Raw genomic sequence first — 121896 nt, forward strand, 5'->3', positions numbered from 1 at the left:
CCAGGCTCTTGAAGTGACCTGGGCAGTGCCAGCTTTGTTCTTTTCCTCAAATTGTCCCACTGCTCTTTCCTGCCTTGGGGAGGAAAAAGGAAACCAGGCCACCAGCTCCTGGGGAGACACAACCCCACACCAGAACTGACCCTTAGGAAAGGCTTGGGGTCTGGGACCTCACCCAGCTTCACCGGACTCCACTCGGAGGGGCCCAGGCAGAGCTTAGTCGTCGCCCTCCCTGGAGGTCCCTACTGCAAAGCTGACACCCTGATCGGAGGAGACTGGTTAGAGAGAAGTGTAGGTCCAGCCTTCCTCGTCTCCCGCAAAGCTAACGGCGGGCGGCGGCTGCCTGTGCTCCGGGATGGACCCTTTCGGAGCAGCCCCGGTGGGCGCGGCTGGGAGGTCCGCGGGAAATCATCGTGCCGCTCTCGCCCCCTTCCAGCCCCTCCGGGCGCCGGCTGGAGGCGCTGCAAGGGGCTGGGAGGTGTCGCCTGGGCTGGTGCTGGATGCTGCGGTCCAGCTCGGATGCAGGGCGGCCACGGGGGAACCCCCACTCCCAGCGAGGCTCGGCCGCCCCCTCCTCCCAGAACAGAGCCGCTGCCTTGAAAAATCAGCTGCTGGAGACGCCATTTCTGGTCCCACCCTGTGTCAGCCGAGTAAGAGCCAATCACCACCCTGGGTGCAGCTCTGAAAGCCGCAGGTTGCAGCTGCTTCGGGTGGGAGCGCGGATCTGCGGGGTGAAGCCATTTTCTGGGAGGAATTTGCAGTCATTTCTACTCGCGGTATAATCACCATGTTGAGAATTTTAGTCATCCTGCCCCCCTCCCCCCCTTACACTGGGAGCTTTTCTGAATTTTCCATGGAGAGCTGACAAGGGGCAACGCAAAGTGGTGCAAAACGTGTGTCTTTGTGCCAGTTGAAGTGGGGTCTAGGCTTGGCCCTGTCCTTAACCTGCTCGGTGACTGTGAGAAAGCAGTACAGCCCCAGACTTCATTCTTCTCATTTTAAAAAAATGCAGAGAAGGAATAAAAGCAGACCATATCAAGGACTGGTGAGGTTGTGGGGAAATGCATTTTCTCGATTTGCCCATATCTAGTAAAACTGAAAATATTCATGCCCTGTGCCCTGACACTTCTCTTTCTTGGTTTCTACCCTGGAGAAATACTTGCACATGTATTCAAGAAGGCTGTCCATTGCAGGATCATACCCAGTAAGAAACCAGTGAAACAGCTCAATGGCCGTCAATAGGGAAAGTACAAATAAAATAGGGCTCGTATTCATAATGAGTAACTATACTGCAGTTAGAAGGAATAACTTAGATCCAGACATGCAGAGACATGGATAGAGCTCAAAATCTATTAAATAAAAGCAAAGTTATAGAATAATGCATATAATGCAGTTTTTGCAACATATCAGAACTGTGGATTTTCTAGGATATCTTCAAACATATGTAAAAAAAAATTTTTTTTTAATAAAAGAACTGTAAGATATACTCGTAGCTCAAGAGTGACTTCCTCCGGGGGGGAGGGGCAGGGAGTTGGGAGAGTGAGTAGAGGTGAACAGGATCTTCAACTTTCTTTGTAACTCCTAATTTTTTCTTTTAAAAAACAAATGACACTGCATTACTACCTTAAGGAATTTTAAACTGCACAGTCATAAAGAAAACACTGGAAACAAATGTCAAAATGTAAATGATGATTAATTCTAGGTGATGGGAAATATGAGTAACTTATTTTCTTCTTTGTACTTTTGGGGGTTTGCTTTTGTGTTTTTTTTTTTTTAATGCAGGGATATTTGTACACAAGTGTCCATAGCACCATTATTCACAATAGCCAAAAGGTGGAAGCAATCCAAATGTCCATCAGTGGAAGAATGGATAAACAAAATGTTGCAATGGAATATTTAACTCTGCCTTAAAAAGGAAGTAATTGCTGACATATGCTACAAGACGGATGAGCCTTGAGGACATTATGCTTAGTGAAATCATGCAGCCACAAAAAGACAAATAGTGTATGATTTTGCTTATGTGAGGTACCAGGTAGTCAAAATCACAGAAACAGAAAATAGAATGATGGTTGCCAGGGGCTGGGGGAGAGGAGAGAGGTATTGTTTAATAGGGGTAGAGTTTCAGATGTACAAGAGTTTTGAGCGTGGATGGTGCTGATGATGGTTTCCCAGGTGGCTCTGTGGTAAAGAATCTGCCTGCAATGCAGGAGAGGCAGGTTTGATCCCTGGGAGGGGGGAAGATCCCCTGGAGGAGGAAACAGCAACCCACTGCAGTGTTCTTTCCTGGAAAATCCCGTGGACAGAGGAGCCTGGTGGGCTACAGTCCATGGGGTCACAAAAGAGTTGGACACGACTGAGCAGCTAAACAACAACAAATGGGGCCGATGCTTGCGCAGCAGTTTACGTGTGTTTATTTATTTATTGGCTGTGCCACAAGGCCTGCAGGATCTTTGTTCCCTGACCAGGGATTGAACCCAGAGCCATGGCAGTGAAAGCACTTGGTCCTAAACACTGGACCGCCAGGGAATTCCAAATACACGTATTTAGGACCACTGAACTGTACACTTAAAATGGGTAAAATGGTAAATTTTATGTTATGTGTATTTTAACAGAATAAAAAATTGTAAAAAAAAAAATAATAGAAGAAGATTCTATTTAACAAAATCCTGCTATTAGACAGTCCATCAATCTAGTACCATACATCACCAAATATAAGATGACGACTGCAGAATGCACCATTATTTTATGTAATACCAAGAAAGAAAAACCGGTACCAATTAAACTCTGATATCAACTGATTAAAAGACACATTCTATTCCAAAGATGGTAATTTTTTAAGTGCATCTTAGATTCAAAAGAATATGGTAAGCAGTTTATACACTAAATGATCACCTTTTAAAATCCACCTGCAAAGTTCATATTGGCTGGTTTTTTTTTTCCATTTGGTTGTTCTGGGTCTTAGTTGTTGTGTGTGGGATCTAGTCTTAACCGCTTAACCAAGAGGGAAATCCCCAGATTGGTTTTGAATTGTAGCACACCTGTCCTTTGTTTTTTGAACAGATTGTGTTTGCAAATCATCTCAGACAAATAAATGGTGACTTGTCTACCTAAAAAAGAGAAAAAAAAGCAGTGATGGGGTTCAAGAGAGTGTGTGTGTGTGTGTGTGTGTGTGTGTGTGCGTGCGCGTGAGTGCATGCTAAGTGGCTTCAGTTGTGTCCCACTCTTTGCTATCCTATGGACTGTAGCTCTCCAGGCTCCTCTGTCCATGGGATTCTCCAGGCAAGAATACTGAAGTTGAGTTGCCATGCCCTTCTCCAGGGGATCTTCCCAAGCCAGGGATTGAACCAATGCCTCTTATATCTCCCTGAATTGGCAGATGGGTTCTTTACCACTAGTGCCACCTGGGAAGCCCAAGAGTGACTGTGTGACCCATGAAATCCCCAAGGTCAACCGTGGCAGGGATGATGAGAAAGTGGAGTTGCCCAATGGATGTGGTAATGTAGATGTCATTGGAGATCTTGGCAAGAAGAGTGTCTGTAGACAGAGGTGGAGCGTGAGTCTGCATGAGGAGGATTTGAAGAGTCAGAGAAAGCAACAAAGACAGCCTTTTTGGAGAGCCTTGTTATAGGGGTGAGCAGAGAAATAGGGGATTCTGGAAGAAGTCATCTGGGAGTTTAAGGCAGAATGAATTGCAGCCTGGAAACATACTAACTAAGGGAAGACTGATGCAGGAGAGCGATGTGACACAAGCATGGGTCCCAGGTCCTCTTTTTTGTACCCCTACCCCTCCTCTTTCTCCAGCTTTGTTTCCCCGGGTTTTCTCTGACTTTCTTCTCCTTACCCCACTCTCTCTTCTTGTAATGAGCCACTATAATCAACCTTAAGATTATCAACCCTGAATATTCATTGGAAGGACTGATGCTGAAGCTTAAGCTTCAATACTTTGGCCACCTGATGCAAAGAGCTGACTCATTGGAAAAGACCCTGATGCTGGGCAAGATTGAAGGCAGGAGGAGAAGGGGATGACAGAGGATGAGATGGTTGGATGGCATCACTGATTCCATGGACATGAGTTTGAACAAACTCTGAGAGATGGTGAAGGATGGGGAAGCCTGGCATGCTGCAGCCCTTGGGGTCACAAAGAGTTGGACACGACTGAGCAACTGAACAGCAACATAGTCAACCTTATCTCTGTGAGCATGCAGCACAGCAATTTGCTCTTCCTGGAAAGATTTGCCAAGTTATCCTGACCTTTCTTCATATAAAGCAGTCCTTCAGGCCATTAAAACAGGATCTTTTCTGTCCTGGATGAGGATTTGTTGACTCAAGAAGACTCTTGAGAGTCCCTTGGACTGCAAGGAGATCAAACCAGTCAATCCTAAAGGAAATCAACCCTCAATATTCACTGGAAGGACTGACACTGAAGCTGAAGCTCCAAACTTTGACCTCCTAATGTGAAGAGCCGACTCATTGGAAAAGACCCTGATGATGGGAAAGATTGAAGGCAGGAGGAGACGGGGACGACAGAGGATGAGATGGTTGGATGGCATCACCGACTCAATGGACGTGAGTTTGAGCAAGGTCTGGGAGATGGTGAAGGAGAGAGAAGCCTGACGTGATGCAGTCCATGGGGTCACATGACTTAGTGACTGAACAGCAACAATAACAATAGGCCCCAGTAGCCTCTTCTTCTGCTAGTTGTCAATACCACCAGTATGGTTTGTCTTTTCTTTGGTGTGTATCTTATGAACCCAGCTGGACTGTAAGAACCTTAAGGACAGGGACTCCACATGATGTTTCTTCGGGTCCCCCATGATACTGATTGGCTGTGCAGAGTATTCATTTACTCCTTATTTACTGAGTACTTGCTGTGGGCTGGGATCTGTGCAAGGTGATCCAGATCAACAGTCCCTGCCCTCAAAGAGTTCGTGGTCCAGACAGGAGGCAAACGGGTAATCAAATAATAGCAAATCAAATGTCAAGTACTGTACTAGAGAAATGTAGGGTGCAGTGGAGGCTTAGAGAAGGAAGAGGTTAACTCCTTGGGAATGAACAGGGAAGCTTTTGCTGGGGAAATGGGAGTGGGTGGCAATGACAGAGCACTTGAAAGACGGCCAGGAGTTTTCCGCTGGACTGGAGGAGAGAAGGCATCAGCAGAGGGAGGACGCAGAGCCGCAGAGGTGTGGAACAGCACGCGTGTTTGGAGAAGGGCAGGTCTTTTGATGTGGCGGTACGGTGGGTGGGGAAAACAATGGTAGGAGAAGATCCTGGAGAGACGGGAAAGAGTGGACTGGGGAGAGCTGCGTGTGCCAGGCTAGGGAACTTGGCCATATACCCAGGGTTAAGGGGAAGGACGGGATCAGACTTTAGAGAGAACCCTGCGGTGACAGTGGGCTAGAGGTTCACTTGCTTTTGGCAGTCATGGTTTTAGAAACAGTTTGAGTGTGAGCTAAGTCGCTTCAGTGGTGTCCGACTTTTTGTGACCCTATGGACTGTAGCCCTACAGGTTCCTCTGACTATGGGATTCTCTAGGCAAGAATAACTGGGGTGGGTTGCCATGCCCTCCTCCAGGGGATCTTCCTTGACCCAGGAATCCAACTGGCATCTCTTACATCTCCTGCATTGGTAGATGGGTTTTTTCTTTTATCCCTAGCACCACCTGGGAAACCCTAGAAACAGTTTGTGCCTGTGTGCATGCTAAATTGCTTTAGTCATGTCTGACTCTTTGCAACCCAGGCTCCTCTGTTCATGGGATTCTCCAGGCAAGAAGGCTGGAGTAGGTTGCCATGCTCTCCTCCAGGGGATCTGCCTGACCCAGGGATCAAATTCATGTCTCTTACCTCTCCTACGTTGGCAGGCGGGTTCTTTACCTAGGAAGCCCATAGAAACAGTTTACTTATATTTAAATAGGTGCTGATATTTTAAAATCAGGAAATTTCACAAGAAAGCTTAAATTCCAGCTTCTTGAGCCACACATTGTTCTAGGATAGACTTCAGCCAAAGCTATCTGTTAATGGAAGCTGTTATGAATTGAATTGGATCCCCGCCCCTCCCACCGAAATGTTGAAGTCCTACCTGTAACCTTAAACGTGACCTTATTTGTAAATTGGGTCTGTTCAGACAACCAGGAGAAGATAAGGTCATCAGGGTAGGCCCTCTTTTTTTTTTGGCTGCACTGGTTCTTTGGTGCATAGCTCTGGCTTTCTTTCATTGCCTGGGGCAGCTCTTGTTGCAGAGCGAGAGCGCTCAGGCTTCAGTTATTGTGGCACCTGGCCTTAGTTGCCCTGCAGCACATGGGATCTTAGTCCCCAGACCAGGGATCGAACCCCTATCCCCTGCATTGGAAGGCAGATTCTTAACCACTGGACCACCAGGGAAGCCCCCAGGGGAGTCCTTAAGCCAGTACAACTGGTGTCCTTATATAAAGGGGAAGTTTGGACAGACAAATGCACAGAGAAGAAGATATGAGGATGTGGGCTTGGGGAGGGGGTTGCTATCTATAAGCCAAGCAACAGCTGAGGCTGCCAGAAGCTAGAAGAGAGCGTGGCGGATTCTCCCTCCCATCCCTCTGAAGCAACCTGCTGTCATCTAGATTTTAGGTTTCTGGGCCCTGGAACCATGAGAGAAACATTTCTGTTGTTTGGGCCACCCGATTTATGGCACCTTGTTAAGGCAACCCCACGAAAGTAGTACACCCCATTCCTCCCCCTTAGATGGGGCCCCCATCCTCCAGTGGTTTGAGTTGTTAGGTTTGAGTTGTTGCCCTTGTTGGGAATGGATTCGAGGTCGGGGGCAGACTGAAGCCCATCTAGGCGGTGGTCTGTGGTGACCCAGTCAAGTGGCGGGAAGGGGGCAGTCATGAGCGCACCGCGGTGCTGGTGCTCACCGACTGATGTAAGAGCTTAGCAAGAAGCCCAGAAGGGCTGGAAATCAGCTCTGAGTTCCAGAGACACGGGCTTTTCTTTCACTCGTGTCTTTTCTCTTACACAGCATCCTCCTCCATCTGACACCCCAGCCACACGCACCTCTTCCAGGCTTGAATGCTACTCCGTGAACACGTCCTCCCGGCCTCCGGGGTTGGGGGTGGGGGGTGTGACTCAGCCGCCTTGGTCTCAACTTCCTGTGACAGCTGTGCCCTCTGTTCTAACTGAATTGCTAAGATTGCTGATAAATGCCAACTGCTTGGCAGTTTTTATAAGTAACTGGGAACGTGTTTTGTGCCAGCCCATGGGAAAATGGGCTATGGAATGGCCCAGAAATTTAATGAATTAAAAGTAATGCTGTTTTTAGGCTCACGTGTGTCCATTCAAGAAAAAGACTAGGTCTCAGATGAAAATCATCCTTCCCTGTTCGAAACCCCAGCAGCCCAACAGAGGGCGAGTGCTGCTACCTCACCATCCCCATGCTCACATTTTGATTATTTGGAAAAGGATTCAAAGAAACATAGAAAGCAATCCAACCCTCCCATCCCCCCGCCCCCAGCCTCACCAGTAAAAGAACTGTCAATGGCTAAGGAAAAAAGCGACCCCATGGACTGCAGCCTACCAGGCTCCCCCTTCCATGGGATTTTCCAGGCAAGAGTACTGGAGTGGGGGTGCCATTGCCTTCTCCCTAAGGAAATAAGATGCTACATGCAAGGTGGTATCCTGAATAGGATCCTGGAACACAGAAAGAACCCAATAGGCAACCGGGGAATCCAGGTAAAGCCAGTCACTTAGTTAATAGTATTGTGCCAGATTTAATCTTTTGGTGTGGATAAATGTACCATGATTATGTAGGATGTTAGCTTAGCAGGGAGCTGGCTGAAAGGTCTGTGGGAACTACGTGTACTACCTTTGCAACTCTCTGGAAATCTAAAATGATTTCAAATTTAAAAGTTTAAAAAGAAGTTAAATATATATGTTTTATATTTAAATGTCTCTGTGATAGTTGGTGCAGAATATATATATATATATATATATATATACTTAGATTTATGCTGTTTGCCCCTCAGCCCTAAGTGTGGTTTAATGGCCAAAAAGACATCAACCAGATGGTTAACATGTGGTGAGTTCCTGGCACTGTAGGGATACAAAGACAAAACCACATAGAATCCTGCCCTGAAGACGCTTACTCTCTACTGAGGAGGACAAACATATGTATGGATAGCTACAATACAGGACAGTGGATGGGGATCAGAAAGATTGATCAAGACCTTGAAGGTGGAGAGAATTTCAGTACACACAAAAACCAAGGGCTCAAGGCTGAGAGTTGCTGTCAGCAAAACACACAGGAGTGTGACTTTTTAGGAAGTGACTCCATGGACTGTAACCTGCCAGGCCCCTCTGTCCGTGGGATTCTCCAGGCAAGAATACTGGAGTGGGTTGCGATTCCCTTCTCCAGGGGATCTTCCTGACCCAGGGATTGAATCTGGGTCTCCTGCATTACAGGCAGATTCTTTACTGTCTGAGCCGCCAGGGGAGCCCTACAACGAGAGAGACCACAACAATGAGAACCGCCTCTACGAGTAACCCTCCCCCACCCCCCCGCAACTGGAGAAAACCCATGCACAGTAACAAAGACCCAGTGAAGCAAAAAATAAATATTTTTAAAAAGTAAAGCACAGCTTCAGATTTCTGCTGTGACTTGAGTTAGTTGTGTGATCTTGGACAAATGTCTAAAGTTCTCTGTATGGCTTTTCTCCCCCATTGTAAAATAATAGGGTTAGGCTAATAAAACAGTTTAGAGTGATAGCTAAAAGCCTAGACTTGGAACCAGACTGCAAAACCTCTGTGCTCCCCTGTGGCATGGTTACTCACATGATTTAAATCTCTTTTCGGGCCTGCTGCTAGCATTTGTTAGACCTAAGGCAGGAGTATAAAAGGGAAGCCCACATATCTTATGTCTAAGTATTTAAGAGTTATAAGTCAAGCTAACAAACAGTTTTTTTAAAAATACATGTTTTACCCTTGTACTGAGTTGGCTACAATTTGGTATAGCAAAATTGCCTGGTGTAACAGGAAAATTTGGCCTTGGAGTACAGAATGAAGCAGGGCAAAGGCTAATAGAGTTTTGCCAAGAGAACACACTGGTCATAGCCAACACCCTCTTCCAACAACACAGGAGAAGACTCTACACATGGACATCACCAGATGGTCAACACCGAAACCAGACTGATTATATTCTTTGCAGCCAAAGGTGGAGAAGCTCTACAGTCAGCAAAAACAAGACCAGGAGCTGACTGTGGTTCAGATCATGATCTCCTTATTGCCAAATTCAGACTTAAATTGAAGAAAGTAGGGAAAACCACTAGACCATTCAGGTATGACCTAAATCAAATGTCTTATGATTATACAGTGGAAGTGAGAAATAGATTTAAGGGACTAGATCTGATAGACAGAGTGCCTGATGAACTATGGACGGAGTTTGTGACATTATGTAGGAGACAGGGATCAAGACCATCTCTAAGACAAAGAAATGGAAAAAAGCAAAATGGCTGTCTGAGGAGGCTTTACAAATAGCTGTGAAAAGAAGAGAAGTGAAAAGCAAAGGAAAAAAGGAAAGATATACCCATCTAAATGCAGAGTTCCGAAGAATAGCAAGAAGAGATTTTTAAAAAAGCCTTCCTCAGTGATCAGTGCAAAGAAATAGAGGAAAATAATAGAATGGGAAAGACTAGAGATCTCTTCAAGAAAATTAGGGATGCCAAGGGAACATTTCCTGCAAAGATGGGCTCAATAAAGGACGGAAATGGTATGGACCTAACAGAAGCAGAAAATATTAAGAAGAGGTGGCAAGAATACACAGAAGAACTATACAAAAAAAGATCTTCACAACCCAGATAATCACGGTGTGATCACTGACCTAGAGCCAGACATCCTGGAATGTGAAGTCAAGTGGGCCTTAGGAACCATCACTACGAACAAAGCTAGTGGAGGTAATGGAATGCCAGCTGAGATGTTTCAAATCCTAAAAGATGATGCTATGAAAGTGCTGCACTCAATATGCCAGCAAATTTGGAAAACTCAGCAGTGGCCACAGGACTGGAAAAGGTCAGTTTTCATTCCAATCCCAAAGAAAGGCAATGCCAAAGAATGCTCAAACTACTGCACAATTGCACTCATCTCACACGCTAGTAAAGTAATGCTCAAAATTCTCCAAGCCAGGCTTCAAGAGTAAGTGAATTGTTAACTTCCAGATGTTCAAGCTGGTTTTAGAAAAGAGAGGAACCAGAGATCAAATTGCCAACATCCGCTGGATCATAGAAAAAGCAAGAGAGTTCCAGAAAAACATCTATTTCTGCTTTATTGACTATGCCAAAGCCTTTGACTGTGTGGATCACAAAAAACTGTGGAAAATTCTGAAAGAGATGGGAATACCAGACCACCTGACCTGCAACTTGAGAAATCTTTATGCAGGTCAGGAAGCAATAGTTAGAACTGGACATGGAACAACAGACTAGTTCCAAATAGTAAAAGGTGTACATCAAGGCTGTATATTGTCACCCTGCTTATTTGACTTATATGCAGAGCACATCATGAGAAATGCTGGGCTGGATGAAGATTGCCAGGAGAAATATCAATAACCTCAGATATGTAGATGACACCACCTTTATGGCAGAAAGTGAAGAAGAACTAAAGAACCTCTTGATGAAAGTGAAAGAGGAGAGAGAAAGAGTTGGCTTAAAACTCAACATTCAGAAAACTAAGATCATGGCATTCGGTCCCATCACTTCATGGCAAATAGATGGGGAAACAGTGGAAACAGTGGCAGACTTCATTTTTTAAAATGGCTCCAAAATCACTGCAGATGGTGACTGCAGCCATGAAATTAAAAGATGCTTACTCCTTGGAAGGAAAGTTATGACCAACCTAGACAGCATATTAAAAAACAGACATTACTTTGCCAAGAAAGGTCCATCTAGTCAAAGCTATGGTTTTTCCAGTAGTCGTGTATAGATGTGAGAGTTGGACTATAAAGAAAGCTGAGCACCAAAGAATTGATGCTTTTGAACTGTGGTGTTGGAGAAGACTCTTGAGAGTCCCTTGGACTGCAAGGAGATCCAACCAGTCCATCCTAAAGGAAATCAGTCCTGAATATTCATTAGAAGGACTGATGCTGAAGCTGAAACTCCAATACTTTGGCCACCTGATGCAAAGAGCTGACTCATTGGAAAACACCCTGATACTGGGAAAGATTGAAGGCAGGAGGAGAAGGGGACGACAGAGGATGAGATGGTTGGATAGCATCACCAACTCAATGGACATGAGTTTGAGTAAACTCCAGGAGCTGGCAATGGACAGGGAGGCCTGGCGTGCTGCAGTTCATGGGGTCTAAAAGAGTCAGACACGACTGAGTGATTCAACTGAACTGAACTGAGTTGGCCAAAAATTTCATTCGAGTTTTCCCATAAGGTGGTATGGAAAGACCCAACCGAACTTTTTGGCCAACCCAATACTTTGACAAATATACTTCCAAAGTAACCTAGAAACCGGGTTTTGAGTTGAGAATTCTTGAGTTCCTTGAAGTTCCAGGTCAGAATGTGGCTGAGCTAGATCCCTTCTCTTCCTATTTATGGCTCCTGTATGTACCATCCACACCCCAGACCTCATGGCCAGAGTGTATCCACACCCGTTATGAGTAGCCAGCCCTGGGTATAGGGTGTACTCAATGGCAGGGAAGTTTGCCCTTGGGAGGACAGAACCAGGGAAGGGGTTGGTACAGTTGCTGAAAGTGGACCCTGGCTATTTGGACAGGGCGTTCTGGAGTCCTGGTTCTCACAGTGTAGTCTAGAACCATGCTCAGGGTGGGCATGGCTTCTTGGACCCCGGGGACTTCTTGCCTATGAAAATGTGCACAGCAGGAAGTGGGTCAGAGTGAATCCCTTGGAAGTGCAGAGCCCAGGACAAGGACCCTGTTGACATGGGAAGATTCTGTCTCTTTGGGCCTCAGTTATTTTTAGAGGGACCCACTCACTAGGGTTTGCCCAAGGCTTTCATGGTTGTAGCACTGAAAGTCCTGAATTCTAGGAAAAAACCTTAGTCCCAGGCAAACTGGGACAACTGGTTACCCTCACTTCCTCATTTATTCAAGTTAATAAATCTCATAAGATTGTTGTGGGGGTTAGCATGAGTTAACAAACTTGGAGTGTTTAGACCAGTACCTGCCATGTGGTAAGTGGTCTATGACTATGTTAAGGCTGTTAACATTTTTTTTCAAATTTTTTATTGTAGTAAAACATACGTAACATAAAAAGTACCATCATGACCATTTTATACAGTTCAGTGATATTAAATACATTCATAATGTTATGCAACCATCACCACCATCCATCTCCATAACTCTTTTCATCTTAGGAAACTGAAACTCTAACCTCATTAAACAGTATCCCTCATTCACTCTTCTCCACCAGCTCCTGGCAGAGGTATTCCCAGAACTGGAACATAGAATATGTCTGCTTTTGTTTTTGGTTTTTGGCTGTGCTGGGTCTTCGTTGCTGAGCATGGGCTTTCTCTAGTTGCTGTGAGCAGGAGTTATTCTTCATTGCAGTGCACAGGCTTCTCACTGCAGTGGCCGCTCTTGTGGAGCACAGGCTCTAAAGCACGGGCTTCAGTAGTTGCTGCACGTGGGCTCAGTAGTTGTGGAGCACGGGCTTTCGTTGCTCTGTGGCACGTGGAATCTTCCTGGACCAGGGATCAGACCTGCGTCTTCTGCGCTGGCAGGCGGATTCCTATCCGCTGTACCACCAGTCCATGATAGTTCCCTTTTTAATTTTAGGGTGAACCTCCACACTGTTTTCCACAGCATCTGTGCCATCTGACATTCTCACCAACAGTGCACAAAGGCTTCAATTTCTCTACACCCTCACCAACACTTGCTATGTACTGGGTTTTTGATAGTAGTCATCCTAATTTTGATTTGCATTTACCTAATGACTAGTGAACCGTGAACTTCCTGAGGTTCAAGCTGGTTTTAGAAAAGGCAGAGGAACCAGAGATCAAATTGCCAACATCCGATGGATCATAGAAAAAGCAAGAGAGTTCCAGAAAAACATCTATTTCTGCTTTATTGCCTATGCCAAAGCCTTTGACTGTGTGGATCACAATAAACTGTGGAAAATTCTTCAAGAGATGGGAATACCAGACCACCCCATCTGCCTCTTGAGAAATTTGTATGCAGGTCAGGAAGCAACAGTTAGAACTGGACATGGAACAACAGACTGGTTCCAAATAGGAAAAGGAGTTCGTCAAGGCTGTATATTGTCACCCTGTTTATTTAACTTATATGCAGAGTACATCATGAGAAACGCTGGACTGGAAGAAACACAAGCTGGAATCAAGATTGCCAGGACAAATATCAATAACCTCAGATATGCAGATGACACCACCCTTATGGCAGAAAGTGAAGAGGAACTCAAAAGCCTCTTGATGAAAGTGAAAGTGGAGAGTGAAAAAGTTGGCTTAAAACTCAACATTCAGAAAACGAAGATCATGGCATCCGGTCCCACCACTTCATGGGAAATAGATGGGGAAACAGTGGAAACAGTGTCAGACTTTATTTTTCTGGGCTCCAAAATCACTACAGATGGTGACCGCAGCCATGAAATTAAAAGACGCTTACTCCTTGGAAGGAAAGTTATGACCAACCTAGATGGCATATTCAAAAGCAGAGACATTACTTTGTCAACAAAGGTTCATCTAGTCAAGGCTATGGTTTTTCCAGTGGTCATGTATGGATGTGAGAGTTGGACTGTGAAGAAGGCTGAGCGCCGAAGAATTGATGCTTTTGAACTGTGGTGTTGGAGAAGACTCTTGAGAGTCCCTTGGACTGCAAGGAGATCCAGCCAATCCATTCTGAAGGAGATCAGCCCTGGGATTTCTTTGGAGGCAATGATGCTAAAGCTGAAACTCCAGTACTTTGGCCACCTCATGTGAAGAGTTGACTCACTGGAAAAGACTCTGATGCTGGGAGGGATTGGGGGCAGGAGGAGAAGGGGACAACAGAGGATAAGATGGCTGGATGGCATCACTGACTCGATGGACGTGAGTCTGAGTGAACTCCAGGAGTTGGTGATGGACAGGGAGGCCTGGCGTGCTGCGATTCATGGGGTCGCAAAGAGTCGGACGCGACTGATCGACTGATCTCTGATCTGATCTGATGTAGCAAAATCATTACCAGAATAACTGTATGTCACAAAATTTTGTCTTGTGATGAAGACTTTTTAAGATTTACTTTCTTAGCAATTTTCAAGTGTGCAATGCAATATTATTAACTCTAGTCACCATGCTGTACATTACATCTCCATGACTTATTTATTTTACAATTGAAATTTTATACCTTTTGACCCCTTTCACCCATTTCACCCACTCACCCCACCCCCTCTACTCCAGCAACTACCAGGCTTTTTCTATATCTATGAGCTTGTTTCTTTTTTGGGGGGAGTGGTTGTTTTAGATTCTACATACAAGTAGGGAATTTGTCTTTCTTTGTCTGACTTATTTCACTTAGCATAATGCCCTCAGTGTGATATTAATGCCTTATCAGATATATAATTTGAAAATATTTTCTTACATTCTATGGGTTGCCTTTTTACTCTGTTGATAATGTATTCTGACACACAAAATCTTTAATTTTCCCAAAGTTCAATTTGTGTGTGTTTTCCTTTTGCTGGCTGGTTGTCACATCTAAGAAATCATTGCTAAATCCAGTGTTATGAAGCTTTTTTCCTATGTTTTCTTCTAAGGGTTTTATCGTTTTAGGTTTTATATTTAGATCTTTGATCGATTTTGAGTTAGTTTTTTTGTATATGGTGTGAGGTAAGTGTTCAGCTTCATTTCTTTGCATGAGGCCATCCAGCTTCCCAGCACTATCAGTTGAAAAGACTGTCCTTTCCCCCACTGAATGGATCTTAGCACTCTTGTCAAAAATCATTTGACACATATGCAAGGGTTTATTTCTAGGCTCGACACTCCGTTCTGTTGGTCTGTGTGTCTGTCTTTCTGCCAGCACCACATTGTGCTGACTCCTGTAACTTTGCTGTAAGTTTCACAATCGAGCTTCATTCTTTTAGTTACTGTCATTTTAAATATTCCATTGTATTAGAAGGGCTTCTCTTGTGGCTCAACTGGGTAAACAATCTGCCTGCAATGCGGGTGACCTGGGTTCAATCCCTGGGTTGGGAAGATCCCCTGGAGAAGGGAAAGGCTACCCACTCCAGTATTCTGGCCTGGGGAGTTCCATGGTCCAGGGGGTCACAAAGAGTCAGACACAACTATTATGCCAGTACCACACGTTTTGATTCCTGTAACTTTGCTGCAAGTTTCAAAATCAAGAAGTATGAGTCCTCCAGCTCCATTCTTTTAGTTACTATCATTTTAAATGTTCCATTGCATTAGAAAGTGCTGTTCCTATAGGTGGAAGCTTACAGAACGAGGGAAGAGTTGACTGTCTTTTTGAGGGGCCTGGGTTTCGTTGCTGTGCACAGGCTTTCTGTAGTTGGGGAAAGCAGGGGCTACTCTCTAGTTATGTGCGGGCTTCTCGCTGTGGTGGCGTCTCTTGCTGCAGAGCTTGGGCTCTATGTGCAGGGGCTTCAGGAGTTGTGGTGCACAGGCTTTATGCCCCGAGGCATGTGGGACCTTCCTGGACCAGGGATCAAATCCATGTCCCTTGCATCGGCAGGTGGATTCCCAACCACTGAACCACCAGGGAAGTCCATTTGTGTGTCTGTTTTTAAAAAATTTTGGTTGTGCTGGGTCTTTATTGTGGTACATCGGCTTTCTCTAGTGGTGGCATCTGGGAGCTTCTCTTTAGTTGCAGCGTGTAGACTTAGTTGCTCTGCTGCATGTGGGATCTTAATTCCTTGACCAGGGTTCAAACCTCCATCCCCTGCATTGGGAGGCAAATTCTTAACTACTGGACCATCAGGGAAGTCCTGGCAGAGTTGAATTTGACTGAAGTTTTAGGCCTGAAGGGTGAGAGCCTACCAAAGCCTCTAACAGAATGGAGAAATGAGATGTGGTTAGTGGGAAGATGTTAGTTCAATGTGGGGGTCATACCGAATTTGAGGGCTTTATGGAGCATCCATGAGGAGGTGTCCTTTAGGTAGCTGGAAATGTTTTTTTAGAGTTCAGGGGAGAGATGGCAGCTCAAGAAGGCATCCCCATAAAAGGAATCATTAGAAGACAGCATGGATTTAGATAAGAGGGATGAAGGTTAGAACATAGAGTGAGAAGATGGCAGGGGCAGTGACATCTTGGCCCCATTCCACTCACACATTTAATATGTGTGTTCAGTTCAGTTCAGTCGCTCAGTCGTGTCCAACTCTTTGCGACCCCATGAATTGCAGCACGCCAGGCCTCCCTGTCCATCACCAACTCCTGGAGTTCTCTCAAACTCACGTCCATTGAGTCAGTGATACCATCCAGCCATCTCATCCTCTGTCGTCCCCTTCTCCTCCTGCCCCCAATCCCTCCCAGCATCAGAGTCTTTTCCAATGAGTCAACTCTTCACATGAGGTGGCCAAAGTACTGGAGTTTCAGCTTTAGCATCATTCCTTCCAAAGAAATCCCAGGGCTGATCTCCTTCAGAATGGACTGGTTGGATCTCCTTGCAGTCCAAGGGACTCTCAAGAGTCTTCTTCAACACCACAGTTCAAAAGCATCAATTCTTCGGCACTCAGCCTTCTTCACAGTCCAACTCTCACATCTATACATGACCACTGGAAAAGCCATAGCCTTGACTAGAGGGACCTTTGTTGGCAAAGTAATGTCTCTGCTTTTCAATGTTATCTACGTTGGTCATAATTTTTCTTCCAAGGAGTAAGCGTCTTTTAATTTCATGGCTGCAGTCACCATCTGCAGTGATTTGGGAGCCCCAAAAAATAAAGTCTGACACTGTTTCCACTGTTTCCCCATCTATTTCCCAGGAAGTGATGGGACCAGATGCCATGATCTTCGTTTTCTGAATGTTGAGTTTTAAGCCAGCTTTTTCACTGTCCTCTTTCACCTTCATCAAGAGGCTTTTTAGTTCCTCTTCAGTTTCTGCCATAAGGGTGGTGTCATCTGCATTCTGAGATTATTGATATTTCTCCTGGAAATCTTGATTCCAGCTTGTGGTTCTTCCAGCCCAGCGTTTCTCATGATGTACTCTGCATAGAAGTTACACAAGCAGGGTGACAATATACAGCGTACTCCTTTTCCTATTTGGAACCAGTCTGTTGTTCCATGTCCAGTTCTAACTGTTGCTTCCTGACTGGCATACAGGTTTCTCAAGAGGCAGATGGGGTGGTCTGGTATTCCCATCTCTTTCAGAATTTTCCACAGTTTATTGTGATCCACACAGTCAAAGGCTTTGGCATAGTCAATATGTGTGTACTTTACCATATTTTGTTGAGTCAGAAATCCCATTTATTTTTAAGATGTTATTTTATGTGCCACTAAGAAAATATGCTGTCAGCAATTATGAAATGGTATTCATGAACTATGAGCACACTGATTTTAAAGACACACAAATCCAGGGACAATATACATCTTAGAACTGATTAAACACGATATGTGCCAGCCACTGTGTCAGGCATCATAGAGGGGGGGTGGGATACAGCTATGAAAAAGACCCTGCCTTCAAAAAGCTTCCAGTCTCATGATGACACTTCCAGATACTTGTACCACAGACTGAGACACTGGTACAGTGTAGGCACCGAGCTGCTCTAAGATCAGTTGCTGCTTATCAAGTGTTTATAGGCATTATTAACACAGACAAAACTGACAGCATGGCTTTCTTGGAATTTCTAGTCGTCCCCCTCCTTTTCCCTAATGCCTGAAATTTCTGGGGACAAAACCTTTCAAATCATTTTTGAATGAACTGAGATAATGAACTAAAATACCACATGGTAGGTGTTGAACTGGTACGACTCCTATGAAAGGCACTTTGGCACTATCCAAATTACAAATGTGTTTGTCCTTTGACCTAGCAATACTACTCTAGGAATATATCTTTCAGATATACTTCAGTCGCTCAGTCGTGTCCGACTCTTTGCGACCCCATGGACTGTGGCACATCGGACTTCCCTGTTCATCACCAACTCCCAGAGCTTGCTCAAATCATGTCCACCGAGCTGGTGATGCCATCCAACCATCTCATCCTCTGTCGTCTCCTTCTCCTCCCACCTTCAATCTTTCCCAGCATCAGGGTCTTTTCCAATGAGTCAGTTCTTCGCATCAGGTGGCCATAGTGTTGGAGTTTCAGCTATACTTACCCCTCGGATATACTTACCCAGATGGAAAACACCATCTATATTAGCTTGTTCATTACAGCATTGTTTGAAATAGCAAGTATTAACCTAAGGGCCATGGACAGGGCACTGGTTAACTGGATTATGGAGCATTCATACATTGGATCCCAGATCCAGGAAATGCTTGATATATGAATATGGAAAAGATCCCTGATATGTGTTCTTAAGTGAAAAAACACTAAGTGCAGAACAGTTACAGTAGACTGACATTTTCTTATGAAGGGGGGATTAAGACTATGTGGCCACAAATTTGCTAACATACATGTAAGCAAAATTGCTTACGTGAAGAAAACCCTAGATACACAAGAAACTAGTAACAATGGTTAAAGTAGGGGAAGGGTAAGTAGAGGATTTGGCAGATGGGGATAGATGAGGGAGGGAAGGAGAAGGAATTTTCATACTTTATTTCTCAACTGTGTGAATGGGTTTATTTATTCAAAATGTTAAATTAATTGAATTTTAAAAAATACTCCATGGGAAAAGAGTTAACCCAGAGACTATGATTTCCACCCAAAGGAGAAAGTCTACTAGTCATCATTCATTCATTTATTCAGTAACCTATGCTATGCTATGCTAAGTAACTTCAGTCGTGTCTGACTCTGTGCGACCCCATAGACAGCAGCCCACCAGGCTCCCCCGTCCCTGGGATTCTCCAGGCAAGAACACAGAAGTGGACTGCCATTTCCTTCTCCAATGCATGAAAGTGAAAAGTGAAAGTGAAGTCGCTCAGTCGTGTCCGACTCTTAGCCACCCCATGGACCGCAGCCTAACAGGCTCCTCTGTCAATGGGATTTTCCAAGCAAGAGTACTGGAGTGGGGTGCCATTGCCTTCTCCGTCAGTAACCTACAGCAATCAAGAAACTTCTCTAGCAATAATGGTTAACAAGTCAGCACTGAGAGGGGCCAGGCATGGTGCTAAGCACTTTCACATACATTATCTGACTTAATCCTCACCACCTCTGCTAGTGCAGGTGTCGAGCATCACAGAAGTGGAAGCTGAGGATGGGTGAGGTGGTTCTTGCCTAAAGTCGTCTGCAACCAACCAGGCCCCACCCTCCAGGGCCAGGTTCCGTTCTGGACAGGTACAACGGATATCAGAGACACAACTCCTGCCTTCTTAGGCTTAGTTGTCTAGTGAGGGAGACAAGCAAGTAAAATAGCAGATTCACAGAGAGGTTTTGAACAGGGAAGGGAGTGTCAGAGCATGATGCCTAAGGATTAGGGGACAAAGGGAACAGCAAGGCTGGGGACAAGAAGAAAACCTCTCCCACGACACCTTCGGCCAAGGACAGGCCCTGTAAACAGCAGTGGAACTCAGTGGCGCCTCTGTGGGAGACAACCCTGCAGCCTCAGAACCAACAATGAACAAAGGCAGCCGGTGCTCTGTAAGAACAGAGCAGATCTGACAACAGCCCGACTTGTTTGATCAGCGTAGACATCCTTTTGGACTTTGAAGCCTGAAGGGCTCTCCTTTAGCTGTCTACACAGATCAAATAAGCTGGATGGCTGCCATATCTCAACTTCACTTTGTGTTAATCCATAGTCACAGCCAGCTCCCCAGCAATTCGACCAAACCATCTGAGCAGAGGCAAAAATAATTCTCATCGGCAAAGACAGATAATCCCAAGATGCAAATGTTAACTCCTTGCTGCCACTTTAGGAGGGAGTGGATTTTGAAGTTAGTTCTTGGAACCTTCCAAGAAAGGAGCTTCTGCCCCTTTCCAAAGTGAGATGGCAAAGCTGTTTTCTCTCTCACAGTTGAAAGCCATTCCAATTCCAAAGCTCATTCATGAACACTCAGAAGAACTGACAATACATAGCTGTGGTCTAGCGCTCAGAAAGGCAGCCCCACCCTAAAGCCCCACCAAACCCTTTTTTATTCATAGGATCATTCTTGGGGAAACCTGACTCCAGTTTCCTCAGTCCTCAAGCAGCAGTGGGGATCTCAGGAAATCCTCGTCACAGAGACTGTCAGGACCAAGCATCTAACAACAAACCCAGAAGCCAAGTGGCATCGTTAAAAAAGATGAAAAATCTACATGAGTTCTAACATCTTCGTTCCTAGCCATGGTTTCCATGGAAATAGACATCTGCTCTAGGGAGAAAGAAAAGGTGGGGGTGGGGGGGTGGGGGCGGTGGGAAGCGGTATAAGTGCTTTAAAATAATCAGTGTTTTGAAAGATTTTTTTTTTTTCTGTCATAACATTAATAGTCAGAAAGGTGAGATTTTTGTGGCAATTTCTTGTATTAAAAAAAAAATGCATCAAATGGGTGGGACCTTCCTCTGCAAACCTCCAGATCAAGTACAAAGACTTCTAGATAAAGCATGGTTCAGGGTATAACAGACTTCTCAGCCTTGGGTTTCTTGCTCGTGTGTGTTGCCTATTAATCTGTCGCTTTTCAGTGAGGTCTTATCCTGACTCCCCTCCAGTCTTCCTGACGATTTCTGAGATTTCGCTCAGAAAACTGACAGATGGAAACACCGGATTGTTTGGTGGCTAAGTTTGGTCTGAGAAGGAGAAGGTTCTCAGGGCTCAGAATCTGAATTATTGCTGGTCCTGCTCACATGCTAAGGGAAAACCACTTAGATTGGGGGCGGGGGAGAGGCCGACCCCACACAAGGGCAATTGTTGGAGAAAACGCTGCAACAAGCATATTTCAGGCAACAGTGTATTGCTAATTGTTTGCTTTGTGTGGTGTGTCTGCTGCCTGTATAATCCAGTTTTCCTTGTCTCAAGCACCTATGAATTATATTTAACTCCTGCATATCCATAGTAAATAGCAGAACATGGGGAGTCTTTAAATGAGGACTCCTGCTCCATCAAAGTAGGTCATGTTTGTTTCTTGGTTTTGGGGAGGTGGAGCCCATCGAGCAGTAAAATGACCGTGTCCTTCTACCTTGTCAGTATCTCAAGGCAGGTGCTTTGGTGTAATGACCACCACCAAGGACAGAGCTTTGATCGGGGGAATGGGAGAAGGGGCTTGGGAACCATGTTCATTCTCTTTATTATTCCTCTGGCCTTTCTGTGTTTAAGAATGAGGCCAGCTGTTCTAAGATAGCCAGGGTCAGAGCAATTTTCTTTGTGTTTCTGCTGTGCATCCGATCTATCCAGGGCAGGGGGAACCGTGACCTTGTGGCTTCTTTTGTTTTGATTCTTTATAATGACCCAGCACCGATGTGGGAGCACGTGCTTCAAGAACAAAAGCAACACTTAACTGCAGTCTGTGTAGTCTAGAACTGCAATTGAGCTTCCTTCCCTATCGTCCGGTAAAAGGCTTGGCAGAACAGATGGAGTCTGCATTTAAGCCCAGTGACTTTGTTAGACCAGAGGAGATCAAATTCCAGATCCTTTTGCTTTTCCCCCACAGGTCTCTATAGAGGGTCACCAGCTGGGGGACCCTAAGACGGTAGGGAGAACGCACACAATGAGTTAAGGGCCACGCCCGTGCCCTGTTGGGCAGAATGGGTTAGATTATGATGATGTCACCATACAGGTGACAGGTGGAGGCATGAAGTGGCATTGTCCCGTCACAAGGGCTTGGGCGTCTTAGGTGGCTGCACCGAGGGGGCCCCGGAAGGGCAATGCGCTGTCCCAAGGGAGGGCTGCCCTTGGGGTGTGATGTGGGGCAAGGGGCTCCACAGAGGTGGAGTCCAGGAGGACCACTGTCTTGAGAGGTGGAAAGGGACCTTGCCCCACCCTTTTCCTAAGAAGGGGAGAACTGGTTCAAACCCAGGCGGGGGCTCACCGCATCACCCCCTTCCCCTGCCAGATGACCGCCCCGGCCCCCACGGCTCATACCTGGAGAACCCCCCGCCCCAAAGCAGCCCTCACCCCTGGCATTGTCCGCCGGTCCCACCAGCCTGAACTACACTTCCCGAGGTGCTCCGGGGTCCCCAGAGGCGGGGTCCACTTGGGCTGTGGTTGGGGGGTGGGAAGGGGTCGGCACGTGCCGCCGCTCCCAGCCAATGCGGAGCCCGGCGGGGAGGTCACGTGTCGCTGTTTGGCGCTTTTGTGCGCGCCCGGGTCTGTTGGTGCTCAGAGTGTGGCCAGGCGGCTCGGACGGAGCAGGTGGGTGTGGGACTCTCGGGAGGAGGCGGCGGCGGTAGGCCGGGGGCAGTGAGAGGGACGCGGCGAGCGGGAGGGGCCGGCCCTGGGGCAGCGACCCCCTGCTGGAGGCCGGCGGGCGGGGCCGCGGGCCGTAAAGGGGCTGGAGGGCGGGGTGGGGGGTCGCTCCGCTTTGTGTGTGGCTCGGGCGGAGCCTGGCTTTGTCCCTGGCTCCCTGGGGGCGCGGCTGTGGTGGGGAGGGGGTGCGGCCAGCTGGGCGAGCCCGCCGAGGTAGCCCCGAGATGCCTTCGAGGAGACAATAGGGGGCGTAGGCCCATCCTCCCCCGCCCCCCTGCAGGCGCGGCCCCCGCTGGGGTCCCCATTGTTTGAAGGGGCGGGGCGGCGCCCCCAGGGAGCGACCTGAGGGCCAGACTGCGGGGCCGGAAAGGGCAGCGCCCCCGCGCAGTGTTCGTGAGGCTGCCCACGGAAGGCTGACACCCCACGAGAGCTGTCCAGTCCTCTCGGCTCAGGGGCGCGGACGGCTTTGGGTGGCGGAAGACTGGGAGCGAAGGAAAGAGGTGGCGAGCCGATGGCGGGTACCCCACGGTTTCCTCCCGAGTACTAGCACCTCCCGGCCAGCTGCGGCGGGGCTGGGGGTGAGGGGGGCGGGGGCCCGCCTCAAGGTGTTTTTGGCGGGAGTTGATGGGGGGCTAGTCCGCACGGGGAGAGCCCGGGGTGGGCGGAGTTACCCGGATGGGACCGTTAGCCCCGCCCACCCCTCCCCTTCCCACGCGCGCGGGCTCCGGGGTGTTGAGAGTTCGGGGAGATTCGAAAAGGCGCGGGGAGGAAGGGGCGGGGCCCGGGGCCGGAGTGCAGGGCGGGCTCTGATTGGCCGGGGGGCGGCCTGCCGCTATTCCTCGCCCGGACCAGGGCCACGCCCATCCTGGTTCTCGTGCGGGGAGTCTCACGCTCGTCCGACGGGCTTAGACAGTTTCCCTGTTTCCGATTTTAAGTTCCCGCTGTTGAGAACTTGTATTCCTACGTGTTTGACACTAGACTTGGGTCTGCAGGAATCATGACCTTTGAAAAGATCAAGGAATGTAGTTTTTTTTTCGTGGAAAAATACTGCACAAGGCAGCAAATAGGTGTAACCTAAGACCTAAAGCTTCATAAAATTGTTGATAATTCATGTTAACCCGCTGTTGAATGAGGACCTTAAACCGCAGGAACAATAGGAGTGAGACATTATTGGTTAATACTAGTTTGGGCGTTTTGTTTTCCACATGGCAGACACAGACAAAGCAGGGGTGGGTATTTCTCGTTTGCACAATGAGTGGTAGGCAGTGTTAAGATGGCTCCGGTCTCACTAGGCGTTGAATCTGCACTATCTTCTCACCAGGAGGAGAATATACTGAGGGGCGGGGACCTTGTGATTTAAATCCCTGTCTAATTTTAAAAATCTTAAGTATATTTTGAACGGGCAAGCTCACTTAACCTCTTCTACAACCAACATTCTATTCAATTCAGGTTTCCCAGTATTTGAGTATTTTATGATTTTTAAATAATTTTCTAACTAATGATGTCATATTTAATTCCACAGTAGTGGGGTTTTTTGACATTGACTTATATGGATGTGATTTGAGATCCCTTTGAATCAATGACATGGAAATGCAAAGAAATTGATTGCATGCTTTTGAAAATCGTTTTCAGGGTTTTCCTTGCCAGTGAATCGTGTAGAGTACACTGCCAGTCTCTTGTCTTCTCTTCACCATGGCTTCTTCTGGTAGGTGATCTGTGTGGAAAAGCTGAAATTGTGACGGGCTTCTAATTTTAGAATAGGAGATGGCTCAGGTCTTAAGCCATCTTAATTTGGCACTTGTGTTTTGGTCTTACCAAAAAAATCTTACTTTATAAATTGGAGAGCAATTAAAGCAGAAAAATTACCACTTGAATGTACTGAGAGTACATAGTTAATTGTTTCATTATTCGACGATTTGGTTTGGTCTAAAGCAAAGTGTGGAGTTTTGCATGTTTTTGTTCTGTTCAGGGAAATGATTGTCAAATACTGATGTCTCAGAATGGTATTTATCAATCCAAAAATGTTGAGCTTTGCTTTTCTGGGACATAGTATTTAGATAATAATTTCTTGCCTGTAAACACAGCTGCTTCACCAGCCCTCATTCTATTCATTAAATTGATTTGGCTTTTAGAAAACGATAGAACAGTTTATTAGAATAGGAAAAACTCCATTTTTCTGAATATATTATAAATATGATCAAATCCAGATATCCAGGTGAAGGAACTGGAGAAGCGTGCCTCAGGCCAGGCTTTTGAGCTGATTCTCAGCCCTCGATCAAAAGAATCTGTCCCAGAATTTCCCCTTTCCCCTCCTAAGAAGAAGGATCTTTCCCTGGAGGAAATTCAGAAGAAATTAGAAGCTGCAGAAGAAAGACGCAAGGTAAACACCAATTTACAGAAAACCAGATATTTATTAATGTAACGTGGCCAGTCTGTTTTGTAAGAGGATGAAAACAGAATTGTAGCTAGGTGGTGACTATAACTGAAAATTACAGCGCCAGTGGCGGGGAGAGAATACCAGCCATCATTTATTGAGCTCCTATTGTGTACTATCTCCTTTAACTTATATAGTTCTCCTTTCTACTTTGACCCTAGAGGGTAGGTGTTGTCTGAGATACTGGATTAGAAAATGTTCTCAGGAAAGTTAAATCATTTTCCTGAGTCATACAGTTAGAGAGTACTGGAGCTAGAGTTTAAGCCCAGTTCTGTCTGAAACCAAAATTCATACTTTTCATGCTTTCTCTTTGGAAAATAGATTGTTGTTGATTCATTTTTTTGTCTCTTAAGGTTTTGGGGTTTGGTTTTTTAAGTTTGTGTGTAAATCTGTGGTTTTTTAGTTTTTGTTTTGTTTTTTGAGAGCAGTACAATAAAAACATTTTAAATTGCTAGCGACATGATTGTGTTGCTCAGCTGTCATACTGGTATTATGGTAGCTTTTATCTAGTACTTCTATATTAAAGTAGCTATCTTTAAAAAGAACTAATCAAAAAATTCAGCAAATATTAATATGCTTGTTATAGAAAAACTGAGAACCACAGAAGTTTATAAATAAATTAGAAAATTCATATCCTACTTCGCAGAAATAACTACTGGTAACATTTTGGTGTATTTCTCTCTTCAGCGTCCTTCTAGTTGTTAAGAATTATACATAAATTCTCATTTAGTCCCTCTTTCTAGCAACTCTTGATTGGGGTGCATGGGTCTAATTTTAAAATTAGAGAAATGAAGGCACAGAAAGGTGAAGTGGTCAACGTGCCTGCAACCAGCGCAGCTTGGTGCTTTGAAGTCTGGTACCTTTAACCCCACACATGCACTTTGGGGCCCTGTTCAGCTGCCGTAGCGTGTGCTGGGCACGTTTCAGTGCCACGTGTGTGCTGTGTGTGCGCTGACCCACTGTCAACAGTGAATTACCTCCCCAGGAAGAGTGGCTGTATTTGCAACGGTGTTTCATCTGCTACCTGCTCTTCTATTTAGTCCACGTTGATGCATTCCATGTAGTTTGAGTTCATGGAAGAGATGTAGCTGAAGGCAGGACAGTATTTTTTTTTTAAGGAATCAACACTGGCCCTGTAGTCATTAGCCAGAGCTTTACATAGTTATTGGCTAAATATAGTGAAACTCTTATCATGACTGGTATTTTGAAGAAGAGAATTAACAGAACCAATGGCAGATGCTCTGAAGTTTTCCTGCAAGTTGATGCTTCCAAACACATCGGAATCCGGTAATAAGCTATTCTGAGTCTGTTGAAGGAGGCACACCATGGTAACAGAGCTCCACTGGTCTCGAAGTTAATGCAGTGTCCATAAGAAAAACGCTAATAAGCTTTTCCTTAAAACAAATCCTTTGGCTTAAATAGTAATCTGGAGGTTTAATCTTAAATTTTTTTATGATATCTGTGGATTTTCTTTTTATCGATATGGTTACATTTTTTACAATGAACTCATTTTCTTTAGGTAGCCTTTGAAGTTAAAAAATCAAAATTCTTTACAATAAAGTGCCATTTCTAAGTATATATCACTCAAATCATCTTGATACCATTATGTGGTAAATTTTACAAAGATTTCCTTAAGGAATAATTGGGCAAGAATCTCTGAACAAATATGAGCAGTTTTCCAAAGTAAATAAAAACACTAGAAAATATAATTTTTACAGTATTCTGATAGGATAATTCAGGTCCTGACTTCAGTATTATTTAAAGGGATCTAACTTTCTATCTTCAGTCCTCTCAATAATTTCTTCTGTGATTTGACCTAATGCTGTATAACATTTCAGAGAGCCTAGCCTATTAAACTTTTTTCCAGTCCCATGAAGCTGAGGTCTTGAAGCAGCTTGCTGAGAAACGGGAGCACGAGAAAGAAGTGCTTCAGAAGGCGATAGAGGAGAACAACAACTTCAGTAAGATGGCGGAAGAGAAGCTGACCCACAAGATGGAGGCCAACAAAGAGAACCGAGAGGCGCAGATGGCCGCCAAGCTGGAGCGCTTGCGGGAGAAGGTCGGTGCCCCGGCCCGGGAGGCGCGGGAGCCGGGGTGCGATGCGCCACTGAGACGCTTGAGCTCTGCCTTGATCACGCGTGCTGGGTGTCTTTGTCATTCATTTTGTGGTTAACAAGTTAAATCAGAGATGTCTTATTTTAAAGTAAGGAATATTCACTAATTTGCAGCTCAATTGCATGTTCTTGGGAAGAGCAGTAGAAGGCTGAATCATTAGGTTCAATGAGTGACCTAGGAAGTTTGAAGATGATGAGTTAGAACTCTAATTATGTGATTCCCATAATATATAGAATAATAATATATTATTACACATGTCATATAATGTATGTACTAATGCTGATTTGGGCCTCTTGGGGGCATGACCTTGCAGGCTTTTCACTTGACTGGTGGATATACTATCTCTTTACAGGACAAGCACATTGAAGAAGTGCGGAAGAACAAAGAATCCAAAGATCCTGCTGATGAGACTGAAGCCGACTAATTTGCTCTGAGAACTGACTTTCTCCCCCTCCCCTTCCTAAATATCCAAAGACTGTACTGGCCAGTGTCATTTTACTTTTGCCCTCCTGACAAATATTCTAGAAGCTGATGTAGGACTGTATAGGTAGATCCAGACGGTATGATGTTGTTTTAGGGGCTGAAGGGGAGAAACGAAAAGTGTTTTACTCTTTTTCTAAAGTGTTGAAGTCTTTCTAATGTAGCTATTTTTCTTGTTGCATCTTTTCTACTTCAGTACACCTGGTGTGCTGGGTTAATGGCTAGTACTGTATTGGCTCCGTGAAAACATGTCTGTGAAAAGAGTATGTAGTGGCTTCTTTCAGATTGTTAGATGCTGAATATCTGTTCACTTTTAAATCCCAATTCTGTCCCGATCTTACAGACGCTACTGTACTTGAATGGTTAATAAAACTGCACAGTGCTGTTGGTGGCAGTGCTTCTTTCTGTCCAGGTGATAAGTTGTCCAGTGATAGAGACCCTCTAGTTTATATTTGTTCCAGATGGGGCCTCGAGGCTGGTAGAAACACCCCGTACACGCATCACTGCGAGTTCTCTGCCCTGGAGTTTCTTGCTCTGGAGTTGTTTGCATTGTCTTCTTCCACAATCCTCACTTTGTTGTGATGCCTCAGCCCAGATCAGCTGTTATGATAGTCTTTCAGATGTTTATTTGCAAACAAGCATTTTTTGTTTTCTGTGTCCCCATTAAAAAGGCAGACTGAAGGCGCAAATGGTGTTTCTAGAGAACAGTTTAGAGAAACCTTAAGATCCTAGTTAGAGATATCGGATGCTTTATTTGCTTTACGTTACAGGCTGGGGTTGGGGGTGAATCCTAACACTTTCCTGCCTTAGGAACCATTTCTCAAGAATCAAAAGATGAGTGAAACTTTCAGTACCCCTCTAGCAAGCCCTGTAACTGACAGAGGGAACCTTTTCTCTGGAGCAGCAGTGACTTGGGTGGGGAAGGTTGTGGTTGCTTCGTCTCGCATCCAGAGGCTACAGGGTTTACAGTCTCCACCGGCTTGCCTCTGAATTCCGGGAAAGCCTTTGGCAGCTTTCCTAGGCTATTTGGGAAATAGCCTTAATTACATATGATTATTTGCTTCTCAGACTATCTGCAGAAAAGCTCTTGGAAGCCACACACTTCCAGTGAAAGAGTTTCCAGGATGTCTGCTAATACTGCAGTGGGGTCAGCATGTTGCCACATTTATGCCTCTGCAGCTCTTGATTTGGGTTTTATCAAACTTACAAGGATAGCCTATCAACCTTCCTATGTTGTTAGGATTAAAGGAATGTGTGTGTGTGTGTGTACAGTAGAGCACACTTAAAACTGTATTTAGTGTATATATATATCACTAATAATGATAACTGTTTTTAACCAGAGGCTAGTGAGGGAGCTAATAAGTTTATATTGAGTTGCAAATGACTGCAGCTTTTAAGTGGCTTGAACTGACTTAGAAATTTATAAGGTGATCAATTGTAGGGGTTCTGAAAGAAGATCAAATTTAAAGAGTCATGGCTGTATAGGGCGAACAGGAAAAAGATCAAGTGTAGTTCAGTATAATGATGGCAATATCTAAACACATAGGCCGAAGTGAAGCTTGTGTGCAGAAATGCACCTCTGTCCGTCTTTGATGTGTCCTATAGTAGGTATTAGAGGTTTGCGTGGGTGAGATGGTACCCATGGGAACCTTTAAAGCACCAGTTCTGAGTAGCTTGGATATAAAGATGGCCTGAAAGTAGAAATTCATCAGAGTTATGATACTAGATGTCCTACAGAGAGCCGTAGGTTTTTGTTCCTGTGGGACATGTGGAGAACGGAACAGAGATCAGGAAAAAGAAGAGGGTCTAAGATACGCCTGAGGAGGGATCCCCAGTTGGTTACAGCCACCCCATGGTGGCCCTGACTTGGTGTCAAAAGTTCCCACCTTGTGGTAGCGGTTGTCACAGGGAACTGAAGGAGATCCATCTTACCCATAAGATCAGACGCCCTGGCTTTTCTGTTTTACCTCTGACCTTCAGAGAGGTACTAGTCCTGGGCCTCAGTTTTCTCAAACATAAAAAGAGAAGATTGAATTAGGTTAAATAACTGCCACTCAAATTCTTTGCCTATGACTTGGAAGGAGGGCTTCCCAGATGGCTTAGTGGTAAAGAATCCACCTGCCAATGCAGGAGACTCAGGTTCGATCCCCTGGAGGAGGAAATGGTAACCCAGTATTCCCGCCAGGAGAATCCCATGGACAGAGGAACCTGTCCTCTGGGGGTCTCAAAGAGTTGGGCATGACTGAGCAACTGAGCACACACACGTGCACAGCTTGGAGGAAAGGAGGAACGGGTGTCCAGGAGCTCCTGGGGATTGTCAGAGCCCTGGGCCGGAGGACTCGGTCCTGTCTTGAGTGAGCCAGGCCAGCCTCTCCTGGCAGCTCTTCTGTCAGAGGTCAGAAGTGGTTTGACTGCAGCCTGGGGGCTGTTGCCATAGAGCACACTCTTTCCTTTGACTTGAGTGGAAAATGAGGTGCATCCCTTCCTCTTGAGGCTTTTGTACTTGGACGTGGTGATTGGCCTCGGCAGAAAGGAGGGGCTTGAGGGATGGGAAGAAAGCCCTTAAATCCACATTTAACAAACAGCTAGAACGTGCCCAACTTTGAGCTATGTGCTAGCGATGCAAAGATGAAATGGGGTCCCCGTGCATCTTGTGTTTATGCCTGAAGCGGGCGGGGGGGTTGTGGAACGCCTTAGTGAGAATATGGCCTCAACCCCATGCTTGTACTCTGCCAAGTGTGTTTCAGTGAGGGTGTAACCACAGGATTTGGTGGTCTGGGAAGCTTAATAGAGGAGAGAAGACTTGAGGCAGTCCTCCAAGAAATCAGATATGGACTTGATAACACTTCACTGGGAGGTTTTTGCAGAAACTAATCTGCAATTTGTTATATGAGTGAATTTTGAAACTGGTCAATAACGTTCGGGTAACAAAGGACATTAATATGTCTCTGGTGAGTAGGTTGTTAACATGTACTTTATGAGGACTTTTCATGGTTACTGGATCACAGCAGGCTCTCATAGAGATGCCCTCTCCATTCCCTTTATCCTGAGCAGTGGGGGCTTCAGAACACGGAACAGGCGTGTTCAGTGAACAAAGCCATTCTGAGGGAGAGAATGGAGGCGTGGGGCAGGGTGAATTGGAGAGAGAAGGTGACGGAGGCCACAGTGGAAGGCTGTGGAAGCACCACGGGGGTGAGGTGATGAGTCTCTGAGCTGGATGGGGCCACTGGGCTCTGGAGACACCATACCAAGGAACTGGGAGACTCTGCTGACAGTGGGCAACGGGAAAAGAAATAAACCACTCCAGGGCTGGCTGGGGAGTGGCGCTGCCCGTCAGAGGCTACTGTGGGGTGAGCAGTTCCTTTCGGGCATTGTGACGTTGTCTCCTCAGGTCCAAACGTGTGAGGTGGGTGCTGCTACAGGACAGAGAAGTAAACAGGTCTAGGAAGGTGAGGTAACGCCCACAGGTCTCAGCTGGTCAGGGCCTAACAGGCACTGAGTCCAGGCGCTTCCTGGGAAGGCGGCTGCTCTGGCATTTCAGCGTCCCCTCTGCCCCGGATTCAGCCAGTGCTGCCGCCCTCAAAAGCCACGAGTGACCATCTTCTGTTACTCCAAGGAAGAAAGATCTCACCCCCGCCCGCCAGGCCTTAATAGAGGTATTGCTTGCTTCTGTGTTTTCCTCCCCATGAAGAGTTTGGATTTCCAGCGACGTGTTAGCACTGCTTTGCCCCCCCAGATAACCGCTTGGCTCTCTTACTGTTAGTTGGGTTTCTGAATCACTGTTGAAAGTGATTTGCTTGTGAACAAGAAGATAAGGCCAGGCTCCTTAGAGAGGAGCTTCCTGCTTTGAATGGGAGGTTGGAATAGGTACCCTGGAAATTACCGTCCACGTGCAAGCCTAATTCCAGGTCTTCTCTACCTGATTAGATCAGGGATCCTATCTTGGCCATTGAGGGTTCCTCCACTGAGCTGAGCTTGAAGGCACCAGAGGCATTACTGGCACTTAAGTCTCTTGCCATCTGCCTTCCTCCCTCTTTGCCCAGATCAAGTGTAAGGTCCACAGTGTCCCAGTGACTGAGGTCCCTGCCAGTGGAAGCTAGCATTCTGCACTTTGGTGGCACAAGGAAGGTTTTCTGCCTCGTTTTATACAGGCACCCAGATTTGTAATACTTAATTGTAGAATTTGATGAGCTCTGAGATGCGGCAGTCTCAGTGCGAGGGGCTCTGGCCAATGGTGGGAAAGGCCTAGCCTTCTCCCAGTGAGATCAAGGGCATTACCTTCCTTGGGCACCAAATCCTACCAGGGGCAAGTACGGGAGATTACCCAGATGCCTATGGCTGCCACAGCAGAATGGAGAGCACACAGGCGACTGAGCCCTGGGGGTGCAGCAGTCCCTGGGCCCAGACTTCCAACCTGTGGCCTCACACCTATCGGGGGAGAAGCTTCTGGGATTAGTGAGGGGCTTGATGGGGTTTTCTGAGAAGCCTACGCTCCCTCTTACATGCTCTTTACAGCTCTCTCTACTTTGTGGCCATGACTAATAATTATTTGCATGATCTCATGGAATTCCGCAAGACAACCCTATGACATTATCATGCCCATTTCACAGGTAGGAAAGGAGGCCACTGAGACAGATTAGGGCATTTGCCAGAAGTGACATAGCTGACCAAGGGTGGAATCAGGAATCCAACCCCAACCTTGTGCTATACCGCAGCTCCTCATGTTTCACAGTGAATTTATTATCGTGATTATTTGTTTCAACCGTGTGTCTCCAGTTAGAAGGAAGGGTTCCCCCAGAGCAGGAGCTGTGCCTGTCACGACACTGGGTCTCCAGCACTGAGCCTGGCACATAGTGGGAGCTTAATATGTGCTGAATTAGATGACTATGAGTGGGTGGTGACTCCTCTGGGCACCTGAGTTGTTCCTGTCCTGTGTGGACCCGTGGGGAGTCAACCCGATTTTCTAGAAGCAAAGGCTGGCTCTGTCCTGGCTTTGCAGACGGGCCTTGAAGGTACCCAGTCCTTAACATCCTTCTCAGATTCAAGATTCGAACGCACCAACTGCTGGCCTGCAGCCAGAGTCAGTCCACAGGCTTGTTGGCTTCACTCTGTGCCGTGCTTTAAATTTTTTAAAATTAGTTGACAATTAATTACAGTTGAAAATGTGATTTCAGGCTAATCTTCAAACCCAGAAAATCCTGCAAGCCTGTGCTCAGTCCCACCCAGAGGCGATCAGCAAGCTCTGAGCAGCTGCTGCCCCCGTGAGGTGGCACTTGCACACTGCAGCGTTTCTGCGCCTCTGGCCCACCTGCTTCTGTCCTTCCAGGCCCCAGATACAAATACAGGCCAGAGTTCGCAGGGTTTTCTTCTGGCCACTGTGGCACGTGGGAGCTTAGTTCCCCAACCAGGGATTGAAACTGCGCCCCGCGCATTGGAAGCACAGAATCTTAACCACTGGACAGCCAGGGAAGTCCCTGCAATTCTTGACATAAATGATAGCCATTTTTATCAGTCCATCAGATTTTTTTTTTACGTCAAAAGTCCAATTGGTACAAAAGGATAGATAAAAGTGACACTCCCTTCTAACGTCCTCCAGGCTGGAGGTCCCTGTGTTCCCTTCTTCAGGCGTGCTGCATCACAGCCACCAAACCACTCGCTGGTACCTCTCACGGGCCAGACACCAACTGGGCATCAGAGTCACATGGCACTTTTTCAAAATACAGAGACTCAGGAGGCTCATCAGACCTTTGCAGGTAGACTTTCTAAACTGGAGCCCAGGTGTCCAGATGTTTCAAAAACCCACCATGTTTTCTTTTGCTCCGCCAAGCAGAGACCACTGTATTCTGACACAAACACAGGTCCCACTCTGCAGTCCCCACAGCCTGGTGGAGATGTGCCCAGAGTCCCAGCCATCAAGGCAGCTGCTCAGAGCTGTGCAGACTATACCCTGTGCACAGGAGCACCTAACCGAGACCTGAAATCTAGCCAAGCCCTCAAACTAAGGCCCACCCCACCCCACCCCACCCCAGAGGAGTAGGCACTACTTTCAGATTTTCCATGTCAACCATTCAATGAGAATACGTGCAGGAAGACTGTGCAGGGACACAGATGGGGGCTCCTCAGTTCTGCTGTGAGCCCAGGATGACTTCCTGTAGCAGGTGATGCTTGGGCCAAGTTGGCTGTAGGAGTTAGAAGCAAAGAAGGCACAACTTTACTTCTCTCCTTCCCCTACCTCACAACTCCCTATGCTTATCAAGGGCCACCAACAGGGGCACTTTATTTGTAATGCACATCAAGAAGACCCTGTGAGACAGACTAGGGTGGAAGGAGGGGTCCAGGCTTAAGTCAGATCAGTGGCCAGGGGCTTATCCAGAAGTTTCTGCTTGAGAAGCAGCGTGTACAGAAATGTTCCTTCTGGAAGGTCTCCTGAGAGACTGCAAAACCAGAGTCCACCTCTGAGCAGCCTGAATCAGTTCTATCAAAGAGCAGCCCTGGGACTGCTACCAGTCCATAAAACGTTACTGGTCTGCAATGAGATAAGAACAGAAATTGAAAGTAAGCATTTAGGAACTTTTATAACAGCCTTACAAGGTCTGTTGAAGACTATCCAAGTTGAGGCCAGCATTTTTTTTTTAATTTCACAAAAAAATGTTTATTGTAAAATATACATAACATAAAATGTACCATACTAATCATTTTAATCATTAAGAACATTCACAATGTTCTGTAACCATTACCACTATTGAGTATATTTAATTTTATAAAAAAATCTAAGTTCTTAGATTAAAAACCTTTTTTTTAAGTTGGAGAAGCCCTGATCTAAATCTTGACCTGTGGGCTCCCCAAAGCCTTGAAGATTTGGGGCAAATTGAAGGGCTTAATTCATTGTTTGGTTTTGTTTCCCCAGACTGTTGAGATTTGCCCCAGAGAGTGATGGGGGCTGAGGCCCAGGCTCCCTGGGCTGGAGGTGGGGGGGGATGGGCGCCACCCTGGGAGGGAGAGGAGGCGGCATTGTGCTGCCCTCGCCTGGGCAGGAAGAGGGGCTCTCCCTGGGCAGGGCTGCCCAGTGCTCCAGGGCAGGAAGGCCAGAAGAGAGCTGCCAGGTGTCTGGCAGGCCTTCCTCCTGCCTCAACTGGGGGAGGCTGTTGTTCAGAATTCTAAGAATGTCAGCTCCAGCTGGAAGGGCCCTCAGGACCAGTGCCTACCCTCCTTGTTTAGAGGAAGAGCTTGAGGCTGGAGAGAAAGGACTGCCCAAGGTTACAGCCTTAGTTTGGTCCCACATCCCAGGCAGAAGCGCTCTGCAGCTTTTTGGAATCACACAGTATGGAGCCCTGTTAGCTCTTCAGGGGCCGGGGGCTTCTGTGCCCTCACCTGTGAAATGAGGATAATCCCTCGCAGGACGGATGAGTATTGAGTCTGTGCTGGGTTAAGTGAAGCGCCTAGTGCAGGGCATGGGCAGGATCAAATCAGTCCCCTACCCCTCCCGGTCCCTTCTTGCCCAGTGACCCTCTTCTCAGTCTGCCATTTTCTCTCTCTGTGGCCGAGGGGACAGAGGAAGGCTGGCCTTCTCCCTCTGGACGGCGGAGAACAGGAAACATAAACCACCGCACCGCCCCCCCGCGCGACTCCTCCCCAGCTTGCCGTCCCTCCGCGCAGGGCTCTTCTGCTGACTCTCTGGGCATCTTAGAGACATTTTTGTTCCTTCTGGGGCTCAGAATGTTTGTAAAAGGAGAGTGTTGAACCAGAAGAACTCAAGTCAGTTTCGGGGAGTGGGTACTACAGTTTTGGGTGCTTTATATTTCTGTATCTTTTGTGGGAGAGTCAAACTCCCAGCGGGCCAGAGTGGGCTGCCCCTGGTTTACTGCTGCCTGCCTCTTTTGATTGTCATCTCTTTCTTTTTGGATTTTCTGACCCTTTCTGACTCTTTCCTATCTGTTTTTCCTCCTTTTGTGGTTAAGGAGTTTTGAGCGCGTACTATTTGCTCCACACTGTATAAGCGTTTTGCATATTCCGTTTTACTGAATCCTTAATAATAAATATTATTATTCCATTTCCATGGGAGGAAATTGAGGTTCAGGGGGCTTCCAGTCACCGACCCCAGAGCTGGTTAGTGGCTGAGCCAGCAGGGGGCGCTCTCAACATTATTCCCCAGATGGTGAGGTCATCTGGCCAGAATAGAGCAGGCTCCACACGGTGTCTGCTGCTGCTGCTGCTGCTGCTGCTAAATCGCTTCAGTCATGTCTGACTCTGTGCGACCCCATAGACCGCAGCCCACCAGGCTCCCCCGTCCCTGGGATTCTCCAGGCAAGAACACTGGAGTGGGTTGCCGTTTCCTTCTGTGCTCATCTCCTCCCTCTCATTTTCCCCAAACAGGCTCTCATTCCCACCGCAGAGACACTCTGCCTGGCAGGATCACCTGGACAGTCAGTTCAGTTCAATTGCTCAGTCGTGTCCAACTCTTTGCAACCCCATGGACTGTAGCACACCAGGCTTCCCTGTTCATCGCCAACTCCTGGAGTTTACTCAAACTCATGTCCATTGAGTTGGTGATGCCATCCAGCCATCTCACCCTCTGTCGTCCCCTTCTCCTCCTGCCTTCAATCTTTCCCAGCATCAGGGTCTTTTCCATTGAGTCAGTTCTTCGCAACAGGTGGCCAAAGTATTGGAGTTTCAGCGTCAACATCAGTCCTTCCAGTGAATATTCAGGACTGATTTCCTTTAGGTTAGACTGATTGGATCTCCTTGCAGTCCAGGAGACTCTCAAGAGTCTTCTCCAACACCACAGTTCAAAAGCATCAATTCTTTGGTGCTCAGCTTTCTTTATAGTCCAACTCTCACATCCGTATATGACTACTGGAAAACCATAGCCTTGACTAGATGGACCTTTGTTGACAAAGTAAAGCTATGTTTTTAATATGCTGTCTAGGTTGGAAGTCAGCTGGAAGGGTTTGGATGTTGGTGGAAAGATGGTCACTCATTGGTTCCTGTTTCTGACTTGAATCTCAGGTTATCACGTTTCCTACCCCCAATCTCCTTCCTCTCCTTACTCTTTAGATGTCTTAAGAGCTGAAAGATCCTCTAAGGGAACACCCAAACAAACCTCTCCATTTATTCATTCATTCATTCACTAAACAAATACTGAATCTTCTGCCATGCCAGGCAGTCTTAGGCCTTAGGGATATGGCTGTGCACAAGGCAGACGGGGTCCCTGCCCTCAAGAGCTTACATTCTGGTGGAGGAGAAAGACAATAGGAGAGCTTATGAGGAGTGCATAGAGAAAATAAAAGGGGTGATGTCATAGGCAGTGACCCGTGGCAGAGGGTGAGGAGCCTCCTCGTATGGATGGGCAGGGGATAGTGCATTCCTGGCACATGAAACAGCTCGTGCAAAGGTCCAAAGGCAAGAGCCCGCAGGTGTGAGGAAAGGGCGTGCAAAAGGCCTGCTCAGATAGATAGGGTGAGCAAGAGGGTCTGCTGCAGGGAGGCAGTCAGGGCCCAGCCATGCAAACCTGTGAGCCAGAGTGTAGGGGTGCAGTATATATATTCTGCATAATGTGAAGCCTCTAGGGGCTCTAGGGATGTGATGGGGTTATGTCTGTAAAAGAGCCTTGAACCACTGTGAAGAAGAGAATGGATGTAGAGTGATCAGGAGTGCAGGAGGGAGAGAGGAGGGAAGTTTGGCCTGAGGTGGGGTCAACAGGCTGGAGAGGCAAAGTTGGGTTCAGGACCCTGATGGGCTGGATGCGGGCCGTGGAGTAAGGGATGGCCCCTGAGATTTTCACCTGGGCAGCTGAGTGGAGGTGCCATCTACTCCAGTGAGGAAGTCTGGAGATGGGACATACGTGGGGGCTGTGGGCTGGGAAGAACCAATGATTCCGTCAACCATTGCAGCAGATCTTGCTGACTGCCTGTCAGTACCCATTCTCTTCTTCCTTGTAACAGAAACCTGATGAACTTTTATTTAAGTACTGATCTTTTGCCCTTTTCCCATCCTCCTCCTTCCTGCCTGGAATGGAAACATCACACTAGAGATACAATATCCACCTTGTGACCATGAGGGTAAAAGCCACATGATAAGATGGCTGGAGCCAAGTGGTAGATGGAGCCTGAGTCTGTGCTTATACTCACGAGCTGACATATCAGTTTTGGACTGTCCGCCCCTGAGTTCTTGTTCTGTGAAACAAGTTAATCCTTTTACTAGTTCAAGCCACTGTTTTGTGGCTTTTCACTGTGTGTCACTGAATACAGCTAGAGCTAATGGAGTCATGTTGAGTTTGAACACACCCAGCCCAGGAGGAGGACAGGTAATTAATATGCATCACAGTGTGATGGATGTTAGTTATCAGAGGAGTCAACAGAAGCACAGAAAAGGGAACCAAGTCAGACTGGTGTAATGGGGATCAGTCAGGGAGGGCTTCCTGGAAGAGTTCACATCTGAGCTGAGGATCAGAGAAGTAGGAGTTGGGCAGGGTTTTAAAAAAAAAAAAAAAGCAGCAATGAGTGTTTTAGACAAAGGAGCAGCACATGGAGGACTGAAAGGCGAGATGGCAATGTGAGAGTGATTGGACTGTAGATGGAGGGGCACTAGGGAGGCAGGGGTCTGGGAGGCCATGCAAGCTGTTGTCAGTCGGGACACGGGGTTTGGGCTTGACTGGGGAGCCACAGATGGATGGCAAGCAGAGTGGGTCCAGGTCAGACTTGTCTGGGCATCCCATAAACACTTGTTGATGGAATGAACCAGTGGAAGAAGGAATGATGACTGTGTGCTTCCATGCAGGGAGGGGGCGGTTGAATGGCCTGACAGCGGAAGGACAAGCCAGGCAGACACCTGGATGCCAGACCACCACTTCTCTCACCTCCTCTTCCACGGCTCCCCGAGCGGACCAGCACCATCACTCTCCAGGATCCTTCGGGGAGCCTCCACACCAGCCCCCCACAACTACTGCCCCAGCCCCTCTACAGTGCGTCCTTCAGGGCAGCCCCATGACCCCTGGAGTCAGATTCTTCATCCCGGCGCCTTTGCCACCTCAGCTGCACCACATGGAAGAAGCCACTGCTGTCTAGCCCTTCACCCTCACATGCAAAGCTGGCTTTAGCAGGAATGATGCCCCAGAGCGTTGCGATGAACATGGGACAGAACGGATATATGAGCGATGAACTGAGAGCAGGAGAATCGTCCTGACCCTGAAGGGCTCCCTTGACCTGGGCTGACAAAGGAAGATCCGGCATCATCCCCTGTCCCGTGGCTTCACATTGCTCTCAAGCTCTGAGACCAAGAGAGAAAATGACCCAGGTCAGGCATGAGATGTCCAACAGCCCCTCGCAGGTGCTGCTGCCCAGGTGGTGCCCTGCCAGGAGCCTCTGTCCAGGCCACCAGGATGGCCGCGGGCTCCGGAGCAGTGCCAACCACATGGGGCCCAGAGTGAGAGCTAGTCCCACCCCCGCTAGTGTCTGGGCTTGATTGGCAGTGACTCGGGAGACACCTCATAGAGGTTCGACAAGAAGAGGCTACGACTTCACTCCCTCAGCTGGGAGGGAACTGGTGCTTGATGTTGGGGGGAGCAGGGGGTGGGGGCACTGAGTTGGACCCGGGGCAGGAGACAGGCCCTCTGTGTCCTTGACCTCCTTCCTGGAGAAGGGCTGAGCTTCTGATGGAAAGGAGGTCACCCTTGGTAACGCGAGGTCCAGTTGCTTGGCAGGAAACCCTCTGATCCCGTCACCTACTCTTCCCCTGCTGTCCTCAACATGCCAGCCAAGGCCCTGCTTCAGGGCTTTTGTACTGAAGTCCCCTTTTATCTGTGGGGGATATGTCCCAAGACCCCCGGTGGATGCTTGAAACCTCAGTATGGAACCCTGTCTACACAGTTGATGTTTTATCTTTTATCCTACATATACATACAGACATATGATAAAGTATAACTTATCAGTTAGGCATCGTAAGAGATTAACAACAATAAAAATAAAATAGAACAATTATGGGCTTCCTGGGTGGCTTAGTGGTGAAGAATCCGCGTGCCAAAATAAGAGCACCAAGTTTGCTCCCTGGGTGAGGAAGATCCACCGGAGGAGGAAATGGCAACCTATCCTAATATTCTGGCCTGGGAAATCCCACGGAGAGGGGAGCTTCGCGGGCTACAGTCCATGGGGTCCCAAAGAGTCCGACACGACTTAGCTTCTAAACAGTAACAAGAACAATCATAACAATATACGGTAATAAGTTATGTGAATGTTGTTTCTCTCTATCAAAAGTTCCGTTTGTACAAATTTAATGCCTTTTTCATGTTTTGTGGCTGTGCCAAGGGGTATGTAGGATCTTAGTTCCCCGACAAGAGATCAAACCTGTGCCCCTTGCATTGGAAGTGCAGAGGCTTAACCTCTGGGCTGCCAGGCAAGTCCCATGCCTTTTTCTTATTAATTAAGCATTTATCATGCACAGTACCTGTAACGTTTGCAATTTGAGGCACGATGGCAAAACTAGCAGAAATTTCTTCACCTTCTTCACAATTTCATGGAGAGAAGATCCAGTCAACCTCAGCATAGAATTTTTTTTTCTTTCCTTAAGCCCACAACTTTCACCCTTTCAGTTAAAGGAAGCACTTGTCTCTTTGGCATATCTGAATTGTCAGCATCACTACTCTTGCGCTTTGGGGCCATTACTACATAAAATAATGGTGACTTGAACACAAACACTGCATCACCCAACAATCTTTCTATAACCCAAATGGCTACTGAGTGGCAGGATGTGCTGTACAAAGGGATGATTCTAGGCCTGGCCAAGACCAAACGGGACCATGCGGGGATTTCATCACATGACCCAGAACCTCACATGATTTAAAACGTATGAGTTGTTTATTTTTGCAATTTGTTATTAAAAAAATTATTTACAAATTGATCTGGTTGGTCATGGTTGTGATGGGTAACTGAAACAGGAAAGGGAAACCGTGGTTAATTGGCAACTGTTGTACTTGCTGTTCCCTTGGTAATCTCACAAATGTTGCTTTATCCACAGCAAGGCCTTCTCGGTCACCCTCCCTAAAACAGCCACCTCCCTGCCCCCAGCACCACAGTCTTTTCTTTACCTTCCCTCATTGTATTCACAACATTCATGCTTATTATTGTCCCCCTGTTAGGAGACAGGTGTCTGTCCTGTCCTGAGTCTGTCCTGTCCTAAGTCCCTGGCTCCTGGAATAGGGCCCAGAACATAGTAGGTTTTGCTGTTCAGTCACTCAGTCATGTAACGACTTTTTGTGACCCCATGGAGTACAGCACACCAGGCTTCCCCATTCTTCACGATCTCCTGGAGCTTGCTCAAACTCATGTCCATTGAGTCGATGATGCCATCCAACCACCTCGTCTTCTGTCATCCTCTTCTGCCTTCAATCTTTCCCAGCCTCAGGGTCTTTTTCAGTGAGTCAGTCTTCACATCAGGTGGCCGAAGTATTGGAGTTTCAGCTTCAGCATCAGTCCTTCCAATGAATATTCAGCACTGATTTCCTTTAGGATTGACTGGTTTGACTTCCTTGCTATCCAAGGGACTCTCAAGAGTTTTCTCCAACACCACAGTTCAAAAGCATCGATTCTTTGGTGATCAACCTTCTTTATGGTCCAGCTCTCACATCCATACATGACTACTGGGAAAACCATAGCTTTGATTATATGGACCTTTGTTGGCAAAGTAATGTTTCTGCTTTATAATATGCTGTCTAGGTTTGTCATAGCTTTTCCTCTAAGGAGCAAGCATCTTTAAATTTCATGGCTGCAGTCACCATCTGCAGTGATTTTGGAGCCCAAAGAAATAAAGTCTGTCACTGTTTCCCCATCCATTTGCCATGGAGTGATGGGACTGGATGCCATGATCTTCATTTTTTTAATGTTAAGTTTTAAGCCAGCTTTTTTACTCTCCTCTTGCACCTTCATCAAGAGGATCTTTGGTTTGTCTTCACTTTCTGCCATGGTGGTGTCATCTGCATATATAAGGTTATTGATATTTCTCATAGAAATCTTGATTCCAGCTTGTGCTTCATCCAGCCCAGCATTTTGCATGATGTACTCTACATATAAGTTAAATAAGTAGGGTGATTGAAGGCAGGAGGAAAAGGGGGACGACAGAGGATGATATGGTTGGATGGCATTGTCGACTCGATGGACATGAGTTTGAGCAAGCTCTGGGAGTTGGTGATAGATAGGGAAGCCTGGCATGCTGCAGTCCATGGGGTAGCAAAGAGTCGGACATGACTGAGCGACTGAACTGACTGAACTGAAGCAGGGTGACAATATACAGCCTTGACATACTCCTTTCCCAATTTGGAACCAGTCCATTGTTCCGTGTCTAGTTCTAACTGTTGCTTCTTGACCTGCATACAGGTTTCTCAGGAGGCAGGTAAGGTGGTCTGGTATTCCCATCTCTTTAAGAATTTTCCACAGTTTGTTGTGATTCACACAGTCAATGGCTTTAACACAGTCAATGAAGCAGCAGTAGATGTTTTTCTGGAATTCTCTAGCTTTTTCTATGATTGAATGGATGTTGGCGATTTGCTCTCTGGTTTCTCTGCCTTTTCTAAATCCAGCTCGAACATCTGGAAATTCTTGGTTCATGTACTGTTGAAGCCTAGTTTGGAGAATTTTGAGCACTACTTTGCTAGCGTGTGAGATGAGTGCAGTTGTGTGGGCGTTTGAACATTCTTTGGCAGTATGGTGAATGCTGTAGGTGAGTTACTCCATAAACACCTGTTGACGGAAGACGCCTGGGCCACTGACGAAGCCCCCGTGGCCTATAACCGGGTGTGTCCCTCCCCCCACCGTTATTGCCGTGACCTCTCTGTGTCTCCAGCTCCAATGCACATGTCTCCCACCAGCTGTCAGAGGGAGAGTGGAAATTTCCATTTGACACTGAGCCACGTTCCCTGAGCTAGAGGGGCTGAGAGGAAATTTCCATGAACCACCTCTAGCAGCCTGATGGAGTTGTCAGGGAGTCCAGGGAGGGGCCGTGGAGGACCTCTCTCATGGACCTCGTACCTGCCCAGGCCCAGCCTAGTATGCAGCAGCATCCTCTAAGATCTGCAGATTGGGACTCTATCCGGGCTTATCTCACACTAGCTCCAGCCTGCCGGGGTCTGGAGCGTCCTCCAACGCTGGAGCCTGAGGGACCCTTAGCCACCATCAAGTTCAATCCCCACCTTTTCAAGACGGAGACACTAAGGCCCAGAGAGGGGAAGCAATTTGTCTGAGGTCACACAGAAAGTTTATGGACTCAAACTCAGTTCTCTGACTGCATTTTTGCTTCTTTTCTCTTTTGTTCCTTCCCTCCCTCCCAGAGTCCTCCAGCTAATCTTTCCCAAGGGCCACTTTGGGCCAGCCCAGTGCCCTGGGCCCTGCCCTAGAACCCCAGGCCTTGAGGCCATAATATTGCCACTTGCTCCGGAGAGACCTCCAGTTGCCCCTGCCACTCCACCCCACATATCCTGTCCCTGCCACCAACTTTACAACCCATTTGAACATCCTGTTGCCCTAATTGCTTCTCATATCAATTCAATTAGAATGTCTGGGGGTGGGGTCCAGTCATCGGAATTTTTTTTTTTTTTTTTTTTTTTTTTTCAAAAATCCCTGGGTGATTCCATTGCAGCAAAGTTTGGAAACCACTGTTTTGGCCTTGATTAATATCACCTCCCCCTCCTGTCCCTGGGTCCCTAGGTTGCAGATTACACGGTGATATTTATTTTTTCAATCCAGATCTACTCTGGATGCGTGGACCTGGGCCTCAGGCCAGATTTCAGCTGAGCAAACCTCTCCCCCTCCTGCTGCTGTTCTTTGCCCTACTCTGGGCTTCCAGTCTGACTAAACCATGTGGTCTGACTTGTCTCACCACCAAGTACTCATTAAATATTTACTGTTAATGATGGCAGTGACCTCAGTCTGGCCAATAGGAACTTTGGTGTGGAAGAAAGAAAATGATTTTGGTGTCAGGCAAACTTGGGTTCTAATTCTGGATCTGTTTGCTCTTTCTCCGTCTTAGTTTACTTAGCTTATGAAGCTGAGCAGGGGGTGTGAAATGCTTACCATGTCGTTTCTGTAAAGCTCAAAGATCTTGCCTGATATATGGAGAGGGCCCAGCAGCTCCGCATCCCAGTTCCTCTGGGGCTAGGCTGCTCTTGCCCAGATGGTAGGGAAGCATAATTGTTTCTGTGGGTGGAAAGTGGAAAGGAAGGTGGCTGTGACCCTGCCCAGGGGCGCTTCCTCCCAGGGCGAGGCACCCACAGTGGAGAGGTGCAGGGGGGTGCAGAAACAGAAGAGGGGGGGTTCGAAGGTGGTGGACAGGGCCACCACCCTGCGTGGAATGCAGCATGAAGCTTTGGTAGGGCTGTCTCTTGGGAACCCACAAAACCACCCTGTAAGGACAGGATCTGCATTTGGGTACCAGCTGCTTGGAAGCACTAAACCCCAATCACAACCACACTAGACAGAGAATATCTCTACTACTTCTATCTCCTCCTCTGACTTATCAGAGAGGGGACGCTTTGGACCCAAAAGAACATGATAATGTTAATGGACAACAGGACTGGACTTTGGGGGACCCAGAAGTTGAGACTGTTCTTGTACACCCGAGAGGTAAAGGCTAGAGAAGCATCTCAGGCTGGGGCAAGATCTTCAGAAAGATTAAAGAGGCGCTGGCAAGAACACACGATGGGGCTGCCTGTGCCAGGCTGAAGCCAGATCGGTTGTTCAGTGACTGGCGTTTGTATTATGAAATCAGTCTTCTGCTGGTCATTGATGGAGCTGTTGCCAAGTTTCTATGCCGCCATGGGAAGAGCCTTTATTTCTCTGAACCTCAGTTTTTCTAGCTGTGAAATGCCCCTGATTTTAAAGGGCCCTGCAAGACTTTGCCAGTTTGTATAAAAGATCTGAGTTGTCTTATTTCCAAGCAGAAAAATTAAATATGTCCTGAGCACAAAGTCTGAAACAACCTCAGGAGGTCAGGTAGCAGGCTGAAAAATGATCTCTCACACTGAGAAAATTAAAGAAAAATTAATTTGTTGTTTAGAGGTTAATTGTCACATTATTTTTAAGTTTTATTGAGACATAATTTACGTCCCATAAAATGTACCTCTTTTAAGCGTATAATTCAATGGTTTAGCGAGTTTACAGAGTTGTACAATCATCATCACAATCTAATTTTAGGCTATTCAATCATCCTAAAGAGATCTCTCACACCAATTCCCACCCTCAGCCCTGGAAACCACTAATCTGCTTTCTGTCTTAGAGATTTGCCTTATCTGGACACGTCATGTAAATGGAATCATGCAGTGTGTGTTTTTGGCATCTGGCTTCTTTGACTGAGTACAGCGTTTCTGAGGTTCATCCATGTTGTACTGTGTATCAGGCCTTCATTCTTTTTTATGGCTAAATGATATTCTATTGTATAGATATACCACATTTTACTTATCTCATCATCAACAGATGTTTGGGTTGTTTCCACTTTGGGAAAATGCTTCTTTGAACATTTATGTATAAGTCTTTTCTCTCTCTCTCTCTCGCTTCTCTTTTCTTTCCTTCTTTTGGCCAGGCTGTAGGGCTTGCAGGATCTTACTTCACTGACCAGGGACTGAACCCTTACCCTCAGCAGTGAAAGCGCTGAGTCTTGAGCACTGGGCCACCAGGTAATTCCCATTTGTCTTTGGAAATTCCCATTTCCACATAAGTCTTTGTGTGGACATGTGTTTTCAGTACTTTTGGACATAGCCTGTTTCTCTAGCTGTGAAATGCTCCTATTTCTGAAGGGCCCTGCAAGACTTTGCTAGTTTGTAAAAGATACCTGAGGTCTCTTAGTTCCAAGTAGGAAAATTAAACGTGTCCTGAGCACCAAGTCTTTGTGTGGACGTGTGTTTTCGGTTCTTTCAGGTAGACTCCTAGGAATGGAATTGCTAGGTCATATGTAGGTAGCTCCACATGAAATTCTTTGAGGAACTGCCACATTGTTTACCAAAGTGGCTGGATCATTTCTACATTCCCATCAGTAGTGTATGAACAGTGTTCCAATTACTTCTCATCCTTGACACTTGTTGTTTTCTTTCTTTTAAATTATAGCCGTTCTAGTGGGTGTGAAGTGATTACTGGCCATTGGTAAATCCTCTTTGGTGAAATACATATTCAAACACTTTGCCCATTTAAAAATTGAATTATCTATTGTTTTATTAGTTGTAAGAGTCCTTTATATATCCTAGATACAAGTTCTTGAGCAGATACATGATATTTAGGAATATTTTTCTCCCAGTCTTGATTTATCTTCTTTTTAGTTAGTTATCATAAATGTAAGAGTTTATTTCAGAACTCTCAATGCTATTCCATTGATCTATATATCTGTTGTTATGCCAGTACCACGGTGTTTTGGTTATGTGGTTTGATACTATATTTTTAAATCATGAAGTATAAATCCTCTACTTCATTCTTCTTTTTCAGAATTGTTTCACTTATTTTGTGTTCAATGTATTTTCATATTTTAGGAACAGTTTTGGAGGTTGGATGAGGATCAGCTTGCCAATTTCTGCAAAAAAATAAAAAATGTTTTCTGGGAGTTTGACAGGGATTGAAGTGAATATATAGATCAATTTGGGGAGAACTGTGGTCTTAACAATATTGAGTCTTCCAATCCATGAACATAGATTGTCTTCCCATATATTTATATCTTTTAAAATCTCTTTCAGCAATATTTTATAGATTTCATTGTACAAGTCTTGCACTATTTTTTTCATGATAATTTCTATTTATTGTTGAGAACAGAAAATATGGTTTTATTTAGACTCTCCTTTAAAATAGTCTTCTTTTTTTCTTTTTTGGAGAGTCTGAACAGATCTTTTAATTTTATTTTTATAGAACAAGTTTACATATAGTTCCACTATATACTGCAATTATTTTTTAAGTAGATAAATTAAGATTTTTAGTTGGAGTTTCAACATCAAATTCTCAAAAACTCTTAACACTCATTAATAGAATGAGTATACAGAGAAGTAGAAGGATATAGTAGACCTGAAAAGCACTATGAACCAATTCAACATAAATAAGATTTATACAATTTTCACACAACAGTAGGATAAAAAGTTCCCATAGATTATAAACTAGGAGACACTGGAACATTCCAGGGACATAAAATAAGGTGCAAAAATCTCATGGTCTAAAAGTATTGAAATCATACAGAGTCTGTTCTCTTATCACTGTGGAATTATGTTAGAAATGAATATCAAAAGATATTTGAAAATAACCCACATATTTTCAAGCTTGAACTATTTTTATTCCTCAATGTTTATTTACTTTGATGTGATTATGTGCAATGTTACTTTATTTATTTTTTATTGAGGTATTATTGACATCTAATATTATATTAGTTTTAGGCATACAACATAATGATTCAACATTTGCATATATTGTAAACTGATCATCACAAGTCTAGTTAACATCTGTCACAATACATAGCCTACATTTTTTTTCTTAAGATGAGAATTTTTAAAGATTTTTTCTTTTGGCAACTTTCAAATAGACAATACGTTATTACTAACTATAGTCACCATGCTCTATATTATATCAGTTCAGTCAAGTTCAGTCGCTTCGTTGTGTCTGACTCTTTGCGACCCCATGGACTGCAGCACTCCAGGATATATTATATCCCTATGAGTGAAAAAGTCGGCTTAAAGCTCAACATTCAGAAAACGAAGATCATGGCATCCGGTCCCACCACTTCATGGGAAATAGATGGGGAAACAGTGGAAACAGTGTCAGACTTTATTTTTTTGGGCTCTAAAATCACTGCAGATGGTGACTGCAGCCATGAAATTAAAACACGCTTACTCCTTGGAAGAAAAGTTATGTCCAACCTAGATAGCATATTCAAAAGCAGAGACATTACTTTGCCAACAAAGGTCCATCTAGTCAAGGCTATGGTTTTTCCTGTGGTCATGTATGGATGTGAGAGTTGGACTGTGAAGAAGGCTGAGTGCCAAAGACTTGATGCTTTTGAACTGTAGTGTTAGAGAAGACTCTTGAGAGTCCCTTGGACTGCAAGGAGATCCAAGCAGTCCATTCTGAAGGAGATCAGCCCTGGGATTTCTTTAGAAGGAATGATGCTAAAGCTGAAACTCCAGTACTTTGGCCACCTCATGCCAAGAGTTGACTCATTGGAAAAGACTCTGATGCTGGGAGGGATTGGGGGCAGGAGGAGAAGGGGACGACAGAGGATGAGATGGCTGGATGGCATCACTGACTTGATGGATGTGAGTCTGAGTGAACTCCGGGAGTTGGTGATGGACAGGGAGGCCTGGCGTGCTGCGATTCGTGGGGTTGCAAAGAGTCGGACACGACTGAGCGACTGAACTGAACTGATGAGTAATTTATTTCGTACCCAGATGTTTGTACCTTTTGACCTGATTCACCCATTTCATCCATTCCCTACTGCCTATTTCTGACAACCACCACTCTTTTCTCTGTATCTATGAGCTTGTTTTTTTTTTTTTTTGGTTGTTGTTGTTTGTTGTTGTTCACATAAGTGAGATCATACAGTATTTGTCTTTCTCTGTCTGACTTATTTTACTGAGCATAACACCTTAAGGTCCATTCATATTGTTGCAGATGGCAAGACTTCATTCCTTTTTATGGCTAAATAGCATGCCATGCTGTGTGTGTATGTGTATCTGTATATAGATATATGCCACATTTTCTTTATCCATTCATCCATCGATACTTAGGTTGTTATTTTAATGCTGAAAGCAAAGGAGAAAGAAAGGAAAATACAAATATTCTGAGTAGGCTTTTGATAAATGATTAAGCACATTATGGTCTGTTCTACCAATGAGATACTCTGGGATTATTAAAAGTGGTTTTTGTGTGTTTCTCCCAGAAGTATCACTCTGACCATGGAGAATGTTGAGTATAGGAACAACACTGAATTCATCTCCCTCTTCCTGAGACTGAGTGGATAGCCAGACACAGACTAGATGCTGCATGTGGTAGCAACTCATGCTGACCACCAAATATTTGTTTCTTTTCCTACTGCACTTCCTTACCCGCTGAAGTTAGTTGTGGCCATGTGACTTGCTTTAACCAATGAAACATGAAAGAATGTGCTATATGTCACTCCTGAGCAGAAACTTTAATAGCCAGTGGGCAACCTTCCATACTTTAACCTCTGCAGAGGTGGCTGGATGCACCTCAAAGCTGCTCCATCAGCCTGGCCCTGGAGTGAGGATGACAAGGAATAGAGACACTGACAATGGACATGTAGAATGAGCAAGAAATACAATCTGCTTTAAACTGCTAAGGTAGTGTTGTTGTTACTGCAGCAAACCTAACTCATCCTGACTAATATAAATATTTATAACTAGGATAAATATTTGTTGAAAAAGATAAATGAAACTAAAAAGTAGAACACTGAATTCTGTCTTGTCTAAAACTATGAAAAAGATGTCAGAAAATCGGCTGTAAACTTCAGGAAGTTAAAGTCAGAGTGTTAAAGGAGGGGATTTGGGGTGAATTGTTTCTCTTTTAAAAGTGTCTTTTGGTTCTTCTCTGATGGTTCAGTGGTTAGGAATCCATTTGCTTATACAGGGGACACACGTTTGATCCCTGGTCCAGGAAGATCCCCCATGCCTTGGGGCAACTGAGGCTGTGTGCCGAAACTATAGAGCCAGCGTGCTGCTACTGAAGCCCATGTGCCTGGAGCCTGTGCCCTGAAACAAGAGAAGCCACCACGATGAGAAGGCCATGCACCGCAACCAGAGAGCAGCCCCCACTCGCTGCAACAAGAGAAAGCCCTTGCACAGCAATGAAGACCCAGCACAGCCACAAATAAATACATAAATAAAATTAAAAGTGTCTTTTGGATTCCTGGACCCAACCCAATGTCTATATGAGTTGGGGGAGGGGCGAACTCCCACACAACACTGGATGATTCTCAGACCCAGCAAGGCTTCTGAGAATTCAACTCAGTTCTGATACTCTCTACCCAGAAACAGCATCAGCTCCCACAGGTTTAAGAACTCAGTCCCACGAGACAACCCCTCTCTCCCATTTCAGATGCCAGTCACAAGCTTAGGTTATCACCTGTGCTTCTGACCAACCAGCTATGGGTCAGCGTTTCCAATAACCCCTTCCTTGGGTCTGATTAACTTGCTACAGGGTTTTAGAAACCCTGTGTTAGGAACAGGGTCAAAGACAAATATTAGAACAAGAGATGCTCGTAGTGCCCGCATCACTTAGGACATGACAAGGATTTCAGAAGCTCTATGTCAGAAACGGGGCCAAAGATCAAATGTATTTCTTGTAATAAATCACAGTATCACAGTGTGTTTTAATGGATATTCAGCCTCACTCATAATAGGAGAAATGTGAAGCAAAAGAAAAGCGAGATTCCATTTGCGTGTAGCACTTTGGCAAACATCAAAAGATTTGACTCACACTCAGTTGGTGGAAGTGTAAATTAGTCCAATGCGAAAAAGTGTACTTTAGTGATAACTATCACAATCCCCTTTGATCTGATAATTCTGCTTCTAGGAACTTCAACTTACAAAAATCCTTGCACACAGGCAAATGTTGTACTGAAGAAAACATCTTTGTCTTTTGCCCCCACTGCCTGTGAAGACACTTTCTGCAGCTGGGTCGTCTTGTCCCTTGGTTGAAGCCAAGAGCAGATTCCATGACTTCACTGGACGCACTCAGATTTTAAAAGTTTCCGATCACATAAGTCATGAAATAGTTTCAGTAATTTGAAAGAGTTGAGTCACAACTTCAGACCGCTCTCCCAGCCCAGGCTTGCTCCACAATGAAGACATCTTTCCTTTCCCCTTCTTCCCTCTTTTTCTCCCTCCCTCCACTCCATTAACCTCTGTTGAGCACCTACTATGTGTTAGGAACTCTTCCAGTTTGGAAATAGCAGGGACCAGGAAGGACGGGTGACTCTGGGGTCATCAGTATGGCAATGATAGGGACAGAGTAAAGGGGCAAAGTAGGTAATGAAATAGTTAATCCCACTAGAGAACTTTAAGTGAAAAAAAAGAAGAAGAAGAAGGTGTGGGAGACCCCTGTAAGTTAATGATTACTCAAGAAAGAAAGTTAATGATTCAGTTCAGTTCAGTTGCTCAGTCATGTCTGACTTTTTGTGACCCCACGGACTGCAGCACCCCAGGCTTCCCTGTCCATCACAAACTCCCAGAGCTTACTCAAATTCAAAGTCCCTGGAGCTTACAGTCTAATGGAAAAGACAACAATAAAATAGGAAATCAATTGCAGAAGTTAATGATTACTTAACCACAAAACCCAGCAGGTTACTTGACATAAAGTGCATGCAGCGGAAGCATGAGACATGCCCCCAGACAATAAAGATGGCGGCATGAGACCCACATCCTGCCCAGTGAGCTCAGCTAAGTTAATGACCCCTTGGACATGCTCTCTGCATACACACACACACAATAACTATGGAAAGTGACATTTCAAAGCAAAGACTCTCATTGTACTGAGACCTGGAACTACTTTTCCATTGTGCCATGACAGTCCTGGCTTGACCCTGTAGGGACAAGAGAATTCCCCTGCCCAACCTGGAGAAGGTGCTGATGATGGAAGGGTGATATCTGTTCAAGAATGAGGAAGAAGGTGGTCTTTTCCCCTCCCCACTTGTCCTTTGATTGTAAAACGGTAGCCCACCAAGTGCTCCATGTGCAGCACTTGCCCACTCGTAAGCCTCATAAGCATCCTATTCTAATAAACCACTGATCTACCGCTTTGCTTTTCGTGGAATTCTTTCTGTGCTGAGATATAAAGGACCAGAGTTCCTTGGAGCTCCCTGAAATGCCACATAGCATTTTCCGCAGGCATGCTGAGTGTCCAGAAGGAAATTGAGACTAGGATGGATTATCAGAGGTACTGGGTGGGATAGGGGTGCCGTTGAGGATTGGGTGCCAGTTGATATAAGTGGTCAGGGAAAGCCTCCGCTGCTAAGGTGACATTTAAGTAGAGATGTGAAGGAAGGGGCAGCCAGACATTCAGCTTTTTGGAGCCAGGCCCAGATTCATGGCCATGGAACCCACGTAGTCACATGGGGCTCTGTGCTCTGAAGGGTCCCATGCTTGATTTAATACTCTGCTATTGCTATCTTGAAATTTTTAAGTTTTGAACAAAGCCCTGCATTTTTGTTTGTACAGGGCCCCAGAAATTAAGTAATAGGTACTGTCTGGAGCAAAGTGAGCTTCAGACAGAAGGAACATCCGGTGCAAAGGCAAAGAGATGGGGATGTGTTGGCAGCTTGAGTCTGGAATAGGAAAGGAGCCAGGGTGGCACCATGACTGGCTCCTTTATGCCTGCCGTATGAGGCTGCACCCCTTCCTGCAGCAAGTTATAGGATCAGGAAGTATCTGACTTAACCCTCTAATTTGAGCTAGTTTTCTTGCTTTCCAGGTTTGTTGGGCTTCCCTGGTGGCTCAGATGGTAAAGAATCTGCCTGCAAGGCAGGAGACTTAGACTTGGATTCAACCCCTGGGTTGGGCAGATCCCCTGGAGAAGGGAAAGGCTACCCACTCTAATATTCTTGTCTGGAGAATTCCATGGACAGAGGAGCCTGGCGGGCTACAGTCCATAAAGTCGCGAAGAGTTGACAAGACTGAGCAACTAACACTTTCACTTTCAGGCTTGTTGTTGTTATTGTTGTTGTATAGTCATTTGATTGCATCTGACTTTTTAGGGACCACACGGATTGGGGTCCGCCAGGCTCCTCTGTTTATGGCATTTCCCAGGCAAGAATTCTGGAGTTGGGTTGTGATTTTCTTCTCTGGGGGATCTTCCTGACTCAGGGATCGAACTGGAGTCTCCTGCGTTGGCAAGTGAATTCTTTTTTTTTTTTTTTTAGCCATGGACTTTATTGTTTGAATATTTGCAATTATTATTCTATACACAAACGTTAATTTCTTACAAAACTCTGTATTCCATATTGCTAGGTCACTTCAGTCTTCATTTTATGTCACATTTCCATCAAGAACTATTTTCCCAAATCACAATCTGCCTGATTGTGTGTTGTTGTTGCTCAGTTGCTAAGTTGTGTACAACTCTGTGATGCCATAGACTAGCCCACCAGGCTCATCTGTCCATGAGATTTTCCAGGCAAGAATACTGGAGTGGGTTGCCAGCAAGTGAATTCTTTAACAGCTGAGCCAGAGGGAAAACCCCAGGCTTGGCAGAGATTTAAAACTGACTCTTTCTTCCTGTGGGTGGGTCTGCTTTCCTGGAAGTCCTGGTCTGGTTTTCCCCCAAATCAGAGCCTGAAACAGAGACTTAAGTGCAGATAGTTTATTTGGGAGGTGATTGCTGGAAGTGAAGGGAGGGAGTGGGCAGAGAGACCAGAAAGGATGCAGAGCACAAAGGAGGAGGTGTCTGCCGGTCTGCCCTGCAGACAGTGCCCTTTGGAGCTGTCTTTTCTTGGACAGGAGGCTGGAGCTTTCTCCAACAGCTCTGACGCACCGTGGGTGAGGGCTGCTCCCAGGGTGTTGGCTGCCTGCATTTCTAGTCTGCAGCTCAGCTGGCAGGCTGAGCTAGAGCTTCTAAGAGTGCCCTGAGGCCAGAAAGGAGAGGCAAACTTGGCAGGTGCTTGGAGTGGGGCTGGGATCAACACGTTCCGAACAGTCCGCCACTGCTGAGGCTGAAAGCTTGGTGGGCCAAGAAGATATGGCCTGAGCCAGTCCTGTGTTTGCCACATGGGATGGTCACTGCGGGGCCTCCCACCTGGTGATCCTTTGCTTCCCTTGCTGAGAACAAAGTGCATCCACCAGCCAGTTGCTTACAGTGAACCTGCCCTGTTCCCAACATCTCAGGACACCTCCAGCCTCCTTCTGCTGAGGCACTGGGCCATTTCTGGAGAACTCTGTGGGCAGGATCTAAGGCTGCCCCAGGCTGACTCTCTCCTATGACCCAGTTCTGGTCGGGGGCAGCACAGACCCATGACCTGCTCACGTACGAGTGCAGTTCCCTCCTCCCACTGCCCCCTCCTCTGCTGCTACTAAGGATCCCTTGGGATCCTTAGAGACCAGCCACAGAGTCCAGCCCACTACCTCTCTGACTGGTCTTCCTGAAGCCACCTCACTAGGCTTGAAATGAGAAGAAAGCCATCCCATCCCACCTAACTCTCGCCAGGAAAAAACCCTCTCTCTAACTCCAGTCTCCCCACTGCCCTCAGGGTTGAGGCCACCCCGCCTTGACTCCCTACATTCTAGCATCACCAACACCCCTACCTTTCCAATGTCCTCTGCTGCCACCAGGTCCCTATGTTTAAAGTTTTCCATCCACTAAACTTACCCCGCCACTCACACCTCTGTGCCTTTGCACATATTGTTCCCTCTGCCTTGAAAGTTCTTCCCCCTCCCCAGGGCTTGGGGAGAAACTCCTTATACTGTAAGAGTCACCCCAAGTGGCCTTGACACAGAGAATCTCTGTAGGAAGCCAGTCCCTCCTGCATTGCACTCCCCATGCACCAAGCATGGTTGAGGTTATGGTCTTGAGTCAGATTCCCCAGGTTCGAACTCTGGCTTTGCTATGTGTACAAGTCAGGAATAGCTTCAACCATGCTGTGTAACAAACCATTTCAAAATCTTGGGGCTTACCACAAATTTTTCTTTACTTTCTTTTATTTTTCTCACCTATTTGCAAGGGGATGGAGTAAAGAATTGAAACAGACTGATAGTTGGCCTTTATCGAGCAGTCCCTCTGTGCCAGGCTCTGTGAACATGTCACATGTATTATTTCATTTAATCCTCATGCCAACCCTATATGGTGGGTATCATTAGCCTGTTTTAGAGTGAAGGAGATATATAACTTGCTGGTAAGTGGTAGAACTAAGATGTGAACCCAGGTAGAACACACTCATGTGCCTCACGGCTTTGCTGCCTCCAGAGGACAGAAGCACTTGCTTGGGGGAAAAGACAAGAATGTGTTTCAGGGACTTCCCTCGTGGTCCACTGGCTAAGACTCTGCGCTTCCAATGCAGGGGGCCTAGGTTCGACCCCTGGTCAAGGAACTAGATCCTGCATGCCGCAACTAAAACCCAGTACAGCCAAATAAATAAATAAATATCAAAAAAAAAAAAAAGAGAGATTGTGTTTCAGACAGCTCAGGCGCCCCCTTCATCCTTTCTTTTACTTCGAGTCCACTGAAGCCCTTCCAGATGGCCTCCCCACTCACAGCCTGACCTCTGAGGCCTTTGATTCCTTAGGCCTGCCCCAAAATCCAGTCTTCCTGTTCCTTCAAGGGCCGAGCCTGGCGCCTGGGAGGCAGGTGGATGTTGCACAGGTTATAGAATAACCTGTTTCCCTTTCCAGGGACAGGACTCAAAGGCTTATAGGAGCTCTGGGATCCTGGAGCAGTGGAATCACTGGGCCTCAACCAGGTGGCCTGAGCCAGGGGAGGGCAGGGAAGGGAGGTGCCCTTGGCTGCCCTGGGGCTGCTCTCACCCTCCCTGGGCTGGAAGGAGTCGGAGCAGAGGGCGGGGCAGGACGCGTGCTGGCCCCACAGCTCCACTCTTTGATGCCAGTACTGTGTAGCAGCTAAGAGCTGGACTTGGATCCAAGTCTGCCACTAGGCAGCTGGGTGACCTTGGGCAAGTAGGATCCTCTCGAGTCTGCTTCCTCATCTGCAAACAGAGATAACGACAGCACCCCGTCACGGGCTTACAGCGTGTCTAGCGGGCTTTGCACATGGCAAGTGCGTCATGACTGATCGCTGTTTCTACTTTTATTATTTTTATCATTCAGCTGTCAAGTATCCAAGCCAAGTTTCCCAGTTAAGTGCTTTTTCTCCCCCAAGCACAAATACAGGTTCACTGATGCACGTGTGTGTGTGTGTGTGTGCATGCTCAGTCACTTCAGTCGTGTCTGACTCTTTGCGACCCCATGGCCTGTAGCCCGCCAGGCTCCTCAGTCCATGGGATTTTCCCGGCAAGAATACTGGAGTGGGTTGCCATGCCGTCCTCCAGGGGATCTTCCTGACCCAGGGATTGAACCCGCGTCTCTTGCATCTCCTGCCCAGACCTTAAATACACCCTGAGTTATTAGACCTGGGATATGTCATTTCTCTTCACTGGGCTTCATGTTTTCTAGCCATAAAATGGGGAGCAACACATTCAATGTGCAGGAATGCATGAGGCCAAATGAGAGAATTTAACAGTCTCATGTCCCCTTTCTGAGCCTCAATTTCCCAATTTGTGAAATGAGTAAATAGGATTATCTGGATCAAAGGAGGTAGTTTTGCCCATGGCAAGAGCTTAATAAACTATAGCTTTAAAAACAAGTCCAGGGACTTCCCTAGTGGTCCAGTGGTGAAGACTCATTGCTCCCAATGCAGGGGGCCAGGGTTTGATCCCTGGTCAGGAAACTAGACCTGATATGCTGCACCTAAAGATCCTACAGGATGCAACAAAAAGAATCCACATGCCACAACTTAAAGAACCTGCATGCTGCAAAGAAGATCGAAGATCCAGCATGCCACAGCTAAGACCTGGTGCAGCCAAATAGATAAATAAAGAGATATTAAAAACAACACAAAACAAACAAGTCCAGGACAGAGCAGGTGTTCCACAAATGGAAACTGAATCCAAATCACCTTTCAAGTTTTTATTCACTATGGTAGAATATGTTTCATCATGTAGAATGTAATCTCCATAATGTCCTTACTTGTTTTCATTTGCTATACCCTACCTGTTCTAAATGATCAGATTTTCTATGCCACTTTTCCTAGCTATAAGAGCAATGGAGATTTACGTAATTCTTGTGTGCTTGTCTGAACCTGTAGAAGTAAAGACTTATTTCATCCTATTACATTATGATTATACAGGTTTTGTTATAAAAGAGAAGTGTACATTCCTCTAGTACATTGCAGCTGACAAACAACTTTCATATCTACTTTAGTTTTACTTACTTCTCCTAACACCCCTGTCAGGTTGGTATTATTAGCTCGGTTTTACAGGTAATAAAGCTAAGGCCCACCAAGAACAAGGAAACTTGCCCAAGATCACATGGTTAGTTGCGGTAGCACTAGAACTTGGATCCTGTATCATGCCTTTGCCCCACAACTGTCCCTCTGAATAGGCTCAGAGCTCCCTGAGGGCAGGGGGTGTCCCCCCGAGGCAGTCTCCCCTCAGTTCCATCCATCAGGCTGATGCTTCCAAGACAGGTCCGGGTTTCTCCCCACTCTGCCTGGTCCAGATCTTTACATACCCGAGAAGTGGACAAGCCCTGCCATTGTTGGTCCAGTATCTTCTAAGGGCCTACTAGGGGCAGGGATAGCCTACCCTTCAGGTACTCCCTCTCCTGCGGGGAGATGTTACACCAGGGAGTAGAAAGAGGGCTTTTGTTTGGCCACATGGAAAGGCCTGTGGAAACTTGGATCCGTGACCAGGGATTGAACTCGTGGCCTCAGCAGTGAAAGCGCTGAGACCTAACCACTGGACTACCAGGGAATTCCAAAGCAGGTGTTTTAATGGAAGTCTAAATAGTGTGTCTTGGGCTGGGCAGGGTAGGTTAGGGAAAGCTGCCGGAAGACAGCGCTTTAGGTGGGGACTTATAAGACAGAGGTGCAGGGTTGGGGTGGAGCTCCCCAGGCAGCGAGGTGAAGATGGGGGAAGATCAGGCGTATCTGACCAGAAGCAGCCTAGTGAGGTGGGCTGTGTGGGTTTACGTGGCTTCAGGGCTGGGCTGCGGGCTCCCACTGGAAAATTCAGGTGATCCAGCTCCAACTCGCCGCCTCCCTCTCGGGTTAGCCAGGTCCAGACTCCGGAGCTTGAGGCTCAAGTCGCCGGAAGTGGGAGCGACTCCTCAGCTGAGCAGCAACTTCTGCTTTCTCGGCCTCCGAGTTTCCCTCGGCCCCAAAGACGCAGGACCTCGCCAGGCTGTCGTCGCCGGTGTGGGTGACCCCTCTTGCCCCCGTGTGCAACACGTGGGCGCGGGGGTGGGGGGTGGTGGAGGTGCTGCTGGCGCCCGGCCAGGCCGGCTCGGTGGGCGGGCGGGATCACCCAGGCCTGGGCAGGCGGCGGCGGCAGGGTCCTGAGCCCCGAACCCAGAGTCTGCGACCAGTCCTCCCTCGACTCGGGGCGGGGCCTCCGCCCGGCCGCCCCCTTTTATCTGCGCTCCGGATGCCTGGATGCCGAGGGCAGCTTCTCGCAGCTCGGCTCGGCCGCAGGTACCCGGCTGCCGGAGAGCTGGGGGTGTTGGGCAGCGGGGCCGGGCGGGGCGCAGGGTGCATCCGAAACTCGGGGTTGGGTGTCTTGGTTTGGGGGGGTGGCGGGCGGGGACAGGCACGTGGGGAGGTAGGGAAGACCCACAGGACCGCGCCGGCAGAGAGGGAGCATCTCCCGCTGGAGCGGGAGGCTGACTGTGAATCAGCTGGAGGGGGCGCCGCTGCGGAGAGACTGGATTAGGAGGAGCGGAGCTGGAAGGGGAGCCTCTCCTGGAGGAGCGGGAGGAGGCTGGAGGCCCGGGCCTTCAGAGCCTCAAGGAGGAGCACGCCTGTGAGGGAGGCGGGCGGTGGGGCGAGCTGGCCCCGGGGAGGACCGCAGTGTCGGAGGACGATGGGCACGGACCACGCTCCTCCCACGGAAGGGGGAATCTAGGGAGATTCTGGGGGTGAAAGGGGGTGTGAGTACCTGGAACTGGGTGGTGTGACGGACTCCCAGTTGGGAAACCGGAAACAGTGGAAGAGCACGGCATGGGGCTCAGAGGGGCTCTCACTCCAAAGGAGCGTAGGTCCGTTGAGATCGGGGCTCCTTTGGTGTCAGGAGACCATGAGGGATTCCCCCCACTCGTTGAGGGACGCACTTGTCTCGAGACTATAGGCTTTGAGGACCTATAGGGAAACCAGAGGTTTCCCTGGAGCATCCGCCCACCACTACCCAACTAAGCCTGGCAGGAGTGAGAGGTCTGGTCAGACCAAGACTGGGGAGTTGAGTGTGGTATATTTTCAGGGCCTGGCTGCTCCTAGGTGGATGTCCGTGACACTGGAGAGGGACCCAGCCTCCCATCTTGGGGCTTATACCACCACGGGGCCCCTTAGTGAGAGGCTGCTTTTCCCCAGCTTAGTTCCCCTGCCAAGAGGTCAGTAGGGAAACTGGTCAGTGATAAACTCAGGTCCCTTTTCTGTCCCCATGTCCTGGGCAATTGTAGCTAGCTCACCTGGGCCTACTTTCCTCCAGCAGGTGTTTCCCTGTCCTCAGAGCAGTTGTGAGTCTGAGACCCACAGAGGAATTCCTTTAAGAGTGATTTATTTCATTCTGATCACACGGTTCATTACAAATGGAGGCCCAAAGTGCAGTTACAAAAAACAAAAGAGGTTTCTGTTCAGTTTTGGAACACATGGAGCTTTTTCTTTAAACTCAGTGGGAGGAACTGGCGAATTGGTTTGCATTGAGGGAGGTGACCTAGTTGCTGAGATATCAAGAAGCCAGCCAGGGATGAAAACTTTGCTTGTATAATCTGTGGCCACCCACTGGGTGCCTGGGAGTTGACCGCAGTGGATGAAGGGCAAGAGCACTGGGTTTGGAGTAAGATAGGCATGCTCTGTCATCCTGCCTCCCTCTGGGGCTGTGACACCAGCGTAGCCACAGGTTCAAAGAGTTGCTGAGAGGGAGAGGTGAAATGTGTGTAAAGCCCTTGTAAATGATGACTGTTAGTGCCTAGTCTTAGTAATAATATTTCAGGTTCTGCCATATTGTGTTATCCTTGTCAGGACCTCTCAAAAGGGTTTACTTCTGACAGCCGCGTTGTTAACACTGGCCTGGCCTTAATTGTTTTTGTCTGATGAGGTTAAACAGCCTTCCATGGCAAGATAAAGTTGTCTTTAAGAGAGTGTGCTGAACTGTCAGGGCCCAGAGAAGCAAAGATGAATATTTTGCTTGACAGGAAGGAGGCAAAAGAAGTAGAATTATAATCAAATATAATAGATGCTATTTAGTAAGACTGTTATGGAGAAGGAAATGGCAACCCACTCCAGTATTCTTGCCTGGAGAATCCTACGGACAAAGGAGCCTGGTGGGCTACAGTCCATGGGGTCGCAAAGAGTTGGAGACGACTGAGCTGAGCGATTAACACACACAAGGCTGTTAAGCTCCAAGAGGGCACGGTATGAATATCCTTAGGTGTTACCCTTTAGCTGTTAATTAACTGGGCTATTAGTTCCCTGAGGGTGGTGTTTTAAGTGCGCTGTTCACAGCTGAAGCTCCAGCTTCTGACACTAAGTAAGAACTGAACTGAACTGAACTGAAGCCTAAAACAAATACTATTGGAATGTCTCAGGGCCTAAAGGGCCCTTTGAAGTCACCAGAGAATGCATTCTGTCCTTTGACATTTGGAGAAACAGGGCAAAGAACAGAAGGGACTTGTCAGGGCCACACAAGGATTGAGTAGCTGAGTCAGGACTAGAATCAACAAAGCTGGTGGAGCCAAAGCCGTTCCAGAGCCAATATCCAGCATCTGTGACTTTGTTTTTCTTGAGGTAGCTATTATTATTCTCAGATTTTTAAATGGATAGGTACAGAGAGGTGAAGCAAAGTCACACAACTGGTAAGTTCCAAACCTGAAATCCCATCCTCGCATAAAAACAAGGACCTGGCTTGTCTTGAAATAACTGCCCGAAGAAACAGGTGAGCAGATGCCCTCCCTGGGAGCAGCAGCTCTCTGCAGTTCTCCGTGATTACCAGCCAGGGGGCTTCTCTCTGGGCTTTATTTATTTATTTTCCTGGGCTCAGGGGTATTTCATTTGTGTGGGTGAGCCCCATCAGGCAGCCTGTCTGCTTCGTTCACCATATGCTCCCAGCCCGGCACCCCTATGCCCTGCGTATAGTACTCATTGAGTAAAATCTGTGAGATTGGTACAACCCAGGGCTCTCCCACTCCGAAGCCCATTCACCACCTAATCCCCACAAACTGGCCTGCTGTTTTGCCCCCAGAGATATTAAGGAGCCTCTCTCTGACAGTGTGTATCAGGGGGAGACCAGGGGAACTTGAGGGTGGCAAGCTTTGGTTGAGGAAGCAGGTGAGGAGGTTGACCTTAAGTTTAGAAAAGGGAAATGTGAATTGGAAGAGCTGAGGAGGTGGGAGGGGAGAAGAAGAAGATGATGCTCAGGCTGACAGAAGACTTCCCACTGGTGGTCCAGTGGTTAAGAATCCACCTGCCAATGCAGGGGACACAGGTTCAATCCCTGGTCGGGGAAATTACCACATGCTGCAGGGTAATTAAGCCCACGCACCACAACCACTGAGCCCGGGTGCCCCAGAGCCTGTGTTCCGCAACACGAGAAGCCACTGAAACGAGAAGCCTGCACCCTGCGTTGGAGAGTAACCACCATTCACAGCAACTAAAGTCTGCAAGCAGCAAGGAAGATCCAGCAGAGTCAAAAAAAAGTAAACTAAATTAAAAACAAAAAGACAAAAAGACATCCCACTTGGGCCATGGAGATCCCACTTCTGAAGTTCAGTCAAACCAGAAGGCTCCCAAACCTGCAAGACAGGCCACATGTTACCGGCTAGCACAGTCTTCCACCTTTACCCTCCTGCTCAGGGATGGGGCTTCTGGGGCAGCTGGGACCGAAGCCCTTTTCTCTGGGGATTTCACTTCTCTTGGGTCAATGGGCAAGTGCAAATCTTCAGGGGTCTGTGAATCCAGAGAGGTTACTCTGAATGGCCTTTGCTAAGAACACTTTAATTATTAAATAAGGTCAGTGTCCCCAGAAGTCCAAACTCCAGCCATATTGTCCTGGTCCCTAAATGTACCCTCAGAGGAAGGTAAATGTTTAAAGAGATACAGATAATTTTGTAAGGCCTCCAAACCCAGTGGAACCAGATATTGAGGCCTAAAAGAGCACTGAGATTTTTTTAGAGAACCCAAAGCAAACTTGTCAACTTGGGAATGTTTTAAATACTAATATTCAGGCTAAGAATATTTCAAATACTACTACTATTAATAATTGATACTAATAATAGGAATAATTTACTGAATCCCTAAACTGTGCTAAAACTGTTCTCATAGATTTCATATTTGTAGCAGTCTATGAGGTAGAAAATGTTAAAATTCCCATGAGGGGGCTGAGGATTAGAGACGGTAAGTCACTTGTCTTAGATCACACAGCTAGTGTGTTATGGAAGCAGAAGTCAACTTGGTTTGTCTGAATCTGAAGTCCATCTGCTTCATGAGCCTTTATAGTGTCTGCTTTCTCCTTGATTCCTAACTTCCTTCCATTCTGATTCCTACTGAGTAGGGGACAGAAGCCAGTCAAGTTTGCCTGATATCCATCAACCAGGCCCTGGACATTTGGTCTCAGCCCAGCTTTGCCTGCCTTGCCGTGTGATCTTGGGTAAGTCACAACATTTCAGCTAGCTCTCAGTCTCCCCAAATATTTCATGCAGAGGTTAACCACGAGCTTCCTTCTATAGCTGAGGCCTGGCTAGTGGGGGCAGAGTTTAGCCTGGATTTGACCAAGGTAGTAGTGGTAATAGAGGGGAGGGTGGAGGGTGGAGGTGGTCTTTAGCCCCACCCTCTGGTGACATCACACAAGACACCTACAGCCCCTGGAAGCCCCACCCCTAGTGACCCTCACCTGTGGAAGTGCCATCCAGTGCCTGGCATCTGGCAAATTTTTTCTGTTCTATAGCAGAAGTCATCAGCCCTAGTGTTCAAGAGAAACCCTTAGGTAACTAGTGCAATTAGGGAGACTTGGAGGGGGGCCCTGGGGCTTCCCAGGTGGTGTTAGTGGTAAAGAACCTGCTTTCCAATGTTCGATCCCTGGGTCGGGAAGGTCCCCTGGAGAAGGGCATGGCAACCCACTCCAGTATTCTTGCCTGGAGAATCCCATGGACAGAGGACCCTGGCGGGCTACAATCCATGGGGTTGTAAAGAGCTGGACATGCTGAAGCGACTGAGCGTGGAGGAGGGCCATGAAGGTGGCCCTGGAGGTACTGGACTGGGGTGGGATGCCTGGAACAAGACTGGGGTGGGCAAACTACTCAGAGGATGCCTTGAGCCTGCCCTCTGGATGTCTGCCCTCATCCTTCTGGTCATGCTAAACTCCTGCCCCTGCTTCTTTCCCCTGGATCCAGGGCCCCTTTCATGGAGTCAGGAGATGGGAACCAATTCTGAAAATAGAGCTGTTCACATGGAACTGGGCTGCTGGCTGAGGTCTAAAGGAAACAGGGCAACTAGACCTCTGTCATCCCAGGATCTGATGTCTGGGTTCTGCGCTCAAAGTCCACTATGTGTGGGGGAGGAGGAGGACAGGGAGTGAGCTATCCCCTGCTGAGGAGGTGGCTGTGAGCCAGGCTTCACTGGTACAGAGAGTAGGGAGCTGGTAACTGGGTGAGACTGAGGTCCTTGGATGCAAGTCAGTTGCTAGAAGCCTAAGGAAGCAATTTGCAGGAAATGACCTGGTCACCTGCTTTAGAACAGTGTTTTCCAAAGTGGTTCTGTGGGATGTGGTTGGCTGTGACAGGAAGCAAGGCAACAGGAGTGGCTGAGAGTATCTGGGCTCTGCAGTCACAGAGCTGGGTCCAGATCCTGGCTTCACCTCTCTCTACCTACCTTACAGGCTAGTTATGAGAGTTGCAACAAGGCTATGAGTGAGAAAGTGAAAGTGAAAGTCGCTCAGTCGTGTCTGACTCTTTGTGACCCCATGGACTATACAGTCCATGGAATTCTCCAGGCCAGAATACTGGAGTGGGTAGCTGTTCCCTTCTCCAGGGGATCTTTCCAACCCAGGGATCGAACCCAGGTCTCCCGCAATACAGGCAGATTCTTTACCAGCTGAGCCACCAGGCTATGAGTGAGCATATCGTAAACTCTTACTACATTTCAGCTAGCTTTATAATCATTACTGGGAAAGGAAATCCTTGGTCATGTAAGCTTGGCAAATGTATTGAGCTGTTCAAAAAGTATTTGGGTTTTCCCAATAACATCGTATGGAAAACCTGAACGAAGTTTTTGGCCAATCCAATAGGTTCAACAAAGTGAAGCAGGCTTCTTTGGTGCAGGCCTTCTCTGATCTTTTAATATGTTCTTAGGACTTCGGAAGTTCTAAGAGTGGGGATGGAGCATTGAACTGGATGCAACAGATTTTAGGGAGCCAGGAACTAAGGCACTGTTGCATGTCATCATTCCCAGGCCTTTCTCCTCATGGTGGAATGGAAAGCTAGCTGAACTGGACAACTCTCGGGAAAGCCTTCCTGTCTCTGGGCTCCTGTTTTCTCAAGGTAAAACAAAGGAACTGCATGAGATGCTTTCAGAGGCCTTTTCTGGTTCCCTGAGGTTCTGAGTTGGGAAGACAAAGCTGTAGACAAGGGTGGAGGCCAGACTGTTGAGGTTAAAGACCTGTCTCTCGGGGAAGAGAAGAAATCCAATTCTGGCAAGTGGATTCAACCAGCAAGTGGGCTGGGGGGTTCTTGTGCTCTGCACAGAAGTGGCCCCATGACTGTCATTAGCAAGGTCTTGCTGATGAATTGGTTCATCAGCAGGGTCTGATTCCTAAATCTGCCAGGCCATCTTGGAATATAAAGTAGAAGACTCTTGTACTCCCCTGTTGTAGCACCTCCCACGCAGTGGTGTAATGACTTATTTAACTCCTACTTCCCTACCAGGCTGGGAAAGGTCAAAGGCCAGAGCTGACTCCATAATGTAATGCAGGAAGAACTAAGGGATGCAAATCAGGCTGTGGGTGAGGTGGAGTGTGGGCTGGGGGTGGCTTGATGTTGCCTTTGCACAACAAGCACCCTGTGTTTGCTTGGACTATGTGCGAATTACTGGGGCTTTGGGGGTGATCATGGTGCTGCTGATGGCGGAGAACTTGAGTGCTTTATCTTGCCCAGATTTCTTGCATTTTAAAATGACTGGTGCAAAGGAAGTTGAAGTAAATATCTGATGAATGATGAACAGAGTAAGTTTGGTTGCTGCGTCCTTTAAGCTTCTTGGGGAGAATTTGAGGGAGGGGAGTTGTCTGTCTAGCTAGTTGTCTGGATAGTTTATCAGTACATATTTGATTTAATGAATGGCACGGTGAGTAATGATAAGCCTGAATTAAGCAACTAATATCAGGCAAAAACAGTATATAATTATTAAATTATTAATAGTACTTGCCACCTTGATTGCGGAGGGCAGTTTTGGGACGTGGTTAAAATTACAAACCGAGAGACTTCCCTGGTGGCCCAGTGGTTAAGACTCCACATTTCCAATGCAGGGGCTGCAGGTTCGATCCCTCGTTAGGGAACTAAAATCCTACATGCTGTGCAGTGCTGTCAAAAAAAAAAAATAATAGTAATAATAATAAAAAGACTGCAAACTGAATTTATATCATGCCTCTACTGCTTCTTAGGCAGGGTACTCAACTTCTCTGTGCTTCAGTTTCCTTGTCTGAAAAATGGGCATATGATAGTACCTATCTCATAGGGTGTTGTGTTGATTAAATGAATCAAATATGCATAAATTGCTTAAGACACTGTCTGGCACATAGCACATGCTGTGTAAGCATTTGCTATGCTTTGGTTTCCTCTCTATAACCTCTACCATATTATGAAGTTCCTGAAGGCAAGGATCAAATTCTTTTCCACTTTCCTCCCACCCCACACTCTGGGACCCAGCACAGGACATGAGGCAGAGAAGGAGCTCAGTAAGTGTTTGCTAAATGAATAAATGAATGAATATGTTTAAAATGATAACTTGTATAATCCATTATAGATCTTCCACAGGGGAAAGTGAGGGGGCATTAAGGAGGTGGCAGCTTGTACTGGTCTTAAAGGATTTCAGTAGAGGGAAAGGAAGTTGGCACAGGGTCTCACATTTGGGTTAGGTGGAAATGAGGGTGGGAGCAGGTCATGGGGTCTTGAATGCAGGGTGAGGGGTTAGATTGGATTTATTTGCAGATAGCAGTGTGGAAGGTCTGGAGGCAGGAACTTTTCAGCAGGGATGTGGCTAGGGCTGTTTTTATAGGATCAGTTGTTACTAGGGACTTGCAGGGGGAAAAGTGGCTTTTTGAGTTGGGCCTTCAAGGCTACGAAGTATTATCAGGATGCTATTATGCTGATTTTTCATTCTACAAGCATGAAATGAATGAAAATGAGCACCAGCTACCTGCGAAGCACCAAGGGTTCACAAAATAATAAGACAAATAAGCCTACCCTGGAGGAGCTTGCATTAACAACTTAATGCCTATGAGAAGTGTTATAATGGTCAAAGGACAGTGGGCATTCGAGTAGAAGGGTCAGCATCAGAGGACTGGGGGGCCAGGGAAGCCCAGGAAAATACCACAGAAGAAATGGGTTTTGAGGAATGACTAGGAGCTTGCCAGACAGGCAAGATGAGGTAAATGTCTCAGATGGAGGGAACAGCTTACCCAGAGCTACAGACATGTGAAACAGCAGGTCCAGGGGCTTGATGAGGCTGTGGCTGGGTGTGATGTGTGCTGTGGTTGAGTACTGAAGCTGGGAAAGGCAGTAGGGACCAGATCATGTAGGGTAATGAGGGTTAGTGGGAGACCCAGGCCATTTGGAAGAAGCTAAACGTAGAGGTAGCAAATCTGTTCTTAGCAAGGACATTGTGGCCATCATGTGAGCACTGACGGCAGCATGAACACGGGAAGAAAACAACGGGGGCTGCTGCATGGAGCCTGGACTGGAAAGGAGTTGGCTGACATAGTGGCCTCTTTAAGTAACACCTGCCTCAAACATTTATTGAGCACCTTCTATACGCCAGGCACTATTCTAGGCCCTTGGGATAGATCAAGGAGCAAAAGAATCGTGAGTCAGAGCTGAGCTCTCTCTGAGGACAACTCTGCTCCTTTTTAACTCAGTGTAGGGATAAGTGGGTAGGGAAGACGGAGGAAGAACTGGGCAGCAAAGCCCCCCCAGTTGCTGCTCATGGGGCAGGAGGGTGAGGACACCAGCTCCCTAACTTTGCTCGGGCCTCTCTCTTCCAGCCCCCTGCCCAGCCCACAGCCATGGCCACAATCGTGGCCCAGAAGCTCAGCCACCTCCTGCCCAGTCTGCGGCAGGTCCACCAGGAGCCTCAGCCGTCTGTGCCATCAGAGCCTGTGTTCACCGTGGATCGAGCGGAGGTGCCGCCCCTCTTCTGGAAGCCGTACATCTACGTGGGCTACCGGCCGCTGCATCGGACCTGGCGCTTCTACTTCCGCACGCTGTTCCAGCAGCACAACGAGGCGGTGAACGTCTGGACCCACCTGCTGGCCGCCCTGGTGCTGCTGCTGCGGCTCGCCATTTTTGTGGGCACCGTGGACTTCTGGGGAGACCCGCATGCCCTGCCCCTCTTCATCATCGTCCTCGCCTCCTTCACCTACCTCTCCCTCAGTGCCTTGGCTCACCTCCTGCAGGCCAAGTCCGAGTTCTGGCATTACAGCTTCTTCTTCCTGGACTACGTGGGTGTGGCCGTGTACCAGTTTGGCAGCGCCCTGGCACACTTCTACTATGCCATTGAGCCTGCCTGGCACGCCCAAGTGCAGACCATCTTCCTGCCCACGGCTGCCTTTCTTGCTTGGCTTTCCTGCACTGGCTCCTGCTACAACAAGTACATCCAGAAGCCTGGCCTGCTGGGCCGCACTTGCCAGGAGGTACCCTCCGCGCTGGCCTATGCATTGGACATCAGCCCCGTGGCTCACCGCATTCTTGTGTCCCCCGACCCTGCCACAGACGACCCGGCTCTTCTCTACCACAAATGCCAGGTGGTCTTCTTTCTGTTGGCTGCGGCTTTCTTCTCTGCCTTCATGCCTGAGCGCTGGTTCCCTGGCAGCTGCCATGTCTTCGGGCAGGGCCACCAGCTCTTCCATGTCTTTTTGGTACTGTGCACGCTGGCCCAGCTGGAGGCCGTGGCGCTGGACTATGAGGCCCGGCGGTCCATCTATGAGCCTCTGCACACCCGCTGGCCCCACAACTTCTCCGGCCTCTTCTTGCTCACCGTAGGCAGCAGCATCCTCACCGCATTCCTCCTGAGCCAGCTGGTACGGCGCAAACTTGATCTTGATCGGAAGACTCAGTGAAGGGGTGGCAGCTGGTAGGGAGGGAAGTATAGTGGGGGCCCAAAGGTCCGGATGGGAACAGATGGGAATAGATGGGAACTTTGGCTCCAGATGGGAACAAGTCCTGGTAAAGGTGTTTTTGTCTGGCCCGCGGTGATTCTCTGTGCATTCCTCGGCTGCCAAGGGCAGCACTGGCCAGTCCTTGGATTTGAGGATTGGCTGGAGATGCTGGGGTCTACTCTTGGGCCTGCCCCAGCTGCCTGCCCTGGGAGAGGGAAAGAGAAAGAGAAAGATGTGGGCCACCCTGGTTTTGCCTCCCCTCACTGCCTCTCTCACTTAGGGGTGAGGATGGGGGATCAGCTGGGGCCAAGACCCTGACTTGGGGCTTCCAGATTATCTGGGAGGGGGTGAAGTTGGGATTTAGGTTAGAGTCAGATCTGAGCTGAGGGACAGGGGAAGCATCAGCAGTGCCCTCTACCCAGATCCCCTTGGGAAAGGACAGCTCTCTGTTGTGTGCAGGACTTTAAGGTTCCTTGAACTCCAGCTTGGAGTTTGGGTGCTCCAGAGAACCCCCAAAGGTTGAAGATTGTGCCAGGTGGAAATGGATCCCATCCAGTGCCCCACAGCTCTCAGTCACTGTCCCAGTGAGCTCCACCCTCCTATCACTGGACTCTGTGTCCCACTCAATCTGTTCCCATCTTTCCTGGGTCCCTCGTTCACAGCTCAGTGTTTATCCATTCAGTGTTTCTTGGGCCTCTACTCAGAGACAGGCTATTGATGGGGCCCTGTGGATTAATGCAGGATGGTAAAGGCTTTACTATCGAATGAACTGTCAGGGGAAACACTGAGGAGGGAATAATTAGTGCTGCCTGGGACCCTCAGGATCTTGGGTTGAGAAGGGTGAATAAGAGTTTACAGATGGAGAAGAGGAAATGTATTCCAGGCAGAGGGAAAAACCTGTTCAAAGGCCAAGAGGGATGGAAGGAGGAGTCACTGGAGCTGAAATCAGGGGTGGTCTGGACTCTGATGTCCTGGATGCAATAAAATGACTGTGCCAACAGTTTCCTCCTTGCTTCTTGTCTCCTATCCTGGAGAGAGGGCCCCGGTGCACCCCTTGGGCCTGCTCATTGTGTTGGAGGAGGTTTTCAGGGGGAGCTTGGGGGTGGGCAAAGGGAGGAGATCCTGTTTTATCTTTGCCTTGGGGTGGGCCTTATTTACTGTATATGGGAACTTTTTTTTGATAGGAAAGGTGAGGCAGTTTTATTACTAAATAAATATTAGACATTAAAAGAATATGTTTAAAATACATAATTTGACAAATATTTCATTTCTTGGTCTTTTAATCAAGGAAGATCTTTATGTATTGCCTTTTCCCCAGTACATAAGCAATAAATGGCAATATATGTACAGTGAAGGAAAATTAGGAAGTACAGGTAAGAAAAGCAAAAAATCTTGAATGAATAAGGAATATCACTCCACTGCTAAAATATCCTGTCGTGCATATATTTTATCTGTGGAGACTGTGGTTATGTGTGCGAGCATTTTTGTATTTCTGAGGACTTACAACAATGCTAGGCGTGTGTGTGCTGCTCAGTCATGTCCTACTCTTTGTGACCCCATGGACTGTACCCCACCAGGCTCCTCTGTTCATTGGATTTCCAGGCAAGAATACTGAACTGGGTTGCCATTTCTTTCTCCAGGGGATCTCCCTGACCCAGGGATTGAACCCCCATCTCTTGTGTCTCCTGCATTGGCAGGCAGATTCTTTACCAACTGCACCAACTGGGAAGTCCAGGTGCATTTCTGAGGGGCTTTCAGAATTTGCAAAGTACTTTCACAAACCTTGCTTGATCCTCTTTAAAATTCAAGGCCACACAGTGAGTACTGAAAGCTAGTTCTTGACTCCAGATTTTTAGTTTTCATTCTACTTAACGTTTTCTAAATCCTTTCCCATGAGGTTTCCTAGTTACGTTTAGTTTTTTGTTTTGAATTACAAATGTAATCCGTTTAAGGTAGTGCTGAGGACCCCAGCTATGGAGCTGGCAGACCAGAACCTCCTCTCCTCTTTTTGAGATGTTCCTAGGTGTTCCTAGGCTTCCTAGATGTTCCTTGGCTTCTCAGGTGGCGCTAGTGGTAAATTCGCCTGCCAATGCAGGTAGGCCATAAGAGACCCAGGTTCGATCCCTGGGTCAGGAAGATCCCCTAGAGGAGGAAATGGCAACCCACTCCACTATTCTTGTCTGGAGAATCCCATGGACAGAGGCGTCTGGCTGGGTACGGTCCATAGGGTCGCAAAGAGTCAGATACGACTGAAGCGACTAAGTATGCATAAGAACTCAGCGATAAGACAAGGAAAAGCTCTGATGGTTATGAGTAAGGGAGTGCAACTAACTCAAGAAAAAGAAAATGCATATTCCTTGTGCAGCGTCGCGAACGCGTTCACACAACACAGTTCCGGAATACAACTTTTGGATCAGAAAGCCAGAATGAACTTGGCCTTGGTAATCCGCTCCTCGCCTCACCGTTGTCCTGGTTAAGGCATAAAACAGCAGCGCTAGGGAAAGGGGGCGGGGCTTGGTCCGGGGCGGAGCTGACGCTGGGGGCGGTGCCTGCGCCGGGGAGGTCGCGGCGTAGCTCCGCCCCCGGCGTTGGCGGGAGATCCGAACGTCTGCAGAGTCTCTGATGGCGGTTGCGTGAGGTGGCTCGAGCTTCCAGCGGGTGTCCCGTTGGCTTGGTCTTCTCAGCGGCCATGAGGCGCAGAGGCCCGGAGAAGGAGGAGGAGGCCTGCGGCGTGTGGCTGGACGCCGCGGCGCTGAAGAGGCGGAAAACGCAGGTGGGTCGTTGCAGGAGAGAGGGTGGTTCGGGAGGGCCATGGGGCCCAAAGGCGTGTGGAGAGGCGTTTGGGTGAACCTGGAGATGATGGAGATAGAGTCGGGGGGCGAGAACGAACATATTTGGCAGTTGAGGGGAGAGAGGGGCCGGAGTCTGAAAAAGGCTGAAGAATGGGATTTGGGAAGGGTGGAGAGAAGAAAATGGGGTAGGAAGGCTGACAGGCAGGCTGGGTGGGGCGGCATGTGAAGAGGCTGGGACAGCGAGGTTTCGAGGTGAGGGAGAGTTTGGAGAGAGAATTTGCTTGAGGAGCGTAATGGAGCAGACAGACTCCTTAATGTAGAATCCCTGCGAGAAGGTAGCAGAGGCTCAAGTACGCGGAGGGGTGGGTGCGTATGCAAAGGGAAGTTCTCGCCGGGAGGGTCCGCTGCCCAGAACTGGTAACTTCAAGGGGGGGGAGAAAAATAGAAGAAAGGAAAAACATAAAAATATAAAAAAAATAGTGAGCATCCACTGATGTCACATACTGTATTAAGTATTTCATATGTATTATTTGTATCATCACCTTGATGGGAGTAAGGAGACTGCCGCCGGCGCTAAGTCGCTTCAGTCGTGTCCGACTCTTTGCGACCCCAGAGAGGGCAGCCCACCAGGCTCCCCCGTCCCTGGGATTCTCCAGGCAAGAACACTGGAGGGGAGGGGAGGTTAATTAAGCCAGGTTCAACCAACTAGGAGAATTGGAAATCAAACACAGGTTTGGCACATATGCAAGATTCTGTTAGTCATTACAAAGAAACAAAAGTATGAGATAATAATATTTACTGTTTATTGAGCATTTTAAGCTGGACATTGTGCTGAATATTTCCAAAGAGTTATTTTGTTTGGTACAGTTCTATGTAGTAGTAATAGATGTAATGTATGTAGTAATATGTTTAACATATGCAGTGAAATATCTAATATTTATAACCTTTCCCTGTCTCAGAGGCCACAGCTTTCTTGGGTATCCTTCCAGAGATAGTCTGTGCATCTACAAGCAAATGCATAACTATTCTTTTAAATAGTAGCATCATATATGTTGTTCTGCAGCTTGCTTATTTCACTCACTGTATCTTAAGGATTATTTCATATGGCTCACAGAAAGCTGCTTCATTCATTTTAAGGACTACATAGCATTCTGATATGAAATAGTATCCATTATATGCAATAATAATGTCTTAGTCAGCTGGGCTGCCATAACAGAATATCATAGACTGGGTGGCTTAAACCAACAGAATTAATTTTTTCATTATTCTGGAGGCTGGAAGTCTGAGATCAGGGTGCCGGTATGGTTGGATTCTGGTGAGGACTTCCTGGCTTGAAAACAGTTGCCTTATTCTTGTGTCCTCAAGTGGTCTTTTCTTGGTGTGTATGTGTGTATGTAGAGAGAGACAGAAATACATGTGTGTACTTGACCTGAAGCCACAAGAAGGCTAGTGTTGCTGAAGCAGAGTGAGGCGAACAGGAGTAGATGAGATCTAAAGAGTGTGAGAGAGCATAGGTGGCCAAATAATGTCATGTGGGTATTAGAGCCTCAACATACGAATTTTGGAGTACACGATTCAGCCATCGCAAGTACATATGTGCTGTGCTTAGTTGCTCAGTCACGTCCAACTCTTTGTGACCCCAAGGAATGTAGCCCACCAGGCTCCTCTGTCCATGAGGATTCTCCAGGCAAGAATACTGGAGTGGATTGCTATGCTCTCCTCCAGGGAATCTTCCCAACCCAGGGATCAAACCCAGGTCTCCCGCATTGCAGGCAGATTCTTTACTGTCTGAGTTATAGGGAAGCCCGCAAGTATATATAGTATTTATGTTTACCAGTCTTTTCTTAATAAGAAGCTGTCTCTGCTACTGCTGCTAAGTCACTTCAGTCGTGTCCGACTCTGTGTGACCCCAGAGACGTCAGCCCACAAGGCTCCCCCGTCCCTGGGATTCTCAGGCAAGAACACTGGAGTGGGTTGCCATTGCCTTCTCCAATGCAGGAAAGTGAAAAGTGAGAGTGAAGTCTCTCAGTCGTGTCCGACTCTTAGCGACCCCATGGACTGCAGCCCACCAGGCTCCTTCGTCCATGGGATTTTCCAGGCAAGAGTACTGGAGTGGGTTGCCATTGCCTTCTCCAGAAGCTGTCTCTAATCTTTTGCTATTAAAAATACTTATGAAATGAAGAGTTTTATACACACATCCTTTTGTACATATGCAAATAAATTGTCTGCAGGATCAATTTCTAGAAATGAGATAACTCGTTAAAGAATGTATATTTTTAAAATTAAGAACATGAAACATGTAACCTTGTTTAGTAAATACAAAAGTCTCTTTCTTCTATCCAGTGGTTAAAATGTAGATCACTTCAGAAATCTGAAACATATTTCCTGTAGCACAGGAGTTCTCCAGAGAGAGTCTGTGTAGGCCTTATATTTTTTGTTAACTATGTTTGTCGAGCCTGGTAGGCTGCAGTCCATGGGGTCGCTAAGAGTCGGACACGACTGAGAGACTTCACTTTGACTTTTCACTTTCATGCATTGGAGAAGGAAATGGCAACCCACTCCAGTGTTCTTGCCTGGAGAATCCCAGGGACGTGGGAGCCTGGTGGGCTGCCGTCTCTGGGGTCGCACAGAGTCGGACAGGACTGAAGCGACTTAACAGCAGCAGCAGCAGCAGCATGTTTGTTGAATTAGTAAAGTCATCTTGCTTCCTTGTCAACTTTTTTGTTCTTCTCTAGTATGTGAATGAGTATGCTCCAAAAATAGGAGTTTTATCATATTATAGCATAGATAGAATGGTGACCTTTTCCCCCACATATAGGGGAAAAGGCTAATTAATGGGTGGTAGGGAAATAAACATATTTATCAAAAATGACCAAAATGTGCCATGGGTGTTTTTACTTCTGGAGTTAGGAATAAGCCTTTTATACTTTTAGAATAAATACATTCTTGATTGATGTGAGAGGGATGGGAAATCTGTGTACCAGTTTAATTTAGAAAGAGAAGTAGAAGAGAGCTAAGAGAGAAAAAGGGATTATCCCTCAGGGAAGAGGAGAATCAATATTTGTTTCTATGTCTGTAACTCTGACACTCCAAGTCACACCTTTTCCTTTGATGATGTTATGATGAAAACATTTGTCTGTTGATCTGGTGCATGGCAGGAGTCCTCTCTCCAGGATCTGTAGGCCCTTTACTTTCCTCTGATTTCTGGAGGCCTGGACCTTATGACTGTAGTCACTGACGCCATTATTCCTAAAGACACTTTTATAAACATTTGTTCTTCCACTAGTTCCTGTTCCTCTGATGTTAAGATTTCCAGCCCAAAGCAAAGTCCTAAAGATTCCCTTTTACAGGATGTAGAATCCTGCTTCTTCCTAGATTAGCTATCCAATAGGCCTGAATGAGTTTTAATGTCAAGTGTCAATGAAAAATTAATAGTCAATTTAAGAAAGAAAGGGAAAATTTTATTTGGGCCAGCTTGAGGATTATAATCTGGGAGACAGTTTTTCAGAAAGCTCTGAGGACTATTCCTCCTATAGAGGTCAAGGCAAGGTTATATAAGTTTTTGAGATAAATGATTATATATGCAAAGTAATAAATTGAGTTTAGATAGGCAGGAGGAGAAGGGGACGACAGAGGATGAGATGGTTGGATAGCATCACCGACTCAATGGACATGAGTTTGAGCAAGCTCCAGGAGTTGGTGATGGACAGGGAAGCCTGGTGTGCTGCACCTCATGGGGTTGTAGAGTCGGATACGACTGAGCAACTGAACTGATTATGAAAAGAACATCCTTTTTTGGTGTTAGTTCTAGAAGGTCTTGTAGGTCTTAGAACCGTTCAGCTTCTTCGGCATTAGTGGTTGGGCCATAGACTTGGATTACTGTGATATTGAATGGTTTGCCTTGGAAATGAACAGAGATCACACTGTCGTTTTTGAGATTGTACCCAAGTACTACTGCATTTCGGACTCTTTCGTTGACTATGAGGGCTACTCCATTTCTTCTAAGGGATTCTTTTCCACAGTAGTAGATATAATGGTCATCTGAACTGAATTTGCCCATTCCTGTCATAGCTTTTCTTCCAAGGAGCAAGTGTCTTTTAATTTCATGGCTGCAGCCACCATCTGCAGTGATTTTGGAGTCCAAGGAAATAAAATCTGTCACTGTTTCTGTTGTTTCCCTATCTATTTGCCATGAAGTGATGGGACTGGATGCCTTGATCTTCATTTTTTTAATGTTGAGTTTTATGCCAGCTTTTTCACTTTTCTCTTTCACCTTCATCAAGAGGCTCTTTAGTTCTTCACTTTCTGCCATAAGGATGGTGTCATCTGAATATCTGAGGTTATGGATATTTCTCCCTGCAATCTTGATTCCAGCTTGTGCTTCATCCAGCCTGGCATTTCGCATGATGTACTCTGCATAGAAGTTAAATAAGCAGGGGGACAGTATACAGCCTTGACGTACTCCTTTCCCAATTTGGAACGAGTCCGTTGTTCCATGTCTGGTTCTAACTGTTGCTTCCTGACCAGCATACGGGTTTCTCAGGACGGAGCAAAGGTAGTCTGGTACTTCCATCTCTTGAAGAATTCTCCACAGTTTGTTGTGATCCACACAGTAAAAGGCTTTAGCGTAGTCAATGAAGCAGATGTTTTTCTGGAACTTTCTTGCTTTTTCGATAATCCAACAGTTGTTGGCAATTTGATCTTTGATTCCTCTTCCTTTTCTAAATCCAGCTTGAACATCTGGAAGTTCTTGGTTCACGTACTGTTGAAGCCTAGCTTGGAGAATTTTGAGCATTACTTTACTAGCATGTGAAATGAATACAAGTGTGTGGTAGTTTGAACATTCTTTGGCATTGCCTTTCTTAGGGATTGGAATGATAACTGACCTTTTCCAGTTCTGTGGCCACTGCTGAGTTTTCCAAATTTGCTGACATATTGAGTGCAGCACTTTCACAGCATCATCTTTTAGGATTTGAAATAGCTCAGCTGGAATTCCTTCACCTCCACAGCTTTGTTCGTAGTGAGGCTTCCTAAGGCCCGCTTGACTTCGCATTCCAGGATGTCTGGCTCTAGGTGAGTGATCACACCATCGTGGTTATCTGGGTCCAAAATGCAGTACTTGGGTACTTTTTATTGGCCATCTTTGAAAAAGACAATTACAGTTTTTTGTATTCAGCAAATTCGAAAAAATTGGGGCTATTATTTCTAAGTATATTTTCTGCTGTCTTTCACCTTGTTTTTTGGAATTCTTGTTATATGTGTGCTCCATATTCCACAGACCATTAAGAATTTATTCTTTTCAGTTTCTCACTCTGCTTCATTTTGGATTGTTTATATTGTTATAACTTCAGGTCATACTGTTTTTTTTTTCCTGTAGTCTCTCTAATCTATTAAGCCCATCTACTGAATGTTTCATAACTTCTATTTCTTTCATTATTTTCACATTTTCCTTTAAATCCTTGAGCATATTTAAAGTTTGCTAATTCTGTCATCCTTTATATTTATATGTACACACACATACATACATACATACATACGGGCCTAACAGGTCAGCTTGCAGTTCCCTGGATCTTAGTTCCCTGACCAGGGAGTGAACCCAGGTCCTCAGCAGTGAAAGGGTGAAGTCCTAACCACTAAATTGCCAGGGAGTTCCCAGTCATCCCTGGTTTTTCTGAGTCTGTTTCCATTAACTGATCCCCCACTCCACCCCCACCTCCCCATTATGTGTTATTTTCCTGCATTTCACATATCTAGCAATGTTTTGTTGGGTACTTGACCATGGTTCTACATTGCTGGGGGTCTGGATTTTGTTGTCTTTAAAGAATATTGAAATTTGTTTTGGCAGGTAGTTACTTGCTAATCACACTGCTCTTTTTTTAAAAAAAGTATTCATTTATATTTATTTTTGGCTATGCGAGTCTTCACTGATGCATTGACTTTTCCTCTAGTTGCAGAGTGGAGGCCACTCTAGTTGCGGTGTGAGGGCTTCTCCTTGCTGTGGTTTCTCGGGTGGAGCATGGGTTCTGGGGTGCACAGGCTACAGCAGTTGCGGCTCCTGGGCTCTAGAGCACAGGCTCAATCAGTACTTGTGGCGCATGGGCTTAGTTGTTCCTTGGCATGTGGTATCTTCCTGAATCAGGAATCGAATCCATGTCTCCTGCATTGGCAGGTGGATTCTTTACCACTGAGCCACCAGGGAAGTCCCAGTCAGCTTGTTCTTAAGCTTTGTTAGGACTGGTTGATTCAACAAACATGAACTTGGGGAGACTCTGGGTGATGGTGAGGGACAAGGCAACCTGGTATGCTGTAGTCCATGGGGTTGCTAAGAGTCAGACATGACTTGGTGACTGAAAAAATAGCAGGACAGGTTTGGAATAGTTTTTGTTCTGGGGCCAGTTTAGAATTGCTAAGGGGCGATCCTTCTAATTCTGCTAAATGTCCCTGATGTTAAAAAGGTCTTTCTAGGAAGAAATGTGTTTTTAGGTCTTCCATCCATTTTTTGATTGGGTTTTTTTTTTTTATATTGAGCTCCATAAGCTGTTTGTATATTTTGGAGATTGGTCTTTTGTCTGTTGTTTTGTTTGCAAATGTTTTCTCCCATTCTGATAATTGTCTTTTCATCTTATTTATGGTTTCCTTTGCTGTGCAAAAGCTTTTAAGTTTAATTAGGTTCCATTTGTTTATTTTTGTTTTCATTACTTTAGGAGGTGGGTTCAAAAAGATCTTGCTGTGGTTTATGTCAGAGTATATTTCCTATGTTTTCCTCTAAGAGTTTTATAGTGTCCAGTCTTACATTTAGGTCTTTAATCCAAGTATCATATATTAACACATATATGTAGAATCTAGAAAAATGGTACAGATGAACTTATTTCCAGGGCAGGAATAGCGATGCAGATGTAGAGAATGGATGTGTGGACACAGGGATAAGGTGAGGGTGGGATGAACTGGGAGATTAGGATTGACATACATACACTACCATGTGTAAACCAGGTAGCTGATGGGAAACTTCTGTATACTACAGGGAAATCAGCTTGGTGCTCTGTGATGACCTAGATGGGGGCATAGGGGTGTGGGTGGGAGGGAGGTCCAAGAGGGAGGAGTTCTATGGCTCAAACAGTAAAGAATCTGCCTGCAGTGCAGGAGACCTGGGTTTGGTCCCTGGGTTAGGCAGATTCCCTGGAGAAGGAAATGGCCACCCGCTCCAGTATTCTTGTCTGGAGAATTCCATAGACAAAGGAGCCTGGTGGGCTACAGTAAATGGGGTAATGAAGAGTCAGACCCAACTGAGCAACTAACACTTTCACTTCTCACTTAGTTGTGCAGCAGAAACTAACAACACTGGAAAGCAATTATACACCAATTAAAAAAAAAGTGTTTCTACGTTGGCTAGTGAGAACCCTCCCAGCCCTGTGTGAGCTCTAGGAATTGTTCATCTTGTGCTTCCTGGCATTTTTTGTCTGACCTCATGGGGTTTTGCCTACCACACAAGTGGGTTTGTTTTCAGTAATGAACTGAAGGGCTCTCGATGTAGATTTCTGGATGTGCTTCTCTGTGCTGCAAATCCCATCTACCTCATCTTTCCCCAAATTCCAGTCTCAGCCTGCTCAATTCATTAAGACGGCAGTGCTCTGCCTGGGTATCTCTCTACATACAATGCAATCTGACAAGTGCTACCTAGGGCGACCCAGGGTTCATCTTATTTTTCCTGCTTTCGGGGATCAGTCCTGCACTGCCTGTTATCCATCATCCAAAATCAGTTGTTTCTATATCTGATTCAGTTTTCTAGTTTTGTATGGTGGAAGGAAATACTCCATACTAATACTACAAGTCTATGAATTTTATGCCCAGGATTTTCCAAATGTTAAAATGAAGTCAACTTTGGGCTAGAATTAATACTTTGGTTCACATTTCAGGCCTACTTCCAAATTGGTACATTGTTGTTGTTCATTTGCTAAGTTGTGTCCGGCTTTGTGACCCCATGGACTGCAGCAGGCCAGGCTTTCCTGTCCTTCACTGTCTCCTGGAGTTTGCTGCAACTCATGTCTATTGAGTTGGTGTTGCCATCCAACTTATGTCCAACCATCTCATCCTCTGCTGTCCCCTTCTCCTCCTGCCTTAATCTTTCCCAGCTAGGGTCTTTTCCAGTGAGTTGGCTCTTTGCATCAGGTGGCCAAAGTATTGGAGCTTCAGCATCTATCCTTCCAATGAATATTCAGGGTTGATTTCCTTTAGGATTGACTGGTTTGATCTCCTTGCCATACAAGGGACTCTCAAGAGTATTCTCCAGCACCAAAGTTTGAAAGCATCATTTCTTTGGCACTCAACCTTCTTTGTGGTCCAACTCTTACATCCATACATGACTACTGGAAAAACCATAGCTTTGACTCTATGGACCTTTGTTGGCAAAGTTGTGTCTCTGCTTCTTAATATGCTGTCTAGGTTAGTCATAGCTTTTCATCCAAGGAGCAAGTGTCTCCTTGTCAAGTGGGCCTTAGGAAGAATTACTACAAACAAAACTAGTGGAGGTGATGAAATTCCAGCTGAACTATTTCAAATCCTAAAAGATGATGCTGTTAAGCTGCTGCACTCAATATGCCAGCAAACTTGGAAAACTCAGCAGTGGCCACAGGACTGGAAAAGGTTAGTTTTCATTCCAGTCCCAAAGGCAATGACAAAGAATGTTCAAACTACTGTTCAAATGTGCTTGTTTTGCATGCTAGCAAGATAATGCTCAAAATCCTTCAAGCTACACTTCAACAGTACATGAAACTGGTACATGGATATTGGCAAATCTCATTCTGTCTTTGACTTTCACAGCCAAATTGAATATAATCCTACTTTCCCTACTGTTTGGGCATTCCACAACAAGCAAATGGAAACAAAACCAAATCACAAATAAAGGAGCACGGGATGAGTGTAAGTGTAGTGACATTGGTGCTGCTGCTCTGCTCCTCCTCTTATTAACAGCCAACTATTATTGTTGTCTGAGAATTGTGTAAGCCTTTTTTATATGAATCAACTCACCAAATCCTCCTAACTGCCCTGTGGGTTTGGTACTGTTATTGTCTCCATTTCACAGATGAGAATGATACAGAGATCGAACAACTTCTAGAGGGTCATGCAGTTAATAGGCTGTGGCAAAACTGGTGTTGATTTGAGCAGAAGCTGTGTGACTTGGGAGACATGCTATTAAACCACTATGTGACTATTTGAAAACTATTGAAAATGAATCAATTGCTGCTGCTGTAGAATCATAAATTATCTTTAAGTATAAAGGAGAGAATATCTTCTGTGGAATCCCTTCAACAGATCCTGTTTGTTTAGTCAGCCTGCTGATTTCCACGGGGAAGCACAAAGAATGGGCTAGAATTGGAATATATGATTCTTGAGGAAAAACAGACACCATCAGTATGGCAGAAAACGGTGGAAGGAGAGGTACAGCCAAAACTAGAGAAGCGTATATGTGGAGTCCAAAAGATCTAGTGTGGTTCCAAGAGGGCAACTGCTGTTTATTGAGTCTTTCCTGTCTGAGCTGTCTTGATATTAATCGTTTCTATTATTCTTTTTCTCCCCTTCCTTAGACACATTTAATCAAGTCAAGCACCAAAATGTTAACACTCCTTCCTGGAGAGAGACAGGCTAAAATTTCTTTTACTCAAAGAAGCTGTCCATCTGCAGGCACTCGGCAGACCAGCATTGCTTCCTTCCTCACCTTGCAGCCAGGTATGGTGAGCACACTGAAAGCAATCAGGGTGCAAAAGGGAGTGCACGCATCTTCCAAGCTGAGCATTTATGAGAAGTGTCACCAGTGCTTTGTGTTAAACTTAGCTGACTTATTAGACGAGTTATAAAGCACTAGAAAACATCGTCTTTTGGAAAGCAATATATACGTGCTTTTACAAACATGCTTTTCTGGTTCTGTTTATCACAGTCTATAAAATTAAATATTGGTATTCTTTGACAGAGCAGTGAGGAAAGGTATACTTGAGGATTGGGGGTGCAGAGGGGAGCCATTAGTAAAGTATATGTATTAGTAAGGTATATGTCTTGGATTGGCCACAGTTAATAGTCTGTATAAGATTAATTGATAATTGATGTCTATATGAAGCTTCTCAAATTAATCAAAGTTCAAAGGTGTTTTTTCCTTAGAAAGCTTGGCATAAAGTTGGCTTGTGTCTCATCATTCCTTGGCAATTCTTTGTTCACATGTTCCTCTTTGGGGACCAGCTGCCTCAGAGCAGGCTGGGGCTTACACAGCAGGATTCTTGTCAGTTGACGGGTGCTGGGAAGAGTTCTAATTCTTGGTGCCATTCCCAGGACTGCTTTGCCTAAGCCTTCAAAATGCTTTCTCCCTACCAGAAACAAAAACTTAAAACGATCTTTTGCTTTAAGCAACGAGTGCAGATTTTTTCAAAACCACTTTCCAATTCAAAATTCTTGTATATAGATATAGTCTGTATTGAAATCTTAGAAAAAGTTGAGAACGCTTTTAAAAAACAATTTCTGTAGTATATTTCTTGGAGAAAGAAAGAAGAGTTATCAGATTTGTTTATAATTAGATCTTGGCCTCATTTGTGGGGGAGTAGGAATTTCATGTTACATTTATCCTTAAGGCAGACAGGATCCATTCCACACCTGATAAAACATACAGGCTAGACACTAATAGTTTTTTTAATTGTCCTTTCTACTGATTGACTTAGCAAATAATTGTATCTTTATTCCATTTTCCATGAATATTTGGGGAGTGGGAGACTTACATTCTGTCACAAGATTTCTGAGTTGGCTGGTTAATGTGATCTCTGAGACTTTACAAAAACGGTATATATTGAACATGTTTCTCAAAGGATAACATCCAGGAGTAATATTTGGCCAGCATCACTATTCAGAAGAAGCTACATGTTAAATAAAAAACAAAAGCAAAACTGATCTTCCCTATTGTGTTAAACAAACCCATAACATGAAAATGTGAAGAGTAGGCTGTGGTCTGATTATATGCCATGTTTATTAGGTAGGTCAAAGCAAGCACCCATATATTTTGAGAAGGGGAATGTAAGAGCTGTGTTTTAGACTAGAGATTGAAAGCAGGAAGATCAAAGGTAGTATGGTAGCTGATACTGATTACAGAAAAAGCCACCTGAAGCCTACTCAGGTGGAGTTTTCCTGCAGAATAATATTTGTTCATCTGTTTTACTAGGAAAGACAAATGGTGCTGACCAGAGGAGTGTTTCATCTCATACAGAAAGTCAGACCAACAAAGAGTCTAAGGAAGACACAACCCAGTTGGAACATCTGACCCAGGGCTTGCGGGCTTACTTCATGGCACCCCCTTTAGCCACTTCAACCCCTGCAGACATCCAGGAAGCTAGACTTTCTCCTCAGTCTCTCAAGGCTTCTTGCCACCATGGAATGGGAACCCCATACTTGACTGTGCCGTGTTTGTTCCGGCCTGATACCTCAGTCTGTGCTGGAGAGAGTAAGGCCTCACTGGCCTGCTCCTTCGCCCAGGACCTGGAGAGCTCTTGCTTGCTGGACCAAAAAGAGGGAGAGAATTCTTCCTGTGAAAGGGAATGGCTTCATGGATCTAAGAAAAATAATTATCAGAGTGTGGAGAGACACAGTAAAACAACTGGGCACAAGGGCAATCAGCTCTTGGATAAGACTAACTTGGAAAATGTGTCTGCTAAAAGAAGCAGGCAGGCCCCTGTCCTTCAAACATACAAGGATTCCCGGCGCGGAGCAAACACGAAAGCAGTAAAACAAAGCTCTTGCCCTATTCCTGGGTTTTCCTGGGACAGTGAAAGGAATGACAAGGACTCCTGGAGTCAGCTTTTCACTGAGGATTCTCAGGGCCAGCGGGTCATTGCCCACAACTCTAGAGCTCCTTTCCGAGATGTAACCAACGACCAAAATCAGGGCTATGGGCGGGTCCCTAATAGCCTTTGGGCTCAGTGCCAGGACAGGACCACCCAGTTCAATCTGCAGCCTGATTCACTCTTTACCCAGGACTCTGAAGGTAATCAAGTTATCAGGCACCAAGCCTAAATGTCTTTGTGAAGGTTTGGGTGTTTGGTTTTAAAAGTACCTAGAAATGACATGTAAGAAAACATCTTCAGGGGGTGAGTATGTTTGAGGAGGGGAATGTAAGATTTTCGTTTTAGAAAGGTCTTTCAGGAGAATGGTCTTTGGTGGGAGGGAAGCATGGGATGAGGCTGTTGTGATTGAGCATTTTCTTTGTGTCAATAAAGCAGGTGGTACCACTTGTTGAGACAGTGTGACTGGCTTCATGTCTTGCTCTGAGGATGAGGTGGCTGGTGAATTCCCTGCATGAGTTGTGGTGAGCACGGAGGGGGCAGGGCAGGTACTCATCCCTCCACTAGAGCCCGCTACGCAGCCTGCACAGAGGGGCCTCTTTGCCCTTTTAGATGCTTCTGACTTGGAAGCTGCTTCTTATGGATATGTGTTTTTCTAATCTTTGGCTGTAATTTTACCCATTCAACCTAAGCTTGTCACCATTATTCTTGACTTTTTTGAGTGATGAGGCAATTCTCCCAGACCAGGCATACAGGGACAGGGAGGATAGACAGAGAAGTAGAATGATTAGGTAGTTTTGTTATTTTATTTTTGTGGTAACTTTACAGTATTTTAGGATTATATATGTTTAAACATCTCCCTGAAAAGGGCTGACTTATAATGATCTAAACGGGAGAGAACCCCCTTTGTAAAACTATGAATCCAAATAAATGACTGTTTACAAAGCTGGCTCTGATGGTAATTAAAACATTACCAATTTCGTTTTTTTTGAAAAAGCAATGTTCCGTCACTGCCATGGGTCTGATCCGAACACAAATCCAATCTGATTTGTGTTCTATTCAAGACATCATCCACCGGGCAGCAGTTTCCCATGTTGCAGGTGTGGTACGTAGGAGGCTTAAAAATAAGCCTCTAGGGGGCAAGCGTGCAAGTTATAGGATGGACTGGCTTTAAGAAGTTAAGTGTTTCTAAAGGGAACAAGAAGCTCCCTAGGGAAGAAGCTTCCTCCTATAAAGGCAGGAACCTGTTTACAAAAGCTCATATACCTTGAAATCAATAGGAATTCTATACCTATAGGGGATACTGGGTGGTCACAACTCAAGAGATGGACACAACCAATGCAGTATCTCTCCAGATCCTTCCTTTAATGTCAGGTAATGCTTCAACCCAAACACACACAGGATACATACTGTAGTAAAAAGGACCTGAGGGCATCTGAGTCATGCATGGTATAGTAAGTACAAACCTTGGCCCCAGGCAAAGGAGCTGTCAAGGGCCTGGAAGATTCACTCTTCATTTCTCTTTCCTGCTTGGCTTAAAGTCCATGGAAGAGAAAGAGCTTTCAATCAGTGGAACCAATGAGGCGTCAGGGCCTTGGAGGGTAGATTTGGTTGTACAGTATTACAAAATATATTTAAGAAAAAAAACAGCCCAGGCCTCCCAGCAGTATCCCAAGCCTCAGCTGGTCCAGTGGCCCAACCTCTACATGTAAGTGTTAAGACAGGGAAGGGGGAGAGAATGATTGCTGGGCATTGGTGTCAGTTCATGATGGAGCAGCATAAGATTTTCCCTGCCCTGTGAATGTGCACATACATTTATAGCCCCCTCCCCTCAGCCCTGCTCTGCTGCAAGGAAGCGGCTGAGAGTGATTGACAGCTGGGCACAAAGTGTTCAGTGAGACCAGTTATGGGGTATATAGTGCAGTGAAGTCAGTCTTTCATTTAGGACCTACTTTCACACAGGAGAAGGGAAAAACCAGAAAGTTCTATCTCACCCTTTAAATTGAGACATTCCAACGCATATAATTACCTGTGTCTCAGCTCAAAACAGTCCTTTAGCTTCTAAGGTTTGAGTATGGAAAACATATAATGCAGCTCTTCTTAGTCCAAGCTCTAGCTTTCGGCAAGACTGTTGCAGATTTCTAACTGATAGGCAGAAACATCTGCGGTGAGGAAGGCAGCTACTGAAGGAATTCCAGGAGCGTGAGACTGAGTTGCAGAGCTGAGTGATATCAGTTCCCTTTTCTATTGGTATCTTCTTCCTTCAGAGCAAACTTCCTCCTTAGGACCTCAGAGATAAGAACAGCAGGATCTTCCTCCTTCAGTGAACTCCGGCTCCTAGAAATAGAATAATAGCTTATGTTTATTGAGTACTTTGGTTTTTCCAGTAATCATGTATGGATGTGAGAGTTGGACTATAAAGAAAGCTGAGTGCTGAATTGAAGCTTTTGAACTGTGGTGTTGGAGAAGACTCTTGAGAGTCCCTTGGACTGCAAGGAGATCCAACCAGTCCATCCTGAAGGAGATCAGTCCTGAGTGTTCACTGGAAGGACTGATGCTGAAGCTGAAACTCCAATACTTTGGCCACCCGATGTGAAGAGCTGACTCATTTGAAAAGACCCTGATGCTGGTAAAGATTGAGGGCAGGAGGAGAAGATTGAGGGCAGAGGATGAGATGGTTGGATGGCCTCAGCGACTCAATGGACACGAGTTTGGGTAAACTCTGGGAGTTGGTGATGGACAGGGAGGCCTGGCATGCTGCAGTCCACGTGGTCGCAAAGAGTCGGACATGACTGAGCGACTGAACTGATTTAGTACTTATTCTGTCCTGAGCTGTGTTTTCTGTGTTGGAATATAATCTTATTTAATCCTCACAACACTCTTATGAGGTAGAAGCTATTACAATCCTTTTTTACCAATGAGGAGATTGAAGCACAACAATGTTATGACTACGCCCAAAGTCATTAGTCAGTAAGTGATGAGTCCAGAGTTTAAAACCAAGCTTGCAGATCTCATCTTTTCATTAGACATGGTTTTACTATTTCCTGCAATGGCTATAAAATGTGGGCAAAGGACCATTAACCTGTTGGTATTGGCCTGTCGTGGCTAAGCTTCTGATCTATCTTATAAGCTCTTCTTATATCTTATAAGCTCTATCTTATAAGCAATCCAGAATTTACAGTTAAATGTTCACATTATAAGACCCATGGGAGCAAAACCAGTTCCAGATTAGGGTAGGTTCAAATTACCTGATAACCTCAGGTATCTTCCCGGAAAGTAGTTGCTTGAAATCCTAGTGAACTTATATAATCCTCATGAAGGCATTTTATTGGTCATTATGCTAGATATAAGGGCTAAGATTATTATTAAACCTCGAAAACCAAACCAAGAGGAACTGCCTTCAGTCTGTCACATTTCTGAACCTTGAGGACAGGACTACTTTCACATTCTTACTCATCAATCCAGCTCCTTCTATCAACAAAGGAGAAAAGATCCCAGGGCATGAGTGAGAGTAAGGGCTTAGCAGTAGGGGATTACAGATCTAATTGGTGCAAGAGGCAAGTGTAAGAAAGTTGGAGAGTCAGTCTATAAAATACTGATCAGAAGAAGGCAGCAGCAGCCAAATTTGGGAATGCTGGAGATCAAAGAACTGGGGGTCTGTATGACCAGCCTGACTAGGGACAGGTAGTAGGATCTACTACCAGCATCCTTGTCTAGTTTTCAGAAGAAAATGGGACTAGAAAACAAAAAGGGATCTTGTGTGAGGCGAGTCACTGTCTCTTTAAAAGTAACTTTATCATTTCAGGAGGCAGCCCTCACCTCCCCAGCCCTGAAAAGTTTTTTTTTTTTTAAAGGCAAAATAATTTTTAATGGCATAAATGAATAAGCAAACAATGTACAAGGCCTAAGCCCTAGTTAACTCATGTGTAGCTACAGATTGATTAATCTGTTTGTAGGTTCACAGATGGGTTCTGTAACTAGGACACTTAACAAAGGATAATTCTGAAACGTAAAATTTACACGTCTGCAGATACTGGCTTCGGAGAAGGCAATGGCACCCCACTCCAGTACTTTGCCTGGAAAATCCCAAGGACGGAGGAGCCTGGTAGGCTGCAGTCCATGGGGTCGCTAAGAGTCGGACACACCTGAGCGACTTCACTTTCACTTTCACACATTGGAGAAGGAAATGGCAACCCACTCCAGTGTTCTTGCCTGGAGAATCCCAGGGATGGGGGAGCCTGGTGGCTGCCGTCTATGGGGTCACACAGAGTCGGACACGACTGAAGTGACTTAGCAGCAGCAGCAGCAGATACTGGCTTATTTGCATCCACCCAACAATTTTTCTTTATTTCTTATTGAAGGATAATTGCTTTACACAATTTTGCTGTTTTCTGTCAAACCTCAACATGAATTAGCCAGAGGTATACATATATCCCCTCTCTTCTGAACCTCCCCCCATCTCTCTCCCCACCCCACCCCTCTAGGTTGATATACAGCCCGTTGAGTTTCCTGAGCCTTATAGCAAATTCCCGTTGGCTATCTATTTTACATATGGCAATGTAAGTTTCCATGTTACTCTTTCCATACATCTCACCCTCTCCCCTCTCCCCATGTCTGTAAGTCTATTCTCTGTCTGTTTCTCCACTGCTGCCCTATAGATAATTCTTCAGAACCATTTTTCTAGATTCCATATATATGTTAGAATACGGTATTTATCTTTCTCTTTCTGACTCACTTCACTCTGTATAATAGCTTCTAGGTTTATCCACCTCATTACAACTGACTCAAACGTGTTCTTTTATGGCTAATATTCCATTGTGTATATGCACCACAACTTCTTTATCCCTTCATCTTCGATGGACATCTAGGTTGCTTCCATGTTTTATCTATTGTAAATAGTGCTGCAATGATCACCAACTCCCGGAGTTCACTCAGACTCATGTCCATCGAGTCAGTGATGCCATCCAGCCATCTCATCCTCTGTTGTCCCCTTCTCCTCCTGCCCCCAGTCCCTCCCAGCATCAGAGTCTTTTCCAATGAGTCAACTCTTGGCATGAGGTGGCCAAAGTATTGGAGTTTCAGCTTTAGCATCATTCCCTCCAAAGAAATCCCAGGGCTGATCTCCTTCAGAATGGACTGGTTGGATCTCCTTGCAGTCCAAGGGACTCTCAAGAGTCTTCTCCAACACCACAGTTCAAAAGCATCAATTCTTCGGCGCTCAGCTTTCTTCACAGTCCAAGTCTCACATCCATACATGACCACAGGAAAAACCATAGCCTTTGACTAGAGGGACCTTTGTTGGCAAAGTAATGTCTCTGCTTTTGAATATGCTATCTAGGTTGGTCATAACTTTCCTTCCAAGGAGTAAGCGTCTTTGATGGACAGGGAGGCCTGGTGTGCTGCGATTCATGGGGTCGAGAAGAGCCGGACACGACTGAGCGACTGAACTGAACTGAACAATGGTATATGATACATGTCTCTTTCAATTTTAGTTTCCTCGGGGTACATGCCTAGGAGTGGGATTGCTGGGTCATATGGTAGTTTTATTCCTAGTTTTTTAAGGAATCTCCATACTGTCTTCCATAGTGGCTGTATCAATTTACATTCCCACCAACAGTGCAAGAGTGTTCCTTTTCCCCACGCCCTCTCCAGCATTGATTGTTTGTAGACTTTCTGATGACGGCCATTCTGACTGGTGTGAGGTGATATCTCGTATTTTTGATTTGCATTTCTCTAATAATGAGCAATGTTGAGCATCTTTTCATGTGTTTGTTAGCCATCTGTATGTCTTCTTTGGAGAAATGTCTGTTTAGGGCTTTCCCCCACTTTCTGATTGGGTTGTTTGTTTTTCTGGCATTGAGTTGTATGAGCTGTTTGTATATTTTGGAAATTGATCCTTTGTCAGTTGTTTCATTTGCTACTATTTTCTCCCATTCTGAGGGTTGTCTTTTCACCTTGCTTACAGTCTCCTTTGCTGTGCAAAAGCTTTTAATCACGTCCCACTTGTTTACTTTTGTTTTTATTTCCATTACTCTAGGAGGTGGGTCATAGAGAATCTTGCTTTGATTTCTGTCATCGAGTGTTCTGCTTGTTTTCCTCTAATAAGAGTTTTATAGTTTCTAGTCTTACATTTAGGTCTTTAATCTATTTTATCTTTGTGTGTGTTGTTAGGAGGTGTTCTAATTTCATTCTTTTACATGTAGCTGTCCAGTTTTCCCAGCATCATTTATTGAAGAGGCTGAAAACAGCTTTTTAACTGCATTAAAAAACACAGCTGCACACCTGGCCTCTGGACTTTGAGGTTAAGATGTCAAATATTTCAATGCCCAGGAATCTACATTTAAATAAACACTTCTGGTATGTCCCATGCAGTAGAGAAACACTGCAAGCAGATGACTCTCAGGCTGGAGCTCCAGGGCTTCTCTGCTAGATGAGTTTCTCATGGTAGGTATTTCCCAAATCCCCTCACACTCCCATCAGAAACACCTAGAGTTCTACTCCTTGGGTGTTCTGCTTTGGTAAGTTTAAGGTGTATTTTGAACAAACCCAAGCAATTCTGATAGGCAGCCAGAGTTAGGCACTAGGCATCTCAAAAGCTTTGTTCGTAAATCTGTGTTTCCAGGGGTGGTTTGAATAATGGACCACTATTTAAAGGGAATTCTCCTTCCACCACGTCTACTTTTTGAGATACTAAAATAACTATTATGCAACTGTACTTTGAAGGATGGGGCACAGGGACACTTATTACTAGCAGTATGAGAACCGGAGTGGTGAAGCCTTGCTGGAGGACAGAAGCTGGATTAGATGAGCCTTCTAATTAAACCTCTGTTTAGTAACATTTGGTTGGGTTAGGTCATCCCAACCAAATGTAAAGTGTTGCTCTTTTTTCAAACTGGGGTCCCCAGGCACTAGCAAGCGGGCAGCAAGCATTGTGAATGAAATTACACATTGCTACTAATGAGGATTTATTATTTAAGTATTTACTTTCTATTAGATAATTAGCCACAGGCAACTTAAACAGTAGGGGATTCAGTGGCTAAGACTCTGAGGTCCCAATGCAGGGGGCCTGGGTTCAATCCCTGGTCAGGGAACTAGATCCCACATAACACAATGAAGATCCCATATCCCTAGTGGCATAATGAAGACCGAGCACAGCCCCCTTTGCCCGCCCCCCAAAATGATCATCATAAGCTCCTTAAGGTATACTTACAGGTCTTGGCTCTGCTTCATCCGGTGGAAGTCCTTTAGGATACCCATCATATCTGCAAAGCTGCTGGCCTTGGACAGAGAGACGCAGTCATCCTCTTCAGATGAGCTGCAGGTAGCTTTGTGTTCTGGTTTGCAACATTCAGGGCTGGCAGAACAAAGCAGGGGGACTGATGGAAGCTCAGGGACCTCTATCTCGGTCTCCTCGGTGATGTCACTAATGACAAAGGAAGTTGTAGAGTGGAATGAGGATCCAAAACAAGGTAAGGGAGAAGAGACATTTGAACTTCCTGGAGATAAGAAATCTGGCGTTAATGAAGCCGAAGCTGAAAGAGAAAACAATAGGCATGGATGGACATTGGGGCTAAAATACAGCAGTTACATCTCCCCACAAGCACTGCCTACCGAATATTCATTTCCTGGGCTGACACCATGACATTCTGGGTTCCTCCACTACCTTCCCCTCTCAGGATCTCAAGAAGATGTAGCAGTACTACGCTTTTCCAGTGTTCAGAAGGGCAGAAAAATCCACCCCATAAAGGCCTCGCTTCCTAAAAGCTCCTATTTTGCAGCGGGCAATGGAATGACAGCATTCTTTAGACTGAAGCAATAGTGTAGAACCATGGCCTGATTTTGTCCTTTTCTCTAACTAGGCCAGTGCTTCTGACTGTGCTCCTTTAAATGCAGCTATCTGTGACTGGAAGAACTGTTCTACAGACAAAAACCAGAATGGTGATAGTTCTCCCAGTTCCCAAATTTTAATGGAGAGAATTTCCTCAATTTCTAAGTTTCTAGGGAATATTTTTGGATTTTTCCTAAACTACGTCAGCACGTCTCTTGGATGATTAAAAAAAAATGTAGCGAACAAATATAAATGGAAAATTCAAGTCCATTTGCTCTATAAAACTGCCACATGAGAGAATTAAATACATAAAAATTTCAAAGAGAGAACCATGATTTTCACATGTTCTACCAACTGACAAGGTTTGGGAGCTATAACTTTGAGTCAATGGGTAGCAAAAAAGTGAGAATGGGAGGAATATGAGGGTTAAACACTGAGCATCCTGGGAGAGATCCACCTGTTGGTATTTCCTACATCTGGTCAGCCCATCCATTCCCAGTGATTCTCCCTTAACTGCAGACAGAAAGGCTGAGGGATGGAGAGGTGGTCTCTGGTAGAAAGTCAGAGTGCAAGGAAAGGGAAAATATGCTTACAAAGGGGGATATCTCTCGGTGGTAGGGAACACTTATTTCTCATATTGAAAAGGAAAGCCACTGAGCACTCATGGAAGACATGATCTTAAAAGACATTTGGAAGAGGTGGTTTTTGTGGCTGAGGGAGGGAATCTGCCTGGGGCCCCAGATTAAGTGAAGATTTTGTTCCTAACCCAACCAGTCTGCCCTAAATGGCTGACAGAAACCATCCAAAGATTATATAGGCTAGCCAGGCTTTAGGGCAGTCCCAGAGCCCTAGACTCCAGTCCCCTCAAATCAAGGACCATTCTTATCCTTATCCTGTCCAAAAGCTAAGCAAAAACAAACAGCCTGCTATTTGGTCCTGGCTCAGGGGCTCCTACCTGCATCAGCTGCCACTATTTTGGCAATCTGGCTGCGCAGGTGGCTCAGCTCATCCTGCAACTCGGTGGTGCGGCTGAGGGCTGGCAGGGCTGGCTTCTTCAGGGCCAGGAGCCTCTCCTCTGACCCACGCAGGTTGGGCACTGAGGCATTGCGCTGCATGACGATCAGAGGGCTGGGCTTCCAGGTGTGCCTCAGGGGGCGTGTATCGCTCCTGGACCAGGGAGAGAAAAGTGTCAGAGACATGGGCCACTGCACTGCTTCCAAAATTCCTTCATACACTCCTGCAAGAGTTATATAGCTAGACTTCCCTGGTGGTCCAGGGATTAAGAATCTGCCTGCCAATGCAGGGAACAGGGTTTCACCCCGATCTGGGAAGACTCCTCCTGCTGCAGGACAGCTGAACTGTGTGCCACAGCTACTGAAGTCCATGCCCCTCGAGCCAATGCTCCACAGTAAGAGAAGCCACTGCAGTGAGAAGCCTGTGCATAGCCACTAAGACCAAGTGCAGCCAGAAATTAAATAAATAAAGGAGATTAACCTCCTTGCTCTTAAAAAATAACACAGCCAGGTTCTACTCCCACTCCTATTGCCCTCCATCTCACTCTTCTTCTGCCTATCACCTCATCTGTGAAGAAGCTTTTCATTTCCCAGTCGGCAGGCTACTGCCTCAGCTACCTGACCCGGGCATAAGTCTCCTCTTCATCTGCAGCAATCCAGGCGATGTCAGCCAGGGTAGGAACTGGGGGCACATCCCTCAGACACAGGTCAGAGATGTTGGGCAGGGTCTGTGGGGAAGGAAAATTCATTAACATTTACTGCCATCATGATGAGACAACTGGAAACTGGGCAAAATACACAGGGGAACACCTAATCCAGCACTAGGTGTAGGAAGACTTCCTAAAGGATGTCCAGTTGGAAGCAGTTTGAATAAGAGGCCAGAAGTAAGAGTCTATGAAATTACAAATAATTCAGCATGGCTGGAACAGGAAGGATAGAGTGGTGGGGAGTTGGGAGAGACTGGAGAGTGAATTAGGAGCTTTGAAATAATGAGCCATTGAAAGGTCAAGTAAGTAAGGATTAGATGTGAGCTTTTAAAAGATTACTCTGGCTACAGTTTGGAGCATGGATGGGAAGGTGGAGAGCAATCATAAGATTTTACTGGAAAAAAAGAGTCACACTCATTTGTTTAAGTCTTACCTGTCATGGCTTTTAAGCTATAACTGCAGAAGTAAGTAGCTGTAATGGAGACCGGTATGGCCCAGAGCCTAAAATATTTACTATCTGGTCCTCTGCTGACCCCTGGCTACAGCAAAGAAGTCTTCAGTGGGACTGGCAACAGTGACTTTTTAACAGAGATGCCCACTGTCTAGCCTTCTGGTTGTGAGAATACAGGTGCAAGGACATGGACAATGTTTTATCAACAGGAGATTTCTCCTGGCAAGCTCTTTACAACACCTTTGTAGCATATTGGGATCTACATGTTATAGCAACACAGAAACAAAGTTGATAATTTGACTATTTAGATTTAAATTTTAAAAAATGGCTAATTAGACAAAAGGAATCGTAATGTAGTTCTTTAAAATAGCTCCTCCACCCAAATGAACAACTAGGGAACAGGGAGATTGCGTGACACCATATTAAATGAAAAATTGGACAGTTCAATTATATTCTCTTTACAACAAAGAAAAATACATGCTTAGAAAAAGACAGGAAAGAACTAAAATGTGTGTCATGACTATGTGATTACAGGCAACTTGTTTCCCTTTCTTTTTTCATAATTTAATATTTTCATATGGGTAAATTAAAAAATAAATCAATAAGATTCCCTTAAAAATATTTAAGGTAATCAATTTACAACACAGTTTCTCAAAAATCCACCTGTATATGAGTTAAATTCAGATGTTTCTGCTATAGACTGTTCAGTAGGTAGATCCAAAACTGATAGCTCTGACGTTTTGATAGGGAATCTGGGTCTCACAGAAGTGAAGTGATGCTCCAAGGTTACAAATAAGCTAATGACGCAGGAGTTAATGCTAAGATGGGCCATTTAGGGAACGCCTCCATTGGCTTTCCTTGATTAGCCAGAAGGCTCCTCTGCTATTGGCAATTAAATGAGTTAACAAATAAAAGTACTTAGCACAGTGCCTGGCACATAGTGTGGGCTCAATAAATGTAGCTGGTATTACTAATACTACTTCTGCTCTGTGGGAGCCTGTGCCCTTGACCATCTGCCCAGCAGCATCCAGCCAAAGGACTGGAGAGGCTATAGTCAAATGTGGGGGCAACCATGACTGACTCATGCTTCCGAGCTGTCCTTCCCTGTGTTCCTGAGGCTTGAGGCAGCCAGGGCCACATTCAGCCCTAGGCAATAATTGGGTCAAGAGACAACACCCTGCACCGAACCCCAAATCCATTCCAATTCAGACTCCAGATAAGCTCCTACACAGTTTGCAGCTCAGCATCAGATATACAAACTCAGCTCCTTCATTTGTTTCGCCCCAGGCTTACATCTTTTCAGGCACATATTTCTGTCTCCTTTGTGTAGGCAGAAAGCTGAAGTAGTTCTTTTGTGTTCCAGCTCCCCAAAGGCACAGACCTTAAGCATCTAACTTGGAGCTGATGCTTAACCATTAGTTATTACAGGGAGGCAACTAGGACTAACAAATGCTACTTAGCTTTCCACTGCACAAGGGAGTCTTACTCACCTGGGTTAGACAAGTCTGTGCTATAGAGTGAATGCTAAAGGCCCTCTGGGCACAGAGGTGAGACTGAAATAGCCCAGTAAAGGAATGGCTAAACTTGGCTAGAAAAGAGAGGATGAGGAATAAAGACATAAGGGAAATACTGTAAATAGGTAGCTAAGCAGGGCAAGCCTTAGGCTGGTGAAGAAAAGCAGTTTAAGTGTTAGTCGCTCAGCTGTGTCCGACTTTTTGCGACCCCATGGACTGTAGCCCACCAGGCTCCTCTGTCCATGGGCTTTCCCATGCAAGAATACTGGGTGCCATTTCCTTCTCCAGGGATCTTCCTGACCCAGGGATCAAACTTGGGTCCCTCACAGTGCAGTAGATTCTTTACTGTCTGAGCCACCAGGGAAGCCCTGAGTGACAACACCATATTAAAAGAAAAGCAGAGTTCATCTCAAAATCACACACAGCACTCAGTGTTCTGTGAGGGGACCTGCCAGGGTTGCAGGCACACACCTCAGAGCACAGACATGGCTAGTCTGGAGATCCAGTTCAGCAGGGGCCTTTGGCCTGCCCTGATACACTGGATTGCTGGAGCCTGATGAAATTTGAGTTGTTTAGCAGAGGCATCAAAGATGCAATATGATTAATTTATGAGCAGACGGGAAGCTTGACTTGTGGTCACAGGTTTGTGTGCAATCAGGAAGCCACAGTGACCAGGATACATTAAAAGCAGTTAAATATTTTTTGAAAAATGAAGATGTGATCAGGAAAGCAACCTGTCTTGCAACGCCGAGTCTGGGCCACAGAAGCAGCACCACTCTCCCGTACACTCTGGGCCACTATTTTCCAGCTCACTTACCTCAAAGGATGCCCGGGGACATGGCTTCAGGGGCAAGTTGGTCCCAATTCTTCTCACTACACTTCGAGCAGCGCCATGCGGCTTATTTTGCCAGATTGGGATGGTCTAAAGCACAGAGAGACAGCCACAACCTCAGAAAAAATCCAGCTGCTGTCCCCATCCTCTCCCCTACCTTCCCTTTAGCAGCAACCTTCACCTTGGCCAGATACATAAGAGGACACCTGCTGTTGCTGAGGCACAGTAAATGCTGGGAGGATCCAGAGAAAAGGGTGAGGAATTAGCGGCCCTCCCTTCCCACTACACAGAGTGACAGAGACACACTGACCCCCTAACTGCCCCAGTATCATGGCTGGTTCTGCCTGGAAGGAGGGGATGGAAGGCAGGACCCTTCAATTCCAAGCCTGGGTTGGGGAAGAGTTACCTTGAGGATCTCAGAACTTCCTATAGAACTTTTAGCAGGTCTACTGCTTAATCCTCCCCATTACACCCTTGCCTTGGGAATGCCCCTTACCACATTGGCTTCCATTCCTGACGTTTCAACTGGCTCCTGCACTTGAAGGACAAGGCAGCCACCGGGCAGCGCTAGAAGCTTGGGGAGGCAGGGAGTGTGATGCCTTCATATCAGGCCATCTTAAGGAACACCAGACTTCTCTTCCTGTGAAACAATCCCCACAGGAGACTCAGTGGCTACCACACAAGCCCCACAAAACCAGGCCCTACAGTGTTAATCGCTCAGTCGTGTTCAACTCTTTGCGACCCCATGGACTGTAGCCCACCAGGCTCCTCTGTCCATGGGATTCTCCAGGCAAGAATACTGGAGTGGGTAGCCATTCCCTTCTCCAGGGAATCTTCCCAACCCAGGGTTCAAACCTAGGTCTCCCACACTGGAAGCAGATTCTTTACCATCTGAGCCACCAGAGAAGCCCATGACTAACAATGAGGCTTCTCTGACGTTTCACAGGGGAAGAAAACCAGCCAAAGAGGCTGCGCTCACCCAACCATGGCTTCTACAAATCCAGACCCTCAGAGGTTCTATTTCAGATGCACCATGTGAGCTTGGCCAAAGCTGGGAGCCCTCCTGAGTCCTTAGGTTTCCTGAGGCAAAACTTCTAAAGAATATATATGTATAACTGAATCACTGTGCTGTATACCCAAAATAAACATGATGTTATAAATGAACTATACTTCAATTAAAAAAATTTTTTAAGTCGGTAAGATAAAAACAAACTTCGATGTAAACAGAACCCTTTGGTAGATAAAAAAGCTCATGGGAAAAGCAGAGTGCAGGTGCCGTCCAAGTCCAACATTCATTCCTGAGGATAAGATGTAAAAAGTCCAGCATGTGCCACCCAGCCTAGCACTGTTGGACCACTACACCGGGCAGATGTAAAACAGACAACAGGAGAAAGAAGCCAGTTTGGCCAAAGTCACTCTACTGGGCTACTGGGGAAGAGCCAAAACTTTTTATCCTGGCTCAGCCTTCAACTGGCTTAATAGCCTTAGGCAAATTACTTAATCTTTCAGAATGTAGTTTCTCTATCTGTAAGAAGACAGGAAGAGCCGCCACTCAGTCAATCAGTGAAATAAGATTTTAAAGTACTTAATGAACTGTTGAAACAAGACACAGATGGGCAGATTCCTCATAGCTGCCCTTGCATGGTGAGCAGTTGCAGTCAATGAACTCATTCAGTCCCTTGTTCATCAAACACTTAATACTCGCTCCGTGCCAGGACCTATGCTGGGCACTGTAGGGGCTATGGAAAGAGTAAGACACAGTCATGCTCTCAAGGAACTCACAATCTAGAAGAGAGACAGGACTCGAATACCTAATTCTACCAGAGGCTGAATATCACTGTCTAAGAAAGGCACATCATGCAGCTGCCCAGGTGAGTTCAGTTCCCTGGCCCCAAGGCCCCATAGTGAGTTCAGAGGGGCTAAGAAAGTAAAGAAAACAGCAACAATAACACAGGTCTAGGAAAAGAAGCGGAGAAGGCAACGGCACCCCACTCCAGTACTCTTGCCTGGAAAATCCCATGGACGGAGGAGCCTGGTGGGCTGCAGTCCATGGGGTCGCTGAGGGTCCGACAGGACTGAGCAACTTCACTTTCACTTTTCACTTTCATGCATTGGAGAAGGAAATGGCAACCCACTCCAGTGTTCTTGCCTGGAGAATCCCAGGGACGGGGGAGCCTGGTGGGCTGCCGTCTGTGGGGTCGCCCAGAGTCGGACACGACTGAAGCGACTTAGCAGCAGCAGCAGGAAAAGAAGGTGAAGAGACGTATGAAGAGCAGAGTGTGGTAAGGCCATAAAGGTAGGGGAGGCAGGGCACATGTCAAGTAATGGTCAGGTCTCGAGGGCTGGGAATGTTCTAGGTAAGGAGTCAGTGCAGAGCCAAGGGCAGCCTCTGAAGAGGGGATGGGCTGGACTAACCAGCTCTTTCCAGAAACCTCCCACCTCTGGGAGAGGAGGTATTACTCCGCGACACATGAGGAAAGGCAGCCAGAAAAGAGGAAGGGACGGCTTAAGGTCACTGAGTGGCCACGGCAGTAGAAAGCATCGGAGTCTGGTCCAGATCCTCCTGCCTCCAACCTGGGTTCCATCTTCTCAGCAGAGTTCAAGACTTTTTATAAAAGTCCTTCGGTGTGCCAGGCTCTGTGCTGTCCGTGCCTGCCACAAGCTCCACACAACAGTGCTTCCCCGTGTTTCTCACTTTAGTCACTGCAGCCACTACCTCTCCAAGCTTATCTCCAAACTCGGCTGGGCCTAATCCTCACGTGGCAGCCAAAGGCCTCTTTTTAGAACACATTGGGAATAGATCTCTGCCAAGCTTCAACCCCTCATGCTTGCTATAGCCAAGAAGATAACACCAAGACTCTTCAGCATGGCCAGCAGGCCCTCCCTGTTTTTCTCTTCCAGCCGACAAGGCCTCTCCACTCTGGTCCCTGCACGCTTCACCGCCACACCCGCCTTCCCCTGCCCTCCACCCACACTGGCCTTGCAGCCCCTCAATGGCCTTGTTTACTCTATTCCCTCTGCTCGAAACCCTACCAGCCTACCAGCCTCTTCACCAAGCTCATCCTCAATTACTCCTGGAGCTCAGCTGAAGCATTGCCTACCCTTCCCGGACAGGCGTCCCGCGTTTCTTCCGGAGCAGCAGTAACTAGATAACGGTGTAGCTTGTGCAGTTTGTCCGAAGGGCGGGACTTCCAGGTACAGCCCTGAGCCCGCTCCGTACCCGGCAGGCACTCGAGCATTTGTTAAGAAACGAACCAACGAGAACGCCGATTTAGCCTTGAACCCTGCACAAGTGTCTGCCTAGAAGACTCCCCACGGCTCGCTGGCCGCGCGCCTGGTTCCCACCACCTCCGAGCCCGCACTGCCCTTTCCGGGTCTGCTGTCCTGGTGTTTTTACACACGGCCCCCCAGCGCCTCCCGAGCGGGGCCTGCCCACAACATCCCGGTCCCCGCCGAGGCCGCCGCGCTCAGCGCCGTTCTGTGCCGGGGGAGGGGGAGCAGCCGCGCGGAGCTTCGTCCAGGACACGCCTCCCTCCCCCCCGCAACAGCCCGACCCGACGGGGTCAAGGTCGGCCAAGTTCTCGCCTCGGCTCGTGGGTGGGGGGGCGCCCATGAACTCAAAGGCCCGGCGCCGGGTCCCGGAGGAAGCGAGGAGGCGGCAGAAACGAGAAGCCTCTGGTGCGGCTGGGTGACTCGGGCGAGCAACTGCCCCCCGGGGACTCAGTTTCCCCTCAGCCGAGTGTTGCGGACAACACGACTTCCCGGAGAACCGGCGCGGGCCCAGCAGCCGCGGGCAGCGCACGGCGCCCGGCACTCGGCCGCGCGACACGCCGGGCCGGAGGGCCGCGCTCCCGCTCGCATTCCCGCTCCGGGGCGGCACTCGGACCTAGTCTCACCTCAGACTGCGGCTCCGGATTCACTCACCTCACGGCCCCTCCTACCACAGCGGGCCGCCCAGCCTCACTGGCCCTCACTTCCGCTGACCCACCCCCCGGAAGCGATCCCTTGCAGCTGCGCGCCGAGCTGCGACCGCGCGCGTCCTCCGGAAGCGGGCTCTGCTGGGGGTGGGGCGAGAGAGTATCCTGGGGCCGAGGCGGGGCGGTAGAGGGGCTACGCCTACCATAGGCCACGCCCCCCTGGGGGAGAAGTTGATGGCACAGGGAAACCCCTGAGGTCAGCCGGCCCTTTCCCGCTCTCCACGCTTAGTCCCAGTCCAACCTTTGGAGGGATCTGTGTTGCTATTCGGCCTCCAAATTGATCGGTGTCTGCTGTCCCCACCTCGACTACAGACTTCCGAAGCTTCGCGCCGGCGTTCGAGGCTCCAGGCTTAGTGCTTGCCCCACCTCATCTCACTCTGGTTCCTTCAGTTTATTTTTTGTAAATTAATTTATTTAATTGGAGGCTAGTTACAATATTGTAGTGATTTTTGCCATACATTCACATGAATCAGCCATGGGTGTACATGTGTCCCCCATCGTGAACCCCTCTCCCACCTCCCTCTGGTTCCTTCAGTTTATGCTTCCCAGCCAAGACCCCTTAGTCTTCTCTGCACCAAGAAATGAGCCTCTTTCTCCTCTTGACTCTTGCCCTCCAGTGCTTTGTAGCTTTCTTCTATTTTAGCTGTTGTGTATCACACACTCATACCCACCACGGTATATTGTGAGTTGGTTGATCAGATGGGTAGAGTGAGACGCGAAACACCAGAGGCATTGCAAAAGAGACCCACATTCCTTCCAGGCTCACTCACCCACTCCCTTTTTGTGCTCAACCCCCCAGAGTCTTGGTCACCATGGCATCCAGGCCTGGGTCGCATGCCCTCCTCTGACTTCAGGGTGACTATGCCTGGCTCCCAGGCTGCTGTTCTTTGGTCTCAAGGCTTGAAAGTCCTAGCTGCCAGGGACAGATGGGCTTCATGGTGGGGAGAATCTGTGCTGTCATACAGGCCTACTGGTCAAACAAACTCCTTGCTTTAATGCCCTATTGTTGCTCTCTTGAAATTAAAATTTTTTTTCAACAAGGGCCCTGCATTTTCATTTTGCACTGGACCCTGCAAACTATGTAGCTGGTCCTAGTCAGAGACTGTGTCCACCCTGATTCCCACCATACTGCAAATGATGAAATTTGACTTCCAGGTCCAGCCCTCTTTCCAGGATGAGAAATTGTTGCTTTAATCATCACTTTCCCATCCTGGGCAATGGCAGATCTTGCACATCCATTCTAGCTGCGTTTCCTTGGATGTGGTAGTGCAGTCTCTGTTTTTCCTGAAGATCACTTTTACCCAGCACATGACTCTATCCCCCAGCAGCTATGCTGGCTGCTCACAGCTGCCCCATTCTCAGAATGGAAGCCCTAACCTAATAAGTTACTCTACCTCTAAGCCTAGGAGCGACTGATACAAGCTACAAGAGGCCAGTTCAATTTGGCGGTATGTTTTATGCTCTAGAGCCTTTCTCCTGTGATCTGGCCAAGGTTTGGCTTTCAGATTCTATTCCTGCTCAAGGTTCTTTCTTTCCCCCTTTCTTCTTCAATAGCCATGAAATTAAAAGACGCTTACTCCTTGGAAGGAAAGTTATAACCAACCTAGACAGCATATTAAAAATCAGAGACATTACTTTGTCAACAAAGGTCTGTCTAGTCAAGGCTATGGTTTTTCCAGTGGTCATGTATGGACGTGAGAGTTGGACTATAAAGAAAGCTGAGCACCGAAGAATTGATGCTTTTGAACTGTGGTGTTGGAGAAGACTCTTGAGAGTCCCTTGGACTGCAAGGAGATCCAACCAATTCATCCTAAAGGAAATCAGTCCTGGGTGTTCTTTGGTAGGACTGATGCTGAAGCTGAAACTCCAATACTTTGGCCACCTGATGTGAAGAGCTGACTCATTTGAAAAGACCCTGATGCCGGGAAAGACTGAGGGCAGGAGAAGGGGACAGCAGAGGATGAGATGGTTGGATGGCATCACCGACTCAATGGACATGGGTTTGGGTGGACCCCAGGAGTTTGTGATGGACAGGGAGGCCTGGGGTGCTGCAGTTCATGGGGTCGCAAAGAGACGGACATGACTGAGCGGCTGAACTAACTTCTTCAATCCTTTTACAGGTTTTTCCTTAAGTTCACACCCTCAAAAAAAAAAAAACAAAAACCTAATGTTTATCTCAGGCTCTAAGATGATGGATTTAACTTCAGAATCTTTCTCAACACAGAACACCAGATTCTAAAAATAATAAGTTCTCTAGGTCTATCACAAATTTATTTTAAGCAAGTTACTCAAGCCTTCTGGTGACAAATAAACTAGTCCCCAAAGGGATTCCAGCCATGCTCCCTTGTCCATCTGCCAACTCCCGCAAAGGTTGTTGTTCAGCCACTAATTTGGTTCCTTGCAACCCCACGGACTATAGCACGCCAGCCTCCTCTGTCTTTCTAGTGATTCATGTCCACTGAGTCAGCAATGCTATCTCACCCTCTGCTGCCCCCTTCTCTTTTTGCCTTCAATCTTTCCCAGCATCAGGGTCTTTTCCAATGAATCCATTCTTTGCATCAGGTGGCCAAAGTATTGATGCTTCACCTTAAGTATCAGTCCTTCCAATGTATATTCAGGGTTGGTTTCCTTTAGGATTGAGTGGTTTGATCTCCTTGTGGTCCAAGGGCCTCTCAATTCCAAAGTATCAATTCTCCAGCAGAGGAGTGAGATGGAGAACAGAACAGAACAACATCAGGGTCAAAGGAAAGGCACTTAGAACCACCCTAATCTCTTCAATTTTATTGTAGGACACACTGGGGATGGAGGAGGGAAGTGGAGGAGCGATGACAAGAGGGCAGCTGGGGGCGTCCCCCACCATGAGCCTTTGAACCCAGTAGGGGATCAGGCAGAGGCATCAGGGGAGGATGCAGGAAGTACAAGCATTACCTTCCATGGGACAAGGATCCCTCATCATGGCGTTGGCCTTCTTAGCCCAGCATAAGGGGAGGAGCCTGCTGGGTGGGACGGCTGAATGTCTGCAGACACCAGGTGGCTAGTGGGACGGGTTACTGCCACCCATGCTTGGAAGCACTGAGACAGGCTTAGGGCCCCCCCCTCCCTGTAAGCGGCATGAAAGTGCTGCCTCCCAGGAGGGACACAAAGAACCTGGCCGAGCTTGCTGGCTCACGCCTCATTTGCTCTAGAGAAGACAGGGGAACCTGACATTTTGGTTTGAAAGGCTTTCTTTTCCGCCTCGGTGAAAACAGGCAGGGGAGAGAGGTGGGAGGGACAAGACAAAACACTGCCAACATCAAGACACAGGCTGAATGTCAAGCCCACCACTGAGTCACCTTGGGCAAGTCACTTCGCTTTCCTGAGACTCAGTTCCTTCATCTACAAGATGGGAATGACGGCTATCCACCTTGCATCCTTTGTTGTGAGGAGTAAATGAGAAAATACATGTCATCTTAACAGAGTGCCTTAGACGGAGAAAGCGCTCAGTAACTAGCTATTATCGTGATACGCGATACAACATTGAGAACAAGACTGTGAAGAAGGCTCAGTGTGGAAACTCTAGTGGTGGGCAGGGGGACTCAGGTGGGAGGCCGGGGAGTGCATCTGAGGAGATGTTTGCCTTCCTTCCCCTTTCAGGCTGAAGAGGGAGCCCCCCGACCTCAACCCCAGTGGGGCGGGGGAGGGGCATACATTGGGGTGGGGAGGGGTCTTCATGAAAGCCCCAGGGCTCCTCATGGGCCCAGGTGGAAAATAAGGATACAGTTGGGGGTATACGGATCCTCTGGGGACTATTTTTAAAAAGTTGGTCGAGAAGAAGGAAGAGAAGGGGGTGTTTCTTCCCACAGGAGCAACTGCAAAGACATCAAGCTGGATCCACCTAAGCTTTCAGATCCAGCCATCATGGGGCGGCTGCTGGGGGGACACCATCGTCCCCTTCTTTCTCCTCAGTGCCGGAGCTATCAAAAATACATATAAACTGTGAGAAAGTTCACATAAAAATGCTTTCTGCATGTATAAAAAAAAGACTGGCCATGGTCAGTGGCTTGGGATGTGGACTCAGCAGCCAAGGAGAGCTGGTGGCTGCCCAGCGGTAGATAACCTGGTCTGGGCGGCCTGACAGCTGGGACAGTGCCTGCTCTGGGGGAGGCTGCGTTCTCTGGAAGACGTTTCTGTGGAGCTGAGGTCTGGGGTGGGAGGCGGGTGGGGGCTGTTACGGAGACAGTGGCTCCATGAGTCTCGCTGTGACCTGTGCTGGGGTAGGCCGTAGGGGAAGCTGAGGCCCTTGGCCTCAGTGGACTCCTTGTCAAGGGCAGAAGCTTCCTTCACAGTAAACCTCCCAGAGAGCAGGCCTCCAGGAAGTCCTGAAACAGGTTCTGGGGTCCTGTCGTAAGATTGGATTGAGTGGTCTGGAGAGCAGCAGGGTACAGTATGACTTCCCCTTCTGAAGGAGGGTTCTGCCCAGAGCTTCTGGAAGGCTGACGTCACCTGGGCAGGGGACACCAGGCACAGGAGGGCAGCCAGGCAGGCCTCTGGCCTGGAAGAAGGCTCCAGACAAACAGGAGTGCTTCCTTGGCACCCCTCACCGCAGGCCAAGGCTTCTGGATGTCTCTTTTGGAAGGGGTGAAGGTAAGGAGAGGGGGTGGCCCTGTCTTTTTAGCACCCATTCTTCCCTATTGTATGCCCTGCAAGGGCTGGGACTATGTGCCTGAGTGGGGGAGGTCCGAGTAGATGACCCCAGGCCATCTCTTTTGGGGTCTCAAGCAGCTACCAGAGCCAGGAATGTAGTTAAAGACTGTGGTGGCAGCCAGCGCTCAAGGTCAGCCAAGGACCCCCTGTCCACCCACCTCCGAGGCAAACCTCGGATGGCCGCCATTAGCTGACCCCAGTCCCCACGGGCAGCCTGAGAGGTGGAGCAAAGGGCTTGGTGTGTGACACATGGGAAGGCTGCTCTGGAGCTCCCGGGAGGAGAGGCCAGTCCAGCTCCCTGTCCAGTTGGGGTCTCACCGGCCGGCAGGCTCACTAGGGCTGGAGGAGGGGCAGGCCGCGCCGGAGGCCCTCCTTCAGGAACTGCATGTAGGTGGCTGTGGATGGGTCTTCAAAGGTGGATGAGAAGCTGAAGACGTGGTTCTCAATGTCCTCGGGCTTCATGGACGTAATGTCCAAGAAGTAGTTGGCATTGATGTGGTGGACCTGGGGGAAAAGCTGGGTAAGGAGAGTGGGGTGGGGAGCCCAGTGCCCCCTGCAGCCTCGACTTTCCTCGTCTGGGTAGATGACGGGCAGGCCGGGCAGCCGTGAGCGCTGCTGCAACCGTTCCCCTCCTCCTCCGCTCACAGGGCTCTCAGCCTCCAGGGCTCCACACCTCACCCACCAGGCAAAACCTAAGGCCTTTCAATATCACCCCGCCCCCCAACCCTGCCTCTGTGCCCTTTGACCCTCTCATCTCTGATCCTACAACCCCTGAAATCCACACTCACTTCTGTCAAAATACTTGCATGCCCAGGCCTGTGTCCCCATCAGCCTCCCACTCCAGCTAGTGAGCACCTTAAGGGCAGGTACCCCGTAAACGAACGGGAGAGTGAGGCGACCCACCGCCCAGGCGAAGTCCTGTCTGCCCAGCTCCACTACCCGGGGCTCTGCTAGGCTGGGTCCACTGAGGGGGTCGTCCATGGACCGGTGTGAGCTGGCTGATACCCCGAGGCCTTCCCTTCCCTGAGCCTGAGACAGAAGCTTCCCTGGTGGCTCAGCTGGTAAAGAATCTGCCTACAATGCAGAAGATCCTGGTCTGATCCCTGGGTCGGGAAGATCCCCTGGAGAACGGAGTGGAAACCCACTCCTTGCCTGGAGGATCCCATGGACAGAGGAGACTGGTGGGCTACTGTCCATGGGGTCACAGAGTCGGACACGACTGAGGGACTGATGCTCAGGGCCAACCTAGCTCCCGCTCCTGTGCTGCTCCCCACCTGCCGACCTCCCACCCTGCCCATCCCCCAGGACTGAAAGGAGAAGGAGGTGCTTTGCTCAGAAGAGCAAGCGATGCTGAGGCTCACAGGTGGGTGCCTGTTTTCAGAGCCAGCTATGCTTCTTTTTTGTGTGGCTTTTGCCATGTCTCTGAACCTTTCTGAGATTCAGTTTGTAAAAATCAGCATTTGTGATCATCGGTCTCGCAAAGCTTCTGTGAGAATCCTGCTCGAGGACGTGAGTGCTGTGTCAGGGGCCCTTAGGGAGAGCGGGGGTCTTGCCTCTGCCTGGGTGGTGTGAGATCCTTTCTGCTGCCACCAGGCCTGCCACCTGCCACCCCTCATCCCTGCCACGCCAGGGCTGGCTGCAATGGTCTGAGGTGAGACTTCCCTTCTGGGTCACATTCCTGTCTACTCTGCTGCCCACTGCGCCCCAGAGTGCTGCTGAGGTCCCCATTCTGAGGGAAGGTCCCAACACCTGCAGGCAGGCCAAGAGGACATCAGGGGATAACTGAGGCTCGGACTGGCTAAGAGACCAGCCAGGAGGTGGCAGAGCCAGACCGGGATGATGAGGTCTGTAAGCCACGGGCCTGGCTCGCTACTTCTTCTGCCTGCGGCTGAGGCCGGGTGGCGGGGACCTACCACTGTGCCATTGGGCAAGCAGATCATCATCTCCACGGGGAAGCTGTACTTCTCCAGGTGCAGGCCGGCCAGCTTCTGGTGGGATGGGTTCTCCTGGTTGTTCTGCGGGGACAGTTGGGTATGTTCCTGCCACCTGGGCTCCATTGTCCCAGGGGCTCCCATGGGGCTCTTCCCACCCACCTGCTGCTCACCTGCAGGTCCTCCAGCTCCTTCACCAGGGACCAGGTGCTGATGAAGCTCTCGTTGAGGAGGGCGAGGATGGGCGAACTTTCCAGGACGGTCTCCCGGAGAGTCCGCCCCGAACCTGTTCAGGTATAAGCAAGGTCAGGACCCCACATGTCTCACTGGGATTTCAATCAGCAGTAAACCTCAGGGACTACAGAATACTCTCTGCACTCAAGTGAAATAACAGTGATTCAAACAGTGCCACAGAAGAGGTACTGAATTCCTGGTAACTGTAATTAACATCAGTAACATACTGGAATCCTGGAATCCTGGACTGAGACTTGGTGTTGGGCCCCACCTGGCCCAGGGGCTTGCAGACACTGACAGCTTCTTAAATCCACTAAATACTGCCCCAGGGCCTTTGCACAGACTATCCTATTTATCTAAAACACTTCCTCCTGTCACTGGACAAACCCTTAATCATCCTTCAGAGTCTCAGCTTGTGTCACTCTTTCAAGTCAGCCTTCCCTGACCCCTCAGTTACACACTCTTGGGCCACTCTGGACCTTGCCTTGTGTAAACTTGCCACACTTGTAGTGTCTGCCTTCTGCACACACTGCGTGCTCCCTGAGCCCAGGGACCGCTTCTGACTTCCTCGATGCAGGATGCCCAGCATCTAGCCTATGGCTAGGCACAGGAGGTATCCAGGATGTTTGTCAATTGGCTGGACAAGGGCAGGGGCACTGTTTGCTTCTCTTTGTAACCCCTGTCAGGCACCCAGAGAACTTTGCACCAGGGGGTCTTTGGAGTATTTTTCTGATTAAGTGAAAAGTGTCCAGGCTTTGGCACTATTTTTCTCTGACTTGTGTGCAACACTTTCCAGAGCACGGACACTTTCACTTCTGTTTTCACAACGGTGGGAGGTAAAGTATGTTATCCTCTTATTGCTGAGAAAACTGAGGTCTGGGAAGGAAAATCACTTGGCCAAAGCCTCCTGGCTGAAGATGGCAGAGCTGGGCTCCTTCTCCTGAGTCCAGCACCTTCCTCGGAGCTCAGCACAGCACCCCAAAGCCCTCAACGCACCTCCCTGCCCCATGCGGTCCTCAAGCAACCTCGGGCTCTGAGAGCAGAGTCCCGTGGTCTCAGAGCCCCCTGCGCCCACGAGGAGTGACGCTGCCCCCCTCCCCGCAGACTGGCGGGGTCTCCTCACCTCAGCAGGACTGGTCGTCCAGGGCCCCCCACAGCAGGATTGAGTGCACCAGCTTGTTCTTGGCCTTGGCTTGGTCAAAGGCCTTGGTGAACGGCAGGTAGGTGACCTGGGGCCAAGTGGGGACAGAGAGAAGCTATTGTATGCGGCCAGGGTCCCACTGCAGGGGCTGAGTGTGTGATGTGCATGTAGGTGTGTGTGTTTGTAGTGGATATATGTGTATGTGTATGTATGCACATGTATGGATATGTGTACATATGTATGGATGTTTGTTGTGTGTGTGAGATGCTGGGCCAGAGGATGGCTCCGCCAAGTTCTGAAAGACAAAGGGGCTGCTCCCCAGCCCAGGCTGAGCCCCACAGGGAGGCAGCCTCAGCCACAAGCCCTGCCTGGCACTCGGTGCCCAGGGCCCACCTGCCGCTCCTCAGCTCTCCTCCCAGCCCCAGGAAGCCCGCCCCTGCCTGTGCCCACTGTCCCGCCTCACCTTCTTGAAGGGGTACATGGCCACCTCCAGGCGCCGGGCTGCCTCCTCCCAGCTCAGCTCCTGCTGCCACTGGATCTCCTCAAACACAAACTGGAGGGGCTCCCCTGAGGGCAGGCGGCTGTCGATCAGGTTGCCATCCTCGTCCAGGATCACGGAGGGCACCGAGGGGCCCAGTGCCTCCAGCTCCATCTGGGCCAGGCGTCAGGAGGGATGTCTCAGTGAGGGGCAAGAGTCCTCAGGGGCCCTGAGAGACCTTCAGAGACATGCCACTCATCGTAGAGGCAGGGAGACAGGCCCAGGGAAGGGCAGGGTCCGGTCAAGGCTGTGTACAGAGTCCACTGTCCAGCCGGGGCTCCACCGTGGGAAGCCGGCTGGGGCCCATGGCAGCTGCTGGACTCTGCGTGCAGGAATACGTGTCCTCCCAGGATCCTGCTTTGCCTGCCAGGAGCTCTGTCATTCCCTGTCCTGAGGCTCCTAGCCAGCTGGGTCTCCCTGCAGCCAGGCTGAGAGACCCTATGGCAGGGTTCTGCCTCCAAGCCCCACCTTCCAACCTGGGGCTTCCTGGGTGGCTCAGTGGTAAAGAACCCGCCTGCCAACTCAGGAGATGCAGGAGACCCAGGTTCAATTCCTGGGTCTGGAAGATCTCCTGGAAGAGGAATGGCAACCCACTCCAGTATTCTTGCCTGGGAAATCCCACAGACAGAGGACCCTGGTGGGCTACAGTCTATGGGGTCGCAAAGAGTCGGACACGACTATAACTAACCACGTGAAGGGACCACCTGTGCGCTCACCTGGGGTATGTAGCCGATGTCCACCTCCATGTTGCTGCTCTCACTGGCCCCGTACAGCCACTCCATGTCCACATTCAGAGACCTGGGGACGGGAGAGGGAGCCCAGGGCACGACACCATCATCAAAGCCCATCAGACGTCAGACTTTATCTCACCGAAAGCCTGACGCTGGCCCCATTTTATAGATGAGGACGCTGAGACTCAGCAGGGTGAACCCAAGGTCTCAGAGCCACTGGGATGCTGACGGCAGAGCCTGAGACCTTTTCTTTCCAGGCTGCCTCTTCTAAAGGCACTAGGACCACACCACCCTCCACCAACCCAGGCCTGTAGTGTACAAAGGGCTTCCACATCCACGGCTCATGCACTGCCCGCGACCCATGACTCTTAGAGGCAGTGGTCATCAGTGCCTCCCCCAGCACCTCGAGTCGGGCAGGAGTGAAAAACGGGTACTGTCCTCTCGCTGCAGGCCTCCTCCACTGTCTCCAGTGGGAAGTCTGGCCTGATCATGTGCAACCTGAAGATCCACCACATGAGGGCGCCCCAGGACAGGCTACCAACCACCTTGGGCCGGTGAAGCAGGCACTCCACCGCCCCCTCCTGCTCCTTGTTTCGTCCAATCCAGGCCCCCACCTCCACCCCTGGGCTAGGGGCAGACGTGCCCTGGGCTGAGCCCCCGCAGCACAGGGACTTGCTTGCTGAGCAAGGGAGAGGAGGAGAGCCGGTCCTTCCTCATCATTTTCCCATGGGCCCCTCATTGCCCTCGGTAACCCTGAACAAGGATGGCAGGTCGCTCCTGGTCCTGGGTTCTCTTCCCAGGCTGTCCCGGCGACCCTCTCACTCCTGTCTAGGACCCAGCCACCCATCTAAAAAAATGAGGAAACTGAGGCCTGGAGGGGCCCAGGGTCTTGCCCACAGCCACTGGTGTTAAAGCTGAGACTTAGCTCTGGGCCATTCGGCTCCCAGCCCGGGTACCATCCTGGTACAGAGTCACTCAGGCCTCCCTGAGCTTGCCATCTGGGACAAAGCTGGAAAGGCTGTCTGCATCCCCCCGACAAGAGGCTGACCCTGAGCAGGTGGAGCATGTGGAGCAGGCAGGCAGGCAGGTGGCTGGCATTGAGCCCTTCCAGAAGCCGCCCCCAGTCCCCACCCAGGGTCTGGGGTAGCAACTGCAGGCAAGGAGGGCCTGCCCCTTAGGTCTCTGCATGTGCTGTTCCCTCTGCCTGGCTAAACCGTCCTCAGCCCACAGGTCGCTGCACAGATGTCCCTTCCTTTGGGAAGGCTTCCTGCACCCCCACCAGTCAGGTCCCTGCCCACCTGCCAGCCTTTACCTAGGGTACCAGGGCAAGGTGTGGTCACGGGTCTGTCAGCAAAATGAGCAGGTGTGGGGGGCTCCAGCTTCAGGGAGGGGCTGCAGGCTGCTGCCTTGGGTCCCAGCGCAGCGCTGGCTGGTCACTCCATCATCCCATAAGCGTGTCCCAGGTGCTGCCTGGGATGACGGAATGACCACCTCCCCGCCCCCGACCACCTCATACTGCCTCCTCCGAGGTCAGCTCCAGGTGCCTCCCAAGAGAAGGGGCTCTGGGGAGAGACTGAGGAGGGCTGAACTCTGGGAGCTGGCGGGGGCACACGTGAGCAGGATGCTAGGGTGGGATGGAGGCTCTCACCTGTGGTTGGGCACAAAGAGCCGGAAGTCGCGGACGTGGGTGGCATCTTTGGAGAGGATGACGTGGCCGGTGAACTGGCCGGGGGAGAACCAGAAGGGGAAGTCGGGGGGCTCGCTGAGCTGGAACTCGGCGTGGATGCTGGAGGGAAAGGACCTGGCTGGGAACGGGTCCCCTGGCCGAGCAAAGCTTGCCTGCCCGCCCCCTTCTGCCCCAAAGCCTGGAACCCACGCAGGGATGGCCAGACTCTGGGTGGGGCAGAGGGCTGGGCAGGGGGCGGAGGAGCGTGTGGGGCAGGGAGAGGGGAGGCCCTCAAGGCGCTGCCCCACCTTCAGGGCCCAGTTTCCCCGCGCCTTCCCTGGAAGCCTAGCCGACCCTCCTCTGAGCTCTCACAGCCTCTCCATGGGCTGTGTGACCTGGTGTCACAACTCTTACGCACCCCCTTCCATGTGGATGACAGTGGCGGCCATCAGCCCCATGCTAAAGCATACTCAGCACTTTTTCCTTCCTCCTGGAGGAAGTCACCCCTTCCCTGGTGCGTGAGGAGGAACGTGAGGCTCAGAGAGCAAAGCTGCTTGGCCAGGCCCGCAGGGTGGTAAGTGGTGGTGATGGTGGTGGCGGGGTCTGGCCCTGGCTCCCGGGGCTGTACCCTTCGGTGCTGCCCTGAAGTCCCAGGCCCAGGTGAAAACAGGGATGGGGCTGCCAGGACCCCTCACCGGAACATCACGGTGTAATAGAAGTCGCTGATGGCGGTCAGGCAGGCCACGGCCCCCTGAGGGGCAAAACGGGTCTTCACGAAGGGCCGTGGGTGGAACATGCTCAGGAGCCGGTGGATGATGACCTGCGGGGAAGGCAGTGGGACCCGGGGTTGGCTTGCGGGGACCCGGCTCCCCTGGGTGAGTGTCGGCCCTGGACCAGGGGTGGGGCCAGACGGAGGCAGGAGTGCAGGACGAGGGGCAGGCCGGCAGCCTTGGGGTCCAGGTGCAGAGCTGGGGCATGGGGCCATAGGGCTGCCCTCACCTCCTTGCCCTTGGGTGGCGGTGGGTAGAAGCGGTTGTTGGATAGGTAGCCGGTGAAGACGCTCAGCTCACTGGGGATGATCCACCAGGGCTCGCCTAGCTCCACGTGGCCCTGGGGCGGGAGGAAGGGCCGGAAGTGGCGGGCGGCAAACACAGCACTTGGCGAGGCTGCCGTGGTCCAGTTGCGGAGGCCAGACAGGGCCAGGCGGGAGACCTGGGGCAGGGAGACCGTCAGCGTGCTGGGGCACTGAGAAACTCCCAGGCCGCCTGGAGGTCTCCTCAAGCCTTGAGCCAACCCCCAAACCCAGGAAACAGAGGCACTGGGAGGCTCCTGCTCTGGTCAGGACGGGGTGAGTCTGGTTGGTACCGTCCTACCAGAGCTGAGGCTCACTTCGCCTCCCCCAGCCCCCAGCCTGGGAAGCGGTGCCCCTGCGGCCCCTCGGGTCCAGGCCAGGCCAGGCCAGACACCTCTTGCAAGGACAGGGGAGTCGAGGCAGCAGGAGGGGTCACCTAGGACTGGAATGGGGGGGCTCTGGGGGGCTCTGTGTGTAGGCCCTGACCGCCTCTTCCTGCCTTCCAAGCCCAGGTGCCACTTCCCTTGTGTATAAGCCAGCAGACCAACCCCGGGTGCCCTTGCCCCACGCTGAGCTTCCTCACCCCTCCACCTGCCCTGCTTTCTGCTCTCTAAGCGCCCTCTCCAAGTCTCCTCCCTGCAGCTAACGTCCTGGGTGACAAGAATTCAGGAGTCTGTCGGGGGAGCAGCAGCCACCTTTGGGTGAAATCTCTAGGGTCAGGGGCAGGATGAGACCACAGAGGGGGGAGGAAGGGCACCGCTACTTCAAGTGTAGCCTGGGCCATGCTGGCTGGGCACCCCGGGCACAAGGCCTCTCCGAACCGTTTCCTCATCAGTAATCCACCCCAGTGCTGTCGGATGAGTGACGGGCACGAGATGAGGTGGGTCAGATACTGTGCAGGCCTAGAGCAGGAGGAGGCCGTGGACCACACAGGTCCCCTGGTCAGAGCCCCGCCTTCAGTGGCTCTTCCCTGCCCTTATCGGTCACCAACAGCAGCCGCCACGACAGTGAGTGCCTGGCCCCGTTCAGGGATCCCAGCCACCAGAGAGCTGTCCCACCTTTGCCAGTAACAAGTCCCCTCCTCCACCTCCCTGGTGAGGGGCCCTGGGCTCAGGGAGACTTGGAGAGGCAGGGCTTAGGGAGCAGAAAACAGGGCAGGCAGAGGGGGTGAGGAAGCCCAGGGCGCGGCAGGGGCACCGGGCTTATGGTCTGCTGGCTTATGCACAAGCTGAGGTGGGCAGAGGGGAGTTCTCAGAGCAGCTCACAGGCAGGTTCTCAAAGCAGGGCTGGCTGAGTGGGGCCAGGCGGAGCCTGTCTGCCTGCTGGTCCTGCTCACAGGCTGCGGAGCTCTTGGGGAGCGGGCCGCAAGGTGGGGCCTGAGCTAGGGAGGCAGGGCTGAGGTCTTCCAGACTCCACCTCCCCTGTCAGTGCAGGTGGGCCCCTGCATCTGTCCTCCCTGCTCGGTGGGAGGGACTCATCCGCTCAGACAGCACTCCAGCCCGTCAACGGCGGACCTTCTCCACCCAGACCGTGCTGGACTCTCCCCCTGGCTGTCCTCAGGGACCTCAACTCCAGCAGTCCAGACTGACCCCATACCCTCCCTACCAGACCCGCGCCCCTCCTCCAGCCCCCATCAGGCGATGGGTCCCCCACACACCTGGCCACCAGCCAGAAGCCTGAGATACCCCAACCACCCCTCCCACCCCCTTCCTTTAGGAGCCCTGCGCTGCCTTTCTTTCCTCCCAGCATCCCTCGGGCGGTCCTTCTTTTCCATCACCAAGGCCTCCCCTTCCCCCTTCCTGTCTTCCCGTCCCTCCTGGGAACTGGTCTTCTCTTCCATTTCTCCCCAGCTGCCGGCCTGGAAAGCCTAGATCTGATAAGGGATGTCTCCTATTTCAAAACATACTATGGTATTTGGCTGCTGCAGAATGAAGGCCAAAGTCAGGCAACTGAGCCCCTGGGCCATCAGGCAACTTCTCTTCCAGTCCCACTGATGGGGATGCCCCTACCCGGGGTCCAGTCACCCCCTCTCTCTGCCCTCGGGGTCCTGCCAGGCATCTCTTGCCTTCAGGCCTTTGTCTGTGCTGAAGTGATGGTTCAGCTGAGACACAAAGGCTGAGCAGGTGTGGGCAAGACAAAGAGAAAAGGTGTTCTTGGTCAAGGGACCAGCATGTGAGCTGGCTCACAGGTGGAGGAAAGTCTGGACATCTGGAGCCATGGACAGCTGAGAGGAGAGGGCAGGGGAGCGAGCAGGAAAGGTGGCAGGGCCTGGGGATGCCAGATCCTGGGAAGGCTTGAGACCTTGTCCACAGGGCCTTGGGTTCAGGTGGGGCTGGTTAGGATGGCACTTGTCAGGGTCATTCCCCACCCCAGAGCCCCTACCAGGGCCTAAACTTCAGGTCCAGTTCATCGGAGCTCAAGAGAGCACCTGTCAGGGGCCAGGTACTGTGCTCGGGGCCTGGGGATGCACAGATGTGTGTCACAGGCCTGCCCTGAGGAAATCGCAGCCTTGGAGTGGAAGACTGACCTGTAGAAAGTAATGATCATAAGCAAGGTGGCTGCATCAGCATGGTCTCTAGCATACCGGCTGTTTCCTCCAGCCAGATCCTCCCTACCCTGTGGACACCGGCCTGAGTCCTCCTCCCCTGCAGTCGCTGTCAGAAGTCATTCCCTCTAGGGAGCCATCTGGGTCACAGGTTCTTGCTCATCCCTCCTAGCTCCCCTACCAGACCGGGGGCCTGGACGGTGGGCACAGGGCCTGGCATGCTGGGTGCACAGAGGGCACTGGATAAAGGAAGGAAGGAAGGGAGGAAAGATGAGCAGAGCACAGACCCTTCTCAGGAGGCGAGTACACACAGATGGTCCCCCCATCTCTGGTCCTGTCTCTGGGAGGCCCCCTGCCCCTCCTGCCCCAACTTACCCCTAGGAACCCATCTTTGCTCTTGGTCATGGACTCTGGGAGCAGAGGCTGGAATCGGGCTTCTATGGTGAGAGTCTCCTCGCTGGGGTCAGGGGGCAGCTCCTCCTCCTCGTAGTTGGCCGTAGGAGTAGACCCTATGAGACACAGGCCACCGGAGAGGGGTCCTCCCTTAGACGGCAGGGTCTTACTTCCTAGGATGTCCGCATGGGCCAGTGATTAAGGAAGCCATGCTTGGGAGGGATGGGGGTGGGAGGTTGTAACAGGTAACAATCACCAAAGTAACAATATAGATTACATTGTTTATCAAACATATACAAATAAATTATATATGTATTGGGCTAGCCCAAAAGTTATTTGGGTTCTCCCATAACATCTTACAAGGCTTCCCTTTTAGCTCAGTTGGTAAAGAATCTGCCGGCAGTGCAGGAGACCCGGGTTCAATCCCTGGGTTGGGAAGATCCCCTGGAGAAGGAAATGGCAACCCACTCCAGTATCCTTGCCTGGAAAATCTCATGGACAGAGGAGCCTGGAGAGCTGCAGTCCATGGGGTCGCAGAGTTGGGCACGACTGAGCGACTAACACTTATAACATCTTACAGGAAAACTCAAACAAACTTTTGGGCCAAACCAATATGATATACTGGAGAAGGCAATGGCACCCCACTCCAGTACTCTTGCCTGGAAAATCCCATGGACGGAGGAGCCTGGTGGGCTGCAGTCCATGGGGTCGCTAAGAGTTGGACACGACTGAGCGGCTTCACTTTCACTTTTCACTTTCATGCATTGGAGAAGGAAATGGCAACCCACTCCAGTGTTCTTGCCTGGAGAATCCTAGGGACAGGGGAGCCTGGTGGGCTGCCCTCTATGGGGTCGCACAGAGTCGGAGACGACTGAAGTGACTCAGCAGCAGCAGCAGCAGCAATCTGATATACAAAGTGTACATATAATGTATACAACATAGTATATCCCGCATATACAATCTCTCCTGTATATATCACGTTTTGGTTTCACAGTAGTCCTGTGAGCAATATTATCAAGTCCATGTTACAAATGAGAAACTGGAGGCTCAGAGGGTTGAAGTCACTTCCCAAGGACACACAGCCAGGCCAGGCTGGCTGGTCCCCTTCCCTCAGCCCATCTCTGGGGTGAGGTCAGCTCTATTTCCTGGACCATTTGGGGCAAATCCCTCAGCCCTTCTGGATTTCCTACATGAGAGATGGAGCCCATGCTACTATGCATGTCCGGTCATGGGGTCTCATGGAGAAGCAAGGGCTGCTCGGGGAGGTCAGGCAACGTGGAATCAGGCAATCTTTGGTATCACAGAAAGAGCGCTGGTCCTGAAGTCAGGAGACCTGCTTCTCCCTGATTTCCTGGGTGGCCCATTTCCCCATGGGTATAAGGAGGGGCTGGACTGACAGGAGCTGAACTTGATTCATTGGATCTCTTCCTGCTCAGAGACCTGCCAAGTCTGTAGTCCTTCAAGGGTGGAGGGAGTCAGGATGAAGGCTTAGGGGGGTGGCTAATAGCAGGGAGGGGCCCCAGGATGCAGATAATGGAATGAAGCATGGGTAGGTCTCGCCATGACTGCTCTCTTGGGGGCAGAGACCATTGCTTGGCATTTGTTGATGGACTGACAGACTGGATGGGTACATTCAAAGGAGTGCTTACCCAGGAATCACTGGAATCACCAGGATGCCTTTTTAAACTACAGATGCCCAGAACCCCCTGAGTCAGACCTACTGGGTCAGTCTTCAGGGGCTAGAACCTGGAGAAAATGTGCTTTTGATTAGCCCCCCACCCCCCACCCCCAGTGGCTTCTGATGGAAACCCCTGTTCTAAAGCATCCCAGTTACTTCTGCATTTCTAAGTCAAGGCAATAAAATTTCCAAACAGCAATCTGGAAACCTCTGCGGAACGGAGCAACAGGAATATGTAGGGTTACTGGTCAGCTTGCTTATCCAATCATTTTACTGTCATCACAGGTAATTCTGAATAATAATGCCATGCATTTTGTGGCTCTTTGGTTTTTAAATAAAAGTTGTATTTCCTGACTTATACGTAAACTTTGCTCACTGTAGACAATTTGTAAAAATGTTAAGCGACAAAGCAGAAAATTAGGCATACATGACTGTACCACCTAGAGAGGACTGTTTGCCTCTATTTCCTACTTAGATTTGGTGTTTCTTTTGGTTGTATTTTTTGTTCATCCGACAACTTGGTCCAGTTTTGTACTCACAGTGGCTCAGGTGGTAATGGAGGGAGAGATTATTTTCCCCGATGGAGAAAAAGATTTGTGTAAAAAACTAAAAGCATCCCCAAGCTCAGCAAGCTTGGCCAACATGTCATTATGAGGGAACTCTGGCTCTCTAGGCGCAGAAAAGGACAAGCATGTGGCTGTGTGGCTGCTTGGAGAAGTGCGTGCAACATATGAAGTCAAAGCAAACCCGCCCGGGACTGACCTGTGTACTTGCCCATCTGCTTTCATGACAGAACCTGACGGCCCCGGGAGGCACTGACACGTCTGCTCCACCAAATTAGCGTTTTTCATCTGACTCTTCTCCTCTGACAGGGACTGTAGGCTACCGGGCCGGGACTAAGCTGACCTTCCCAACCCCATCCTGAGACACAGAAAGCCCATCTCGGACCTCAGGCGCTTACTTGGCTGAGAGCAGCTGGCGTCTCTGTCTTTTCCATCTATTGGCCTACTTATACCAGGCGATCTGGGTAACAAGTAGATGCCCAAGATCAGAAGTTCAAGAAACATCACAAGATATGGACACAGAGGTTAGGGTGGTGATGGAGCGGTGGGAGAGACATTTTATAATTCATTAGAATGCTTTAGCTCATCTTTACAACCGAAATCAAATTACATCCAGGCAAAAACGGGTGACAAAGTAGGATAGGAATCTGACAGTTCCCCAGGAAAGTTTAATATTTAGTAGTAATAGCAATAGCTGCTGTCTATTGATTATCCAGGCTTCCCAGGTGGTGCAGTGGTACAGAATCTGCCTGCCAATGCAGGAGATGAAGGAGACTCGAGTTCAATCCCCAGGCTGGGAAGATCCCTTGGAGTAGGAAACGGCAACCCACTCTAGTATGCTTGCCTGGAAAATTCCATGGACAGAGGAACCTGGCAGGCTACAGTCTGCTGCTGCTGCTGCTAAGTCACTTCAGTCATGTCCAACTCTGTGCGACCCCATAGACGGCAGCCCACCAGGCTCCCCCATCCCTGGGATTCTCCAGGCAAGAACACTGGAGTGGGTTGCCATTTCCTTTTCCAATGCATGAAAGTGAAAAGTGAAAGTGAAGTCGCTCAGTCGTGTCTGACTCTTCGTGACCCCATGGACTGCAGCCGACCGGGCTCCTCCATCCATGGGATTTTCCAGGCAAGAGTACTGGAGTGGGGTGCTATCTCCTTCCCCAGGCTACAGTCCACAGGGTCACAAAGAGTCAGACACGACAGAGCACACATACCATGCCATTGACTATCTACTGCATACTGGGCACTTTGCAGACGTTTTCTCTAATCCTCAAATCAGCTAGTGCAGGACCCGAAGACAGAAGCTCCCTAAACCTCGCCCTACACCCTCCTTGCACCCTCCTTTCCCTCCTGGGCAGGCTGGAGAGGCTTCCTGCTCCCCAGTCTCTCAAACTATACACATTAGGATCAGGTCAGCATCCATCTCACAGGCATTGCTAAGAGATAACTCAGAAGGTGCTTAAAGTGAGTCTGGTCCTGGGAAAGCGGTTTGAGAATGTTAGCTTGTAATATTCACCTGTGAGGAGAACAGGCTTGGGCGTGTGTGTGTGTGTGTGTCTGTGTGTGTGTGTGTGTGTGTGTGTGTGTGTCTGTGTCTGTGTGTCTCTGTGTGTGTGTCTGTGTGTGTCTGTGTGTCTGTCAGTGTCTGTGTGTGTGTCTGTGTATGTGTCTGTATCTGTGTGTGTGTCTGTGTGTGTGTGTCTTTGTCTGTATGTACTCATGGTGAGGCAGCTTGCCCAAACCACCCGCTAGAAAGTATCTCTGAAGCCCAGGGCAGCTTCCTCCTACTCCAGGCAGTCTTCCTGCTCAGAGCAGACACAGAGCAAGAACCAGAGGGTGGTGCCCCAGGTCCCTCCTCCTGGGTCCCCAGCCCCTCCTGGTACCTGTCAGCTTCTCAGCGATGGGCTTGAACTCCTCGGGGCTGATGTACATGTCCCGGTCAGTGTCCAGGGAGGAGAAGAGGAAGAGGCCTTCTGTCCCCAGGGTTTTCAGTGCTGAATCCTGCTTGGGAGGAGGCGCTGGGTTGAGCAACCGGATACCCACTGGTATCCCAAACTGCTCTCGCCACCACCTTCCTGAGTTCTTTCAGCCCATCCATCTCCCAAACATCTGTCCAAATGCCACTTCTGCACGCCCCAGAGCCCAGGTCCCCCCGTTCCCATCCCTCTGGGTCCCTGTTACACTCCGAGCCTTCGTCCACTGTCCACTCTCCGAGTGCCCGCTTCGTATCCGGATCCATCTAGAGTCACCCTCTTGATCCACCCATCGTCCTCCCTGGTCTCCCCTCCCCACCGTCCCAGCGCCCCCGGCCCCGCCCGCCCGGATGCTCGGGTCCCAGCCTCGCTCAGTGCTTTGTCTGCGGTGAACTGTTCTAGCACCCCTCCGCCCGCTCCTCTAGGAGCCGTCCCAGCCCCGGCCTCACTCGGGGCCAGTCTGCTCACCCCCGCATCAGTCCTTCATAGCCCGCCCGCTTTCTGGAGCCCCCCTTTTCCTTCCTGGCCGCCCTCCCGGCCCCCCGGCCCCGTCCCCCTCCCGTCAAGCTGCCCTTCCATCCCCGCCCCGTCCCCCACAGGTCCCCGGCCCCTCAGAGCCCTGCCCGTCGGCAAGCCCCGCCGCCCGGGCCCACCCGAGTGTCCCGGGCCGGCCGCCGCGCCCTCCCCGCCGACTCGGACCTGCCTCGCGGCCGCCTGGGCCTCGCTGTAGCGGGCGAAGGCCCGGGCGGCGGCGGCGGCCGCGGCGGCGGCGAGCAGCGCCCCGAGCAGTGCCAGGGCGCGGGCGCGGCGCGGCGGGGGCGCGGGCGGCGCGGCGGGGCCGGGGCCCGGAGGCCCGCGCTCGCCCGGCCGGGTCCGGCCCATGGCGGCGGCTCCGGGCGGGGTGGCCGCGGACGCGGAGCCGCGGCGGCGCGGGCGCGGGCGGGGCCGGGGCCGGGCCTGGGCGCCGGGGCGGGACGGGCTGGGGCCCTCGGTCCGGCGCACGGCGGCGCTGCTGGCTCGCGAGTGCAGGGAGGGAGGCGCGCCGGGGCCCCTGCTCCACACACACCTCCCTGCCATCCGGCGGTGTCTCCTTCCTTCTCTTTCCTCTCCCCGAACGAAACCGGGCCTCCGCGTCCCGCCTAGCCTGGAGGAGCCCGGGAGCACTTCCAGGCTGAGCACCGGGAGAAGGAGATGCGAGAGAAGCCAGAGGCGGGCCGGGTACCCACTCTCCCCGCATCCCACCCTGCCTCTTATCCGACCTGCTTTTTGAAATGTCTCCAGTCATCGCGAAACAGAAAACTACCCAAGTTCAGCCTTCCCTGTTTCTTTCATGGTCCTGCTGGAAGGCCACCTCTGCAGATTCATTAGGGACAGGAGCTACCTGTGTAGGACACAGGCAGGTGCAGCGCTGAACCCTCACCTTCGGGGCCCAAGTTTCTTCACCTGTAAGGAGGATTCAGGGAGGCTCTTCTGTGGGTTGGTTGGTGTTGTTCAGCCGCTCAGTCGTGTCCGACTCTTGGTGATCCCATGGACTGCAGCATGCCAGGCTTCCGTGTCCTTCACCATCTGCCAGAACTTGCTCAAACTCATGTTCATTGAGTCGGTGATGTCATCCAATCATCTCATCCTCTGTCCTCCCCTTCTCCTCCACCTTCAATCTTTCCCAGCACCAGGGTCTTTTCAAATGAGTCAGTTCTTCGCATCAGGTGGCCAAAGTATTGGAGCTTCAGATTCAGCATCAGTCCTTCCAATGAATATTCAGGACTGATTTCCTTTAGGATGGACTGGTTGGATCTCCTTGCAGTCCAAGGGACTCTCAAGAGTCTTCTCCAACACCACAGTTCAAAAGCATTAATCCTTTGGTGCCTTTTTTTATGGTCCAACTCTCACATCCATAAATGACTACTGGAAAAACCGTAACTTTGACATAGGGAAATACCCAGGCGGGTGGGGGTGGCAGCCCCCAGGCACAGGGCAAGGCCAGCTGTGAGTTACCCTCTCCCCTGCTGGACCTGGCCTGGCCACTAGAATGGTTTTTCTGGAGAATAACATTTAGGAGAGGGCCTTGGGCATTGGAGAAGGAAATGGCAACCCACTCCAGTGTTCTTGCCTGGAGAATCCCAGGGACGGGGGAGCCTGATGGGCTTCCGTCTTTGGGGTCGCACAGAGTCGCACACGACTGAAGTGACTTAGCATTGGGCATAGAGGTGGGTGGGGTTTGAGGAAGTACTTTCAAGTCCTCAGAAATCTTGGTTCCACTGGGCCTCTTTTCCGTTATATCAAGGGCCCCGGGATCCCAGGGGTGGCTGTGCCTGCACTTTCCCACAAGAGGGCAGCAGCTGCCAAAGCCTCTGGACAGGAACCCAGAGTCTGGGGAGCAGCCGCGCAGTCCTTGGAGATGACTGCCAGGCCCAGGGCAGGGCACTGCCCAGGTCTGGGATGTCAGGGGGGATTTAGCGGGTACTTAGCACCCAGTGTGTGCTGGACTTGGTGCCATGAAATTCATGCCATCCTATTTCATCCTCAAGCCACCCAATGAGGCTTGTTTGACTCATTTTAAAATTGAGGAACCTGGGAATTCCTTAGAGATCCAGTGGTTAGGAGTCTTCCCAGGTGGCTCAGTGTAAAGAATCCTCCTGCCAAAGCAGGAGATGCAAGAGATGTGAGTCAAGAAGATCCCCTGGAGTGGGAAATGACAACCCACTCCAGTATTCTTGCCTGGAAAATTTCATGGATAGAGGAGCCTGGTGGGCTACAGTCCATGGGGTCACAAAGAGTCGGGTACAACTGAGCGCACAGGCACGCACACCAGTGGTTAGGACTCTGTGTGTTCCCTGCTGGGGCCCAGGTTTGCTTCCTGGGCCAATAACTAAGATTCTGCAAGCCACAAGGCAGGGCCCTAATAGTAATAATAATAAATTAAAATTGAGGAGCCTGAGCCCTGACACCCAGGTCTATCTGAGTCCAAATCTCTTGCCATGCTGCCTCTCGGGATGATCCAGCTGACTGAGTGGTGGGGTGGCACTGGTCTCTACCACCACTTCTGTCCTTCATGGGTAACCAGCCATGACAGTGCCATGTGGGCAAGGTCCTGCCTTCCTAGTGCCCATAAATGACCTGGCACATAGTGGGCACACTCATGTCTTTTGAATGACTGACACCCAGAGACCAAGAGCTGTGGACCCTGGACCCAGCCCTTGCCCAGCTTTCTGGCCCCCCATTCTCCGAGGGACCCACAGAGGCCTGACATCTGGTGTTGGCTTCTGAAGGCGTCCCACTGTGCCACTTCCAACTCATTATTGCTGATGTTTGTGGACACCCTGCATACGACAGATGCTATCAGAAAACCAAATTCCGTTCTTTCAGGAGGCAAAGCTAACAGAGCACAAAGCAGGTTGGGGGGAAGATTGATGAGTCAAGGCCCCTGGAAAATAAATGAGGGACGTTTTCTTCACCAGATCACTTTTACTTATTACACTTGCTTTTTGTTAAAGACACAGGACCCCACTGGTCTCGGTGGCCCAGGGCTAGAGAGATGTGACTGAGATTGGGAGGGGGCACGTCTCTCAAAGCTGTGGGGTTTCTGGGCAGAGGGGGAGCGGAGAGGGGTGGACTTACAAGATTTGACTCAAGTCAGTGAAACTCTGGAAAAAGGGTCAATCTTGGGATCCAGCTCTGGAGAGACATCAGTTCTGGCCTTGGCAGTGTCCCGCTGGTGGGCACCCTTCCCAGGAGGGCTTGCCTCCAAGCCAAGGATCGGGGCAGAGCAGGACAGAGCCTTGAGAGATTGGGCCAGCAGGGTGGCTGTAGCCAGGGGCAGCCCTGCAGGAGCTCTTTGGCACCTCCCATGTGGGCAGGGTGATATTTGGTAGTAGCACCAAGGTAAGTGGCATGTTGGCCATATCCTTCTCACCCATTAGCAGGGAGATCACTCATTCACCTACTCAACGAATAGTTACTGAGGGTCTTCTATGCTCTGTTCTGGGCCCTGGAGAACCATCAGAGGGTAAAGTGAATCTCTGATCTTTTTTTATTGAATTAAAATTTTAATTAATTTTAAAAAAGGAAGATCTTGAGAAGGATCCTGGTATTGGCAGTGAGACACTGAGGGTCTATGATCTCAGGTCTAAAGAGAAAGAGTAGACTAGCCAGTGGTTACCGTCCCAGCCGCCACTTGACATTCGTTTCAGTTCATTCCAGGAGGACAGAGAAGGGCAGGGAGGTAGGGAGTGTCTCAGCAAAGCTGGCTTCAGCTCTGGTCATCTCACCTACCCACTGCATTTAAGGAGCTCCAGGTTAAGAGTTTCAGAACATAAGGAACCTAGTCCGATACTCAGGA

General features: G+C 48.4%; 5 protein-coding genes across 17 annotated transcripts; 3 read left to right on the plus strand and 2 right to left on the minus strand.

The window, feature by feature from the left end:
* Positions 1-22246: 22246 nt before the first annotated feature.
* On the plus strand, positions 22247-27801 carry STMN1 (stathmin 1). Its single transcript, XM_006055425.4, has 5 exons — positions 22247-22334; positions 24021-24093; positions 24596-24768; positions 26690-26881; positions 27290-27801. The coding sequence occupies exons 2-5, from the start codon at positions 24081-24083 to the stop codon at positions 27359-27361; spliced, it is 450 nt and encodes a 149-aa protein (XP_006055487.1). The 5' UTR covers positions 22247-22334; positions 24021-24080; the 3' UTR covers positions 27362-27801.
* A 28773-nt stretch (positions 27802-56574) lies between these two features.
* Positions 56575-68485, plus strand: PAQR7 (progestin and adipoQ receptor family member 7). Of its 8 annotated transcripts, none has more exons than XM_006055422.4 (4): positions 56579-57329; positions 61675-61770; positions 63570-63658; positions 66373-68485. In XM_006055422.4, exon 4 carries the CDS (start codon positions 66394-66396, stop codon positions 67444-67446), a length of 1053 nt encoding a protein of 350 aa, XP_006055484.4. In that variant the 5' UTR covers positions 56579-57329; positions 61675-61770; positions 63570-63658; positions 66373-66393; the 3' UTR covers positions 67447-68485. The 8 variants fall into 8 exon arrangements, with proteins under 8 accessions (XP_044794038.2, XP_006055484.4, XP_006055486.4 ...); XM_006055421.4 differs by lacking the exon at positions 56579-57329 and adding an exon at positions 57372-57605; XM_044938100.2 differs by lacking the exon at positions 56579-57329 and adding an exon at positions 59511-60060.
* A 1517-nt stretch (positions 68486-70002) lies between these two features.
* Positions 70003-84258, plus strand: LOC102413238 (aurora kinase A and ninein interacting protein). Its single transcript, XM_006055420.4, is given in 5 exon segments — positions 70003-70258; positions 79859-80000; positions 81472-82290; positions 84192-84203; positions 84206-84258. Coding segments are annotated over 5 exon segments (1110 nt in total). The 5' UTR covers positions 70003-70174.
* On the minus strand, positions 82880-98511 carry MTFR1L (mitochondrial fission regulator 1 like). 4 transcript variants are annotated; one of them, XM_025278705.3, is made up of 7 exons: positions 98357-98511; positions 94929-95072; positions 94418-94522; positions 91547-91656; positions 90871-91082; positions 89298-89619; positions 82880-84424 (listed from the first exon to the last, which is right to left on the minus strand). In XM_025278705.3, exons 2-7 carry the CDS (start codon positions 94941-94943, stop codon positions 84319-84321), a joined length of 870 nt encoding a protein of 289 aa, XP_025134490.3. In that variant the 5' UTR covers positions 94944-95072; positions 98357-98511; the 3' UTR covers positions 82880-84318. The 4 variants fall into 4 exon arrangements, with proteins under 4 accessions (XP_025134490.3, XP_044794040.2, XP_025134489.3 ...); XM_044938105.2 differs by having other exon boundaries at positions 89298-89583; positions 98329-98472; XM_025278704.3 differs by having other exon boundaries at positions 98329-98472.
* Positions 98512-101175: 2664 nt separating this feature from the next.
* On the minus strand, positions 101176-118809 carry SELENON (selenoprotein N). 3 transcript variants are annotated; one of them, XM_044938106.2, is made up of 13 exons: positions 118624-118809; positions 117468-117585; positions 113326-113459; positions 110333-110545; positions 110029-110153; positions 109316-109453; positions 107653-107734; positions 106862-107050; positions 106381-106486; positions 105197-105309; positions 105006-105107; positions 103411-103596; positions 101176-102362 (listed from the first exon to the last, which is right to left on the minus strand). In XM_044938106.2, exons 1-12 carry the CDS (start codon positions 118792-118794, stop codon positions 103426-103428), a joined length of 1662 nt encoding a protein of 553 aa, XP_044794041.2. In that variant the 5' UTR covers positions 118795-118809; the 3' UTR covers positions 101176-102362; positions 103411-103425. The 3 variants fall into 3 exon arrangements, with proteins under 3 accessions (XP_044794041.2, XP_025134494.2, XP_025134492.2); XM_025278709.3 differs by having other exon boundaries at positions 101176-103596; XM_025278707.3 differs by lacking the exon at positions 118624-118809 and adding an exon at positions 118257-118439 and having other exon boundaries at positions 101176-103596.
* Positions 118810-121896: the final 3087 nt, after the last annotated feature.

The sequence above is a fragment of the Bubalus bubalis genome, chromosome 2 (assembly GCF_019923935.1).
Source record: "Bubalus bubalis isolate 160015118507 breed Murrah chromosome 2, NDDB_SH_1, whole genome shotgun sequence".
In the NCBI taxonomy this organism is placed as follows: Eukaryota; Metazoa; Chordata; class Mammalia; order Artiodactyla; family Bovidae; genus Bubalus; species Bubalus bubalis.

Excerpts from the sequence above, each read along its gene's own strand:
- STMN1 (XM_006055425.4), top strand. Across the intron at positions 24,769-26,689 it reads CTGCAGAAGAAAGACGCAAG|TCCCATGAAGCTGAGGTCTT; the intron begins GTAAACACCAAT and ends ACTTTTTTCCAG. Across the intron at positions 26,882-27,289 it reads TGGAGCGCTTGCGGGAGAAG|GACAAGCACATTGAAGAAGT; the intron begins GTCGGTGCCCCG and ends ATCTCTTTACAG.
- PAQR7 (XM_044938103.2), top strand. The coding sequence starts at position 66,394 with ATGGCCACAATCGTGGCCCAGAAGCTCAGCCACCTCCTGCCCAGTCTG.
- MTFR1L (XM_025278705.3), bottom strand. Across the intron at positions 91,657-94,417 it reads GTCCCCGGGCATCCTTTGAG|ACCCTGCCCAACATCTCTGA; the intron begins GTAAGTGAGCTG and ends CCTTCCCCACAG. Across the intron at positions 89,620-90,870 it reads AATAGTGGCAGCTGATGCAG|CTTCGGCTTCATTAACGCCA; the intron begins GTAGGAGCCCCT and ends TTTCTCTTTCAG.